At 36.6% G+C, this 144,179-nt stretch overlaps 11 protein-coding genes across 19 annotated transcripts in view; 3 read left to right on the top strand and 8 right to left on the bottom strand.

The window, feature by feature from the left end:
* Positions 1-9,743: 9,743 nt before the first annotated feature.
* Positions 9,744-11,638, bottom strand: LOC109180008 (aldehyde oxidase GLOX-like). The gene has a single exon (XM_019329491.1). The coding sequence runs from the start codon at positions 11,516-11,518 to the stop codon at positions 9,794-9,796; it is 1,725 nt and encodes a 574-aa protein (XP_019185036.1). The 5' UTR covers positions 11,519-11,638; the 3' UTR covers positions 9,744-9,793.
* Positions 11,639-18,543: 6,905 nt separating this feature from the next.
* Positions 18,544-26,414, top strand: LOC109180063 (protein PLASTID TRANSCRIPTIONALLY ACTIVE 10). The gene is made up of 12 exons (XM_019329559.1): positions 18,544-19,354; positions 19,557-19,616; positions 19,712-19,741; positions 21,693-21,766; positions 22,437-22,518; positions 22,867-22,940; positions 23,405-23,471; positions 24,166-24,258; positions 24,657-24,833; positions 24,912-24,962; positions 25,117-25,268; positions 25,790-26,414. Exons 1-12 carry the CDS (start codon positions 18,617-18,619, stop codon positions 26,217-26,219), a joined length of 2,028 nt encoding a protein of 675 aa, XP_019185104.1. The 5' UTR covers positions 18,544-18,616; the 3' UTR covers positions 26,220-26,414.
* An 856-nt stretch (positions 26,415-27,270) lies between these two features.
* On the bottom strand, positions 27,271-42,083 carry LOC109180061 (MAP3K epsilon protein kinase 1-like). Of its 5 annotated transcripts, XM_019329555.1 has the most exons (25): positions 41,939-42,082; positions 41,637-41,805; positions 41,279-41,413; positions 39,113-39,133; positions 38,922-38,995; positions 38,738-38,828; positions 38,565-38,648; positions 38,197-38,298; positions 36,599-36,730; positions 36,330-36,401; positions 35,822-35,925; positions 35,598-35,694; positions 35,102-35,506; positions 34,002-34,328; positions 33,888-33,932; positions 33,601-33,780; positions 33,404-33,487; positions 31,733-31,824; positions 31,567-31,650; positions 30,347-31,167; positions 29,742-30,130; positions 29,511-29,645; positions 28,459-28,865; positions 28,212-28,326; positions 27,271-27,708 (listed from the first exon to the last, which is right to left on the bottom strand). In XM_019329555.1, the coding sequence occupies exons 2-25, from the start codon at positions 41,694-41,696 to the stop codon at positions 27,532-27,534; spliced, it is 4,233 nt and encodes a 1,410-aa protein (XP_019185100.1). In that variant the 5' UTR covers positions 41,697-41,805; positions 41,939-42,082; the 3' UTR covers positions 27,271-27,531. The 5 variants fall into 5 exon arrangements, with proteins under 5 accessions (XP_019185100.1, XP_019185103.1, XP_019185102.1 ...); XM_019329558.1 differs by having other exon boundaries at positions 29,742-30,079; positions 41,637-42,083; XM_019329557.1 differs by having other exon boundaries at positions 35,102-35,476; positions 41,637-42,082.
* Positions 42,084-60,179: 18,096 nt separating this feature from the next.
* On the top strand, positions 60,180-63,668 carry LOC109180006 (centromere protein X). Of its 3 annotated transcripts, none has more exons than XM_019329489.1 (6): positions 60,180-60,288; positions 60,395-60,443; positions 60,524-60,610; positions 61,404-61,457; positions 61,580-61,684; positions 63,200-63,668. In XM_019329489.1, exons 1-5 carry the CDS (start codon positions 60,256-60,258, stop codon positions 61,681-61,683), a joined length of 327 nt encoding a protein of 108 aa, XP_019185034.1. In that variant the 5' UTR covers positions 60,180-60,255; the 3' UTR covers position 61,684; positions 63,200-63,668. The 3 variants fall into 3 exon arrangements, with proteins under 3 accessions (XP_019185034.1, XP_019185035.1, XP_019185033.1); XM_019329490.1 differs by lacking the exon at positions 63,200-63,668 and adding an exon at positions 62,040-62,260; XM_019329488.1 differs by lacking the exon at positions 63,200-63,668 and having other exon boundaries at positions 61,580-61,928.
* Positions 63,669-64,104: 436 nt separating this feature from the next.
* LOC109180071 lies at positions 64,105-76,593 on the bottom strand. Its single transcript, XM_019329570.1, has 6 exons — positions 76,571-76,593; positions 76,318-76,366; positions 76,172-76,208; positions 76,025-76,087; positions 74,543-75,920; positions 64,105-64,136 (listed from the first exon to the last, which is right to left on the bottom strand). The coding sequence occupies exon 5, from the start codon at positions 75,780-75,782 to the stop codon at positions 74,550-74,552; it is 1,233 nt and encodes a 410-aa protein (XP_019185115.1). The 5' UTR covers positions 75,783-75,920; positions 76,025-76,087; positions 76,172-76,208; positions 76,318-76,366; positions 76,571-76,593; the 3' UTR covers positions 64,105-64,136; positions 74,543-74,549.
* On the bottom strand, positions 66,271-69,712 carry LOC109180013. The gene is made up of 3 exons (XM_019329498.1): positions 69,466-69,712; positions 69,149-69,359; positions 66,271-69,029 (listed from the first exon to the last, which is right to left on the bottom strand). Exons 1-3 carry the CDS (start codon positions 69,631-69,633, stop codon positions 66,271-66,273), a joined length of 3,138 nt encoding a protein of 1,045 aa, XP_019185043.1. The 5' UTR covers positions 69,634-69,712.
* Positions 76,594-76,854: 261 nt separating the features above from the next.
* LOC109180069 (putative pentatricopeptide repeat-containing protein At5g65820) lies at positions 76,855-79,283 on the bottom strand. The gene has a single exon (XM_019329569.1). The coding sequence runs from the start codon at positions 79,073-79,075 to the stop codon at positions 77,087-77,089; it is 1,989 nt and encodes a 662-aa protein (XP_019185114.1). The 5' UTR covers positions 79,076-79,283; the 3' UTR covers positions 76,855-77,086.
* A 9,790-nt stretch (positions 79,284-89,073) lies between these two features.
* LOC109180014 lies at positions 89,074-109,048 on the bottom strand. The gene is made up of 4 exons (XM_019329500.1): positions 109,045-109,048; positions 94,340-94,542; positions 94,031-94,241; positions 89,074-93,839 (listed from the first exon to the last, which is right to left on the bottom strand). The coding sequence occupies exons 2-4, from the start codon at positions 94,505-94,507 to the stop codon at positions 89,074-89,076; spliced, it is 5,145 nt and encodes a 1,714-aa protein (XP_019185045.1). The 5' UTR covers positions 94,508-94,542; positions 109,045-109,048.
* Positions 109,049-109,447: 399 nt separating this feature from the next.
* Positions 109,448-114,817, bottom strand: LOC109180015. Its single transcript, XM_019329501.1, has 3 exons — positions 114,650-114,817; positions 114,316-114,526; positions 109,448-114,207 (listed from the first exon to the last, which is right to left on the bottom strand). Exons 1-3 carry the CDS (start codon positions 114,815-114,817, stop codon positions 109,448-109,450), a joined length of 5,139 nt encoding a protein of 1,712 aa, XP_019185046.1.
* Positions 114,818-129,860: 15,043 nt separating this feature from the next.
* Positions 129,861-131,548, bottom strand: LOC109180003. Its single transcript, XM_019329485.1, has 2 exons — positions 131,307-131,548; positions 129,861-130,259 (listed from the first exon to the last, which is right to left on the bottom strand). Exons 1-2 carry the CDS (start codon positions 131,471-131,473, stop codon positions 130,028-130,030), a joined length of 399 nt encoding a protein of 132 aa, XP_019185030.1. The 5' UTR covers positions 131,474-131,548; the 3' UTR covers positions 129,861-130,027.
* A 7,582-nt stretch (positions 131,549-139,130) lies between these two features.
* Positions 139,131-144,179, top strand: part of LOC109180000 (cyclic pyranopterin monophosphate synthase, mitochondrial) — a 6,368-nt gene continuing 1,319 nt past the window's right edge. Inside the window, exons 1-6 of one of the 3 annotated variants that reach the window (XR_002054035.1) lie at positions 139,131-139,333; positions 139,813-140,433; positions 140,524-140,696; positions 140,774-140,965; positions 141,103-141,171; positions 141,412-141,484. Coding sequence is in view for 2 of the 3 variants with exons in the window: in XM_019329480.1 (XP_019185025.1) it covers positions 139,271-139,333; positions 139,813-140,433; positions 140,524-140,691; positions 140,774-140,965; positions 141,103-141,171; positions 141,412-141,495 (1,197 nt within the window). In the remaining variant the exon portion in view is untranslated. Of the gene's footprint in view, positions 139,334-139,812; positions 140,434-140,523; positions 140,697-140,773; positions 140,966-141,102; positions 141,192-141,411; positions 141,763-144,179 lie in introns of those variants that run through there. The other 2 variants (XM_019329480.1, XM_019329481.1) reach the window with 2 other exon arrangements.

Genomic DNA, 144,179 nt, shown 5'->3' on the forward strand with positions numbered 1-144,179 from the left:
ACTTCCTTACACGCCAGTGCTTCGGCCATAAGTGGGGACTGACAATCTGGTAATCTTATAGTGCAAGCCGATACATACTCTCCTCCTCCAGTCAACAACACCGCCCCAGCGGTAGCCATCCCCGTGTGTCGCGAGAAACTAGCATCGAAATAGCATTTGTGCGGCACATGGTGTTCCGGTAATATATTTTCTGCAGTGGGCAAAGGATGGGGTGCAGCCTGCATGTTCTCGGCCGAGACAGCAGTTCGTTGCGCCAGCGAGGGGATTCGGATAGAATGCGCTTGCTGCCACGCACAAACTCCGGCAGCGGCTGCGGCAATGACCTTTCGCGGACGCGGTAGGCATGCATCCCACACCGCTCCATTCCTGGCTCTCCAAATGTAATATAAAATTGCAGCTACGTGGGTAATTTGGTTAGTGTCTAAAACATTTAATAGTTCACTAAACCAATCATAGAAAATATTTGTGTTGTTGATGGGGATTGGAAGGTGGGATTGACTCCAGATGGCCTTAGCATAGTCACACAATACTAGAGCATGCATTGTGTGTTCATTAGTCACTCCACACATTGCACATGTTGGTTGTATATCCACTCTCTTTATAATCAGATTTGTCATAGTGGGGAGGATATCACTCAATGCTCTCCATAAGAAAGTTTTCCATTTGGGAGGTATTTTGAGCTTCCATAGGCCTTGCTAATTATTAAATCCGGTCGTAGTATGGTCACGCTCTCCAATAATAGCTCTGTAGCCATTCTTCACTGTATAGTTTCCTCCCTGGTCCCCATACCAATACCACATATCATCATAGCCTGGTGATACTGGTATTTTCAAAATCCTGGGTATATCAATGGGATCAAAAATATCAGTCAATATATATCCCATGTCTGTGTCTCCGGGTCCATTAACACCTTAACAGTCGCACCATTCAAAAATATAGGCTTTTCTGTTTGAATCTTTGGCTCATGTTGATCCTGCAACCATGGATGGTCCCATATTAAAGTTATATCCCCATTTCCAATTCTCCTCCTGATCCCCTTACATATCATATCATGGGATGCCATGATACTGCGCCAGCAGTAGCTCGGATTATTTCCCACACACGCCTCATAAAATGTCCCTTTAGGATAGTACCTGGCTTTATAAACTTTTGAAACTAGCAACTCAGGCTTAGTGAGTAATCGCCATGCTTGTTTACCCAACATTGCCAGGTTGAAAGCATGTAACTCCTTGAAACCCAAACCCCCATACTTTTTTGGTATACACATTCTATCCCAGGCCTTCCAATGGATGCCACGATCATTCCCAGATCCCCACCAGTAATGATTCATGGTGCGCTCAATGGCTGTACATATCCCCATTGGTAATAAGAACACGCTCATTGAAAAAGTAGGCATAGCTTGAGCCACACTTTTCAATAAAACCTCCTTACCAGCCTGTGTTAACAGCTTTTTATTCCATGATACAATCCTTTGCCTGATCTTGTCCTCAATGTACGAGAAGGCCGCTTTTTTATTTCTCCCTATAAAAGAGGGCAGCCCCAAATATTTCCCATAGTTGGAAGCTTGGTCCACACCTAAAATAAGTGCCACATCATTCCTGTCTTCATCTCTCGTGTTCTTACTGTAGCAAATACTTGATTTATGATAATTGACTACTTGGCCAGATAATCTTTCATATCGTACGTGATAAGCACTGTTTCACTACCTCAGCTTCCTGAATCTTTGCCTTGAAAAACAAGAGGCTATCATCAGCAAAAAACAAATGGGATATAGGTGATGCACCTCTCGCAACTCTACAACCATGAATTTTTCCTTGGGACTGCGCCTGTTGTAGCAATAATGATAAACCTTCAGCACAGATAATAAAGAGATATGGGGATAAAGGGTCACCCTGTCTAAGTCCACGCATCGGAGTAATAGGCAAACTACGAGAACCATTCAGTAAAATGTTATAAGACACAGTGGTCACACATAACATTATTAGCTCCACCCACCTATCATCAAAGCCCAACGCCCTCAACATATTACGTAGGAATGACCATTCCATGCGATCATATGCCTTTGCCATATCCAACTTCAATGCACCCCATCCCGTCATACCACACTGTTTCCTGTTTAGAAAATGACCAACCTCCGCCGCAACCAGAATATTATCAGTTATTAACCTGTCAGGTATAAATGCACTTTGCGTATCAGATATTATCACATTCATAAGGGGCTTCATCCTGGCTGAGATCATCTTTGCCATAACTCTATAAATCACGTTACTCAGCAATATTGGTCGGAGATCCGAGACAAGCTCCGGATTCTTCTTCTTGGGGATTAAAACTATATCAGTATCATTTAAATTAGTTGGGAAAGAACGAGTATTCAGACAATTCACAACAAATTCTGACACATCCTCACCCACTACATCCCAATAATTCTGATAAAAACCTGGATTCATTCCATCCGGTCCTGGTACCTTATCAGGAAACATAGCTGTCAACGCAGCCTTGACCTCCGTTTTGTCAAACGGTCGTAACAGGTCATCATTCTGTGCTTGTGACACCCGTGGCGTAATATTCTCATAAAATTCAGCATCACTCTCAGTCTGTTGCGTAGTAAAGATATGTCTGTAATAATCAACTATAATAGCCCCCATAGCCTCTCCCCCCACCCAATCCCCATCATCATTCATAATTTTAACAAGTGTATTCTTCTTTTTACGGTGAGAAGCATACCTGTGATAAAATTTTGTATTCGCATCCGCTCCCTTTAGCCAGTGCTGCTTTGCCATTTGTTTCCAATACGCATCCTCCTGTATTTCAATCTGAGCCAGACACCCCTCCAACCGCTGGTATTCTGTTAATGATGCATGATCCATACACCCTCGTAAACGTAGTTGCTGTTTACGAAGATTCATTGCCTGCTCACCGAACTTATGAAATCTATCCCCTCCCCATCGTGATAGTCTGTCTCCACAGAGCTGAATACAACCCTGTAACCCCTTATTCCTCCCTTCTAACCAAGCCTTCTCCATAACCCCCCTGCAACCCTCATCATGTAGCCAAGCCATCTCAAAGCGGAACCTTCGTCTCATTCCATTCCGTCTTTCCCGAAGATTCAAGATCCCAAGGAAGAGAGCAGAATGGTCTGATTGTCGGGTCAGAATGTTTAAGACACTGGCATCCCTAACTACATCACGCCACTCTTGTGTTACCAACACCTTATCCAGCCTCTCCTCAATCCAGTCCACAGTCCATTCACCCCTCTCCCATGTATACGGGTACCCCTGCATTGGCAACTGGGCCAATCCACACTCATCTATGGTTTCTCCAAACCCCCGCAAAAGTGCCTCTGGATGCGGATTCCCTCCTCTTTTCTCATGCTGGTACAATAAATCATTGAAATCCCCTATCATAACCCATGGTAGCTGAGATCGATGTGATAATGATCTAATAAGCTCCCATGACTCCTTCCGCCTCCACCGCTGTGCAAAACCATAGAAACCCGTCATTCTCCACTTTTGAAACCCTGGCATAGTCACCTCGATATCCACGTGATTCTTTGAATAACTCCGTAAACTAGTCGTATTGTTTTTCCTCCACAGTAGTGCCATACCACCTCTCACTCCTACATTGTCAACATAAAACAGGCCATCAAACTCAATTTTCACCCGTAGCCTCTCTGCATGATCCCGGGCCACCATAGTCTCAATTAAAAATACAAAATCGGTTTTCTTACGGGACACCATGTCCACTATCTCCTGAACTGTCTGTGGATTACTCAAGCCACGACAGTTCCAACTCAAAGTACTCATTGGTTCAGACGGGACTGGGCTCCAGTTCCCGCCATATGCAAGTTTTTTGAACCACTGTCCACCGCTTCTTCACCAACCTGACCCACCACCGCACGGCGGCGCTTCGAGGAAGCCACCACCCCCTCCGCTACATCATCATCTGAAGCCGCCATCCGTATATCACTCTGGCTATCATTGGAGGAGGCTGTTCCCTCCACTCTCTGCCGTGACCCACTACCCGAACCTGCTCCCTCCACTGGCGGCAACAGCCACGCCGTGCCAATCTGCCTGGGACCCCTACTCTGTCCCGCTCTCATCCATGGTCCATACGGGTAGGACTCCGGAGTGAGACCGGACCTTCGTGCTTTTAGACAAAACTTCTCCAGGTGGCCAAGTATCCCACAGTAGAAACAAAAATTATGTAATCGCTCATATTTCAGGTTAACCCATCCCCACGTTTTGTCCCTACGAATCAACTTCATTCGCCGTTTCAACGGTTTGTCCACCGATACCGCCACACGGACCCGATAAAAGGTTCTTACCGGTCCACCAACATGTCGGTTATCACACCGGATGAACTTCCCAACATAATTCCCCACCTGCTCCAATATTGTATTATCTGTATATCCAATCGGTAGGTCGTAAACTTGCACCCACATGTCCACAGTATCCAACCGTACTTCCCCCGGAAGCATCCCATCCGGAACCTGTCTGCACACTAGGGTATGATTCTCGAATGACCAAAGCCCCTCCTCAAGCACCCGTATCATGTCTGTTTCCTCATAAAAGGCAAAAAGGAACAAGTTTGCATGCATCTCCGTAACCCTCATCCCCATGACCGGCATCCACACAGATGCGAGCACCTGCTTCATATACTCAACTTTAATAAGCTTAGCCGTCAAAAACTTACCCACAACCGAGTAGACCACCTCCGGTTCGTCGTCCACCGGTTGCCCAACCCCTCCGGCCATCACCCCTTCTTCTTCATTCTGTAACACAAAGTCGGCCCATCTTTCCGTCATTCTGGTCACACCACCATCACGCTGAGATGCCATGCCGGCGTGCGGTGTCGTCTATTCCGTCAGAACCTCGCCCAGGCCGTGCTGCTACCGTGTTTGCGTTCGGAAACCCTAATCGGGAGATACGTAGAGAGAACCCTAATTGGGAGAGAATTACGTATTAATTTGAAAGCATTTGTAAATAAAAATAACGTAAAGATTCAAACCCATGACCTTTGGTCTGGCTTTGATACTAAATTGAAATATGTGTTTCATCTCAACTAAAAGTCTAAGCTGATACTTGAATTGCACATTAATGGTTATATGCTCCACACTTTGAAGTAATAAATTTTAATTATTATATTTAAATAATATAGAAAAAAAAAGAATTTTTATATTTTTTGTTTAATAATAATGTACACCATTTTCATAATATTTATGTTTACAAAAAAAAAATAAAAAATTATAATACTAAGCTAACACTCACATATAATTTGAAGAATTCTGCAAGTATTTGTCATTCAACATTCCCAAGCTGCAGTACAGTGACATATCCATAGAGCAATGACGAAGTCAAAAATAAAAACATCACTTTGATGGAGAGATTTAGAAAAGATTGGTTGAAGCGGGAAAAAGTCGATCAGTTGCCCTCAATTTTATGTACATACAGCACAATATTGAAGAGATCGAGTTACAAAGAAAATATCATTTGCATTACCAATATAATGGCAAGACTAATAAAGAGTCTGATAGGATCATATCAGTCAGACCACTACCACCAAATCTCTTATTCATTTCATTTTCGAGTATTCTCATTACCCCCTTGGCCCCAAACTCTACTTGCTAAGGTAGTTACAACTGTTGGGGTTGTTGATGAGGGACACTTTTAGCGGAGTCGATCTTCTCTTGGACCAAGCGTATAATGAACCTTTAATTTTTTTCTCCCAAAACAATTAAATTAAAACTAGGTTCGTAGGTCATTGCTTCAGTTCTCCCAGGCCACTAGTGGGTTCGGGATTAGGTTTTTACCGTTACAAATTGGATTGTTGATTATGTTTTTGTGACATGGAAGTTCCAACTGATTCTTCTTTTAGTAAGGTTGGTTTTTAACCAGTCTTTTTTCGACCACTGTACTTATAACTTTCAACAACAATGTCCAACACCCTTACCATTTGTCAACACTCATCTGGTGTCATCTTTTTGAATGCCTCCGAGGTTTCTCGTAACCATTCCCATTGTCACAAGTTTTACTATTCATTGATGCTTCAAACTTGGGATAGAACTCTTGCTAAACCCCGTGGGTTCAAAGGAGTATTGGGATTTTGTATTTTGTTAGCTTTGTTCTAATGAAGTTGATCTCGGAGATCTAGTCCTTCACTTGACTTTTGTGGGATTGTTTTCCTAGAGTTAGTTGGTCTAGTCTGTCTGTCAATTAGACAATAAAACCATAACAGAGAAATTGAATAAAATGTGGGATGAATGCTTTGGTTATAGAATAATTGATCCAAAAAAAAAAAAAAGGAGCAATATTCTTAACTTCTCAAACTCAAATGAATGAGATCGAGTCTTTTGATAAAAGGAATCATATATATGGCCTCGATATGTTGATGTAAATACGATCATTGTTGTCCTAACATAAAATCATAGGCTGGAATTAAGCTGGCATGCGATCATTGGAAAGTAATATAACAACATGTTTGGTTCATGGAATACCATTCCCGGCAATAGACATATTCCAATGTTTGGTTTGTCTTTTCATGGCTGGATATAGCATTTCTGGGAATGAGCTATTCCCTTTGAAGGGGGAATATCCATTCCTAGGGGACCTCCCTGGTATTAGCTATTCCCAAGTATTTGGGAATAGCTTTTGGACTCTAATACCGAAAATACCCTTTTTGTATTATATATATATATATATATATATATATATATATATATATATATATATATATATATATATATATATATATATATATATATATAACCATCACCACCGCCACTAGCACCACCATCGTACCGCCGTCGCCGCCACATATTTTTATAAGGGTATTTATGTCTTTTAAAACATATATCATTTCTATTCCTTAAACCAACCAAACACTGTAATATAATTCCTAAAATCTATTCCTTGTGCGAACCAAACAATAGAATACAATTCATATTCTATTCCTTGCATATTCCATTCCTTATGGAATAGCATTCCTATTACCTAAAAATTCATTCCGTGAACTAAAACGTGTTGTAATAGTAAATAAGAAAAAGAAGGCTTAGAGTTCTTATAGCTTAGAATGGAATGTACTCAAATCGTCTGATCCCCTTGTCTGATTATAAAAATAATAATTATGCTTGCAATTCTAGGGTTACAATCTACAAATGGTTACAAATGAGATAATTACATGTATTCTCACCCCTCATATCTTCCATGATCATCTCTGATATGGCATCAACGCAAAATCTGTTGAGCATAACTAACTATGATATCATGCATCCTGTTGAATATGCAATGTTTGGATGTATGAGGTTGAGGTACTAGTTTGGTTGTTTATCATCCCATTTTTCCTTAAACATTATCGATATGATTTAATTTTGTAATTAGTTCAGTGGAGCTTCTAGGTCAGATGCCGAGTTGGAAGTGATTTTCACTGATAATTCCTCTAAAAAATGATATAAAATGAGGGGAAATAAAATTGAAATTTCATGAAAAAGAAATTATCAAGAAGATTGATTTCATTGTTGATTCGTGGAAAAGACATTACTGGGAATATGAATTCCGTTGTTTGGTTGGGATTAGAATGATAAATTGATAAGGAATAATGAGTATAATAATGACTAAAATTACTCTACACAATAATAATGATAATAAAAGTAATAAGTGCAAAATTGTCAAATCATAGAGTTAATTCCAACAATGGTCCTCCGATTATGTTGATTTTCCACAATTGGTCCCTGACTTTTAATTTGGACAATTTTGACACTCGACTTTCGAAATCTTTCCAATGTTGGTCCTTCCGTCAATTGAAGGTTAAGTGGATGTTAGTTTGAGGGGCAAAGTAGTCATTTTACATGTTTTGAGTATAATTCGCTGTCCATTTCCCTTTTTTTTTTTCTTTGTATTCATTCTCAATCGGAAAATTATATGCCATGGGAGAACGCCGACAAATCCACCGGCGAGAGAGGAGATTAACTTGGCCCAACCTGGAATTAGAGAAAAAGATATAGATGGAGTGAATGGCAAGATTTCTTTGAACTTCCTTCTTCGACCTTCCAACCCCCTCTCCGTTCTTCAATTCCAATCCGTTTTCTGTTATGTATCGAATTCCTATGCTTTTGTTTCATTTATTGGATCTGAGTGTGGAGTGTTGAGGAAAGCAATCGTTGTTCTGAGATTCGGATCATGGATTCTCTCTCGTTGGTATCGCCGTCGTTCGTTCTCCCTCCCGGGAAGCCTCTCCGGCACCATCATCACCAGCGGCGAATATTTGTGTCCTCCAAGGTTAAGCTCGCTCGTCAATTACGCCTATCCTTTTCCTCCGGTATTCCGCGCAGCTCATTCGAGCGTACTAGTGATAGCCTCGATCGGAGGAGAAACCGGAAGCTTATTGTAAATTAGGCGGCGGAGAAAAAGGTTGGCGGCGAGACAAGGAATTGGAGAGTGCGCTTCGAATGGACGGTACTATTCCGGGGACTCCGAACGAGTTCGTAAAGCAAGTGCATGTCGTCACATTCGCCTACAACATGCGGAGGCATCTCAACAGAGTTTTGATAGCAGCAGCTATCAGTTCCCTTTCTTCTTTCAATTTCGTCTTCATAAACTGATTTACTGTGCTCAAACTCCCCAGCTTTGCAATAGACTTGTGCCTCCATTGCTCACTGTGAAATTTTTCTAAATGAAATCCTGCAAAACATTCCTATACTGTTTCTTCTCAACCAAAAGATTTAAAAAAAAAAAAAAAAAGGCTAGAGTTGAGCAATGATGTTATCAGATCCTGAGAGTTGAGCATATGGGTGGTCTTTCTTGTATCTCTGCAGTTCTACACTCCCTCTTTGGTTGGCCACGTCCACTATCCCAATATATCTCAAAACCTGATGGTTAAACCTCATTAAATGCCATGCAAGAACAAAGATGCAATTAAGCAGCTTACTGTGGGGTTGCCGCTAGGCTTCAGAGTTCAGAGTGAGACAAAGCAATATGTTGAAGGAACATTTGTGGAATTGAAGCGAGAGGGCAAGGGAAGAAGGAGATGAATATGTAGAGTGAGTCACGAATGTGTTGAAGGACCATTTGTGGAATTGAAGAGGGGAAACGGAGAGGAAGAAGCTATTGACGTATGAAAAGACCATGATACCCTTTAAGTTAACGTCAAATTAACCTTGAGATAACAGAAGGATCTTTGGTGGAAAAATTTTAATACTCAAGGGTTTAATTCGTCCAAATTAAAAGACAAGGACTAAATGCGGAAAATCATGATAGTCGGAGGACCTTTGATGGAATTAACTCCAAATCATATGATACTTTCTTTCCAACTTTAATGAAAAACAAAATATCACAAAAAATCTTTTCCTCAACACTAGTTAAGGAAAGCTTTTTCTTTTAGAAAAAAATTTCCATGAATCAAATGAAAAAAAAAAAAAAAAAATCTATTTTCATCAAATTTAAGAAAATCTTTTCTTAGATAAACTTTTTTTATCCGACCGAACATGAAGTGTTTTTGCTTGCATGCAAAAAGTATTATGCAAGCTAGTATGGCGTGGCATTCCTTTCAATAGTACGTGCCAAAAGTCAGGGTTGTGGAAATGTTTTTCTGGCAACCCATTAATGTGGATGGGAATTTCCAAAAAAAAATAAAATAATAATAATAATAATAATAATAATAATAATAATAATAAATTCTCAAATTAATTTTGCAATCGCAGTTCGCTCATTAATTATTTGATTATCAAAAATATTACATGCATAAAGCAATTTTAAAACAACAATTATATTATTAGGTTAAATCATTCAAACGTTTTGAATCACGCATTCGCGAACTTAACCCAACGGGAAATGCTGGGAATTCCCTCGTTCACAACGGTGACCATATAATACCCCGGCGGCGCAGCAACCGGCGACGGAGGAGCCGCCACCACAGCATTTACCATTCCATTATCACCCCTTTCCATACTCGTGCACCTCAGCTTCAGCATTCTTTGATTCATGGCTACGGAATGTGTAGTAAATGGTGGCGAGTATGCACTGAATTCCAAATCCTCGCTCGGCCACTTCTTGTCTAGCCAGAAACGCACATGAAATTCCTTCCCGTAGTCGACCACGGCGGCCGGAGACCCCTCCACGTAAACCGACACGTTTTTGGGTCTCTGGTTGTCGAATCTTCTGTCCATGTAATCGGGCACGAAGGCCTGTAATCGGAGCTCGGTGGGGTGTGGAACGTTGGTGAAGACGTAGCCGTCGTTGGGGTTGCTCCCGGCGATTAAAACTCTCCCGTCGGGGAGGAGCGCCGCCGAGGAGTGATACATCCGCGCAATTTTGGTCGCCCTGAGGACGGAGAATCTTTTCCCGACGGTTTTTCCCGGGCTGTAAATGTAGGGCTCGAGAGCCGGGCTGGCTCCGTTTCCCCAGCCGGCGCACCCCCGCTTGACGCCGTTGATGATTAGAATCTGCCCCGTCGGAAGAATCACCATGTCGTTCATCACCCGCGGCCCCGGCATGTTCTCCATATTCCACTTATGTTTGTTCCCGGAAATCACCATTCTCCCGCAGCTCTTCAGCCCTTCTATAAACCTCCCCTGTTTCGCCTCTGTATACGCCCCCGCGCTCGCCCCGCCGCAGATCATCACCTCCACTTTCTGGAAACGGTTTTTATGGTCCAACGGGAGCATAACCGACGACCCGGTACTGGGGTAACTCCGGGAGCCCTCCCCGGGCATCCGGGGGAACTTCTTCTCCACTCTGTTTTTCCTGTAGTTGAACAGAATGGAATCGCGGTTGGCGAAAATGAAGAGATACCCGTCGGAGGAGAGGTGGAGAAACGGATAAAGATTGTTCCCGCCGGCGTTTCTTTCGTAGGTCTGGTGCAGAAAAGGAAGATCTGTGGATTTCTGCATGTTCGGAAATCTGGGCACGAATTCATACGTGGAAGCCCTTCTCCCACCGACGATAATAACTCTGTCATTTTTCCCCGGGAGGATCTGATTAGAAGCGTACCATCTCTCATCATACAAATGCTTCTTCCCCGGCTTCCAATTACACGTCTTGTCAACACACGGGGCAAAAAACTGGATCCGCTTCGACCCGTCGCGGTACCCGCCGGTCTGCATGATCGTCCCGTTGCTGAGAATCGTGCCGGAGGAGCACCATGTGTCGGAGATGAAACGGAGGGGGCGGATGGTGTTGTTCAGAACGTCGTACTCGACGGAGTGAGCGTAGCAAGAGGGATCCGACAGGTCTTCTCTGGAGCCCTTGCATCTAGTCCCGTTGAAGCGTCGCCTGAGCTGGTACCCGGACCTGCCGGAGCCCCGCTGGTCGAAGAACACGACGGTGTTCCGGTGAGTGAGTGCCATGTGCATGGCCACAACTCCGGTGTTTTCCATGAGAGTTTGCCATCTGCCTTGTCCGCTCGCGGCTTCGCTGACCAGAACCGATGCATTTAAGGCGTTGCATGGCCTGAGAGATACGAGAAACAGGACGAGCAGTGCCGTGATCGCGCATGGGAGAGTAGTTCGGAGTTGATGAGTCTCCATGACAGTGGAAGTAGTAGGGAGAATTTGCTGAGTTATACGATTCTTGAGAATCTTAATTGTCGGAGGAATGGTCTTATAGGGGACATATTGGTGCAAATGTTGGCCTTGGTTTGTGTGCTATGAATCTGCCAAGTTCTTCGTAAATGGATCTTTGTGTGAAGCTTGGAATTCAGTGCTTCATTTCTGTGTCACACAAAGATTACCCATGCATACCCATCCTCCAAGAAGGTTTGTTCAATTCTCTCCTTTATGCAGTCTACGAATAAAGATTATATTATGGAAAGGGCACGTCTGAAATTTTGTGAAATAGTGTATATATATGCACCAAAAAAACAACTTTTTTTCACAATATTTTATAAAGGAAATTGTTGGGAAAAATCCCACTACCTGTGATAAATAAAATCACAGGACCGACAAGAGTGCAAATAAGATATGGTACAAAATAGTAAAAAATAAATAATAGACACAAGGGACACAAGATTTACGTGGAAAACTCCAAAACTACGGGGAAAAATCACTGACCACCACCAACACAATATTCCACTATAACAAATCTTGGGTACAAAGTTGCTGGCTACCACCCGAGCCAAACACCCTAAAAATATCAAATACAACAACTCTAGGCCAAATACATTCTATCACGTTCACAGGCCTAAAAAAGAATAATATCTCGTACTCAAAATATTCAACCACCACGAGCAAGGTGAATAGAATACAAATATTACGAGAATATCCAAAAAGATGCCTGGAACAAATAACTGACCTCTACAAAATATTTGATAAAGAAAGTACCCAAAAGATCTAGGCAAACCCACGACAAAGTAGCACAAAATGAAGAAGAAATAGAAGAAATAGAAGTTGCTTCTTCCGCTGCGCTGCGTACTGCCGTGAAGAAGGAAGAAGAAGAAAATGAATTTCTTCTTTCTTTGTCCACCTTTAGCCGAAAAGCTTGTGGAAATTTGTGGTGTTTAGAAAACAAATGAATTGTCCTCCTTTATAGTTGCTGAGCTGCTGCCAAAATGGGAATAGAAAGAAATAAACTTTCAACCTTTCACATGTGCAGCCGAAATGGGAAAGAGTGAAGATAAGGAAATTTGATTTTCTTGTTTTCACATGCTGCCAAAAGTGAAGAAAATATTTCCCAAACTTCTGCTCAACTTCTGCTCCAACTTCCACCAATATCACATTTTCCAAGACAATTAATAATTGTCACCAAACTTCTCCAACAAGCTCACAAATATATTAATATATTATAGTGGATAAAAATAGGCTTGGTCCAAATTGAGCTATTTACCACATAGGAGGGAAGCCCCAACCCAACAAATATCCCCATCCCGACTATGTGGAGGATATCGCCATCCCGGCGATACAGCAACAAACCTTAAGTGACCTAACTTCCATTGGTCCACACACATCAGAATGTATCAACTCTGATGCACATTCCTTTGTTGCCACATTCACTGAACCACCAGAAATAGAGCTTTGCAAAGAGTACAAGTTAGAAAACTTGTTACCTCGTGCAACAACCAGTGAGCCTTTAGCAATTTTCCACTGTCCATCACCAAAGAAATAGCAGAAACCATCATCATCAAGATTTCCAGTAGAAATAAGATTCAGTCTGATACCCGGTGCATGCATTACATTTTTAAGTACCAGCTTTGCGTCATTGCTTGTTTCAAGGCAAACTGTACCGGTACCAATCACCTTCACCCAACCATCATCACCCATTCTCAGCTCTCCAAAATCACCTGGAGTATATGAAGCAAAGAATTCCTTCCTTGGTGTAACATGGTAGGCTGCACCTGAATCCACAATCCAAGTTGTCTCATGGCAAGCAACATTGTTGGCATTCTCATCGCAGACGACAAGTAAATCTCCTCCAACTATTGCAACTTGGTTCCCGGTGGCATCATCATCATCTTGCTTCTTGTCCCTTTTCAACTTGAAGCAATATTTCTTGATATGTCCTTTCTTGCCACAATAATGACATTCAACATCTCTACCCTTCTGACCCTTTTGCTTGTTTCTCCCCCTATCTTCTGTAACCAAAATCTCTGACTGAGAAGTGGAGGTGTCTTGAGATCTTCTTCTTGCTTCTTCATTCAAGATACCGCTCTTGACAAACTCCATGGTCACAACACCGTTGGGAGCAGAATTGGTCAAAGAAATTCGAAATGTTTCCCAAGAATCAGGTAGAGTGTTAAGTAACCAGAGACCAAGTACCTCATCCTCAAATGTGATGCCCATGCTTGACAAATGATCAAGAACACCCTGGAAATCATTAACATGATCATTGATCAATGTACCTTCCCTGTATCTTAGATTCATCAACTGCTTTAACAAAAACAACTTGTTATTGCCTGTTTTGGAAGCATACATGGTCTCAAGCTTATCCCACAGGCTCCTGGCATTCGTCTCATTAATAACATGGTTCAGAACATTGTCTTCGACCCATTGTCGAATATAACCACAAACTTGTTGGTTATCAAAGTCCCACTCCTCGTCTGACATATTTGTTGGCTTTGCACTTGCAAACACGGGTAGATGCAATTTCTTCACAAACAGGAGATCCTTCATCTTGGCCTTCCAAATGTGAAAATTTCTACCATTCAAGCGCACCATATTGATCGTATTTACCTCCATGTCAAATGTACCCGATCAACAACCAGGGCTCTGATACCACTTTGTTGGGAAAAATCCCACTACCTGTGATAAATAAAATCACAGGACCGACAAGAGTGCAAATACGATATGGTACAAAATAGCCAAAAATAAATAATAGACACAAGGGACACAAGATTTACGTGGAAAACCCCAAAACCACGGGGAAAAACCATGGACCACCACCAACACAATATTCCACTATAACAAATCTTGGGTACAAAGTTGCTGGCTACCACCCGAGCCAAACACCCTAAAAATATCAAATACAACAACTCTAGGCCAAATACATTCTATCACGTTCACAGGCCTAAAAGGAATAATATCTCGTACTCAAAATATTCAACCACCACGAGCAAGGTGAATAGAATACAAATATTACGAGAATATCCAAAAAGATGCCTGGAACAAATAACTGACCTCTACAAAATATTTGATAAAGAAAGTACCTAAAAGATCTAGGCAAACCCACGACAAAGTAGCACAAAATGAAGAAGAAATAGAAGTTGCTTCTTCCGCTGCGCTGCGTACTGCCGTGAAGAAGGAAGAAGAAGAAAATGAATTTCTTCTTTCTTTGTCCACTGCTTTAGCCGAAAAGCTTGTGGAAATTTGTGGTGTTTAGAAAACAAATGAATTGTCCTCCTTTATAGTTGCTGAGCTGCTGCCAAAATGGGAATAGAAAGAAATAAACTTTCAACCTTTCACATGTGCAGCCGAAATGGGAAAGAGTGAAGATAAGGAAATTTGATTTTCTTGTCTTCACATGCTGCCAAAAGTGAAGAAAATATTTCCCCAACTTCTGCTCAACTTATGCTCCAACTTCCACCAATATCACATTTTCCAAGACAATTAATAATTGTCAGCAAACTTCTCCAACAAGCTCACAAATATATTAATATATTATAGTGGATAAAAATAGGCTTGGTCCAAATTGAGCTATTTACCACATAGGAGGGAAGCCCCAACCCAACAGAAATGACGTTTTTAGTTATTGAATTGTTTTATAATGACTAATTCAGTTCTTAAATTTTTCTCATAGTAACTTTCTACCATTCAATTGTTATCTAGTGATTTAAAAAAAAATATCCATGAGTCCAACATCTGTTATGCACATGGGTCAAATCACACTAAAAATTTGAATTCAACCAAGTGAGGTACAAACAACAGCAATTGCGTATGGAAAACGATGAGGTGATTGGAGATTTTTGTGTACTGAAGTGATGAGTCTCAGTGTTGTACTATGCTTACTTCCACTGGATTACTCATCTTGTGACTGTTACTGATGCGTAGTATATTTGCAAACAAATAATTCTCGGAGTACGAGTTATCGATCCACAGGGAAGTGGTTGTATCAAGCACTAGTTACTAACTTATTCATTAGAGCTAATCCTAACAATTACTTAGATGATTGATTGGCATAAAAATAAATAAAAATAAAACAGAGGTTCAGGATTTTGAAAACAATTAGAGAGAAGTTGAGATTCATGGGATTCAAGTATTTAATCACCTAGTGCCAATTATCGTTTGCAATATTTAGTTTGGAATTAAGATTTGTGTGGGAATGCAAAGTGGAATCGAGTTACTCCCGTAATCTCTATTCCTAGTGAATTTCCACTCCCATGGCTTAAACACCCAATAAGATCAAAGATCAGCATTCAATTATTCCTAATTACTACCATCTCCCGATTGGCAACAATCTAGAATAAACTTCCCCTAATAAGTTCCCCTTTCCCAATGACCAACCATTAGGTGCAATCGTGTGTGCCCTAATTTATGCCCCAACTCCCATTGGTGACACAAACATGGCTATGAAGCTAGTAACTATGGCCATTAATTACAAGCATCAAACAATATTATCACGATTGCAACACAAGTATTAAACCCAAATAATAATATATTAAAGAAACTGAGAGCTCAAGCACATAGGTTCATAAACACTTTTACCCAAGAATCTCTAAAGAATTTAGCCAAGCATGACTAAATTATACATAGCAAATATAAATAAAGAATTACAAATCATCAAAAGAGTACAAGAATTAACCAGACGATTTTCCCAAATCTCCCTAGTCTTCTTCTTGCTTTCCAAGACAACTTGTGGCTCTTGATTTCTCTCCTTCTTGTCTCCAAGAATCTCTGAATTCTCTCCCTGTCCCCCGTCTCTCTTCTTAGGGTTGAGGAAGGAGGGATTTTATAGTGGGTACAAAGTTGAGATGAAATAGGAATCTTGTACCAAATTGGACTCAAATTCTAATTCCTATATTTAAATAAAGAAATTGCCGTCTTTAATGATATTTAGAATTTGGAAGATTCCTTGAATTGCTAACTTTTAATATGGAGATATGAGCATTGAAATCCGTGCAATTGATATTAGGAAAAGAAATCTCGCGCTTGTATTGAATTTTGCCCAGCTGCGCCACTTTAGGCGTCTGTTTTTATCCCAGAAATAGACGCCTATTCTCTCGACGCGTCGAGAATTTTCTCCACGCGTCGAGACTTCCTGTGCGCGAATTAGTTAGCTACTGGAAAATTTCGACGCGTCGAGTCCACTGGGCCCCGAACTCATCCAAAATTGCTCCAAACTCATCCTTGAACTTCCCTTGCTCATAGAATTGACCTACAATGGTTCAAAAACACTAACAAACACCGTAAAACATTCAAAACAAGTACGAACCATAATTAAATGATAATAGCAAGGAAAACCTATATTAAATAAGCAAAATTAAAGAACTTAATTACTATGATGATTCAAAATAACCATAAAAACAAGCACAGATGTGATAACATCAGTTACAAGTCACCACAGAGTTCTTTGGCTATCTGGTTGTCATATCTTACTTAAAACCAATTGGTGATAAGTAGGTGGACATTAACCATTTAACCACATCCTTCCATGGTAAGCTACAATGTCACGTCTCGATCAAGCATGGGCATGCTGAACTTAGCCAACTCGGCCAACGCTCAACAATCCCCCTCCCAGCACCTGCCGCAGCCTTTGAACACCTAGCCCAATTGCACAGCATGCCTGACTCGGTCCTTAGCCTCCGCACCCACTGACCCTTCTTGGGACTAAACTCGGCCTTAGCTTTCACTTCGCCATCGATTCAAACTCGTGACCTCGGCTCTAATCTGATACGAATTGATGGATCTCAGCACTGCACTATGCTTACTTCCTAGTGGGTCACCCCCATTCTGTAACTGCTGACCCATCTTGTAACTATTGTAAGTCAATCACGCTTAACCACAGAGTTCTTTAGCTATCTGGTCGCTTTCTCCAATGTTGCCTTCTTAGTGTGAGAAGGCAACTCAGTGGTCGCCTTCTCACTTTGTGAAGTTTGGGTCACCTTCTCAACCTTCTCCATTGGAGAAGGCAAGCGACTAGCGACCGTTTGAAGTCTTCGGTTGCCGGTATTAATCCTCGGAGCATCGCTGGAGTGTTGTCAAAATCTAGTGACCTGCTTTTACAAGTAACTAATAGGATTTTGTGTTTCAATGCACCAAAATAACATGTTTATGAACTTAATTGCATTTTTTAAAAGTTTAGGGACTCAATTAATTTTTTGAGTAAAATTTAGGAGCTTATTTAACTATTTTTCTTTTATTTTTCAAAAATCATTTTTAGAAATAAGTTGTAGAAATTCTTTTTTCGTATTTTAAACGGACCCTCAAAATTTTATTATTTCTTTTAAAAGAGTTTTTAATGCTCTGAAAGTAAAATTTGAAATTATATAGAAAATTTAGAAATAACCGATATTTTTGAATGCTCCGGAAGTAAAATCTGAAATTATATAGAGAATTTTGAAATGGAGTGGTGGACTCATATTATACTCATAACTTTTACTTTCTCTCACATGTTTTTGATGTAAACACTTTTTTGTGGGTTCACATGATGAAATATAATCAATACTTATTTACCACCTTATGAAATAGAAATAAGAGAGTAGAATTTGAAAGTATGCATAATACAACTATTTTTCCAAACATAATACAACATTTTTAGAAATAAATACTAGGAATTCTTTTTCTATATTTTAAATGGAGCCTAAAATTTTATTATTTTACTTTTTTAAATGCTCCAGTAGTAAAATTTAAAATTATATAGAGAATTTTGAAATGAGTTATACTACATGTACTCTTAAATTCTATTCTCTCAATAGGATAGCTCAAGTGGCAAATGAGCTCTCTTTGTGGGGGGAGAATTCTGAGTTGGACGAGAGAAATTATATTCTCTCACTTTTTATAATACGGCAAGTAAGGATGAGATATTTTTAGCACGTAAGTTACAAAAAGTGTATATTATAAATTTGTGAGTGAAAGTAGAAAGTGGGAATAGTATTTTCCTTTTGAAATAGCCGGTTTGATCTAAATGGCTAAAAACAGCATTTGCCCGTTATCTTTTAACTAACAGAACCAACTTTATCCAATTATTATAGCAGAAGAATGCACTCTCTGCAAACTCTTTCCTCTTTCTTCTTCACATTTTCATCGCCTAAAACCCTCGCAAAACCCCATCTTCGCGTCCAATTGTTTCCCACCCCCCTTGCCGCCAAACCCACCCTCACCTCCGCTAGCTGCTACAAGTCCGATGAATTCCCGGTCGGCGAAGACGACGAAGCCTTTCTCCAGTCCTTCAGGCCAAAAGAGAAAGAATCCGAAGAGGAAGCTCGACGCCGTAACTGGGTCGAGCGAGGCTGGGCTCCCTGGGAGGAAATCCTCACTCCGGAAGCTGATTTTGCTCGGAAATCCCTGAATGAGGGAGAGGAGGTCCCGCTTCAGTCGCCGGAGGCCATCGAAGCCTTCAAAATGCTCAATCCTAATTACCGGAAGAAGAAAATTGAGGAGATGGGGTTAACGGAAGACGAGTACCTCGCTAAGCAGTTCGAGATAAAGGGAGAAATCCCCGAGCCTCTGACAACGTCGTGGGCCGGGCCGCTGGTGGTCCGCCACGTGCCGCCCCGGGATTGGCCTCCCAGGGGATGGGAGGTGGATCGGAAGGAGCTGGAGTTCATTAGGGAGGCGCACAAGATGATGGCAGAACGGGTTGACTATAGTAAAGTGGAGGAGATGGTTCTCACGGAAACTGATGACATGAACTTGGAGAGGTATAGTGTGTTCTTGAAACAGTACAAAGAATGGGTAGCCGCTAACAAGGATAGATTGGAAAAGGAGTCATATAAGGTAGATGGATTGAGAAGTTTTTCATTCCTGGTGAATTGGTCTTTCATTATGCTTGTTGACAGAAGAACATTTTGTTCTAGAGTAAAGGACTGTGGCTAATTGGGCAGGACTCATTTATTTTTAAAATTTTGGATATTATTAGCTAGGATTATGCAGCACTTTGTGGGAGTTACTCAAGTCATGTTTTCTAATTTGTGTGCAGTATGACCAAGACTACTATCCTGGTAGAAGGAAAAGAGGAAAGGATTATGAGGAGGGAATGGTTCGATAGATGATATTCCTCTCCATGGTTTTGCAATTCATATTAACACATTTATCATACCTGACCGTTTTTTGTTTTTTGTTTTTCTTTGGCAGTATGAACTTCCCTTTTTTTACCCAGGACAAGTAAGCGATTCTTCCTTGTAATTCTCCTCTGTATTCCTTTTGCTTATGTTTTTAACTTTACACGGTTGACTTTATTCAATACATATTTTTCTTGCCACATTCATGGATTTGTTAAGTAATAGGCTATACAAGAATAAGATAATTAAAGATTATTTTCACAGATAAGAATTGTAGTTAAAAATAGGGAAAGTTGTACTTTTGGTCCCATAATTATTATCACTTGTGCTAAATGATGAGTGATGAATCTAGATTACTTTATGTATCTTTCTTAGCCTATAAATACCTTACTTGCACCACATTCTATCAAGTTAATTATCAGATGTATCTCTAGTTCTACTTCTAATCTCTTGCTTTATCTTCCACTTTACCGGGAGGTTGTGGGGCCTTTCCACTCACTAAACCTTCCAATTTATTATCTCTTGACATGGTATCAATGTCACCCACTCACCTTCCTGTAGCTGTACTCTAGCAATTTCAGGTGAAATACTGCAAACACTGCCAAAATCAGTGCTCTGTGAATTGAGAAAATTTAGCCAAACCAATGTACGCATTCATGTAAGATTTTTTTAATAAAAAATAAGAAATGAGAATGTATTATTTTATAATTACTAAAAATATGCTAACAAATGAACCAACAAAAAAAATGAAAAGAGTTATGTCTAGACTCTTTTAAGTACCTCTCTTAGCCTATAACTACTAGACACATAACTCTATTTGTCTGTTCTTCACTTAGTCTCTTGATTAGCATAATAGCAAATATACCTTTTCCCTTACCAGATGGTGGTTGCTCCTTGCCACCTTTCAAACATTCCAACTAAATCCAACTTATTATTGTTGTTGTTGTTTAACAAGGTATTAAAGCCACGTTCCTGTGGCTTTCTAGCAGTTTCAGGCAAAGTCATTGTTCAAATAAACAATGACCTGTAATTGTAAACCAGACAGTCAGCATGATCAGGGCCCTGACTTGAGAAAATTTAGCCCAACCATTGTCACACATTCATGAAATATTGTCAAATATAAACAATATAAAAGAAAAAGGTTAATTTATATAGCACTAACAAATGAACTAACAAAAAATAAAATGAAAAAGTATGAATCTAGACTCTTTTTATGTATCTCTCTTAGCCTTCAAATACTACTCTTGTAACTTATTCTATTGTAAGTTAATTATCAATTGATAAACAGTGTTGCTTCTTGCCATCCACAATATCTTCAATCTCTTTTCTTGCGCCATAGCATCAAAGCCACCTTCCTGTGGCCTCCTCCAAACAGTTTCAAGTGATGTCCTCATTCACTTGAATAATACTTTGGCTAGTATCCCATATATCAGTCTGTTGGTTTAACCAGTTACTTGAATAGAGACATATTAACCCAGAATATTATGCATTTTGCTGATTTTCAAATTATTGCATGGGATCTCAGGGGCTATGGATTAGTTGAAGATCCATAATCCCATAACTATCACATGTTCTAAAATGAAGGGTTAATATAGACTATTTTTATCTTTATAGCCTATAAACACTAGGCTCTGTATCTCATTCTATTAAGCTACTTATTAATCTCTATATCTCTTGATCTACTCTAGTTCTTGCTTAGCACATATACCTTCCACCCTACTGATTGGTGGTAGCTCATTGCTATCTACCAGACGGTCCAGACATACCAACTTATTATTTCTTAACAGTACAGAATGTGTTAAGAAGAGTCTGTAAGAAATGAAAACATAACAGACTTGAAGTTTGTTATTTTCTGGTGCACTTCTGTATTTATTTAATTTTTAGGGTGTCGAGAGTGGTGGTGAGTGCCTGAGTGGTATAGGGCTGAAAAAAGTCATGGGTTAATTTAAGTTGAACCCAGGATTCTTTACTTGAATATTATCAAATACAGAGTAATACAATTGATATCACATGATTGCTAATAAAATTGTAAGCTTAGTGAAATCTTTTTTCAGATTTGTGCAGGTAAAGTGACTGCTGTACACCTTTATCAAGGGGCATTTGTAGATATTGGGGGTGTCCATGATGGGTAAGCTTCTGATTACTTTCCTAATCTGTGCACATGGAAGCATTCAATGAATAGAAATCTTTTTATATTTCTTGTTTTACACTTTTTTATTATTAGAAGTATGTTAAGAAATGTTGAATGTAGGATGAACTTGCCCTATCCGTCTTGCTACTATAGGAAAGTCATTGCAAAACTTTTGTGAGTAAAGAGTAAAAGACAAAACCTAAGTACACTGCATTGGGTTTAAAGTTGAACAGTGTTTTGTGCTTTGGAAACTTCATTGCTTTATGCAAGTTGCAAAGTGCATGCCTATATTCTGGTCTTGAAGGCACTTGTGAAATCCAACGCTACTACTTCAGGAGCTATGAGAATATCTGCTTCTAGAGTAGAATTCCCATTCCAGGCTTTCTTGTTCCCAATTTCATCTATACATATTTGCTTGCACCAAATGTCCACATACAGTTATTTTTTTAATATTTCCATGAAAATTTAATTTTAGTCTATAACTTTTTATTTTTCTTTTATTTTTTAGGAGCTCAATCCGTAGTGTCTTATAGAATAAGGGATTTATATCCTTTATATTTGTGGAAATTTATATGATGATATTCATACTTGATGCATTTGTTTGAAATTCATAATGCAGTAGTAAATTTTGTTTTCTTTTTATTTTGTATTTTAAAATGCCTTCCAGGTGGGTTCCTATAAAGAGAAATGACTGGTTCTGGATCCGACATCACATAAAAGTTGGTATGCCTGTCATTGTTGAAATTCTGGTGAGTGACATTAACCTAATTTGAATGATATCTATCAATATTTTTTTCTAATTGTACAATTTTACTTGCAAGGTTTTATTTGTTCGTTTTCTCTCAATGCAATTATAGCTGAGTTCTTTGAGTAGAACTCTATTTTGAAATGCTTTTCATTTTAAATTGTTTTGTTCTGGAAAATTCTAAATACTGTTCAAGATACCTAATTAATTAATTAATTAATTAATAATAATAATAATAATAATAATAATAATTATTATTATTATTATTATTATTATTATTATTATTATTGTTATTGTTATATGTTATATTGGTAATATAACTGTGCATTTATGTGATTTCTTCCTTTCACAGGCAAAAAGAGATCCTTATCGGTTTAGGTTCCCAATTGAGATGCGCTTTGTTGATCCAAATATAGATCATCTAATGTAAGATTCTTTCATCTAGTGATAATAAATATCTTTGCCTATGCATACCATAGTCTAGTTGATCCCTTTGAGGTTTTGACAAAATAAGAGAGAACATATGGGTTTATAAGGCCATGAGTTAGACTTGCTAATTGGTTGGATTCAATCTTTTAGTGTGGTTTGGCCCATGTGCATTATAGCCCAGTTGAGTGATCCTGACCAAATCTTAGATTATAACAATGTTCAAGGGCCATTAATGGGTGTGTGTAATTTTTGCAAGAAGAGGGAGCCCAATTGTTAATATAAAAAATTAAAGTGTGTCCTAGTTTATGCACTAATGTGTATTAACTTGCAAAATACAAGATTCTTCTCCTCCTCCATACTATTGACCAAACTCTTCACATTGCATGTCAATAAGTGATTGTTTTGAAAGGTTGTCATATTCGCTGACTCCTGGGTTGCTTCATGTGTATTGATGCATGCAGCTTCAATAGATTTGATTCTCCGCCAATATTTCATCGTGATGAAGATACAAATCCAGATGAATTACGTGTGAGTACCTCTACTGTGTGAACTAGATATAAATCATACTTCATTTTTTCCACTAATCATAAATCTGGTTTTCCAAATTTAGACTCATTTCCCATGGAACAGCATCTGAAATTGAAGTTATAGCTTGTACATGAAAGCAAATCTAGAAAGGGGTGGTGGAATATTTTCTGCATTTTCTCATTTATATTTACTTATTAGTGATTTTGGTCTAGTAATAGATACAGTGCTCGGATTTCAATTAGAACTAAAGCTGTCATCCTTGATACGGAGTATGATAGAACAAAGGCATAATAATACGTAATCTTTCCACTTGAAATCTCATGTGAGCTTCTAGCTATTCTAGTTGCATCAATTTCAACTGTTCAGAACTCCCAGCCAATTTTTCAATGTATAACAGTTAGATAGTATGTCATTCCTATAAGTTATGTTCAGCGTTGGAAGTATTGAATCTAATTGAACTTTGATCATCAGTTGTTTCCAAGTTTAATAAGAACTTTAATGTTGTTATCTTCAACGCGGACATAAATCTCTCCCACATTTTGATATTCTTGCCAACCCTGCATTTATTAGCATAAACCTGAAGCTTAAAAAAAAATGGTACATGATGATTTAAGTGCTTTTAGGTGCCAAATCTCAATTATACGTATGTTTTCTGTTCTTAAATACCTACTTTCACTTCATACTTGTGTTGCAGCGTGATTGTGGAAGACCTCCTATTCCTAGGAAAGACCCTGGAGTTAAAGTGGAAGAAGAACCATTGTTATCAAATCACCCTTATGTTCAGAAGGTAGTTTTGCCATTTAGCATAGCTCTTCTTATTATGAATCTTTAGTCATTTCTTATCTTCATTTTGCTTAGTTCAGTTATCTTTAGTTTTTATTTTAGTTAGCATATCTGGTTTAAGAGTTGAAACCTACAGATAAGTTGTTGAATACGTTCTTCATACTGAAGATGAGAATCTAGGTAACAAGGACACAAACCTTAGACTTAATACTGGTTGTTTTGAGCTCAATTTAACATTTCCCACTTTTGAGAGTAACTCGTGACATCCACCAGATTATGGCTGTTTTAGCCATCTCATTAGATGATCAAAGTGTTCCAACTCTCTGCTTTTATTTTCTTACCATGGAAATATGAGACAATTGGTTGACTATATATTTATATGTATCTTTATCCATGATGCAGTTATGGCAGATCCATAATGCTGAACAATTGATTTTGGATGACATGGAGTCTAATCCTGATAAATACGAGGGCAAAAAGCTGACTGAGTTAACTGATAGTGAAGAATATAACAAAGAAAACAGTGTTGAGTACACCAAAACTTATTATCAGAATTCTCTACTTCCAAAAATGATTGTGGTATGCACTTCTCTCATTAATTCATTTTGTGTATTTGGTGATGAATCTATTTGGCACTGATCTTACCTTTTCTGGCAGAAAGTAAGTGTTAAGGATCTTGACTTAGAAGCTGCCCTTATTGAGCGCCAGGTTGGTAGTAAACTTGACTCTTCTTTTCCATAACTGGAATAGATCTAATATTTGGTGTAACCTGTACATCAACTTTATGAGCAGTGTCTTATTGGCCTAAGAACTATTGAATGTATAACCCTTGTGATTCATCTTGTTTTCTTTCATAATGCAGCATCATATTAAGATGAGTAACGAAGCAAAAGAACGGGGAGAACAATACAAAATTACCAAGTTGAGACGTAATGTTGAAATGGATGAATATGACTTTATCCATTGGCGTCGGTCATTGGAGGAAAGAGAGGCTCTTCTCAGAGATATTAGCTGGTATTACCTCCTTTTCTCTTGCAGACCCAACCTCACACTCATAGGAAGAAAAGAAAAGTAAAGACCACCTCACTTGCCCCATGCACCCCCGGTCCCAAGATTGAGGGGTGGGACATGATCAATTAAAGAAACATGAAACATGTCTATATGGTACATCAAGTGCTTGTTTCTCCGACTATGTTACAAGATAGACAATCTGCTTATTGGGAGTGAGGAAGACCACCTAGAAAGGCTAGAAAGAGAAACAAATTACAATTCTTAATCTGGGATGAACTATCTATATATTTGTTGTATTCACGTAACTCATTGCTAGGAACCACCATAACATGGCAAGGGTTTTAAGAGTTTGGCCTCTTTCATTATTTGGGTCAATTGGGTGTTAGGTAATGCATGCCATCATCTTCATTTTCATCTAGTATCAGCATTACTTCTATGAATGAAATGCTGCTGAAGTTATTAATTCTAAAATATTGTGAATGCTTTTATTATTATAATGAAAAGCTTGAATGATGCTCTTGCAGCCGTAAAGCACTTGGGCTTCCACTAGATGAACCTGGCAGGTATATTGATCCTAGCATTTTAGGGAAGGATGAATATGATCCTGAAAGCCCACTATATCGTTATGACTATTGGGGAGAACCAAAGAATTCAGAGAGGAGCAAGCAGGTGCGGGCAACAGATGCGTACAATAAATCCATAGTTGGAAATGGTACTGTTTGGTATGAAATGTCTTATGAGGAAGCCATCAAGCAGCAGATCCAGAGGGAAGCCCAAGGTCTTGGGCAGAAGATGGAAGATGAAGCCAATGAAGAGACATATGAGGACGACAGTGATGACGACGACTTTGATTACAGCATACTAGGAGGCCCGAGTGACGATTTTTCCACCCAACCTCATGTCAATGGTACTGAATCTTCTAGGTTGTCAGATGAAGGAATGTTTGAGGATTAGGTGTAAATCTGTAATGGTATGTGACGAAGTGAAGAAGATATATGATTAGTGAGAACCCCAGTGGGTGGCTGTAGCATTGAGTGTAGTATGTATTAGCGTCTTCATTCACTGAAAATTTTGGCATTCCTTTACAACTTTCCATTGATTGGTTTTTGTGTTCCCTACACCTGCCTGGAATGAAATTATTTTTACATCTCCACCTTGTAATTTTAATCACTTGCATATATTTCTTCACACATTTCCTCCCTAATTCTGCTCTGGAACTTCCCCCTTTCTTCTCTAATCTCTCCCTTTCTGAAGCTTCCATTTTTATTCTTTCAAAGTCAAGAATACACCTATGGATGTATAATGTTGCAATATAGAAACAACGCTCAACTCTGCATTTATTGGATAATAAACATATTTGCAAACTTTTACAATAAATATATTATGTGACTTAGAGCATCCCCATTAGGGGAATTGTTCACAGTATTTGAGAAAAAATGTTACCATGGATGAAAGAGAAACAAGAGAGAGAGAGTGTATGAGTTATTTCTGTTATTTTGGTGATTTTGCCAGTTGATAGGGCCCAGCTAATGAAAGAACAATTGCAGCGCAAGCTGCGTGAAGGCCAACCTGTGCCCACTGCACGCACAGCTGGGCACATTAAAACTTGTCTTTTTTTTTTTTGTAAATTCAGCTTTTGTTTTGTTTTGTTTTTTCCCCATTTTTTTCCCTCTCATTTTCTTTTCTAACTACACCTACAAAAGCTCCTCAAAAATCACACCAAAATCTCCACTATTGAAGATGTCCTTATGTATATGCAACAAATTATATGTATGTGAAAGCACATAATATGCAATTAACATATTATGTATATACAGTTTACATAGTGTCTATAGTTAATATGTACTTTCAATTTATTTTCAAAGATGTAATTATTAACTGAAAGTACATAATATATTAACGACAAACACATAATTTTTGAACCAAGATCCATAATATAAAGTGGCATGGTGTAACAATTGAATGCCTGAGAGATTGGGGAAGTTGATATGGTAACAGCTTGCGATGCACAAACTCTACAATAGGAGGCTTTAAATAAAAGTTCCGAATTTCAATCCACATTCCTCTTTTTCCTTGTTTAAAAAAAAAAAAAAAAAATTACAAACCTTAATACAAACTCCAACCCCTCAGCTTAAAAAATAGCCCACCCCACATACAGGATCAAAATGTTTCCACCATACAACATTTAATACAATAAAAAATAATAATTACAAGCTCAACAAGAATCAAAATATAGACAACTAAGCAACAATTTGTTCCTTTCTTCTCACAGAACAGTATTTATGTGAAGAGCTTTAAGAAGTGAAGTTGCCATTTGCTTCACCAAAACCTGCCCACCTGAACTTTGTCCATCTCTGCGCTCTTCAATTAGATTTTGAAGCTTTTGAGGAAGATCATTCTCCACAATTAGCTGCTTAGGACGTGGATGGTGCTCATACACAGCCTGCCACCCAAATAATAAAACTCGATAGTCAGCAATCTGATTGATGCAGAGACCATGGCCTATGTGTAGTGTGTACCTTTACAAGGACAACGGCTCCTAATTTTGCCACTACAGTTTTTCACTGTTGTTCACATATACCAAGCTTCATAACTATTTAATTCCCAACAAATACAAATCTATCAGATCAAGACAACTTCATCTCAACTCAAATAAGCCGGTGTCTGTCTAATTGGTTCTATTTATTTTATATATAGACTGCTTGATGCTTTCTGATGACAAAGTTCAGCACAACTATCTTATAGTATCGTATCTATTGTGTGATATAAATTCATCTATTTCTGAGATCAGACGACAGAATGGAGAGGGGTCGATGTAAGCACTTTATTTCACTTGTAGCTAGCTATTATATTTGGCAACCTTGTAGGTGAAACATGAATCTCAATATCCCATTCTTAACATCACTTAGAAATAAGGAAATTAATAACTAAAAATTATTTTCTTACTTTTATCAACTTCAGCAGGTTAAGACGAGCTATAGCATCCTGATGATCAAGCCTAGAAATCAGCAATGGAGTCAAACCATTGACAGCCAGAGTGGTGTTTATTCGTGATGATTTCCTGCATTTAAAATTGATCATACTATTAAGAAACAAAACCAGTTGGAGGATACAATTACCAAGACTAGACAAATTGATCCACTTTGAAAATGTATTTGCAGTATAAAAAGCTAAACTTGGAGAAGCCACATACGTGATAATCTTTAAGAATGGCTCCAGTATGTGCAGAAAATGCTGCTCTGGGCAGCACTGGAAGAACTTAACCAGTTTTTGTATAGCATCCTTTTTAAGTAATGCTTGTTCTAGCTTCCTGCTGTCATTGTCATGTGCCAAACAAACAGCAATGGAATCTAATGCAGTTACAGACCAGAGCTCATCTTCAAGAAGGCTCAGGTACACATCCAATCCACCGTGTGCTCTTAACTGCTCCCTAGAATTGCGTGATGCATGAGCCATATCGCATAGAAGAGGCAAAGCATATTGTTTCAATGGAGAACCAGACATTATAAAATGCATCAAATGTGGGATAATTCCATTTTCTGCTGCCTGTTCTTGTCTCCTCTTATTGATCTTGCAGAGGTTGAATAATGCATTGAGAACCTTAAGAAAAAAAAAAGGTGAGAATGGCATCCGCAAGCATAGTATATTTGCACAATTCGTTATAAACAAAATAAGCAGACAATAGAGGAGGAGCTTGGTTCTTCAAGTTCGTGCAATAGCAGAGCACAATGTGGAACTTCAGTTTTTACTGCCTCTATTTCAATGCAGATAACAAAGTATAACTTCCCTATCGACATTAAGAGTCAAAAGTTTGAGAATCTGAACCAATTTGATATAAGTTAAAATCCATTAGGTGCAGACTAAAGGACCAACAACAGCCTCAGAAGAATAGAGAACTGTATATTATTAGTTTTCAGTCTGTTCCAAGAATATTTAACATTTCAACCATAAAGCCTACTTGTCAAACCAATAACTAAAAGGTCCTCATCATTAAGAATCCATATTTCTTTAATAAAAAAGAAGTCAGTATGCTTGAAATCACAGAATATTGGCTCCACATTGAGATAAAGTTAGAGCGAATATGCAACTTAACCATGACCATTGTGATCAAAGGGTGAGCAATTACCCACTAAACCAAACCCCCTATGTTCACAAGTGGAGCTTTTTACATTCTTGTCTAGCAATATTGTACATAATATCATCCAACAACCACTGTGGACAGAACATAAAGTTGAATAGGCTAACCTCATGATGGATTTGAGGAACGAGAGGCCCCTCTTTGAGGTCAAGGTTAGGAATCAGATATTTGATTGCATCTGCTCGCTGAAGATGTTCTAAGCAGTGTGGGTCGGTCGAAAGGTGATTAATACACTTCAACAACTAAAAAAGGCATGGACATGTAATACAGTGACCAGTCAGAAAGCAGAAAGTGGGAAAAAGGGAAACCTCAACTTCTGATATCAAAATTCTCCATACCTTCAAAAGAATAGGGGGCTCTATTCTATTAAACATCTGAAAAAGACGGCTAAGCAAGCTTTGACTACACATGTAGGATTTTACTGTTGTATCTGCCGCAGCAAACTCAAGTAGAAGGTCTGCTACCTTCTCCAAATATTCCCTAGCAATGTCAGCATTCCAAGGTGATACCATATGTGAAAGCAATCCAGAAGATGTTGCACTTCCAGGTCTAGCATTTAGAACTCCTGATCCAGATAATACACCTGATGCAGTCTGAGATGCAAGTCCAGAGGTGGATGCAGTTCCCTCAGTAGAAGCCACTTGACCTACCTTCTTATTTGCAGCTTTTGGCGTACCTTTAGGTAATGTCTCAGTGTTAGTATTTTCTCTTGCACGTAAAGAAACCTCTGCAGAGTCATCACTCATCAATAAGCCATAATTTAACAGAATAATAACACATGCTTGAGAAAAGAAGAAAAGTGAAATGACTTCTATAAGGTAATGCATTGGAGTAAGGAGTTTTGTACATAAGTTGAAATGTCAAGCTAGCATGAAAAAGTTAGAAAAGAGCCAGAAATTAATACAATACATAGGAAAAGCAGTAACTAGCCAGATGCCATTACCTGCAAACTCTGCCATCAAGAAATCCAAGCCATTTGTCTTCTTATCATTAGAAGAAGTATGAAGTAGAGGAAGTATACTATCATGTTTCTCCAACCCTGTGAGATGGCGAACATACTCAAGCTGACCAGAATAATGGCGAGATGGGGGTTCCTTATCCAACAAACTAAGAAGTGGTCGAACATTCTCTTGCTGGGTAGCTGATGCGACTGAAACTCCATTTGAGGTCCCTTCTGCAAATTTTGGAGGCCTGTCAGTGGATGTTCTATTTGCAGTAGCCCCTCTTTGCTGCCTAAGTTCAACCTCAGCCCGAGAAACATCATTTTTATATCGATCAACACTTTCCCGATCTTTGGATGCAGAATCCTTAGATGATACATTGGCTGCATCAGGCAAATTTGAAGAACCAGAAGCTTCTGCTGTCGCAATTCTATCACTTTCCAGAGAAAAGAATCTGGAATCTGGCGACTGAGAAGATGTGCGTGAAGGTTCTTGTGCACCAGCAGGCAAAACATGATCTCCATGCTTATGCTTGAGTAAATCTGGCTGATCAGCTCCATAAAGTGATGCATCATTCTGCATAAAAGAGGAATTGCTAGGATCTAGAGAACCAGACCGTGGTCGTGGAAGTAAGACATCTGCTGGAAACCCACCTCCAGAAGCTGAAGCAAGACGAGTTGCCTCATTCAAGCTATAAAGCGTGTTTATAAGCCTGAGCAGTATACCATTTTTTGCAGCTATACGGCAAAAATCATTTCTAGGTGTTGAACGCTGAAGCTTAAATACCTGCCACATGCCATCAATAGCCATATGCACCATTTCCCTGAATTTGGAAAGAAAATTACTTTTAGTGATTGTACTTTCATATTTATATATGTTTACGGATCATGCACAACTATGCAGCAAACTTAAAATTATGCAGGAAAAAGAAAAAGAAGATAGAAAGTGAAAGATTGGAAGGGAGGGGGGCAGAGGCATTCTCAACATTAAAGAGTCACACCTCTGGAAGAAGCAAACATTTCTGGTGTACAAAAGAAACAGGGTACCTTGAACAATAACTTGATAAACAAGTGATTCAGTAAACCATGGAAAAGGGATTCAGGGTGTAACTTGGTGGTAATTTACACCCTTTTTCAGGTAGTAGACTCAAGTTTGAATGAAAAAAAAAAAAAAACAAAAAAAACAAAAACCATTTATTCACTAGAATATATAGACCACTAACCTATATTTTGCATAATCAGCCTCTAGAAAGCCAACAAGAACAGGTATGCCACGATTAGCAATGAACATTTGCAGTGTCAATGAGCTGCAACATCCGCAACACCTTTAGGTTATAAAAGAATATGATTAATGTCATGAACATGAGAAAGAAAGCACAGAATCCATACCTTGATTGACAAAGTTGTTGAAAAAAATATGCGGCTTCTATGCGAATTTCCCGAGGACGATCAGGTGCAGCAAAGCTCATCACAACAGGAATCTATCATGCGATGGAAACAGAATTTAATACATGGAGCCTAGCATTGACAGAAATAAATCTTTTAATAACTCTTCTTGTTTCAGTCCTTTTGGTCTAGGGGGGTAGAGGTGTAAGATGACAGTGCTAAACTTAGAATCCCAACCACCGAAGCAATCTTCTAATTATGGACAGTTTTTCCCTTCATTTCATTCAATAAATTAATAAATACAAAATAAACATTCAGATGACAGGCTAAATGCATCAAAGTTCATTCTTGACACTAATAAACAAGTTCTTTTGGGATAAGTTATTTTTAATAAGCTCCATGAAATAAGCTTTAACAGCTTATAGATTTGGCGTTTATAAGCTCAAAACAAAGTTCTATAATCCATAACTCTTTTCATAAGTCTATCAAAACACAGTAAAAGATGAATATAACTTGCTTATGGCAGTAAAACGTGAGAAAGCATCGAGAAAAAAACAAAAAAAAAAAAAAAAAAAAAAAAAAATTGTTTTAACCCTGCGACATAGAAGGAATAGGAAAAGACCCTATAGAAATATTTTCAATTTAAAACGGATCAGTCGACCCGGTTTACGAATCTATTCTAACTACCAACAAATCCCTAAAATTTTAGGTGGGATGGGAGTTGTAATTCTTTCTACTTCGCGAGGTATAATGACAGACCGAGAGGCTCGACTAGAAGGAATCGGGGGAGAAATGTTGTGTTATATATGGTAATATTTTGATATTTTGAATTGAATATAAAAATTGGATCCAAAACTTCTTATTTGTAAAATTTGGGAAAGGAAAAAATGGGGGAGTTATTGAATATCGTTCTACCTCCATTAGTTGATACTTCAAGATAACTAGATAAGCCTGAATGAACTGACAATAGCTCACCCAAACTGGACCTTAAAAATTAAACTTTTGTTAAGAAATAATGAGTTGAAAGTTCTGACAGGGCAAGGTGCCACCACCCGCCAAGTAAGGTAGAAGCAAGTAGAATAAAATTTAGAATTACTAGAGAAGTAGAGATGAAGCATCATAACAAATGGATAGCTTGATTAGTTACAAGAGCCTATGTACTTATAGGCAATGAGTCTGCCTAATCATTTCACATGTGCTAATTTACGGGACTTGACTCTTTAACTAAATCACTCTTGAGTTTCCAGCATGAGTGTCAGAGTCTTCATCGCATTAGATTTCTAACAACTTTGAAAGGGGTAGGAACCTTGACATCAAAGCAAGCAAAAGTCATATTCAATATTTCACCAGCTGCTGCGAGGCTATTTAAAAATTTAAAATTGTGACTTTGTAATAGTTGCTGCAAGGCTATTTAAAATATTTCACCAGCTGCTGCAAGAGATTAAAGCAATAGTTTTCAGCTCCTTGCTAATATCAAGATCACTTTGGTGACTTTATAAGGCCCAAATTAAAAATGTCAATGCTAAAAGTTTTATCCAGCCAACTCCAGGCATCAAGCCAAGTGTAACAGATTGAATATTTATAGAGTCAACTCTTTGATAATTACTGAACAAAATGTGATGATTATAGGTGCCTAAATATTCTCTTTAGAAGTAAATACAGTGTACTACTTACAAGGCCCACAAGACAAGCATTTTCTTGGAAGTCTGTATTGTCTTTTATTATCAGGTTTAGTACTTGCAATACCGAACATATGACCTGAAATATGTGAAAATTTCAAACAAGCAAAACACAATGAGTCAAGCAACTGCTTTATCAAATATACAAGTCAGATATAAACCACTTCATAGAGCACCATGAAGAATACATACACGAGTCCTGGGAACCTCAAGTAATTCCATCAGAGGGAGCAAGCCATGCTGAGTTACAAAACCACCTATCTGCTCAGGCCGCTGAGGAAAGAAAGCCATCAACTTCCGACATGCTGAGACAATCACATCATCTGGTTCATCTGGTCTTAAAGATGATACTAACTTGCTGAACTCTACAGCCTAGCAGAAAAAAAATGTTTGACATTATCTTGTAAATTATTCATTTCATCAAGGATAATGTATTGCATTAGCAACCAATCGGAGAAGTTGAGAGAAAGCAATACTACCTGAAGGTGAAACAAATTTTCTGCAAGCAACTTATCATCAAAACCCTGGAAAGCAAAAGAGTCAAATATCAATAAAAAGAGATGTTAACCAAGTCACCAAATTGATACACTTACCAAACCATCTATGTCAATTACATCTTCCTTCACAACTCCCATCACAAGACGAAGTAAATCTCCACCATTTGCCTGTCCTGATTCATTCTCCATTTTCTTTTGAGCAATCGTAGCCCTTAATTTGGTAGCCAGGTTGCTTTTGCCAGATTCAGGATATGCATTGTCTTGATTTATATGTGATGAAGATGCAGAAGAAAATGCTTCAGGAGTCCGATTCTCCATATTTTTCTCTAGCGGATGAAATAAATCATCCAATGAAGCATCACCTGGAGGATCACTAAATCTGCTAAGTTCATTGCCTCCAGAATTCACCAATGCCTTCATTGCCTGCAGAAGTGGACACATCAGAAGGTACAAGAATTGAGTGTCAAATAAACAACAGCAAGTGTAAAGCAGATGAAAACAATAGAATTGTAAACACAAAGCTGAGCTACATAGTCAGCAGAGAATAAAAATTCAAAGGAAAAAGCAGGGCAAGAAATTATTCTTGGTTTAAAAAAAAATAAATAAAAATAAAAATCTACAGAAGATGTTTTCTAATAAGAACTATAATTATGCAAAAGAAGACTCTTCAAAAGGACCTACAGAAGGAATGTTCTCTAATAAGAACTATAATTATGTAAAAGATGAGTCTTCAATAGCTCATTTGACTGTAATGATGCTTTCAATAAGAACACTTATTCTATATTGAAGATGTATCTGGCTTTGTGATTTAATGGAAATAAGGAGATAAAAAATATTGAAATGTATTGATATAAAGAATAAAACTGGGTAAAAAAGGTATTATAGGAGACATTTATATTAAGCTAGGTAATCTGTAAAAGAAAAACTAGGGCTTTTCCAAATATGTCAGAAATGGTGTTTATATTAAGCAATGGAATGTACATAAGGAAACTAGAATCGAAAAAAATATCAAGAATTACAGAATAACATAGTATAATAATTGATTTTTTATAGATAAAAAAAATATAGCAATTATGTTATAGATGTATGATTCCAAAACTAGAGCATAGGTAAGGTTCCTAATCATACTCTAACCATACTAGCAAAAGGTTCCAACAGCAAGAAGCAAGAAGAGATAGGTGATTTTGTTACATAACCTTTTGAGATGTATGACCATGGTTATTGGGTCTGAAACCAAATGATCCATGATCGACATGCAAAGCATGCCACCTCTCTTCAACTTTTTTTGGTCCTCCATTTTCCATTCTAGACTCGGAGGGCTCAAGGATAGCATTTCCAGAGACTTTTTCCTGCTCATCTAACTGTGGCTCATGAAGATCTGTAGAACTTGAGGGAATTGCCTCGTGATTACCAGCAAATTTAACAGAGCTGCTTTGTAGAGGAGGTTTCTCATGGATAGCTAAAGTGGGAACTTGATCTGACATAACATTGTCTTCAAGGTTATCCACTTCTCCCTCAACATGATCATTACTGGATTTTTCTGTCTCAGTCAACTTGCTAACCTCAGCAGCCTGCAGAGAAGGCAAAACTGAGCCAGGATCCTGCAATTCAAGTTGTATTACTATACTGAAACATAACAACTTGGTAAGTATGAACAAGTTCTTAAGAATACTGTAGCACATTCAAGAATACTTTTGCATTGTCAGGAGAGGAGGTCTCAACAGCACTGTGATCATCTTGATTTGATGCTTCTACACCTACTGATTCATCTTCCTCTATATTTCTGCAACTACATCATGTAACATAAAGTAAAACCGGTTTCAAGCAAGAAACTGCATGTTTCTTCGCCAACTTATAAGGGCTAAATCTAAAATCACGACACTGCAAGAAAGTTCAAGCAATGTGACAAAGTATACCTTAGTGTTCCACTATGACGTAGAGAGGACTGCAAAGCACGCCTTGAGTTCTGTAACCAAGGGTGTGAAAGCAGTGTCTTTGCATCTGGCCTTTGCCTAGCATCCTGAGAGGCTAATATAATGTCAATTTCTAAGCAACAGAAAGCACATACCGGATACAAAATGTCTACAAAACTAAAGGCAAAAGCAATTATCATATCAATTTCGATCTTCATGTAGTGTAAGCATTTCCCATGTATTTGTCTCATATTTTAAGAAGAAAATATAAACCAAAAGGATGTTTTCAGGATACAAGAAGAGGCATCTGTTGAGAATTCCCATGACCAGAGCAAAATGCCTGGATAGAGAATTCTCTCAAGAGTCAAGACCAGAGAAAAAAGCCTTATATAACCATAAGCCATGCAGCAATATATTTTATTTTGCCTTTATAAAGCAGTAAAGCACTACAGGGAATAAGTAATAACAAGTGATAAGACTGTGATAAATAATTCATACTTCTCCATTTTACCTTTTGGAAGCATTGACGCAAGAAATCAGTAATAGCAGGAGAAAGACTATCAGGAATTGGCGGGTGCTCATCCTGACAAAATAAATAAAAAGGTTGCATTATAGAGGATCAGTAATTTAATCTCTTACAAATCAATCCAAACAAGAAAATGCATAGAATCCAAAATTTTAAAATGTTGTACATTTTTCCCACACATACAAACCAAAAATGAAAAAAAAAAAATTGAAAAAGAATAAAGTGGGCAGCACTCATTAGTGACAAAAGCTCACCTGTACAATCCGAAAGAGTGCAGGCATGGGCTGGAGATCATAGTATGGAGGTACACAGGTAAGGAGCTCAATAACAGTGCACCCAACACTCCAGATGTCAGATGCAGCGCATACTCCCGACAATTCAATTACCTGAAGCTCTAAATATTAATAAAGAAAAGATGAATCACAATTTACAGTCATTACTACATAACTGACATGCTAATTATAGCTCCAGACTATCCCACTCTCCTTTCCCTTCTTTACTTTATTTTATTTTGGGGAGGGAGGGGGAATCTGATAGTGGTAGGTGCATTGGACTGTAAGCCTCTCCACCTTAGGGATTGACATAATCCATTCACCTTAACTAGATATCAGTTGATAATAATGTATATGAATATCTGCTATTAACCAATATCAGTTACATCACTAAAAAGGTCCAAGCAATGGAGTATCAGGGCATCAGACATACATATTTATCTATTCTAGTATTCTTGTATATAATCATTTAATATCCATTCAAGATAAGAGGCGAAACCAATAAGAAACACAACCATTATTTAGCAATGTCATGATGTCACAAAAAATAAGCTCAAGTCACAACTCCCTGATTTTGGTTATTTCCCACAACTTTGTGCAGTCAATGTCAGCAGGGAAGTTAAGTGATGAGAATTTAGTTATTCAACTTGATTTCATGAATGTGAGCTTGAGCTCAATTCCATATGAAAATATTTTGATTGGGTAACAGAAGGATAGATTCTCTGTCAACTCTTTCTGCAAGCACATTGTGTAGGGGAACGAATCAAGTAATCAACTATCAAATCTCAAATATAAGGCCGTTCAGAATACCAGAGCTCACCCAAGTGTTTCATCACTCAATAGCATTGTTACCTGTGGGTAGGATCTGACTTGAGATAATCCCCAGAGATGGAGCAAACCTCAAGTAATAGATTCTTCTTGTGTGGAATTATATATATATATATATATATATATATATATATATATATATATATATATATATATATATATATATATATATATATATATATATATATATATATATATATTAACCATCTCTTTTTTGCACAGGGGTGAGCTAGCATCAGATATGCACAGTATACGTTTTTGCTGCTTTTAGTATAAATTGGGTAATGCTGATGTCAACAAAAGAACGTTTTGGCATGTGGAGGGCTTATAAACTCAGAAAATGTCCGGGAAGCCATGACATATAGCTAGCCCACACCAACCACATTGCAAGTCTATAATAGATAGAAACAGGTGGATGCTCAGAGGGGGTCTCAACCCTAGTGAACCTATGCTTGGTGTAAAGATGATGTTAAAGAGTTGTTAGTCTTCAAGTGATGATATAAATGTTAAAACACATGTGGCACCACAATGGTGCATATAAGCTTTTGTGAAAAAATTATTCTAATGAAAAATATTGAGTTGTTACATAAAAAATCTGCATACAAGCCAATGAACAAAAAAGGATTCCAAATCATAACCAAATCAAATGAAAGCACAGCAATTAATTCAAGCCCTACTTTCAAAAAGTCAAAAACACACACACACACACAAAAAGGAAAAAAAAAAAAAAAAAAAAAAAAAAGCATTTGTACCTCAGGGGCCATCCAATATGGTGTTCCAACAACTGAATGTGTATTGACATCCGCCTCAGTTAACTTTGTTGCAACACCAAAATCTGCAAGTTTCACTAGACCCTAAAAAGCATAGCAAGAAGAAAAAGATAATTTTAGTAAGTACTGCAGATGTGACCACATGTCCATATACAAGCTACAAGCAAAATGAAAGGTAAAATCAAATAAGACATAACCGGAGTTTAATGGGAACAGAAGTTATCCATATCATACTCTTTAAAAATAAGCTAGACATATCAAGAAGTTAGAGAAGGGATGGAAAAGGACCATTAAATAGATCAAAGAAAATAGCACTCAAGTTCTCAAGAAAACAGATGCAGTAAGTATACCTCTTTTGTTGTCAATATATTTGCACCCTTGATATCCCGATGAATCACACCCTGCTCATGTAAATAAACCAATCCTTCCAGTACCTAGTAGAGTTAAAGGTCATACATATCATAACTGATGTTCTCAATAAGTGGGCTTAAAATGAAACTATCCATGAGGGCACTATCCAAACCTGAGCAATGAAGTGAGCAACCAATGACTCTGGAAATGGTCCAAACTTGTTGGGCTTTATAATATTAGCAAGTGAACCATTCTCCACATACCTTCATAAGGAAGTTCAATATATCAGTGTTTTTTTTCATACATACTTGCCACACAATAGAAATCAATTAATATTAAAGATATTCCAAGCTTACTCAAGAATAATGAAAAGATGAGTCTTTGTCTTTAAGGATCCTAGATATTTGACAATATTTTTGTGGTTCAAATTCTGTGAAGAAAGATACGTATTAGATCACAGAAACATTATCATCATAAATGAGCTTGGGAAAGATAATAGGATGAAAGTGCATGTATTTTATCAGATGATTTAAGAATATATGCTTACCTTGAGCAAATCAATCTCTTGCTGCATCATTTATGCACCCAATCAACCATGGCATTATCCGAGAAAAGCAGTAATGGGGAGTCAAATTTCAAAGAACAAAGTATCCAAAACCAAATAAATTGAATAGATGGAGCATTAAGTCAATAACTCAATATTATATTGAGAATTTTACAAATTATGCTAAAAACAGGTCAATAAATATTTAAAACAATAATTTCAACAGAGATAACAAAACTCACTAAACATTCTTGAATAGAGAGTGACAAACTTAAATCATAGCATATCAACATCCATGCAGAGAACTTTTGCAGTCAACAAGATCAAAAATGAATTGATTAATCATCTTTACCTATCAGCTCTTATCTGGAATTTTTTAAGGGAAGTCTATTAACAAAAATACCAAGGAGGTGCAACCCGCGTGCATAGAGAGCTATGATTAAACCAATAAAAAATGAAAAATACCAGTATAATATTCAAAAACAGCCCTTCCAAAGCTTAAACCTCTAAATCTCAACTAAAAGACACTACTTTCCCAGCTTTAATTCCTATTAGCTTCTAACCCATCATGCTTTTATTTTCCCCAAATCAGCATTGCCTTCAAGTATCCCTAATTTACATAGAAGTTTATTTTCTATCTTCATCTGCAATGCCCATTTATCTCCATTATCTCCTGTCTTCCCTGAAACTCAATGCACATTGGTTGTTTCTTTGCCTTGATGAAATTTGATCCTGATGCAGAGAGAAACACAGAAGCTGTGACCCTTCCCTAGTGAAGAAATTCCCATAGGAACTTGAGCACTAAGGTGTAGTTTTTGACAGATACTACTATACTAGCTAAATATAGAGAAACAAAAGAAAGATGCATTTCTACATAATATGCTCTTTGATTTCCTATAACTTGCAGATGAATTTGTGAAAATCCAGGGGCTTTACATCTAAAAGATATTACCTCTCCAACACTTCATAATGAACTAGTTTTTCACAGAACGCATACCAATCATGCCCAATTTAAATGGCATAGTATAACACAGCCCAAACCTTATACCAAAATCATCAACTATCCTTTTATAATAAATAAATGTCATAAAAGGACAAAAGGCTTTACATGATTTCTCCCTAATATTTTGCACAAAGTGCTATGGAACAGTCCATTGAGGCACTGACTATGCCAACTATTATTCTGAGACATAACGGAGGTGGAAGCCTACTTAATGATTATATTTTCCTACTCATCATATATTCATATTTTATTTATTTTTCTGATCAGTAATCTTTATTACCATAGCAACTAATCAAAGTCATCTTCATTAGTGCAGGAACCAATTAGATTGCTAAAATCAAGGTTTTATTAATGGAGCTTCAAATTTGCATGCTAAGTTTACTATGTTTAAAGTAAATAAGAATCAGAAAGTGTTAAACAGTGCACTCCATCAATAGTATAGAGCCCAATTGAGAATTCAGAGAATCATTTAAAAGCTTATCTCATTAATTTATTTAATGTTCCTTTGATCATATATTCTTATCACAAAGGAAAAAGGGCTGATTTCACATCATGCACTTAAGAGTAGTGGAAAAGACTTTAATTCGATACCTCTTTTCTTAAGTTGCCTTCATAGTTTTGTAATTGAACTTATTGCAAAAATAGACCCATTTCAGGTCCATTAAGGATCAGACCACTAGTATATTTCCTTATGGAGCCAGTCTATCTTTAATATACATTTCAGATTTCAGATTGTTCAAGCTAACACAATATTACCCTTTTTATCCATGTTTATGAACTGAAAGAAGCCCAATACTCCGAAGTGTTCTTTTTAAGTAAAAATAATAGACAAAATGTGCTTGGTGCAGCAACAACTCCATGAAGTCCTCCAAAACTCTTTCATTTTCAATCACTGATCTATGCCATTAGAAGCCAATCTCTTTCTGCACTATCTTTAATGAATTAATTACTGATTTCAAAACCAATTTTTGTGTGTAAGCTTTATTGAACTACATAAGGGAGTTAAACATGTAAAAGAACAAAAAAACACCTTAAACCCAAAGCAAGTACTTAGAAAGGCCCAAGTCACTACTTAGGATTAACAACTAAATAGGTAAAATGGAATCTGTTATCAATTTTTTACCCTCCAGTTTTAAACAATAAATCATAGAGGCAAAGAAGGATACCATGATAATGTTGAGATCCTCCTGAGCAATATTTTCCAAAGAGACTTGTTTAATTGCAACGAAGTCTCCATTCTCTAAATCCAAACCTTTATATACTCGGCCATATGCTCCTTTCCCAATCTCATCTCCAAGCATCTACAGCAACCACAAAGAAACTCAAAACTTCACATTCCATGTTTAGAACAATGTACTTCAGCCTCGATCACACTACATATCCTACAGCGCTCACGTAGTGCCCAAAATCAAAGGCTCTCAGAGCAACAAAAGTCACTCGGTATTTGAAAATGCAAGTGCAATCCTCAAATTCACAAAACATTTTTTTTTTTAAAAAAAACTTTCAAAATAAATGAAGGATTACGTATTTATTGTCGAGTGTCTTGGATTTGTGGAAAGCCGTAGAGGTGATTTGTCGAGCCATGTTGCGGAATTGTCTCAATCGAAGATATATATACAATAGGCAGGTCGCCGGAAACCCTAAGACCGCTCCATTGTCGGCAACGGCGATCTGATTACGGGCCCCTTCTACGCTACAAAACGAAGAACATTCTAGGAATTAAACAAGAAATATCAGTGAAGAGGAGTGAATGCAAATATACTCCGCAATTATCACAAATATAATGGCAATGATGATTCGGGATTTCTTGAGTATGTTATTCGCACTCAATTCATCACTCTTTTTATATGTTCTAGAGAAATGGGAGCGTGGAAGGGTTTGAAGCAGTGGTTTTCTGGTTCTTCGTCGATGTCTGTGTTTCAGCGTACGGTAAGTCTACGCGCAAAAAGAGTGCTCTTTCCTCTTTAGAGAACTTCTGTATTTTGCAAATTAGCCCTTAAAAGTTTATGAATAAAACATGACAAAACTACTCTACTTAGAACCGGAGTCTGGCCATCCCGGTCGACGTTCTGGCTTTGTCTGTCGATAGCTGAATGTTTCGATCTGGTTTGATTCATGATCGCATCTGCAAACCTTATTCCGTGGGCTTTCGCGGGGAGATTGAGATTTGTTTTTCATCGAAAACGAAGAATGCCGAGGATGGCTTACGGTGCGTCTTATCTGAAGGGAACACGCTTTTTTGACCGCTGTGGTATGATTGCCGGGCCCTCTCCTCGTTTCGCCCGCTGGCCTATTGGGATAGCAGCCTTCGGGCTTTGCCTGCCTCCAGCTCGGCCCGGGAAAGCATTGGCAACAACAAAAAGGAAGGGGTACATGTAGCTGCTGCGTCCACCCCCTTCTTAGTCAATGGGGCACAGCGAGTTCGACATCTACTACAAAAGAGAGAATCCACTTCAGATAACCACGCCTCTGCTAGGCAACGTGTGGAATGGCCGAGAGCGGACCTACTCTATATGGTATTAACTCCAATTATTTCCCAGATAATTTTGCGTGTCTTTTAATTTGTGGAATATGAATTTTAATGATTTTTTTACACTTTGGTCCCACGAGTATAATGGTACTATCAAGATTGATCCGTGACTTTCAAACATTGCAATTTTCTACGACTATATTTTTTTGTTTGCCAAAAAAAATCCTTCCAGTCAATTTTCCGGCAAAATTTCACGGAAGGAAAAATTCTCCATTTTTAGCAAGTCTAAAATCGACGTTTGGATTAAGCTTGCAATCGCAGATCGCTCCTCTTATTTTGACCGGTGCGAAAAATCAAACAAAACAAAACCCCCAATTTGCCGGTCACGAACCCTAATCAGCGAGGAAGATGAAAACTTACCAGATTGCAGTGAATCACTCCTCAACCTACGCGAAGTCATTCTTGAGTTTTTCGCACTGGAGAAGCACGCCACGAAATTCAACCATATTCCAAGTAAACTAATAAGGTTCATAGATGTGTGTTCCTCTTCTTCGCATATTAGAGTTTGTGACTGGCAAATTGGGGGTTTTGTTTTGTTTGATTTTTCGCATTGGTCAGAATAAGAGGAGCAGTCTGCCGGTCTGCGATTGCAAACTTAAGCCAACCATCAATTTTAGCCCTGCTAAAAATGAAGAATTTTTCCTTCGATTAAATTTTGACGGCAAATTTGTTGAAAGGACCATTTTTTCAAAAATAAAATAAAATAAAAAATAAAAATCGTGGACGAACCCTAATTAGTGAAGAAGATGAAAACTTACCAAATTGCAGCGAATCACTCATCAACCTACGCGAAGTCATTCTTGAATTTTTTGCACTGGAAAAGCACGCCACGAAATTCAATCGTATTCCAAATAAACTAATAAGGTTCGTAGATGTGTTTTCCTCTTCTTCGCATATTAGGGTTCGCAACTGACAGATTGGGGGTTTTGTTTTGTTTGATTTTTCGCACTGGTCAGAAAATAGAGGAGCGGTCTGTCGATCTGGGATTGCAAACTTAAGCCAACTGTCCATTTTAGCCCTGTTAAAAATGGAGAATTTTTCCTTCGATTAAATTTTGACTGCAAATTTGTTGAAATGACTATTTTTTCAACAAAAAAAAAATTAAAAATAAAAAATAAAAATCGTGGACGAACCCTAATTAGTGAAAAAGATGAAATCCTACCAGATTGCAGCGAATCACTCCTCAACCTACGCGAAGTCATTCTTGAGTTTTTTGCACCGGAAAAGCACGCCACGAAATTCAATCGTATTCCAAGTATAAACTAATAAGGTTCGTAGATGTGTTTTCCTCTTCTTCGCATATTAGGGTTCGTGCCTGACAAATTGGGGGTTTTGTTTTGTTTGATTTTTTGCACTGGTTAGAATAAGAGGAGCGGTCTGCCGGTCTGCGATTGCAAACTTAAGCCAACTGTCAATTTTATCCCTGCTAAAAATGTAGAATTTTTCCTTCGATTAAATTTTGACGGCAAATTTGTTGAAAGGACCATATTTTCAACAAAAAAAATAATAATAAAAAAATAAAAATCGTGGACGAACCCTAATTAGTGAAAAAAGATGAAAACTTACAAGATTGCAGCGAATCACTCCTCAATCTACGCGAAGTCATTCTCGAGTTTTTCGCATTGGAAAAGCACGCTACGAAATTCAATCGTATTCCAAGTAAACTAATAAGGTTCGTAGATGTGTTTTCTTCTTCTTCGCATATTAGGGTTCGTGCCTGGCAAATTGGGGGTTTTATTTTGTTTGATTTTTCGCATTGGTCAGAATAAGAGGAGCAGTCTGCCGGTCTGCGATTGCAAACTTAAGCCAACTGTCAATTTTAACCCTGCTAAAAATGGAGAATTTTTCTTCGGTTAAATTTTGACGGCAAATTTGCTGAAAGGACCATTTTTTCAACAAAAAAATAAAAATAAAAATCAATACTAAAAATCGTGGACGAATCCTAATTAGTGAAGAGGATGAAAACTTATTAGATTGCAGTGAATCACTCCTCATCCTATGCGAAATCATTTTTAAATTTTTGCACACTGAAAAAGCATGCCACGGAATCCAATCGTAAAATAAAAACAATTCGTCGTTCATTTTTTTTTAAATATAAAGTCTAATAGAAATAAGGTGGCCAATCTTTTTTCCTTTTCTCATTCTTTCTTAACACATTTCTCTCTCTCTCTCTTTTTTTAATGAAATGAAACTCATTATCGTTTGTTTTTCTCAAAGTGTGTGTCCTATATGTTCAAAAGACAACCAGAATACTCCGAATCATTAACTCCATAATCTTCACTAAATGTAATTAATAAAACAAAATCAATAAAGTTTCTTAGTCATCATGAAGAAGTAGTTGGACTTTTTGCTTTTTCCCATAATTATTGGCCCACTAATCACGCTTTAAAACAATATTTCTTACTGTTTACTCAAAGTATTTTGTCAAAGTTATTTGCAAAAAGAATTCCAGTTCTATAAAGGAATATCAGTACTCAGAGGAATAGTTATTGAAGAATACTAGTTCTAAGGGGATTTATTGTTGAAGATTTTCTAGTTCTATTTTGATTAGGAATGTTTGTTATTCACGAATCTGTTAGGAATAGCTACTATAAATAGGGGATGTCCTTTATTGTAGATCTCAAGCATTCAACATTAATCTTGTGAGGTACGAGAGTCTTTGAGAATAGGATACTAAATTCCCCTAGAAAGTAGTACATGTGTTTAGGTTTCAATAGTTTGGTAGGAAAGATCATTATATTGTGTAATTTCAGTTCCAAACAGTGTACTTTAAATATTGAGCTTTTAGTGGATTTAGACAAGTTCTCAAATTGAGAAGTGTCTCGCAAATTAGGGTTGTTTGCCCGAACTGCGTTACAAATTGTTTGTGTTACAACTTCAGTTTCGGTGCTGCGCTTTACAAATTTTCACTTACCATTAATCATCATTTGAAATGACATATATAGCTACGGCTTTAAAACAAAAGTTGCAACTAACTTTCATTAGCAAGCCAATTCGTCTATTGTTTTGCTTCATGGTATAATCGTGAGAAGTCATAAGATAATGGCAAATTATGCCCTGGACTCGTGTCCACAGTGAATTGTGGACACGGGCCCAAAACGACGTCGTTTTTCAGAAAAAACGCGTCATTTAGTTTTAAAAAAAAAAAAATCGCGTGTGTTTTGCCGTTAACGGCGTTATTTTTTTTTTTTGGATTATGAATGTACAGTTATGCTATTATGAATGTACAGTTATGCCGTTATGAATGTACAGTTATGCAATTATGAAATTATGAACACAGAGCTCTAACATTATGAACTTACAATTATGAACATATATAGCGATAAAATTATGACCATGGAGCTTTAAAATTGTGAATATAGAGCTTCGAAGATTATGAATGTACAGTTATGGAGTTATGAATCTACAGTTATGAGATTATGAATCTACAGTTATGGAATTATGAATGTACAGTTATTGATCGAATTATGAACAAAGAGCTCTAACATTATGAACTTACAATTATGAACATATAGTGATAAAATTATGGACATAGAGCTCTAAAATTGTGAACATAGAGCTTCGAAAATTATGAATGTACAATTATAGAGTTATGAATGTACAGTTATGGAGTTATGAATGTACAGTTATGGAGTTATGAATGTACAGTTATAGAGTTATGAACGTACAATTATGGAGTTATGAATGTACAGTTATTAATAATATAGTAATAAAATTATGAATATATACTCATATAACAAAGCGGTCTGAAATTTAAAAAAAAAAAAAAAAAAAAAAAAAAAAAAAAAAAAGATAACAGTTTACCCGTGTCCAGCAAGTATGCTGGACACGGGTCCAACGCATAACGATTGTAAGATAATAATGATGATAAGATTATTGTAATTTGATATATGTGGGCCGGCCTGGCGGCCTGGGACTAAATAAATAAATCCGATGGTCGATCTCACCCCTCCTGCCTTGCGCTCACTCAACCTCTACCTGAGGTCGGGTGGGCCACCCATGTACCTACCGGGGTATGCCCCGATTTTTCCTTGTACACTTTTCAGTTTTAATTTATATTTCCAATTTGATAATGATGATGAGATAGTGTCAAGTACCTTATGATCAAGCGGTTCTCCTAAATGAAAAATCTCAAATTTGAACCATAATATAGGCATTGACTTTTAATTGTGTTTTCTCACTTAAAATGTAAATATGCACTTGTTTTGCGTTAAAAAAAAAATCTAAAAACAAAATGATTGACCATCAAAGCATTTTTTTTTAAATTTTAATCTTTCTATCAATTCCAATTTTGGAATTAAAATGTTGCTTCATTAGATGTGATTTTTCACATGTCAGGCAGCTGCCATTAAATGCCATCGTCTTTGTTTATTTAGTATTTAGTCTAACTTTGTGGGTTGCATATTGCATATTTCACGAGCAAATTTAACTTTTAATCATCAAATATTATTGCATTATTTTATTTATTTTTTAATTAATACCTTCAATGATCCTCTAAGTATTGATGTATTACTCGTCATGATCCCAAAATTTTAAATTGACCAGACACAATTCTCTAAGCTTTAAAAGTGACATCTTGTGATCCTCTGCTAGTCAAAATGTGAATTATGTGCTAAAATGGAGGATAAAATCGTTATTTTTAAAAATTACAATCACACAGATGTAACCCGTGCAAACATCTTTGATCAAAATCTCTCCTACTTGTCTTTCATCGCATAGGCAAATCACATGTTTCTCAAATATCCTTCATCTCCCGTATTTCCTCACAAAGCTTATTAGACCAATTATGATAAAATATACTGGAGATGAAGGATATTTAAAAAACATGTGATTTGCCTATGCGGTGAAAGACAAGTAGAAAAGAATTTCATCAAAGATGTACTACTATACATCTGTGTATTTATATAATCTTTTGTTAAGGAAGAAAATTATTATTGAATTGACATTGATGAAGTCATTGAAAAATAAATTACTAATTGTGCATATGATAGTATACTGTTTTTGGTAGGGAATATCCCGACCGACATAATTTTACCCCGGTTGATATGTCTTTGTCTTTTTCTTCTTGTCTTTGCAGGTAGCAGGTCGGGCTTCTTGTGAAGAACCCGGTCGGGGTCCGACCGGGAGTTGCCCGAGCGGTAGTCCTTTGGCGAGAGAGCTAACAAAAGACACGTGGCGGTTCCTTGCGACGACAGTCAGGGCACCCGGGAGGACGACACGTGGTGGCTACGTGGAGAGCATGCCGAACGACCGGATTTGTGTCTCCGACGCAGCGGCTATAAATACCCACAGTAGCTACAGTGTGAAGGACTTTTGGACGATTGATAGGTTGTTGTTAGAGAATCCCGACCACAGTCAATCGGTACTCAGAGCAACCAAGTAGATTGTACTTAGGGCCTTCACCGTGATCAATAAAGATATTTACTTGCTTTATTTGGTCTCGTGTTGTTTATTTATTGCTTACGTAATAATTAGCAGTATCATTTTGGCGCCGTCCGTGGGGACCCGTGCGAGAAAGCAAACGTCTTGGCGAGCACCCGGTCCTTCATCAACAATGTATCCGTGGGCACAAAACCTTTTTGCTGACGACCAGGCGGATGCAGCCAGTTCATCCGACCACCAGGCAACGCAACAACAAGGTCAGACCATGGACATCAACCTCAACCTCTCACCACCACATCCATCCAACACATACTCGGCCGCCCAACAGCCGGTCAACTACATTCAACCGGGGTACCCAACACCCGGTCAGACATATCCACAATAGTCGATGATGTATCTCGGCCAGTATCCATACCCGGTCCCACCTCCGCCATACGGGTATTGGCCTGGCCAACCGATGTACTACACACCCCCGGTTGGCTATCCACCATACACGCCTACGTACACGGCTCCAGCCCCCGCCCCTCCAGTTTACCCGGCCGCACAAGTAGAGCCGCAGCATCAGTCCGCTTCCCGGGCTCGACGCTCGGCTCGTTCGCGGTTAGGGTCGGGGGGTGCTGATGCGATGGAGGCACCACGGCAGGCCCAGCAAGCAACCGAGGTTCCCGCCCAAGCGGAGGACCCCGAAGAAGTTGCCCGAGCGGCAGCTTTTGATCGTCTTCGACCGGAGATGCGGCAGCGTTTGGGGCCCCAAGACCCGAACCGCCAGCAGGAAGACGTACAGATGCAGGAAGCCAGCCAGGAGGCTTCATCCGGGCATAGCAGGTCGAGATCTCACCGACGACGACACGCTCGGGACGCAGCCCAAGCTGCCCAAGCCGCCGAGCTCAATGAGACCCGAGGATTGCTCTACAACCTCCAGGCGGAGTTTGCGCAATTCAGAAGCGCGCACCCTGCAAGACCCCCGGTCGACCAATCGACCTTACACCAGGCGCCTTTTACAGCGGCAGTGATGGCTCAGCCTTACTCGCTTGATTTAAAGGTCTCCGAAGAGAAGAGTTACGATGGCCGGACGGACCCCGAGGTCCATGTTAACGACTTCTACAGCAATATGATGCTGAAGGGCGTATCAGACGCCGTAATGTGTAGGGTTTTTTATTCCACGCTTACCGGTCGAGCGGCGGAATGGTTCCGAACCTTGCAGCCGGGTTTGATCGACAAGTTTGACACCTTGGCGATCAAGTTTGTGAGGAAGTTCATCACTTCCAAGGTGGTGAGGAAGCCCTATATGTATCTGGAGAAGGCTAAGCAGCTTGAAGGGGAGAGCTTGACCGACTTCCTCGTCAAATGGAAGGCGGCGGTCGGGGAGGTCGAGCCCATGGATGACGCGACCGCCACCCATATGCTTCACATCTCCCTCCGGGCGGGTTATTTGTACCAAGACTTCATTCTACACCCCCCGGCCACATATGAGGAGGCCCTTCGAAGGGTCACAGATTATGCCAACGCCGGCGAGGCGAATGCCGTAAAGCGCTCGCAGGAGGTCGGGTCTTCGTCCCGTAAACCGGCCGGCCGGGCGGAACACCGATCGGGTGATGACCATCCCCGATCCCGTACCAGGCCTGGTGAGTTTACGGTCCTGAACCGATCCGCAGCGGAGGCCATGCAGTACGCCCAGTCCTACAATCTCATCAAACTCCTCCATCCCGATCGAGACGGCCCCGACAAGAGTAATCATTGCGCTTACCATCGATGTGCCGGGCATGACACTGAAGAGTGTACCCACTTGCGCCAACTGTTGGAGGATTTGCTCAATCTGGGGAAGTTGGACAAGTGTGTGGGGAGGAGAGAAGACCCCAAGAGGAACACCGATCGGAGAGATCACCGGCGCTCCCATCACCGTTCCGATCGCTCTGATCGTGATGGACGCTCCGATCGGTCAGGTCAGGACCGAAGAGACGATCGAAGAGATGATCGTCGCGATGACCGACGGGACCCTGACCCTCCGTCTAGCAGCCGAACAGTAGGAAAGCCGACCATCCACGTCATTTTCGGTGGATTGGAAGACGCTTCCCGACCGAGGAGTAATTGCCCGGTCACCATAGTGGATTCCCGGGAGACCGGGAAGAGGCAAAAGATGGAGCCCATAACCTTCACCCTTGAAGATCAACCTAGCAGCGGTGACCATGGCATGGAGGCGCTCGTGGTCACGATCGATGTGAAAGGGACGGATGTTCAGAGGGCTATGGTGGACATTGGCAGCAGTGTGAACGTCCTTTATTTGGACGTGTTCGAGAAGCTGGGACTTGACAGGAAGGAGCTGACTCCGGTCGGTGTACCACTGTCTGGTTTTACCGGGGCTCTTGTGTACCCCGAGGGAAAAATAACGCTCCCGGTTGAGATCGGCACATCCCCAAAGTCGATCAAGACGGAGTTAGAGTTTGTTGTGGTCAACCTCCATTGCGTCCACAACATTATCTTAGGCCGACCCGCCATTATGAAGATCGGTGGGATAATTCCTATGCCCCACCTGTGCATGAAATTCCCCACCCCGAATGGGGTCGGCGTAGTCCGCGGCGACGTCCAATCCGCCCGGAAGTGTTACACCCGAGCGGTCAACAGACGTGACTCCGGTCAATCTTCACGGGTGAATACCATAGCCAAAGAGGAGGCTAAGGATCGAAAGGAGCAGCCTGAGCCTTCCGAAGAGATAGAGGACGTTCCCCTGTCCGAGGACCGACCGGACAGGAAGATTAAGATTGGCCGGGCCCTAACCCCCGAGCTCCGAGCGGACATCTTGGCCATACTCCGGGAGTATGCCGAAATCTTTGCATGGGGGCCCGAAGATATACCCGGGATCGATCGATCGGTAATCTGTCACAAGTTAGTCGTCGATCCCGCAGCAAAGCCGGTCGTGCAGAAGACCCGGCACCTTTCTTCTGATCGCCGCGAGTTTGTTAGAGAAGAAGTCAAGAAGATGGCGGCGATCGAGCACATCCGACCGGTAATCTATCCCGAGTGGGTGGCTAACATTGTCCTTGTTCCTAAGCCCCCAGCTTGGAGGATGTGCATCGATTTTACCGACCTCAATAAGGCCTGTCCGCTCGACCCGTATCCTCTACCGAGTATCCACCAGATGGTCGACGAGACGGCCGGGGCCAAGTTAATGAGTTTCATGGATGCATTTAAGGGTTACCATCAAATCATGATGCACCATGAAGATGAGAGCAAGACAGCCTTTGTGACCCCGAACGGGCTGTATTGCTACCGAGTGATGCCGTTCGGCCTCCGTAACGCGGGAGCAACCTACCAGAGGATGGTCAATATGCTCTTCGCCGATCTGTTAGGCCGAACGATGGAAGCTTACATAGATGATATGCTGGTCAAGAGTCGGGACCGATCCGACCACACTCGGGACCTCAGGGAGTGCTTCCAGATCATGAGGAAGTACCAGTTACGGCTGAACCTGACCAAGTGCACATTTGCGGTTCAGACCGGCAAGTTCCTCGGCTACATGATGACCAAGAGGGGAATCGAGCCCAACCCAGCCAAAGTAAAAGCGATTCTGGACATGCAACCACCTTCTACCGTTCGGGAGGTCCAGCAATTGACCGGTCGGTTGGCAGCTCTCAGCCGGTTCCTCTCAAAGTTAGCCGAGCGCGCTTTACCTTTCTTCAAGGTATTGCGGAAAGTTAATGGATTCGTCTGGGACGAAGAATGCCGAGCGGCTTTTGATGAGCTGAAAGAGTATCTCATGTCACCAATTGTGCTCTCAAAGCCCGAGCTCGGAGAAGAGCTAGACGTATACCTCGCCGTTTCCGATTGTGCAGTAAGCGCAGTATTGTGCCGAACCGATCCGGAAGGGGTCCAGCGACCGGTGTACTATGTAAGCCATGCGCTACATGGTCCCGAGCTCCGGTACTCCCGGTTAGAGAAGGTCGTCTACGCCCTGTACATTGCCGCGAAGAAGTTGGCTCCCTACTTCCAGGGTCGAGCAATTCGCGTATTGACCGATCAACCGATCGGGCCAGTCCTCCGAACTGCTTCATCATCCGGTCGCCTAGTCAAGTGGGCGTTAATGCTAACCCAGTACGCGATCAAATACCGACCGAGACCAGCCATCAAAGGTCAAGTTTTGGCTGACTTCTTGGTCGAGTGCACCGCCCGGGATACCCGACCCCCGGAGGTTGCGGATCCCGAGGATGAGTGGTGGTCGTTGGCTACTGATGGTTCGAGTAGCAAGAAAGGGGCAGGAGGAGGAGTGGTGGTCACGAGCCCAGAAGGATTCAAAGTGTATTTTGCTCTCATGTATCAGTTCCATCCGACTAACAATGAAGCCGAGTATGAAGCCTTCATCAATGGCTTACAGTGCGCTCGGGACCTGGGGGCTGAATACATCCGAGCTCAAACAGATTCTGCGCTCGTGGTCGGGCAGGTTCTCGGAGATTATGAAGTCAATGGTGAGCGTCTGCAGTTATACCGAGATCTAGCCATGGAAAAGCTTGCACAGTTCCGGAGGTATACCGTCCGGCATATACCCCGATTGGATAATGCCGACGCGGACATCTTATCTAAGTTGGCTCAAGACGCCCCGGAACACATGTCAAAGATAGCTCGGATTCTGGTGATCCCGAGACATAGCATCCATCGCCTACCGGTCAATCCAATCCAGCCGGTAGAAGACAGTTGGATCACCGATCTGAAGGAGTTCCTCGAGCACGGTCGACTTCCGGACGACCCCCAACGTGCTCGGAAGGCCAAGCTTAGAGCCCCAAGGTTCCAAGTTTTGGACGGTCGTCTCTATAGGCGATCGTACGGAGGCCCTCTTATGCGTTGCTTGACCGCATTTGAGGCCGACCTGGTCATGAAGGAATTGCATTCGGGTATTTGTTCTTCACACCAAGGAGGCCGTTCACTAGCCCGTCGTATCATGCTGATCGGGTACTATTGGCCGTCCCTCCAGCTAGACTGTGAGAAGCTAGCTCGGGAATGTGAGACGTGCCAACTGTTCGCCCGGATGCCTGGACGACCGGCAACCTTCTATCAGCCGGTCACGACTGCAATTCCCTTTGCTAGGTGGAGGGTAGACATCTTGGGCCCCTTTCCTCAGCTCTCCGGTCGGAGAAAGTTCGTGATTGTCGCCATCGATTACTTCTCCAAGTGGATAGAAGCCGAGCCCTTAGCCACGATCACATCTCAGCAGTGTGCTCGGTTCCTTTGGCGCAATGTAATTTCCCGCTTTGGTGTGCCCGTGCATCTCATCAGTGATAACGGTCGCCAATTCGTAAGCCAGTATTTCCAAAACTTCTTGGCCACGATCGGGACGACTCACGTCCGGTCGTCGGCGGCTTACCCGCAGGGGAATGGGCAGGTTGAAAATGCTAACCGGACGATTTTGGAAGGTCTAAAAAAGAAGCTACACTCGGTTGGTCATAGTTGGGCCGATGAGTTGCCATATGTGCTATGGACTTATCGGACGACTCCGAGGGAAGTTACTTTGGAGACCCCTTTCGCCCTGGTTTATGGAGCAGAAGCCCGACTCCCGATCGAGGCTTGGATCCCGACCGATCGAGAGAGAACTTACAACGCGGAAGATAACGAACATGCGATGGTCGTGGATCTCGATGCGGTCGAGGAAAAAAGAGAGCTAGCCGCTCAGCGTATGGCCGAGTATCAGAAGCGAGTCAAGAGTTCAAAGGACGTCCAGGTCAACCCTCGTTATTTTCAGGTAGGAGATTACGTTCTACGACGAAGGGAAGCCAGTCAGCCTTTGGAGGGCGGGAAGCTAGCTCAAAATTGGGAAGGGCCGTACATCATCAGCGCTATCATAGGGCCGGGTACGTACCGACTGGAGACGACAACCGGTCGGGTGATCGAGGGGACTTGGAATTCCGAGCACCTCGTTATGTTTAGGCATTAGCCTATTTTTTGTAATCTGTGGACGAAGTGGGGGCTCAACCTGCGAGTTAGTCCCGGTCGTCGTTTGTAATTAAATTTATGATTGTAAATATTTATTTTAACCGCCTGCGAGCGGGAAGGTTTAATGTATATACGATCGGTGATTGCTCGACCGTTTGCATACAACGGCCCGATCGGTTATTTTCTTTACCTTCATTGCGCGCAGATCGATTAATCGTCAAGTTACATCGACCGGGCGAGTCTATCGACCGGTCAAATGCGCTCCTCTTCGGCGGACACTGGGGTCACGCCACTGATCGGGAAAGCTAGGAGCTCTCAGCAATTCCCCGATCCGTCCAACTTCTTTCCACTATCGCACCCACTCGTACCTCAAGGGCACAATAGTGTGGGGGCTGGGATGAAGGAAGTATTTATATAGGCCCGTCGTTCGGGAAAATCCCGACCGTGGGGGCTTACCTATTTTCAAAATTTTGACAAGGCCTGAAGATCGGGTAAACCCGATCGGGTTGGCCAGTTTGACGTCGAAATCTCGGATGCACGACCGGGCCATAAGGCCATAAGGTTGGGCGTCGAACGGGTCGAGTAGTGCAGGACCGGGCCAAAAGGCCAGGAGGTCGAGCATTAGGGTCGGCACATGTATGACTAAAAGTAAAAATGCGGAAAGAGAGACGAACGACACAAGTTAAACAAAAAACGACTTTCATTGATTGAAAAGAGTGCCTGGTACAAATTCGGGACCGGGCTCCCGATTAAAGTCAGTACAAAAAAAGGAGGAGTACAGCTTTCTCTACTTCTTCACCTCCTGAGCTCCGCCTTTCTCGGAAGCCTCCTTCCCGCTCGAAGTGGCCGCAGTGGATCCGCTGGGCTCATTCGCCCTGTCTTTTGGGGCGAAAGGAGAGGGACCGGGGTCGGCCAAGTCTGGAGGAAGCGCCGAAAGGACCAACTGGAGGTCGTCCCCCTCCAGGGCCTGCCCCATCCGGGTCCGGGCCCGCTCAAGCATCTTCCGCTGCCCAGCCTTAAAGGCCCACCGACCAAACGATAAGATCAGGTCCTCCCCGACCTTCGTTCCCCGGGCGGCCGTGAGGAAAGCTGAGCCCGTCTCGTTATCTTTGAAGACCGACTGGACCAGCTCGTTCGAGTTGTCAAGTCGGGCTTTCAGCTCTTTGGCGTCCCCGATCGCCCGTTGGGCGACCTTCTCCGCCAGGACCCGATCTTCCTCGCTCTTCTTCAGGTCCTTTTGGACCTTCTCCAGCTCGGCCTGGATGTCCCGGACCTCTTGAAGGCGTCGAGCGGCGGCCTTCTTGTGGCGGTCGGCTTCCTCGGCCAGCATGGCCCGACCTTGCAAAAGCTGGGCCGCTCGGGAAATCTGCAATGCAAAAGACACTCAAAGTTAGCCCGGTTAGGAACACTTGCATAAAAAAGGAGAAATTAGTTGGAGGAGGCTTACCTCGGCCAGGTCGTGGCCGATCCTCTCAGCCACTTGAGTCGGGGTCATCTTCCCCAGATCCTCTCTGATCGGCCCGGCGTTGCCGATACGGGCCAAGATGGACGGCTCGTCCTTGTTTCGCCTGGTCGAAGGGCTCAGGCTGCGTTGTTCTCGGCGGCGCTTAATACCGCCCACCTCGGCCACGCCCTGCTCGGGCACTTTTTCCTTGCCCCAGGCGACTTCTACCCGGGTAACCAGGACGTCGGTCGGCTCAACGACAAAGCCCTCGGCCGTCGTGATGGTCGAGGCGCTTAGGGGTCGGGCTATAGGGACCTCCTTTTGCCCAGCCGGTTTCGCCTTCGGCTTCTTCTTGCCGCCAAGGGAGATCTTGGCGGGCGGGGGAAGAGGAGCGTCGTCATCTCCGAACTCCGCCATTGCTATAAACAAAGCAAAAGTTAGTTAAGTCGGGAAGATAAAGCAGTGCTCGGGAAGTTATGATCGGGAGAAGTTAGTTGGTGTTAAACCTTTCTTCTTCCGTTTGGACGTCTTGGCGACCGTCACGCCCATCGGCACGGGCGGATATTTCTCCCGCAGGTCGTACACAGGGGGCGGGAGTCTAGCCGCCTCGAGACTCTCGGCTGTCCGGAAGATCGTATACTCGTGCAGTTCGCTCGAGATCCGAGCGACAGTGTCCTTGAGCGCTTGCGTCTCGACTGGCACAACTTGCTTCCGATAGTGAGTGCTCCAAGCACGGTCAACCGGGAGGATCCAAGGATCGTACTTGAGGGAGAAGATCCGGTTCTTCCATCCCTTGTTGTTCCCGGGCAGCCCTTTAATCGCGCACATATCTGCTCGGGATTGTAGCATCAGAAATCTGCCTCCGTAGCTGCCCGAGAGAACCTTTACTTGGTAGATGTAGTTGAATAGCTCCATCGTGCAAGCCGCTTCGTGCCGAGCGCATATCTGGGGGAAGCATGCGATGATCCTGTGCGAGTTGGGACAAATCTGGGCTGGAACGACCCGGTAGTACCCCAAGAAGGCTGTCAAGAGAAGGGGGAAAGGAATAGCAATCGGGGCCATCAGGGAGTCGTAGTGCATCCCGATCCATTTGCCCTGATGCCGGTCGATGACATTCCCGAGCCTCCGGCTTGTGTCGAATTCTACCCGACCCCTGAGCCTCTCAGCGATCCTGGCCGCTTCACCTTTGGTCAACCGGCTCATTTGCTGTTCGACATTCTCGCTGTTCAAGAATTCGAACTCCTCAGCTGCTGGTGCGGCCGGTCCGGCTGTATCTTCCTCGGCCGGCTCGGGAGTGTTTTCCCGGTCGTCTCCTCGAGGAATGGCTTCCAGGTGATCCCCAATCACCCGGGTTGGCGTTTCCCTAACGCCCTCGGGTGGGGAATCTTGTCTGCCCGTCGAGGTTCCTTCTTCTTCTTCTTCGCTAGAACTCCCCGACCCGCTTGAGCTAGAGCTCGATGACCCGGAGGAGCTTGATGTTTCTCTTCGTTCGGGAGCCCGCTCGAGGGCTTGTGCCGGTCGGTGGATGACCTCGGGAGAGTAGGACATGATGTCCACCTCTTTGTCGCTGAGATACTTGACTTCCTCGTCGTAGTCCGCAATCGAGGCGTTTTGGCTGTCAGAGTCCGTCATTTCGATCTACCTAAAGGTCGGTCGGGGTTAGTAAAGAACTTGAGACGTCCGGGACAGTTAGTTGGCCTATCAGTTCTACGTATGAATGAAAGTGTTAAGTAAAAGAGGGCTGGGAGCTTACCGATTGGAGGTGCTTTGCGAAAAGAGTCTTGAAGTCTTTTTGCTCGACTGCCTTGCTGAAGTGCTCTGCTCGGGACTCTCTGAGGGTACCGATCGAAGAAATAGACTGGAGAAAGTTCAAATGAGGGCCTCAAGGGCCTATTTATAGGAGAGCATTTAGGCGGGAAACGAGTCCACTTGCGTGACATGACCCGCGCTGATTCCGAGGCGACTGTTGCAGTCGCAGAGGCCGGCAGTGGCCGACACGTGGCGAGGGAAGGAATGACAGCTGGCTGGTCGGTTTGATGGCTGACGGTTGGGCTTCTTCATCCCGTCCCGTTTTTTCCCGAACGGTCAAAAAGGTCCGGGCTGGGGGGCTCTTGGTAGGGAATATCCCGACCGACATAATTTTACCCCGGTTGGTATGCCTTTGTCTTTTTCTTCTTGTCTTTGCAGGTAGCAGGTCGGGCTTCTTGTGAAGAACCCGGTCGGGGTCCGACCGGGAGTTGCTCGAGCGACCGTGTCGATCACCGAGCGGTAGCCCTTTGGCGAGAGAGCTGACAAAAGACACGTGGCGGTTCCTTGCGACGACAGACAGGGCACCCGGGAGGACGACACGTGGTGGCTACGTGGAGAGTATGCCGAACGACCGGATTTGTGTCTCCGACGCAGCGGCTATAAATACCCACAGTAGCTACAGTGTGAAAGACTTTTGGACGATCGATAGGTTGTTGTTAGAGAATCCCGACCGCAGTCAGTCGGTACTCAGAGCAACCAAGTAGATTGTACTTAGGGCCTTCACCGTGATCAATAAAGATATTTACTTGCTTTATTTGGTCTCGTGTTGTTTATTTATTGCTTACGTAATAATTAGCAGTATCAGTTTTATAATGGTGTATACATAATTAATTCAGTTGTTTTTTTTTGTAAATAAAGAACACAATAATATGTAATAGTAGAATACTATGAAGATTTTTGTCAATAACCAAAGAGGCAAAAGAAAATGATGCTATTATAGATGGAATTGAGAGAGATTATAAAGGATATTAGGCTCACTTGCCAATAAAATTCAAAATAATAAAAATTTGAAGTACACATATTTTTTTTTAAAGCAATTTGAAGTACATAGTAGTTTAATTTGCGAAAAAAAATCTGAATAATAGTAGTGTTTATTTTTATGAAGGTAAATAATATAATGGAACAAATTAAAAATGAAATTAAGATTGATAAAGTGAAACAGATGAAGTATTTTTATCTATGTTGTATTGATATAAACACTTTAAATTTGCATTTTAAGTATTTTTATTTCACACAATGATAAAATATTACACATTAGCCATCAATGTTAAGTACATCCAAACAAATAAAATACCAAAATTTTTAAAAAGTGCAAATCTATAATTAAAAGAGAAAAATGTCAAATAAGCCCACAAACTAATAACATAGAGTGATTAATTAACTTTTCGAATTTCATAAAACTTTGAAAGAGGAAATTTCAATTGTGGTCATATGACTATAGTGATCTTGTTAATTTCAGTCCTTGACTATTAAAGTGTCAATTTAGTACCTTAACTATGCATTTTTTGTCAATTTTGGTCACTCCGACCAAATTGTTGGTCAAATTTCGCCGAAAAATTTTAATTGTTAAAATAATGAGGGTATTTTGATCATTTCACGTCTCTTTTCTTCTTCCCAAGCGAGTTCATCCCTTCCTCTCCCGTTTCCGGTGAATGCAATGAACTAAGATGATGGGGAAAGGAGGCTTGATGATATTAAAGATATGGTTTAGAGGGAGAAACTCTCCCTGCGACTAGGGTTTTCTGCGATAAGCTCCCTGCGATCTAGGGTTACGACAGCTTTCTTCGAGTTCGGCAACGGACAAGAGTGCGAAAGCCATGGATGTTCAGCGAATTATTAACTCCACGGCGAATATCAGCTTGGAAGATGAGGAGGATTCATTGAAAAACTTATTGTCTCTAAACATTGATACTTTCCATAGTATCACTATAGTATTTCAATAATCTAAACAACTCATTTATGATGAAATTATAGTCTTAACATAATGTTAGTAATTTTGTTGATGAGCATAAAGCCATCCTAATAGAGCCTTCACAGTTTTTTTAGGAGAAAATGGGTGATGTGAAGAAGATAATAGGAAGAGAGAGAATGAGTGAATTGCTTGCAGGAGTTAGGGTCTTTTGTATGATATGTACGGCCCGTGTGGAAATGAGTAGCGCACATGGTTTGCATGTCGCACGCAAGATGTGCGCCCAACGGGCGCGTAAAAGACTTTTTTTAAAAAAAATTTCTTTTCTCTTTTTACTGTCATATTTGTTTGTTTGTTTTTTTTTTTTTAAAATTTTTTTTTTGTTTTGTTTTTGTTTTTGTTTTCTATCATCTCTCATAATCTATTTCATAATCCTACCTACAAAAATTACACGAAAATCCCCACCATTGAGGATGCCCAAGTCCATAAGAAATTGATAAAAACATGTGTGAGATCGTCTCACGGATCATTGTGAGACGGGTCATGTTAATATGAAGTGTAATACTTATATTAGCAAATATAATACTAAATCAGAATAAAATGTTTATTACTTATATAGGAAAACATAATATTTTTGAAGAAAAATATAATATTTTTACATTTTGATATAAAAGTATTACATGTTTTATAAAAAATATTACACTTTTCTTTATAAGTATAACATTACTTATAAATGAAAATATAATACTTTTTGATGAAAAGAGTAATATTTTGACATTAAAATGTAAACGTATTTTATTTGTCTTTAAAAATATTACATTTTTCTTTTTAAGTAACAATTATTTTATTTTTAATTTAGTATTACATTTGATAGCATAAATATTATATTTGTGTATTGACTCAATCCAATATAAATATAAAGATTGTGAGCGGATCTCAAACAAATGTAACCTTAAGAAATTATTAAGTTGAAACAATCAAACAAAACTCATTTTCATGTACGGAGTATCATTTTTCCATTTTAAAAAATAAATAAATAGGAGATGGCCACAGTATCAGTATTCCCGCAATTTTATCCCGCGAATCATACGAAACTAATTCGAAACAAAGGCTCCCCTAGCATTCTGGTCTTCTGAACATCCAAATTCCGATGGAAATCGAGAAGAATTGCACTTTTGATCCTGTAATTCCCTTTATTCTCTATGCTCTTCTTTTCAATTTTTTTTTTCCAGAGATTTCTCGTCCTCAAAATTTTTTTTTCTCCCTTTTTTGGTCTGTAAATAAAATAGGACTTGGTTCACGAAATCTTCAAGCTCGTTTGGAGAAGAAGAGCTGCTGGTCCCGCTTTTAACCTTTTCCTCTATATCATTTCCCTTCGATTCCACTTTCGAGACTTACTTTGACGAATTTCCCTGCAGATCGCGAGAAAAATGAACTCCCCCAAACTATGGACACCGAGATTGTCGGAGCAGCTAGCGCCTCCAGGAAAAATCGGCCTACTTTTGGTGAGAAATTAAATATTTGTTTTGAATTTTGATATTCGAATACTGTGCATTTTATCAATTTCATGTACTCTTGCTTGTGTATGTTGTTGATTACAGTAGGACAAGAATGAACATTAAAAATTTCCTATTTTAAGATTGTCAGAAGCAAGCTATATGTATTGAGTTGTCTGTAGTTTGCTTCAGTAGTGAATAAGAACCTGTTTAATCTGGCTTAGTAATCTCTAAAAGTTCTGTAGGGAATGCTCTATCTTGGAAAGAGTTATGTTTGGCATGTTTCTTAGAGATCAAGAATTGCTAAAGTGGATGAAGGAAAAATACTAGAATGTTTGTAATGCCATTAGTAAAAAATGATTTTCCATACTGTTCTTTCCAGTTTCCATCAATGTGCTTTGCTAATTAGATTATATTTTTCACCTACTGAGATGGAAGGTGGAGCACATTACGAAACCATCTCAAAGATCATAGGAGAGTATCGTTTAGTGTTTCCAAGGAAGGTTGTTTGGTTCTTTCATTTGGATAATTATAGTTGACTTGGTTTTTCAATATACAGTATATTTCTATTGACATAAATTAATGCTCATAAACAGCTTAGCTGGCAGCAATCAGTAGCATTTATGCTCAGCCCTTGCCCTGTACATTCTTGTAGGAAGCATTTGGATGTAGCTTAAAGAATCAGCTCTTACACCATCTTTACCATTTCCGTCTCCCCACAGTTTTATTTGCTGAGAATTACAAAAAGATATCTGTAATCTAAATGATTGATTCCTTATGTGTTTTATGTTGATCCATGCAGCTAATGCAACTGCACTGAAGCTGAGCTGCGAGCTGCTCCGAGTTTTTGTTGCAGGTTTGAGTGCCTTATTTGAAATAACTATAAACTATTATTCTCTGATTGGATGTTGTTTTTCTTTGTAAATATTTTAACATAAACCCATTTCTATAAGTACACCTCTTTCCTCTGTAATGTAGAAGCTGTGCAGCGTGCTGCTGCTATTGCTGAAGCTGAAGGTACTCATAGAATCGAAGCAACACATTTAGAGAGGATACTTCCACAGCTGCTTTTAGATTTTTAAGGTACTCTAGAAAACAATGAATTATGACTTGCATGGAAATTGATGGTATCAGTGTTTAGGTTCACTGATTATTTTATGATCTGAAAATTGAAATGGCCTTTTTAGCATTTATTTTATGAATTATGAAAACATTTTCTAGATCACTAGATGTTTTATGCTTTTGAAGTAGCTTGAAAATATCTTATATTTTCTGATAACAATATGTAATTTGATTTGTAAACCTAATGCAGTTGATTTTAATTTCACAATGATAGAATTGCTCTTAACAAATCTTTCCTCTAAACTTTGATAAATCTATTTGTTATTGATGTGATGGGATGTGAATAATAAAATCCTGTTGATTACTGACATTCCAGGGATGGAGATTAGGATCTTAAGTCTTCCAAAGGACTGATTTATAACAAAAGTTCTTCCATATGTTGACATAATGAACAATTTCTGTTTAAATGAAGGTTTATATTCAAATATGAACATAGACAATAATTTCCCTGCTGCTCTGCGTTGATTACGTATTATCACAACTAGACTTAGAAATATAATATGTTGCAGAATAAGTATATTGATTTACTAAACTCTTATCTTCCAGGAAATGTTATAAGTTCATTCAATGATCTACCTGGAGTTATAATCTAACTTGCTGCTGGAAATAACTAAATAAGTTAGGAGTTAGGGCATACGTGGTGATCTATGTTTGGAAGGCAAGAAATGGAGTTATTCTAATGGTGCAGAAATATTCTCTCACCAACTCTCAAATAAGTATACAGTGCTTAAATTTACAGAAAATACTAAGTCTTCTTGAGAGATCAAGGCATATATACTTTTGATAATCAATATGACTTACATAACCATTGTGCTTTCGCTTCTGGCTCCAATTCATGGTCCATGTGCTTTTCAGGAATGTACTGATTTTTGAAAATTTTCATTATGTTGTTTTCCTTTCATCTAATATGTTGAGTTAATTTCTTAATACTACTTGTACTTTGTTTGCATGATTTCCCTGGGAAATTTCCTTCACTTTTCCTGGAGCACTGTAATATTTCTCTCTGTGACTGGTTTTTTTTTTTTTTTTTTTTTTTTTTTTTTTTTTTTTTGGGAAGGCTCTCTGTGACTGTTATTATTTTACTTTTGTTCTTCAAGATGCAACTCTTATGGCAATCCCTCATTTTCTTGCAATTAATGCTGGTGTTATGAATTTTAACAATTTCACATCTCTATTACCTGTTCATACAGATGTTGGAAAACATTCAGTATACTTCTGATTTCCATCTTTTTATAGATGCAATGATGCCTGACCTGAATCAAAATGTTTTATATGTTCAGGAGTGTGTATGACTTAATACCTATTGTAGAATAGTATATACATATAAGTTAGTCTGTATATTATGAATTAGGAAATTGTTTTGTTTCCTACAACAGAACAGACAGAACAGTGCTATGTAATTATGCAGGTTTACTTTTCCTTTCCCTATTATTGTATTATTATATATTATTGAGTATAATCAATAAGAAATAGCAGGTTTTCTACCAATTCTTTCTACATGGTATCAACGCCAGGTTCTAAGGCCTAATTGCTGCAAATTGTTATCACCATGGCTACCAATGAGCCAACCTCTTCATCATTAGAAATAACCTCTCCTCATGTCCCATCTCCTAACCCTAATTTGGGCTCATCTAATAGTAGCCATCTTCCATCACCAACCACAAATTGATTGGTCATAATTACCTCCAATGGTCTCAACCTGTGATGATGTATGTATGTGGGAAAGGTAAAGAAGACTATCGTACCAGTGATGTTCCTCCAAGCAAACAAGATGCAACATGGAAGACAGAACAATGTGGTCATGTCATAGGTAATCAACACAGCAAAAATTTTCTCCTTTATTACAGTTCAAGAAATCTATAAAGCAGCACGAGAAACCTCCTCTAGTTTTGAAAATACAGTTGAGTTATTTGTTGTAGAAAGTATGCTTTATGAACTCAAACAAGGAGATAATGTTCATGATTACTTCAATTCAATTCTTGACGAGTATAAAGTTTAAACAATGTTTTAAATTTATGCTATGAAGTATTACATTTAAGTTATAAAGTATTATGTTTAAGACTTAGTATTGATTATATATGTTTTAGATTTGTGCTACGAAATATTTTACATCCGTCCAAAATATGCCATCTATGAATTAGTACATGTAAAACATACAGGTACAAGACAACATAAATTAAGAATTTAAAGTCATTAAAAGTGATTGAAAATCTATTTTTCATAAGCCCACATCCTTAGACCTGTGTCTTCCACAATGATATTTTTTAACCACAAAAAGTGCCCAATACATTAACGATACCATCATTTTGATAAGAGAATGCAAAACAAAATATGCAAGCAAACAAGAATATGAGTCGTTGGAGCTTCACTTGCCACCGCACCCCACCACCATTGCAAACTACCAGTGCGAAATCTGAATTTACAAAAATGGAAGGAAATCAGTGCACAAATAACTCTAAAATTTCAGAATTTGAAATAACATAAAACATTTACAGAAGAGAAGAAAACATACCAACCAACCAAGAATCTATTGAGCAGGAAAAACAGAAGACAGAAAGATTTCATCTTCCTTAAAAACCTGATGGTTGTTTATCTTCATCAGGAAGCTGATAGCCATCTTATCAAACTTGGCGATGAACCCCAATCTGATGAGTTCAGCAAGCTCACGCACCACATCTTCTTTCTCCCATAATATCCCCTTGGAAACTTCTTCTGAGTAATACGTAGCATATTCCAGGACACCTTGGTAACCATTCGATTTCTCAATCTCTGCAATGAAGAACTTGGACCTCTCTCTCTCCCACACCATCATTCTCTTAGCCTTTGCAATCACAATTTTCCCAGACGAGAGTGATAGCCGATAGTCCACTGCAATTGGTTCTTTCAGCTTCAGAAATCTTGTGTTCACGAGCTGCCTGACCAACTCGTGCCTCTTCTCCGCTTCCATCTCCAGAGAAGGCTGAGCTAGGAAACCAAGAATGAGAGTGAACAGGGTTTTCCCAATGAAGATCATATCCGGATTGGCCACTTCCAGCCCAGCACAGTCGATTGAAGAAAGTCCCATATTCTGGGCAGATTCTGACAGAGCCCCAACACCAATTTCTCTGTAGATATTGAGAAGCTTGGTTCTGGGCAAGGATGGCAGGCTTGGCTGGGGGTACCAAACAAACAGAGGATCCACACAACTTTGTTCAAAAAGTTCCTTCTTGTAGAGATCGTCGGCTATAAAAACGTCGTTTTTGTCAAGCAACAAAATCCCATCATCCTGGACTGAACAAACAGGAAGTTTGGATACATTCTCTGCAACAAGTTTCTGTGTCTTTGAGCTCCAATGGTTCACTATGAACTCCCAAAAGGCACAGCACTCAGAAGTCAGTAATCTCCTCTCTGCACACTCCCATTCCTTCCAAAGCTTCAAGTAGTGTTCCAGACTAGGATTGCTATTAACTCCCAATTTGCTGAAGAAAACCACCAATTCATTGCTGTAATACTTGTCTAACACAAACAAGTGGGAACCAAAAAGATTGGTTTTATCATGGAGAACACAATCCTCAGGACTCACCCACTTTCCACTATTATCCCCATTGGGAATCCATATCTTTGCACTTTCATCATTGCTAGGAACCCAACCGTGATTGTTCAAGTAAGTATATATCCGATTGATAGTGGCGCGATTAGAGTGCATATCAAGGTAATCAGCAACCAAGGAGCATCCATTTTTCGCCTCAACCACTACCCCCAAAGCCTCAAGTTCTTTCATGTAAGGCAGAAAATCTGGGCCACCATAAAACTTGTCATCTATGAAGGGTCCATCTTCTTGCTTCAGCCTACCATTCCAACTAGAACCAAATAGCAAACACTGTTTTGGAGATCGATAACCTGCTTGAGTCTTGATCCACTTATGATCGAGTTTCTCCAAGAGAACGGAGATCATATCCTTATCAACATCCTCTTGTAAATTCCTTAAGCACAGCAGAAGTGAACACACAACAGAAGGCAACATTTCACCATGATTCTTGGGCAATCGGAGCCCTGCAGGAACAAACTTTGAGCCTTTTCTGAAAGTGGTAGTGATCCCCATACTATAAAGCTCAGCTCTGTACTCAAGAATGCCATGGTCATAATAAGCATCATCCAGAAATGGTAACAAAGAGACAGAAGAAATGGCTTCCCATTCTTTACCAAACAAGATGCACTCTTTAGGAGTACAGGCACTACCAAGTCTTGTTCTAAGCCACTTCACCTCTTGAATAACTTTCCCTATATCTTCATCTGACTTTAGTAAATTCAAGCCGTTTGCTTTTAACTTCCGGTAGCATTCCAGGAGGGAAAGTGCATTGCTCTTACTCAACGCGCATTTGGATGTCTGCTGTCTAAAAACTTGGGCAAATGACTTACTAACAGCCTCAAAACTAACCACCACACCCAACATTTGAAGTTCACTCTTGAACATACTGATTTTACTCCCATAGAACTTCTCGTCAATACAAGGAAAGCCATCGAAAACCTGAAGAAGGCTATCCCAGGTTGGATCAGGTAGGAAACATTCAGCAGGAGATCTGTATCCATTGCTCAGTCTTTAAGCATCTATTGCCCGCGAGGGCAATGCATAGACTACCAGAAGAGCCTAAATTTAGGTGACGAATACAGTTTAGTGCCAGGAGAGCTGCTTCAGCACTTAGTGAAGTCAATGACCCTGAAGGTTTCAAGTTGGAAACTACTAGCTGGAAATCTTGATTGTAACCAAAGATGACACCAAGAAGCTCGAGTTCTTCCGTGTAAGCAAGAATCTCCTGACCATAATGAATTTGATCAAGAAATGGGATGTCGCTGATCTGTGATGCAGCAGCCCATTCCTTATCAGGAAACACAGATTGGCCTGGGGTCTTGTAGCCTTGAGTTGTCTGGACCCAACTCTCATCTTTGATACTGTTGATGAAGTTATCAGGAGGGAGAACTCTAGCCCTCAAATACCTAATGAAATTCAGCATCGAAATGACATCGCCTTTTGTCAATGTAGAAGAAGCATACAGAGACATGAAGTGCTTCCCAATAAATTCACTGGCTTCGTTTAACTCAAACATAACACCAGCAGTTCTCAGAGCTTCTTTATACTCCCCAGAAAGCTTATCACCATAAAACTCTTGATCAACTAATGGAATATCAACAGGCAAAGATCTATTCTGCAAATGATCTCCCCAGGACTCGGAAGGTAAGAAGGATTGTGATGGGGGCCTGTAGCCTGGATTACCACATACACGCACTCTAAGCCAGCATCCTTCCCTTATGCATTTCAAGAATCTCTCTGGAATCTTTATCTTTTTCTTTTCCATTTTACCAATCCAACGTAAAAGCAGGAATGCATTAACCCTGGTTAGTGGGGAAGCCATACTGGATAGTGAAACATCTGGAGGAGGCAAATTGGGAATATCCAAAACACCAGCAGAAGTCTTAAGAAATTGAAGGAGCTCATATTTCTTGGTAGACACACCAGCATATGTTTGAGCATGCAAATATTCTCCATCCAGCTCAACATAACCCTCTTTTTTCCATGGATTTGATGAACCAAGAAGATGCACCCATTTACTTCCATTTGCAGGTACAACAACACGTATCGTATTATTAGTGGCCACCCGCCCATAGTCATCAACAAGCGGCATGTCAACAGCAAGCGAAGCAATTTGTGTTGCAGACAAATACTTGTGGGTGAAGGAGTGATACAGGAAATGAGCATATGCAAGGACAAGCTTCTGGTCATGAATCAGTGAGTCCCGGATCATAACTGCATAGTTTTGCACATCTACAGACTTCACACTCGCCTCACTGCAAAGCCAATTGAACACTCTCGTCCACTTATAATTAGAAGGGCTACTGTGAAGTGTTTTCTGTGTTGATTCAGAAATGAAATATCCCCCAACGCAACGAAATTCTCTATTCCAACTTGTCAGCCATGATACTTCATCTGAGCAAGTGCACAGAAACAGCGTTTTTGTATAAGCAGAATTAACGCTACTCAATGCCACATGCAGGTTACTGTCAATGTACTTCAACAATGGAACTTTCACCATATTCCTCATTGAAAATGACCTCCAGTTGTTCACAACAAATAACAGAAGTTCCAGGTATAGATCCTCTGAGACACCCAAGACAAGATTAGAACTCTGAATGCTCCTCGAATACCACTCGTATATTACAAACTTTACATCCAAAAAATTCAAAATGTCATAGTACTTCTCCTGATCAAATGCATGGTTCAGAATATATTTCCCGTGGGAAGAGATGTTGAGGAAACTAACCCCTTGCTTCCTTGCTTTATCCACCAAGGTCCAAAACGCAGGCTTTAGCCTTCCAACTTGATTTGGTTTTCGGAAAAACTTCTGTGTTGTATATGACTGACACGGCATAATATCCTCCTGGAGAAGTTTCTGTCTGATTGAGTCTCTGATGGAGTTAAGACTGGAATATGGAGAACCTCTAAGTGGCAGAAAGTTAAACATATGAACCAGAGTAGAAGTTGGAGCATCTTGGTTGGCTTTAACTAACGAGGTGAATGCCGCTAAGAAGGCCACAGAAACACAGTCAAGAATTCCCTTATTCCATTTGTTATCCAAAAGAATGGCCTCCCGGGATGATGATAGCAAGAAGTCGGCCTGAATAATGAAGGGGAAGTTGGTGACCATTTCTGTAGGAAGAAAAGCATAAACCCCAGGAGAGATATTTCCACGTTTGAGGCGTTCTCCATAAGGAAACGCAAGGGTGATCACCCACTCATCAACCTCCATTCTCCTACCAACTTTACATTCTTGCTTAACTGGGAATCTTTGCCTCCACATATGGTAACTGCATTGCCCATTGCTCCCAGCAGCAGCAGCCTTTTCGTCAGCAGAAAGAACCAGCAGAAAAGACTCAGCATCAATGTTTTTCTTCCTCAGAAGATCTCTCTCGCTTGAAATGGAAACAGCGCTAACAGTATTGAGCTTTGGATCCTGGTTTTCTTCCCTGACCGAAAGCTCCCTTATCTTTGAAAGAAACAAGAGAAGCTCAGGATGAATGGTTGAAAGCTGCTGCTTCACCGGCGCCACCTTGTCAGACTTGAGCGGCAAAACCAGAGTTGTGGGAGGAAGTTTGGTTGAAGAACCATAGATTTGGTTAATCTGTGCAAGAATAGGGTTTCCATCCACCCATTCTGGAACAATAAACCCAATACCGCAGTGGTCGCACGGTTCCTCGCTAAATCGAATCTGGTAACCATTGCTAAAAATGTATGGCCGAGCAGTGATCAGAAACACGCTCTTGAACCCAATCCCTGAAACACGTACACAAGACCAGAGAACTCTATCTCATACGTTCTTATTCTTATAAATGAATGAATAGATAATGATAAGGAGAAGACAAAAAAAAAAAAAAAAAAAAAAAAAAACAAACCTTTCTCGCCAATATAGCCACTCTTGCGTCTGCCTTTCTTAGTGGAACGGCCGACGCTACAAATGGATTCAACGTTGTTCCTCGAAAAGCCTTTCTCGTTGTTGAATATCAAGAGAGTCGCATTGGCTCCCGTCTCCGTTATATCTTTTGAGGTTATAACGAATTCCAGACTGGGTTTCACTCCCTCCTCGTACTCATTATCCTCAGCATTCTGCACACCATCCATCACTTACGTCTTAAGAAATAATGGACTAACTACTAGCTACAAACTGGCCTGGCATGAACTGAAGAACAGAAATTAATATATATGTATATACCTGGATGAGTTCCATGAGAAAGTGGACATCCTTGGAGTAGAGCTCCGCGGAGAGGTTTTTAACAGCCTGATGGAGGTCCTCTCTGAGAGAGTTTGGGTCTCCTCCGATTGAAAATTTTCTTCTGCGGATATCCTCAATGTGATCCTTCGGACTCATCATCATCGCCATACTGCAAAAAGGATGATCAACCGGAGTAGCTAAAGCTTAGTTGGTGAAGGGCTGATGTAGTGTGAGAGAAGCTTGGGATAGATGGATGGATGGAAAGACATCAATCACATCATATCGGAAGACAGACAGCAGTGGAAACCGGAGATTTTGGGGTCGTTTACTAACTTGGAAAAATGGAGAATTTTCTGAAAATTTGGAGAATTGAAGAAGTAGAAAAATGAAAATTGGAAAACTTGTTTAGAATTATATGCTAGTTATTTCCTAAAATATAAATATCAAATTTATAAAAATATTTTACATTATTATTATTATTATTATTTACAATAATTTAAATATCTAAAATCTAAATAAATTTAAAATTTTAATATAAAGGACTAATATTGGGCACCTATTTCTTGGGCATCGCGCATAAAAAATACTAATAATAAAATAAAAATTTAAGAAATTAAAAACTAGAGGAATGGAGAATTGAAAACGGGAGGAATGGAGAAATGGAAAACTGGAAGAATGGAGAAAGAAAACTGGAGAAATGGAGAAATGGAAAACTGGAAATGGAAAAACAGAGAAATGAAGTAAACGACCCCTTTGGGTGTAGAAGAAGCGGGAACCGATGGGTCTACGTCTATCTATCTTTAAAAAAAAAAAAAAAAAAAAAAAAGAGAACTCGTCAATCTTATATCTACTATACTAATAAGAGTCCAAGAGAGTTTCTACTATACTAATAAGAGTCAAAAGAGTTAGGCCTATAATGGGTAGAAAAAATGGCGGTCAAATTTTTTAATCAAATGAATGGCTCAGATTGATCAGATTTTAATTTTTCCTTAAGATTTTCTAATTTATTCTTAATGAATATGATTTTTCGTTAACTTTTCCGTTAAATATTATCTTTTCCGTTAACTTCTGTTGGTTCACCGTTAATTTACTCATTGATTTCAATAAGAAAGGTCTTAGGTTCGAACCCCATCTTAATCAAAGTTGGCATAATTAGTATTCTATTTTACTCTTATTAAATTAAATAATAATTTATTAGCTACAACAAGAAATAATACATATGCATTTCTTGAATTTAGAATTATGTGTCTCCAATGTCTTTATTCAAAAAAATTATTCATTATCAATAAATTAAATAAGAGAAATAAGTTCATTAGTTATATTGTCTTTATTTTTCTTCAATATAAAAATTCTTTACATTCAAATTCATCAATTGATTATATTCACTACATTGTCTATTATCTTTTTTGTGCACTATTTTTTAATTAAATATCAAAGTTATAATATAAAATAATGTTATATATTTATTTACCAAGTATTTTATTAATATCATGAAAAAATTAAACAATTATAATTAATAAAGTCAATCATATTAACTATTTGAGGAATTTGTTGACAAATGGAGTATTCAAATCGATCACACAACAAATTGAAGTGAGAATTATCTCGCAATGTCCTTGTTTGACAATCAGCAGTTAGCGATTATATTAGCAAATTTGACCAGCGAATTATATCAATGGTGGTAAAAAGATATTTGAAAAAATTAGTTGTTTAGATTAACATGTAAAATGACCTAAGGGGATACATAATAATAATAATAATAATAATAATAATAATAATAATAATAATAATAATAATAATAATAATAATAATAATAATAATAATAATAATTGTTTTAAAAAAAATAAAAAAATATAATTAAACCAAACATATTAACTACTTGAGGGATTTATTGACAAGAAGAGTATTCAATTCACACAACAAATTGAAGTGGGAAACTATCAATGTCCTTGTTTGGCAATCAACAGTTAGCTCTTCAATATTAGTATATATTTAATATTTTATGTCCTAATTTTTATTTGTTCTCCCTTATGTTTCGTATTTGGTTTCAACCATACCTATAAAATTATTTTATTGACAATCATAATCAATTTTGACTATATTATCTTGCATTTGTAAACTTAGAATTGCTTATTAAATACGTAAATTTAACATTCAATTATCTATGCATGAACAATTCCAATATAATCTTGTCTTGATATACTTTAAAGTACTTATTTAAAAATAAAAAAAATATTGGGCATTATCCAATCGCGCAATGCGCGTAAAAAACTAGTACTCCTATAAAAGTTGAAATTCCCAACTGAAGAATTCCACTAGGCTCGACATAACATACATTTATTTACTGTCCACATAAAATAAATATTCTATTAGTGTTCGTCACACGTTAGGGAGTATAATTTGAGACTCTATATAGTAAATTCTTAAATGTATGTATATATGAACGTTGATGACCACTGGCTATCCCACTTTACATCCAGTACTAGGTCCCTATAAGTCTACTGCCCTGTCCAGAATTGAACCACATAAGCTATCTTTATACTCTCAAAACCTTTTTTTGAAGATACTCTCAAAACCTTAATACATAAAAACTACCACATTTCCATATAGGCAACGTGATTACCATAAACAAAACTAGGAAAGGTTTCCAACTAGACTTACAAAAAAGCATAGTTTTGTAAGAACAACACGTAAAAGCTAACAATAATTCATGCCACATTATGAAGTAAAAGTAAAGAAGTCGAAATATGAAGTACATATATATATAGTAGAGTTAATTCCAGCAATGGTCCTCTGACTATGTTGATTTTTTATAATTGATTCCCGACTTTTAATTTAGACAATTTAGACACTTGACTTTTGAAATCTTTCTAATGTTGATCCTTCCGTTAGTTGAAGGTTAAATGGCCGTTAGTTTGAGAGGTAAAGTCGTCATTTCAATTGCTTAGAGTATAATTTACCTTCCTTAGTCGCCGTGCTGTTTTTCGGCATGTCTGCAACCATCCTCCGCCAAATGATCTATTCGACCACCCGGATGGGGCTGTACGACATGATGAGGCAGAAGTGGAGTGACCCGAAAACGAATAACATGTCGCTGGCTAAGAAAACCGGGCCCGGACTTATCGCCGGCGGGATAGGAGCCGCCCTGGGGAACCCCGCCTACGTGGCGATGGTCTAGCTATAGCAACTAGTTCCCACCAAACTCCTTCCTACGGGTCAATAGAATTTGAGATGAAGATGAAAGGAAATAATTGAGGTTTGGGATGAATGCTATGCACCACTGGTCCATATAACCTATTTCTTCCTTCTCTTTAAAGGAGATCCCTCAGATTTGGTCTATATATTCTCAAGAATAGATGGTCTCAGGGAGCTGAAGTCCGCAAACTTCTCAAGGACTTCTGATTCTGGTGGCTTCTCAAGGACATTGGAACCTGCTTCTGATTCCCCATCATTGGTTCCATGTCAAGTGACACTGCTGCACAATCTTGCGAGCAGCATCTTTGACACAACCACAACATAGATTCAGCTCAACATTGCCTCTACACAGCACGACAACACCAACACTGGAGGAGAAAGGGAGAAAAACGGTGAATTATGTTCTAAGCAGGTGAGATGACTACTTTACCCCTCAAATTAACGACTACTTAACCTTCAACTGATGGAAGGATCAACATTGGAAAGATTTCGAAAGTGAAGTGTCTAAATTGTCCAAATTAAAAGTCGGGGACCAATGGTGGAAAATCAACATAGTGGGAGGACCATTGCTGGAATTAACTCTTTATACGTCAAGTAACTTTTCAATTGATTAAAGAAGTGTTTGAAAAATGACTTATCAATCAAAATTTGGTTCAAGAAGTAGAGATGCTCAGAATTTTAATTATTGTATTCCTTCTCCCTTCCCTTCTTTTTGTTCAGGCATCCATTTGGGAGAAGAATATAACGAAGCAGTAGAACAATGTCTTCCCACACGGCATTACAATTTACTTTTTCAAATCTTAGGTCTCCAAACTAACAATCAGCTCTATAATATAAAAATAAAATTAATTAACTGTTACAAACTCAATACTAACATTTAAACATAATACTAACTAGTATGCATTATAAATGATTAAGGAATTAATGAGGTTAACAACAATTATACCTATATATTACAGTTACAATACTATACACACACATATGATACCATAATTTTTTGCCTTTTAACTAATTTTTTCTTAAAAAGCTATTTTGTTAACCAAACATGCATTCCATGAATTCTCTTTTCCTATATATGCATACTTTTAAAAAGTGGCATATTTTTGTATCCCATAAAAAAAACCGTCTCAATTGTATTAATGACTCGCTTCAGTGACACTGCTAATTATAAGCATGTTTGAAGATGTGGGAATGATATCACAAACTTTGCACCTTCAATGCTAATTCCAATCCTCCTGTGTTTGTCTCTCAGATCAGTATGCATGTGTTCTGTACAACAATGTTAGGATGAAACTACGTTTATTTAATCAAATGATACTTTTCAAAATGAAATATAATTGTGTAGGACATAAACTTGTGGGGATCAGTTTATACAACCTATTTTGCAATTCCTCATTTGAAGAGAAGTAAATTAAAGGCAGGATCATTGTGATTGCATCATCTGGTAGTTGGCTAAACGCTCCAAGGCGCTCAGCCTCTATAATGTATGTCAACTCTTCCATTTCTCTCATATATTCTTCCTATTAATCTGCATATATATATTCTCTCATGGTTTGTTTATTATGTTCAAATGGTCTTTGCTATTTTAGGCAAGCAAAGCTGCAGTTGTAAGCTTTTATGAGACCTTAAGAGTAGAACTCCTCCCATCAGATATCGGAATAACCATTGTAACCCCGAGGCTAACTGAATCAGAAATGAGCAAGGGAAAATTTCTGGGGAAATCAGGAGAAATGGAAGTTGATCAACATACAAGTACAGGACAACATATATTAAGGATTTAAAAAGATAGTACAATGGACCACAAAAAGTGCACAATACATCATAACATAGTTTTAAAAACAAAACAAAATACATTAACGATAACATCATTTTCCTTAAAAACCAACAATCTACTGAGCAGGAAAAACAGAAGACAAAAACAGTTCATCTTCCTTAAAAACCTGAAGGTTGTGTAGCTTCATCAGGAAGCTGATAGCTACTTTATCAAACTTGACGATGCACCCCAACCTGATGAGTTCACCAAGCTCACGCACCGCATCTTCTTTCTCCCATAATATCCCCTTGGAAACTTCTTCTGAGTAATAACTAGCAAATTCCAGGACACTTTTGTAACCATCCCATTTTTCAGTCTCTGCAATGAAGAACTTGGACCTCTCTCTCTCCCACACCATCATTCTCCTTGCCTTAGCAAATACAGTTTTTCCAGACGAGAGTGATAGCCTATAGTCCACAGCAATGGGTTCTTTCAGCTTCAGAAAGCTGGTGTTCAAGAGCCGCCACACCGACTCATGCCTCTTCTCCGCTTCCATCTCCAGAGAAGGCTGAGCTAGGAAACCAAGAATGAGAGTGAACATGGTTTTCCCAATGAAGACCATATCCGGATGGACCAGTTCCAGCCCGGCACACTCGATTGAAGAAAGTCCCATATTCTGGGCAGATTCTGACAAAGCCCCAACACCAATTTCTCTGTAGATATTGAAAAGCTTGGTTCTGGGCAGGGATGGCAGGCTTGGCTGGGGGAACCAAATAAACAGAGGATCCACACAGCTTTGTTCAAAAAGTTCCTTCTTGTAGAGATCGTCGGCTATAAAAACGTCGTTTTTGTCAAGCAACAAAATCCCATCATCCTGGACTGAACAAACAGGAAGTTTGGATAGATTCTCTACAACAAGTTTCTGTGTCTTTGAGCTCCAATGGTTAACTATGAACTCCCAAAAGGCACAGCACTCAGAAGGCAGTAATCTCCTCTCTGCACACTCCCATTCCTTCCAAAGCTTCAAGTAGTGTTCCAGACTAGGATTGCTATTAGCTCCCAATTTGCTGAAGAAAAACTGCAATTCATTGCTGTAATACTTGTCTAAGACAAACAAGTGTGAACCAAAAAGATTGGTTTTATCATGGAGAACACAATCCTTAGGACTCACCCACTTTCCACTATTCTCCCCATTGGGAATCCATATCTTTGCACTTACATCACTGCCAGGAACCCAACTGTTATCGTTCAAGTAAGTATATATCCGATTGATAGCGGAACGATTAGAGTGCACATCAAGGTAATCAGCAACCAAGGAGCATCCATTTTTCGCCTCAACCACTACCCCCAAAGCCTCAAGTTCATTCATGTATGACAGAAAATTAGGGCCGCCGTAAAACTTGTTATCTATGAAGGCTCCATCTTCTTGCTTCAGCCCACTATTCCAACTAGAACCAAATAGCAAACATTGTTTTGGAGATCGATAGCCTGCTTGAGTCTTGATCCACTTGTGATTGAGTTTCACCAAGAGAATGGAGATAAGATCCTTGTCAACATCCTCTTGTAAATGCCCTCTCGAGAATGGAGATAAGAGAATGAAATAGTAAAAACCTTTTCTCTAGGCCCTGCACCTCTAAAATGTATACCCCTTGAACTGCCTCTCTGAACAACAATCTGAAGAAAAAAGATGGCAATCATCAAACTGAATTTATAAAGTAAAAGATCAATCAAACACATGCAATAATTGAAAGTGCATACATCTTGAGCTACGTCTTCCGGGCTGACAAAGGTTTTCCTGGAACAATAATGATGATATAGAGCTATTAAGCAATGAATTTAGTATTACCAACAGGCATATGCACCCTTACATAATACAGTTACGTTGGAGCTTCAGAGAAGCTTACTTGACTATCACATATGGGCTGAGGCCATTTTCAAGGGATTTGTATACGTCTGAAATGGAAATGTATAAATTAACATGAATTTTTTAGGTTACCATTAAATTTATCATAAAATTATAAATATATAAAGGATATTGACAAACTATCAAATCTCAAGAAATTGAAAAGTAACTTTGCAATAAAAGTTCACCAACATAAATTTAAATAGAAGCATGATAATTAGAAGAATAACGCTATTTGCCCTTTCTAATTTTACCTCCTCCTGACACAATAATAAAACTCCGTACCTCCTGTGAAAATAAAACTCTGTAAATTGACCTACCTCACTTTGCATAAAAAAAAACACTACTCATTAATCAAATATTAAAAGAACCAACCACATATTGCCACTAAAATTAAGAAGAAAATGTAACATCACTCTATTCAGAAATACCTTGACACTAGTTCTGCAATGATAATAGATTTTTCCTTGCATCTGATGTTGTTATTACTGGGTCACTCTCAAGAAAGTATAAATTTCAATGCAGCATATAGCTTGAGAGTTGAGAATTTCAAAATTCAAATTCAATTGTTGATATGTTGGTAAAGAAGACATGTTTGCATGGTTTCAATTCTACTGCATATTTATGTGCTTCAGAAAGCTACTGAGAAAAGTAAAGCCCATGAAAATACAACAGAGCTTACAGAACATAAAAATCATTTGTTGAAGGGAACAGAATATAGTATTCTTATATTAATTTAATGAAACAAATTCTTTCAAATCATAAAGGAATTAAGCTTCTGCATCACAACATGTTAGCTTGCTGCCCCAACGGCGCCTACGAGCTCTCCTCTTCCTTCCATCAGTTTTTGCCTTAACTTTCTCCTTCAAGTCCCTTTCTCCGCGTCGTTTATACTTCTTGAAAGTTATTTGTCGCTCTTCAGCCATTTTCCTAACCTTCTCTGTAATCTCCGCTGCAATCTGTCTATTATACAACTTTCTTAGACTGCGCATGAGCTTGGCAAATGTGTCTGGCTGAGGCATCACACCAGCATCCATCATATCCAAACAGTATGAGCATGCTTCCTTCACATGCCCTTTAGAGAAAAGTGCATGAATCCAAATTGTCCATGCATATACATTAAGCTCACAACCTTTAGTCACAATGCAACTCCACACACCTTTGCTCATTTCAAGCTTTTCTTCTCTTAGTAGAGAATTTAGTAAGTCTTTCAAAGTACCATATTGAGGAACTGATAGAAGACCTCTTCCAATCATTTCTTTAAAGAAATCACAAGCTTCAACTAGACGCCTCTGCTCAATAAAACCATTAATCATAATGACAAAGGTGTCAACCCCTGGACTTAACCCATTTGCTTCTATTTCATTCCAGACTCGCATACCTTCGTCAATTTCTCCCAATTTGCATGCCAACCGAATTACAGTGTTGTAGATGCTGAGATCAGGGAAAATAGCTATCTTCTGCATCTCCTTAATAAGTTCCATGCACTCCTCCAACTCTTCATTCTTCTCATGCGCAAGCATGACGTGCAAATAAGTAGTCTGATTAGGCATATACCCCTTCTGTATCATCCTATCTAGAAGCTCATAGCCTTGATCAGTCTTCCCCAACTTACAGAACCCACTTATCAAAGTGGTGTATGTCACAACATCAGCCTCAGTGCCACTTCTCTCCATATCCATGAATACCCTCATAGCTTCCTCCATCTTTGCTTGTGAACAAAGTGCTTGAATTACAATTGTGAAGGAAGTTGCATTGGGATAGCAAGATTTCCTTCTCATCTCCTGCAAAAGATCAAATGCATGAGCCATTTTTCCAGCCACAGCATACCCATTAAGCAAATTATTATAGACCACAATATCAGGTTCAAAACCAGCATCCCTCATTCTCACCAACACAACTTTCGCCTGCATAAGCTTCCCTTCTTTGCACCAGCCATATAACAATGATGTGAATTGCTTAATTGTAGGCTTAAACCTAAATTTCATTTCCTCAAACAATGTAGATGCCTCTTTTACACTGCCATTCTTGCACAAAGCATCCAACAAACATCCAAATACATACTCATCTGGTTCACAACCATATTTGGGCATCTCATCCAAAACTTCAATAGCTTTCTTCACCATTCTAGCTGAGGCAAATCTCCGCATTAAAATCACAAACACCTCAGGGGATAATAATTGAGGACTTTCTTTTCTCATCTCCTCAATAAGAGCCCAAACAGCTCCAAACTGCCTCATTTTTCCTAAAATCTTGATCATAGCTTTGTACACATCATAGCTATACCTATATCCAGGTTGCTTCGAAGCCCACGCAAAGAATTTGTACCCCAAGTTCCCAGCATCACCACAACGGTTCAATACACGTTCTGTCAATCCTGACCGCACAACAACACCAGACTGTTGCAAAGCAAGTTCTAATTTTGGAACCCTAGAGTGGAACTTCTTCAAAATTCTATATACCTTCTCAACATCAGTGGTGAATTCATCTTTGTTCTGATCATTTGCCAACTCTTCTGGTTCAGTTTTGAGGTGGATGAGGCCAGGTCCCTTCCTCAGTTCATTGTGCATACTTGGGGACTCATTACAAAAATTTCGTGTATGAGTTTGTAGTGGCTCGTTGAGTTTTGATAAGTAGGTGCAGAAAAACTGAGTCTTTGTCAAGTTATAGAATGGGGTTGTGGGAGCTTTTGAATTGAACAATAAGGGAGATCCTTTTTTGTAAAGAAGCATTGTTCTCTTTGAAGGAACCCTTGGCATTTTCTTTTCCACTCTCGGAGCAGAGGAGATTTACAAAGCATGGTCCTCACTGTATAAAATCACTTCCTATGTTGGTTCTTATCATTACTAGTAGGGGTGCCTGTGAAGGCCCAGCCAAATCAAATTTATTACTTCTGTATTTCCTATTTTCCTACAAGAGTAACTTCCATGCATTCCTTGCAAAGTAAAAAGAAGGATATCAATGACTGAATTAGAATAGAACTTTAAATAATTTTTGACAATTATATTTTATATTACTAAAGATGTGATGGGAAGGGTTTTCTATTGCTGATATTCATCAGTTTTACAATCAGGATATTAAAGAACAAATCATTGTTGTGATTCAACTATGGAGTGCTAAGTTGTCTTTGCAGAAGACAACTAAATATTCTATTGCAGAAGACAGTTCTCTAATCTATATTTTTTAAAAGTACATTTTCTACTACTTATTTGGATTTTTACTTTTCATCTAGGTTGTCACTGCAGAAGAGTCCTGTGTGTAGTGTCAATACTACCACTGTTCTATCGCAGTCTACTGGATTTGGTGATTTTAAAAATGGTTTTGTGGTTGTAACTGCCCTATCTGACCTATTTCAGGAACAAAAGGTTAGTACTATTGATTCTGTTGATAGTATAAATGCAAGGTATTGAATCTTAACACATAAGAATAAAAAAAAAAATGGCAAGCAGTAAATTAACTTACTTTTTACTGGTTATCTAAACTGTAGCAGATTTGAAGAGATTTGAAGACTAATAAGTCCTAGCATGCATGAGAAACTTAAAAAACTTAAGAATCAATGGTAGGCATCAACTTAGGTAAAAACAACTTCAAAAAAAAATTATACACCTTAAAAGTTAGATAAAATGTTAAAGTCAAAATCTTAGCTCTTAGGTTACAGTCACTATCAAATAAATCAAAGTCGAAGATTTGAAGCCTAATAAATCAAAGCAGGCATCAGAAACTTAAAAACCTTAAGAATCAATAGTACACATCAACTTAGGTAAAAACAAGTTTTAAACAAAATACAGTGTAAAGTTAGATTAAATGAAAAGTCAAGATATTAGGTTACAGTCACTATCAGTTCAAAAAGGTTTTCACTTTTAGGGCTGAAGTGTTGGATTCAAATGTTAAATATGATTAAATTAATACTTTATATACTTCAAAAATTGATTTTCAATCATCAAAGTTTAGAAATAAGGCATCAGAGTAGATCATAAACTGATCCTGCCTTCAACTTTATAATCAAAGCAGGGATCAGAAACTTAACAACTTCAAAATCAATAGTATAAGCTAACTTAGGTTAAAAAAACTTTAAAAATATAATTATACAGTTTAGAGTTAGATTAACTGTTAAGTCAAAATATTTGGGTGCAGTCACTATCAACCATACAGTTTTTTGATAACCTAAACCATCAAATTATACAGTAGAATTATATATTTTTTTTCCTGGATACTTATGGATTTCTAATACATTTTTAATGGTTTAGGTTATCAAAAAAGTACATAAGGAGATGCAAATTAAAAATGACACAGTTCTGTTGTCTACTTAATGTAAGTTAATTAGATATGGATAAGGATTTCAGTCTAAGGAAGTGATGGAAGATGATTAGCAAGATGATGAGGTTATGTTGACAATAGCTTTTTTTTAAAAAAAGGCTACACCTACTTTATGAATATTAAAGTATCCGGCACTTTAATATTTATAGCGTTCATTAGAAAAACAGTTCATATTTTGAACAAATAAAAAGATATTTTGAACAAATAAAAAGTTGAATTCAACAACAAAAAAAAAGGCTTTTTTTTTTTTAAAAAAAGAAAAAGCTTTATTCTCAAACAGACTTCAATTTATTGAGTTCAAATATGTATTTGCATACTTTCTAAATAGTAAAGTCTCAAATACATTCATATTTACAGCCATCATTAGGAAAACACTTCATATTTTGAAAAAAAAAAAAAAAAAAACCCTCATTTCACCAAAAAAAAAAAAAAAGAAAAGTGAAGCCTTTTCTTTTTTTTAGAAAAAAAAAAAAAAAAAACTTTATTTTCAATCAGTTGAGCATTGAGGTTGAAAAAATACATGTATCACTTGCAAACAAATAAAAATCAACTTTGAGAAAACAAAATTATGAAATTACAGAGTGAACTATCAGGCACTCCCATAGACCAGGAGCATAACACCAATACAAGCAGCATTTCTGTCTCTAAGGTAAAAGTAAATCACTGCTCTCCTTCTAATCCAATACAATTCAACATCCTATTTAAATATGCAGGTCTCAAGAGAAAAAAGGAATGTATCCAAGTAACAACAGAAGCTATCAAACCCACAATTGATCCAGGAATCATTAATTACTGATCCCCATTCCCCAGATTGATCTATCATCATATGCCAACAACTTGGAAAGAAAATGTCAGTTCAAGGGAAAAAAAATAAAACATTGCAAGGAGTATATATGTCTATAAAAACACATCTATCAAGCATAACAGAATTACAACAACAGAAAAATAAACACTATTGAGGCAAATAAAATGTTCAGTTATCATAGGCAACAAGAGGAAGCATATCATATCAGACAAAGGCATGCCAATTATGCATTTTAAATTTGTAATTTTACCTCACTCAACTGCTTATTTTACGGTATAACCCTAGGGTCTGCTTGCCTGCACTGAAATATATATGTATGAGAGATGAGAGATTAAATTATAGAAATTGCATGTTCAAAATTAGTTTCGAAGCAAGTACATACAATGCAGCCGGTAATTTTTTAGCATATACAGACTACGAAATCAATTTTGAGGCTGAATACTATAGATTTGAGGTATGAATGTTCTTATGCAGATAAGGTCGAAGAATACGGATTGGTGGCCGGAGACGTCGAGGGACGCTCATGTGCTGAGATCTGGAGACACCGACGGACGCTCGTGGGCGGTGATCCGAAGACTGCGAGGGGCGCTCGTGGGCGCGGAGCCGGAGACGCCGAGGGATACCTAAGGGCGGCGGGGAGCCGGAGACGCAGAGGAAGAGAAGCTGCGTGGCAGCGAGGAAGTCTTGCCTGAGATATGGTAATAGAGAGACACATAGCGACAGATAGATAGAGTTCTAATACACAAATGGAGTACACACTACAATCATACTATAATTCAAATGATACACCAAAAAGTGCTCTAACAACAGGTAAACGATTTATTATTACCATATTCAAATTTAATACAATTTCATTTCGTTTAATTAACTGGTTATAACATTTTACGAAAATTCTGTCTTTTTTAGTTAATAAAAAATCTTTGAATATACATATTAGTACACGAAGCATTGGATATACGACAAGCAACAATAAATCAAGACATTTTGTGTTAGGAGGACGGAAGCCCTATTTTTCCACTGCAACAAGCGATATATCTACCGATTAGTTATTTGTAATTGTCAAATTACATAATAGTTTTTATTCCAGTTACAAATTTAAAACATTAGTCATTCAAAATGTTATATATGTTATAAAAGGTACCGTAACGATGTCTGAGAGCCAACGACCACCTCTACAGGATATATCCAATGGTAAGTATTTTTTATATCATTTAAGTTGCTTAAGAAATTTATTGTTTTTTTATGTCATGAAATTTGTAAACTAAAAATGAATTAGGTACCACAAAGTTCAACAAAAGGACACGCATGGGTAAGGGTAAAGATGTTATCCAGTTTAATGTTGTCAATCAAGATTTGTTTCAAGATTTTGAAGAAGTTTCCAATAGTAATCTCATTTCAAAAATCGTTAAAGACAATTCTGGTAAGTTTAATATTTAATGATAATAATCTCTAAATTTTTAGAAAGTAATTATTATTTTGTATCATATTCCGTCCTTACGTACAAACTGATTATTAATTTTTTGAAACTATTGATATATATTCTACGTAGGATTGGCACCAATTACAAAACAAAATATCCAAGATAGTACAGATGGTAAGTCATTTTTTTTTTGTAAAAATTATGAGGTCATTTCAATTTTTAAACTAATTCTGTAATCTTTATTGACAGATGATTTATTTTTATTGTAGGCAGTGGCGGACCTAGTGTGGGGGCAGCTGCCCCCACTCACCCACCACATATATGTACTATATATATATATATATATATATATATATATATATATATATATATATATATTATATATATACTAAGATTTAACCAATAGTTAGTTCTGCTTAGATGGCAATTAAAATCCCTTGTATTGTGTATAATAATAGTCCAGATGGCTAGAGTTTGAACCCTACAGCTTGTATTTTTTGCTTGGCTTCTTTTTTGTATTTTTTAATATTAATAGTGTGATGAGTGAACTTTTGTTCTTGACATTTTTTAATATTAATAATAAGAATTCTAATTGAATTTTTTATTTGTATCATTGAGACTTCTTCTTCTTTTTTTTTTTTTTTTTTTTTTTTTTTTTTTTTTTTAATATTAATAGTGAGATGAGTGATTTATAATGTGTTTTTCATTCAAACTATTTTATGTAATTAATTATGTTTTATATTTTGTTTTAAATATTTTTTTGTCTTTATATATTTTGATTTTTTTTATCTCTAGTCAACAATATTTATGACTTGGTCTCTAAGTGTTTCAATTCATTTTTTAAAAATATATCTCATTAGGTTTAATTTTTCACCCCCACTGAAGAAGATTTCTGGGTCCGCCACTGATGGTAGGTACCACACAATGCAACGAAATATCATGCACAAACCCGACTACATTACTAATGCAGTCTATAGTGGGCATTTCAAATTTGAACCAATCATGTGGCGAACAAGCAAATACGATCCAAATAACAAAAAACGATGCACAACTATATATATATATATATATATATATATATATATATATATATATATATATATATATATATATATATATATATATATATATATACTAGTTTTTTACGCGCATTACACGATTGGAATAATGCCTAATGTTTTTCTTAAATAAGTATTTTAAAGTATATCAAGACAAGATTATATTAGAATTGTTCATGCATAGATAATTGAATGTTGAATTTGTGTATTTAAATTGGTAATTCTAAGTTTACAAATGCAAGATAATATAGTCAAGATTGATTATAATTGTGAATAAAATAATTGTATGAGTATGATTGAAACCAAATACGGGACATAAGGGAGATCAAATAAAAATTAAAGCATAAAATATTAAATATATACTAATATTGTTTGAGGAGATTCTGGCAGTAGGATTTGTGGTTAGAGTTATATTAAGACTTTAATATTAGAATTAGATTAATGTTGTAGTTATAATTCTATATTAGACTTTAATATTAGAATTAGACTAATGGTGAATTAACCGTACTTAATGAAAAAGTTAACGGATCAGATAATCATATAATTAAGGATAAATTAGGAAATCTCAAGGAAAAATTAAAATCTAAACAATATGAACTATTCATTTGATTTAATAATTTGACCGTCATTTTTTCTACCCAATGTTTATAATTAAATAAATATTTAAAAGTATATCAATGCAATATTATATATGAGAAGTTCAACATAAGTAATTTAATGTCTAATTTGTTTATTTAAATATGTAATTCATAGTATATGAATACAATGTAATATAGAAGATTCATTATAATTGTTACTAAACCTTTTTTAAATAGTAACTAAGTATTTTTGTTGCAAAGGGTTATAATAATTTAATGAATGCACATATATACAAGATCTGAATCAATGATACCAGTCCTATAGGTGTTTTGCTCAGTGTTCATTTAGTTTAACCATTATTGCTGAATAAATTATTATGGATACAGAAATTCCTTTTTTTTTTTTTGAATGCTACTAGCTCTATTAGATTGCAGTATCTGTTCATATACTTTCTCAACCTACTGAAACACAAAGAGCTAATAATACCTCCACTGAGGCTCGAACTCACAACCTTCCAAATGGAAGTCCAACCCGGGTACCATTGGACCACATAGTCCTGGTTAATTTAAGGAATTTAGATGTAGTAAAAATTTAAATTTTTTAATTATAATTTAACCCAAAGATATTGGATGATTGGTAAATATGATGTTATCCAAAAATCAAAATGCTAAAGAAAGTGTTTTGGTTATACAACAGTTTGAAGCAAGAATTTGTTCCAAACCACTGAAAATACAAACATTGCAATTTACAATATTTTCACTTAGCGTTTTTTAGAATGATTTCCCCAAAATACATCTATATTTTAAAAAGAAATTATTATTAGTATTATTATTATATGTATACCCTTAGGTCATTTTAAATGTTAATTTAAACAACAAATTTTTTTTAAATATCTTTTTTACCAACCGTTGATATAATTCGCCACTAACGCTAACCATTGTCAAACAAGGATATTGCGAGATAGTTTCTTACTTCAATTTGTTGTGTGATTTGAATACTCTCTTTGTCAACAAAGATCTCAAGTACTTAATATATATATATATATATATATATATATATATATATATATATATATATATATATATATATATATTTTGTGTAAACCACATTGTGATCCGGGTCTTTCTATGTTTTATATATATATATATATATATATATATATATATATATATATATATATATATATATATATATATATTTGTGTAAACCACATTGTGATCCGGGTCTTTCTATGTCCGTTTAACGGTCCAGGTCCACCAGGTTCGCTCTGAGAGGCACAGAAGCTGGCCCAAAGGGAATCATCACTTGTGGAAATTGAACTCGGTTTATCCCAAAATTCTTCCCCACAAAGAGAGCTCATTTGCCACTTGAGCTACCCTGTTGGGTTCATCAAGTAGTTAATATGATTCGGTTTATTAATTTAATTTTTTTAATTTTTTTTCGTGGTATTAATAAAATACTTGGTAAATAAATATATAACATTATTTTGTATTATAACTTTGATATATAATTAAAAAATAGTGCACAAAAAATATAATAGACAATGTAGTGAATATAATCAATTGATGAATTTGAATGTAAAGAATTTTTACATTGGAGAAAAATAAAGACAATATAACTAATAAATTATTTCTCTTAATTAATTTATTGATAATGAATAATTTTTTTTAATAAAGACATTGTAGGGACAATGTAGCGAATATAATCAATTAATGAATTTGAACTTTGAATGTAAAGAATTTTTATATTGGAGAAAAATAAAGACAATATAACTAATGAAATTATTTCTCTTATTTAATTTATTGATAATGAATAATTTTTTTTTTATTAAAGGCAATGTAGACACATAATTCTAAATTAAAGAAATGCATGTGTATTATATTTTGTTATAGCTACTAAATTATTATTTAATTTAATTAGAGTAAAATAGAGTACTAACTACTAATTATGTCAACTTTGATTGGGATGGGGTTTGAATCTAAGACCTTTCTTATTGAAATCAATGAGTATGTTAACGGTGAACTAACAAAAATTAACAGAAAAGATAATATTTAACGGAAAAGTTAACGGATAATCATATTCATTAAGGATAAATTAGGAAATCTCAAGAAAAAATTAAAATCTAATCAATCTGAGCCATTCATTTGATTAAAAAATTTGACCGTCATTTTTTCTATCCATTATAGGCCTAACTCTCTTGGGCTCTTATTAGTATATATATATATATATATATATATATATATATATATATATATATATATATATATATATATAGAATATACCGTATGAGTTATGTCTATATAGAAATTGTTAATGATATTCAGCAAGATTTGGATAACAATAATGTATTGGTAAAATCATTTCGCATGGCAAGAGATGAACTAGAAAAGTAGTATATAAAGAAGTATTCAATAATGTCTAATAAATTTCAAATGGTTGACTACCTTTTTTTTTTTTTTTTTTTTTTTTTTTTTTGATATTATACTATATATTATAATATGTATACATATTGCCGTGCACCGCACGGGTGCAACTACTAGTATTAGCTTAAATGGCCTAAGAATGGTACACAAAGGATTGTTTATAGCTTAAACTCACCCTTAATGGATCTTGAAAATGTGTGTTTTTGACACTTATCAGGTAGCTCTCTATGCTGATTCTTGGGCACAAAGTTTTCCTATACATGTACTCCACTTTTCCTTTTACTCCATGAATGTGGTATGCTTGATTAAGAAAAAGTGGTGAAAGTGGATACAGAAAAGGATCTAGTGATAATGACCAGGAAACTGGACGTGAAGGCGATGGTGGAGGATTTCAAGAAGCATCTGGGGGGAAAATGTTGCAGACATACCATTGCTGTGAATGAATGAGGAAGAAATATAGGTGAAAAGACAACTTTGTCCACAGACTTAACGCCCCTTTGACAGCAAACCTAACTGAGGACCACGGGTGATAATTTTTTTAAACTAGTAGGACGTCTAGTGGTTATTTTAAAGTCGGAGGAGCACACCTCGTAATATCATAATACTCGGAGGACCATTGGAGGTATTAACTCATACGAGAAATGACCGGTTTGCCCTCACATTTAACGGCCATTTGACAACAATCCTAACGGAGGACTATGGGTGGTTATTTTTTAAAACTTGGAGGACCTCCCGTGATCATTTTAAACTCGGAGGACCACACCTGGTAATACCCTAATACTCGAAGGACCATTGGAGGTATTAACTCACACACACACATATATATATATATATATATATATATATAGTAGAACTCTTTATACTTCAAGTAAATTTTCAATTGATTAAAGAAGTGTTTGAAAAATGACTTATCAATCAAAATTTGGTTCGAGAAGTAGAGTTGCCAAAATTATTTCAGAATTTTAATTATTGTATTCCTTCTCCCTTCCATTCTTTTCGTTCGGCCATCCATTTGGGAGAAGAATATAACGAAACAGCGTCTTCCCACACGGCATTACAATTTACTTTTTCAAATTTTAGGTCTCCAAACTAACAATCAGCTCTATAATATAAAAATAAAATTAATTAACTGTTACAAACTCATTACTAACATTTAAACATAATACTAAAAAATGTTTGATGAGACATCTGATTAAAAAATAATAAGTTTAGGTATTATTTAGGCTAGATTAACAAAATAAGTTCAGTAATACAATCATTTTGACTATAAAAGTTGGTTTACTTGTGATGCTATTGAGAAATATAGATTACTCATTAGGACTATGTAATGGTACAAAGTTAATTGTTACAAGATTGGCGAATCATGTTTTGAAAGCTCAAATTATGTGTGAAACGAAAGCAAAAACAAAGGTGTTATATTCTCTCATAGTTTGTTTATTATGTTCAAATGGTCTTTGCTATTTTAGGCAAGCAAAGCTGTAGTTGTAAGCTTTCATGAGACCTTAAGAGTATAACTCCTCTCATCAGATATCGGAATAAGCATCATAACCCCGGGGCTAACTGAATCAGAAATGATCAAGGGAAAATTTCTGGGGAAATCAGGAGAAATGGAAGTTGATCAACAAATGAGAGATGTAAGCTAAGCTATAACTCTTTCCCTTTAGTTTAGCTTGATTACAACATGTTTCATTATGAGTATAAATATGTGATTATTGGACAGATGCCGGTAAATGCCAAGTCTCATACCACATCATGTGATCAGAGGATTATTCGGGGAGGCCGGTAAATGGGCAGTCTAACACTCTAGCTCTAAAAAATGTGTGGTGCAGTGATATAAGAAAAAAGAGTTGTGTCTTTGCTATTAATTATAGTTTTTTGTGTACTGGTAAACGTTTGATGTTGATCTTTTTTCATAAAATGTGTTTGCCACAAGGTTGAATTGAGTGTGGTGCCAATAGAACCAGTAGAGAAGTCTGCAAAGGCAATCGTTAACATACAAGTACAAGACAACATATATTAAGGATTTAAAACGATAGTACAATGATAACATCATATTGTCACGGACCACAAAAACTGCCCAATACATCATAACGTAGTTTAAAAAACAAAACAAAAGACATTAACGATAACATCATATTCCTTAAAAACCAACAATCTACTGAGCAGGAAAAACAGAAGACAAAAACAGTTCATCTTCCTTAAAAACCTGAAGGTTGTGTAGCTTCATCAGGAAGCTGATAGCTACTTTATCAAACTTGACGATGCACCCCAACCTGATGAGTTCACCAAGCTCACGCACCGCATCTTCTTTCTCCCATAATATCCCCTTGGAAACTTCTTCTGAGTAATAACTAGCAAATTCCAGGACACTTTTGTAACCATCCCATTTTTCAGTCTCTGCAATGAAGAACTTGGACCTCTCTCTCTCCCACACCATCATTCTCCTTGCCTTAGCAAATACAGTTTTTCCAGACGAGAGTGATAGCCTATAGTCCACAGCAATGGGTTCTTTCAGCTTCAGAAAGCTGGTGTTCAAGAGCCGCCACACCGACTCATGCCTCTTCTCCGCTTCCATCTCCAGAGAAGGCTGAGCTAGGAAACCAAGAATGAGAGTGAACATGGTTTTCCCAATGAAGATCATATCCGGATTGGCCACTTCCAGCCCCGCACAGTCGATTGAAGAAAGTCCCATATTCTCGGCACATTCTGACAAAGCCCCAACGCCAATTTCTGTGTAGATATTGAGAAGCTTGGTTCTGGGCAGGGATGGAGGGCTTGGCTGGGGGTACCAAACAAACAGAGGATCCACACAGCTTTGTTCAAAAAGTTCCTTCTTGAAGAGATCGTCGGCTATAAAAACGTCGTGTTTGTCCACCAACAATATCCCATCCTGGCCTGAACAAACAGGAAGTTTGGATAGATTCTCTGCAACAAGTTTCTGTGTCTTTGAGCTCCAATGGTTCACTATGAACTCCCAAAAGGCACAGCACTCAGAAGTCAGTAATCTCCTCTCTGCACACTCCCATTCCTTCCAAAGCTTCAAGTAGTGTTCCAGACAAGGATTGCTATTAACTCCCAATTTGCTGAAGAAAACCACCAATTCCTTGCTGTAATACTTGTCTAACACAAACAAGTGTGAACCAAAAAGATTGGTTTTATCATGGAGAACACAATCCTTAGGACTCAGCCACATTCCACTATTCTTCCCATTGGGAATCCATATCTTTACACATACATCACTGCTAGTAACCCAACCGTGATCGTTCAAGTAAGTATATATCCGATTGATTGTGGCGTGATCAGAGTGGACATCAAGGTAATCAGCAACCAAGGAGCATCCATTTTTCGCCTCAACCACTACCCCCAAAGCCTCTAGTTCTTTCGTGTATGACAGAAAATCTGGGCCACCATAAAACTTGTCATCTATGAAGGGTCCATCTTCTTGCTTCAGCCTACCATTCCAACTAGAACCAAATAGCAAACACTGTTTTGGAGATCGATAACCTGCTCGAGTCTTGATCCACTTATGATCGAGTTTCTCCAAGACAACGGAGATCAGATCGTTGTCAACATCCTCTTGTAAATTCCTTAAGCACAGCAGAAGTGAACACGCAACAGAAGGCGAAATTTTACCAGGATTCTTGGGCATTCGGAGCCCTGCAGGAACAAACTTTGAGCCTTTTTTGAAAGTGGTAGTGACTCCTATACTACAAAGCTCCGCTTTGTACTCAAGAATGCCCTGATCATAATAAGCGTCATCCAGAAATGGTAACAGACAGACAGAAGAAATGGCTTCCCAATCTTTACCAAACAAGATGCACTCTTTGGGTGTACAGGCACTACCAATTCTGGTTCTAAGCCACTTCACCTCTTGAATAACTTTCCCTATATCTTCATCTGACTTTAGTAAATTCAAGCAGTTTGCATTCTTTAACTTCCTGTAGCATTCCAGGAGAGAAAGTGCATTGCTCTTACTCAATGCGCATTTGGATGTCTGCTGTCTAAAAACTTGAGCAAATGACTTACTAACATCCTCAAAACTAACCACCACACCCAACATTTGAAGCTCATTCTTGATCAAACTGATTTTACTCCCATAGAACTTCTCGTCAATACAAGGAAAGTCATCATCGAAAACCTGAAGAAGGCTAGCCCAGGTTGGATCTGGTAGGAAACATTCAGCAGGAGATCTGTATCCATTGCTCACAGTCTTTAAGCATCTGTTGCCCGCGAGGGCTATGCATAGACTATCAGAAGATCCTAAATTTAGGTGATGAATACAGTTTAGTGCCAGGAGAGCTGCTTCAGCACTTAGTGAAGCCAAGTTGGCTGAAGGTTTCAAGTTGGAAACTACTAGCTGGAAATTTTGATCGAAACCATAGGTTAGACCAAGAAGCTCGAGTTCTTCCTTGTAAGCAAGAATCTCATGACCATAATGATTTTGATCAAGAAATGGAATGTTGCTGATCTGCGATGCTGCAGGCCATTCCTTATCAAGAAACACAGATTGGCCTGGGGTCTTGTTGCCTTGAGTTGTCTGGACCCAACTCTCATCTTTGATACTGTTGATGAAGTTATCAGGAGGGAGAAGTCTAGCCCTCAAATACCTAAGGAAATTCAGCATCGAAATGACATCGCCTTTTGTCAATGTAGAAGAAGCATACAGAGACATAAAGTGCTTCGCAATAAATTCACTGGCTTCCTTTAACTCAAACATAACACCAGCAGTTCTCAGAGCTTCTTTATACTCCCCAGAAATCTCATCACCATAAAACTCCTGATCAACTAATGGAATACCAACAGGCAAAGATCTATTCTGCAAATGGTCTCCCCAGGACTCGGAAGGTAAGAAGGATTGTGATGGGGGCCTGTAGCCAGGACTACCACATACATGGACTCTAAGCCAGCTTCCTTCCCTTATGCATTTCAAGAATCTCTCTGGGATCTCTTTCTTTTTCATTTTACCAATCCAATCTAAAAGAAGGAATGCATTATCCCTGGTTAGTGGGGAAGCCATACTGGATAGTGAAACATCTGGAGGAGGCAAATTGGGAATATCCAAAACACCAGCAGAAGTCATAAGAAATTGAAGGAGCTCATCTTTCTTGGTAGACACATCAGCATATGTTTGAGCATGCAAATATTCTCCTCCTAGCTCAACGTAATCCTCTTTTTCCCATGGATTTGATGAACCAAGAAGCTGCACCCATTTACTTCCATTTGCAGGTACAACAACGTGTTTCCTTTTAGTGTTCACACGCCCAGAGTCATCAACAAGCGGCATGTCAACACCAAGCGAAGCAATTTGTGTTGCAGACAAATACTTGTGGGTGAACGAGTGATACAGGAAATGAGCATATGCAAGGACAAGCTTCTGGTCATGAATCAGTGAGTCCCGGATCATAACTGCATAGTTTTGCACATCTACAGACTTCACACTCGACTTACTGCAAAGCCATTTGAACACTTTCTTCCACTTAGAAGGGCTACTGTGAAGTGTTTTCTGGGTTGATTCAGAAATGAAATATCCGCCAACGCAACGAAATTCTCTATTCCAACTTGTCAGCCATGATACTTCATCTGAGTAAGTGCACAGAAACAACGTTTTTGTAGAAGCAGAATTAACGCTACTCAATGCTACATGCAGGTTACTGTCAATGAACTTCAACAATGGTACTTTCACCATACTCGTCTTTGAAAATGACCCCCAGTTGACAGCAACAAATAACAGAAGTTCCAGGTATAGATCCTCTGAGACACCCAAGACAAGATTAGAACTCTGAATGCTCCTCGAATACCACTCGTATTGTACACACTTTACATTCAAAAACTTCAAAATGTCATTGTACTTATCCTGATCAAATGCATGGTTCAGAATATATTTCCCATGGGAAGATATATCGAGGAAACTGACCCCTTGCTTCCTTGCCTTATCCACCAACGTCCAAAATGCAGGCTTTAGCCTTCCAACTTGATTTGGTTTTCGGAAAAACTTCTCTGTTGTATATGATTGACACGGCATAATTTCCTCCTTGAGAAGTTTCTGTCTGATTGAGTCTTTGATGGAGTTAAGACTGGGATATGGAGGACCTTTAAGTGGCAGAAAGTTAAACATATGAACCAGAGTAGAGGTGGGAGCATCTTGGTTAGCCTTTACTAAGGAGGTGAATGCTGCTAAGAAGGCCACAGAAACACATTCCAGAATTCCCTTATTCCATTTGTTATCCAAAAGAATGGCCTCCCTGGACGATGATAGCAAGAAGTCTGCCTGAATAATGAAGGGGAAGTTGGTGACCATTTCTGTAGGAAGAAAAGCATAAATCCCAGGAGAGATATTTCCACGTTTGAGGCGTTCCCCATAAGGAAACGCAAGGGTGATCACCCACTCATCAACCTCCATTCTCCTACCAACTCTGCATTCTTGCTTAACTGGGAATCTTTGCCTCCACATATGGTAACTGCATTCTCCATTGCTCCCAGCTGAAGCCTTTTCGTCAGCAGAAAGAACCAACAGGAAAGACTCAGCATCAATGTTTTTCTTCCTCACAAGATCTCTCCCGCTTGAAATGGAAACCGCGCTAACAGTATTGAGCTTTGGATCCTGGTTTTCTTCCCTGACCGAAATCTCTCTTATCTTTGAAAGAAACAAGAGAAGCTCAGGATGAACGCTTGAAAGCTGCTGCTTCACCTGCGCCACCTTGTCAGACTTGAGCGGCAAAACCATAGTTGTGGGAGGTCGTTTCGTTGAAGAACCATAGATTTGGTTTATCCGTGCAAGAATAGGGTTTCCATCAACCCATTCTGGAACAATAAACCCAATACCGCAGTGCTCGCACGGTTCCTCGCTAAATCGAATCTGGTAACCATTGCTGAAAATGTATGGTCGAGCAGTGATCAGAAACACGCTCTTGAACCCAATCCCTGAAACACGTACACAAGATCAGAGAACTCTATCCCATATTATATTAATCTTAGTTATGGTTACCAAGTTAACGAATGAATAGATAATCTTGGTTATATTTATCTTGGTTGGTCTCATAGAAAAACGTTGTTATTCTTATAAATGAATGAATAGATAATGATAAGGGCGGCCGGGAAGACAAAAACAAAACCTTTCTCGCCAATATAACCACTCTTGCGTTTGCCTTTCTTAGTAGAACGGCCGACCCTACAAACGGATTCAACGTTGTTGCTGGAAAAGCCTTTCTCGTTGTTGAATATCAAGAGGGTCGCCTTTGCTCCCGTCTCCGTTAAGTCTTTTGACGTGATCACGAATTCCAGACTGGGTTTCACTCCCTCCTCGTACTCATTATCTTCGGCATTCTGCACACCACACCATCCATCACTTACGTCTTAAGAAATGGACTAGCTACAAACTGAACTGAAGAACAAAAAGGACATTTTAATATATATGTATGTACCTGGATGAGTTCCATGAGAAAGTGGACATCCTTTGAGTAGAGCTCGGCGGAGAGGTTTTTAACGGCCTGATGGAGGTCCTCTCTGAGAGAGTTTGGGTCTCCTCCGATTGAAAATTTTCTTCTGCGGATATCCTCAATGTGATCCTTCGGACTCATAATCATCGCCATACTGCAAAAAGGATGATCAACCGGAGTAGCTAAAGCTTAGTTGGTGAAGGGCTGATGTAGTGTGAGAGAAGCTTGGGATAGATGGATGGATGGAAAGACATCAATCACATTATATCGGAAGACAGACAGCAAGGCGGTATCAAGAAGAAAAATGGTCACATGCATGAAGTCCAAGAGACATGGAGTTTGGTGGCTAGGAAAATTGAATTAACTTTAAATATTATTAGTATTTTCAATTCTCATTATGTTTATTTTATAGTTCCCATCATGTTTTTAATATTTGTAATTTTTCAATTTTTCTTAATGGTCTATTTAAACAGACTTTTGTATTGAGAAGTTAATTGAAAGTCTTTGAATTTGAGTTATATTCACTACTACAGAAAACATTTTAATGTCACCATTTTAATGTCGGATTTTAAAAAATCCGACGTTAAATATTTAAAATTATTTTTTATTTTTTTAAAAATACATATGACGTCGATTATAACAAATAACTGACATCATATATAATCGAATTTTTTTTTTTAAAAAAAGAAAGAAAGTAAAATAGTTACGATCGGCCGACGTCGTAATCTAATTAAAAAAAATTGAAATTTAAATAACATACGACGTCGGCTAACTAATTAGCGACGTCGTATGACATTTAAATAAAAAAAAATAGGAATTAAAATAAGATACGGTGTCGGCTATTTAATTAGCCGACGCCTTATTCTATTTAAATAAAAAAAAAGTATTATAATACATACGGTGTCGGCTAAGTTAGCCGACGCCGTATACTTAATATAAAAAAAATAATTAATTTACGGCGTCGGCTATTTAAAAAGTCAACGCCGTATATACTTAATATAAAAAAAATAATTAATTTACGGCGTCGGCTATTTAAAAAGCCGACGCCGTATGTTCGCTTAATTAATTTACCCTAGCTAACTGGCCTGATTCGAAGCGCAATTCAAACAAATAAAAAAATTCGCCATATTCATCTTCATCTTCACCACACCACCGTTCGCCTCCACACCACATCTTCATCGCCTCCTCTGTTCGCCTCCTCACCGCTACACCGCGTCACCGCCTTCGCCTCACCACGAACGTCGTTTTGTTGATCAGATCAGACGCCGTTCGCCTCACCGTTTCCGCCGCTGCTCTCCTACGCCGCCGTCGCCGCCCTGCTCTCCGACGCGGCTCGTGTCTCGCCGCCACAGCTCGGACAGACGCCGCTGACTGGTACGTAATATATATATATATATATATATATATATATATATATATATATATATATATATATATATTATTTAATTAGTTTTTTTATACATTTTAAATTTTATAAAATATTGTTTATTTTGTTTTATGAAATATTGTGAAATATTGTTTATATAGTTTTAATTTTTAGAAATTGTTATCTATAAATGAGATGTAGAGAGTAGTAGTTTAATTATTTAACAAATTATATTCTACCAAAAATAATTGAAAAATGTCTGAATTGCACATATTTTATATATTTAATGATTTAATTATATAAATTTTATGTTTAATGACTCAATTATATAAAAATGATAAGTTTGATGACTTATTTTACTTTTTTTTTTTAATTTAAAATGACAAAATTTACTGGATAGAGCTGAAATTAATGAGAACACATATCATATCTATGCCTAAAAGCTCAATTTATTTATAGTGAAATGACTATGACAAGAGGGAATCTACCTATAAAATAAAATATTGATCCTAATAAAACAATAAAATAAAGCTTGATTCATGATGAGACAAAGTTATTGTAGGCTCACTTTTAGGCTGTGTGTGATTAATGTTACTGTTGAAAAAGGAAATGATTATTTTCTGACATTTTTTTCAAAATCTTTTAGCATTCCTTGATAAAATCATTAGTTAATTGAGTCCCAGCAACTATTAGAATCAAGGGCTAAATCAAGAAAAATCATTAGTCAATAACTAAGTTAGATATTAACCACTATAATTGATGATTAATTCGGATAAAATTACTATAATCAAATACTAAATTAGTTATTAATAAAAAAAAATTACCAAGCTATGTTTGCAGAAGACTTAATTAGATAAAATCATAGAAGTCGATAATTCAATTAAACACAAAAAAAAAACATTTAAAACTAAATTAAATGAAACTATTATAGTCAATAATAACTAAATACTCACAACATAACGAACTATTAACTTCTAACTAATAAAAATTAAAGTTTTAATTTTTAGAAATTGTTTATATAGTTTTAATTTTTAGAAATTGTTAGGAATATATATTTTAGGAATATTATGAAATATTGTTTATATAGTTTTAATTTTTAAAAATTGTTATCTATAAATGAGATGTAGAGAGTAGTAGTTTAATTATTTAGGTGAAGTTTTGTTAAAATAGTGTTAACAAATGTTTAACTAGGGTTATTATTATTTTAGATTGGCTTGTGATGGATAAAAGTTGAATGAAAGCTAATCGACTTAGTCAGGAATATGAAGATGGAGTTAGAAATTTTTTACAGTTTGCAAAGAATAACCTCCTGAATAGTAATAAGAGGTTCTTCTGTCCTTTTACGAAATGTTGTAATCAGAAAAGGTTAGGTGAAGATGACATATATGATGATCTAATCGTTAATGGGATTAATCCATATTATACACAATGGATTTGGCACGGTGAAAGCGATGTGGCTACAACATCTAACATGTATGTTGACAATGAAGATGATGAGTCCGAAGATCGGTTGGATGAAATGTTTCGCGATGTTGGAGAAGAGTTTACCAATCGGTCAAATGAGTTGGATGAATTATTGAATGATTCAAAACAACCTTTATGGCCAGGGTGTAGTAAATATACCCGATTATCTGCTGTATTAAAATTATTCAACTTGAAAGCTGGGAATGGGTGGAGCGACAAGAGCTTTACTGCGTTACTTAAAATAGTCAATGATATGCTTCCAGATGGTAATGAACTTCCCAAGAGTACATATGATGCCAAAAAGATGTTGTGTCCCATGGGTATGGGATACAAAAAGATACACACTTGCCCTAACGATTGCATATTGTTTAGGAATGATTACAAAGACTTGCATGCATGTCCAATATGCGGGGCATCTCGTTATAAAACAAGAGAGAGTGGTAAAGTACGTTTGAAAAGTCTACCAGCTAAAGTTTTGTGGTATCTCCCAATTCTTCCAAGATTTAAACGCATGTTTGCAAATCCAAGCGATGCGAAGAACTTAACATGGCATGCAGATGAAAGAATTTCCGATGGCAAGCTTCGACACCCGGCTGATTCTTCTCAATGGATAACATTTGATAATGCATTTCCTGAATTTGGCCACGAGTCGAGAAATCTTAGACTTGGACTTTATACTGATGGTATTAACCCCCACGGGAACCTAAGTAGCAAGCATAGCTCGTGGCCAGTTATGTTGATAATTTATAATCTACCCTCGTGATTGTGTATGAAGCGCAAATACATATTATTATGCTTGATGATTTCTGGGCCAAAACAACCAGGTAATGATATAGATGTTTTTTTGGCGCCTTTGATTGATGACTTGAAGCAATTATGGGATGAAGGTGTGTTAGTGTTTGACGCATACCGGAAGGAGACTTTTAAGTTGCATGCAATGCTTTTTTGCACAATCAATGACTTTCCAGCTTATGGAAACTTGTCTGGATATAGTGTCAAAGGTTATAAGGCATGCCCCATATGTGAAGATAATACCTGTTATCATCAACTTGTTCATGGTAGAAAGACTGTATACATGGGGCATTGGAGATTTCTTGATAAATTTCATCCTTATTGAAAATTAAAAAAGGCATTCAATGGGGTACAAGACTATACAAATGTTCCACAACCATTGACTGGGAATCAAGTTTATGAACGAGTTGAATGCATCAATGTTACTTTTGGTAAGACTCAAAAGCTTCAATCTCAAAGAGGTAAGAGGTCAAAAGAGATACCTACAAATGAGAAGAGTCCGTAGAAAAAGAAATCTATGTTCTTTGATCTTGGGAAGACACTAGACGTGAGACATAGTATTGATGTGATGCATGTGGAGAAAAATGTTTGTGATAGTCTTGTTGGAACTCTTTTAGACATAAAACTAAAAGGTAAGACTAAAGATGGACTCAATGCTAGATTGGATTTGGTTGAAATGTGTATACAAGCTACATTAGCTCCACGTTGCGGGGATAAGAGAATATATTTGCCTCCGGCTGCTCATACTTTATCAAGAAAGGAGAAAATAATTTTTTGTGAGTGTTTACGTGGAGTAAAGGTACCACAATGGTATTCATCAAATATCAGTAGACTTGTTAATATGCAAGATTTAAAGTTGGTGGGGTTGAAGTCTCATGATTGTCATGTCTTAATGCAACAACTATTGCCAGTGGCTGTTAGAGGCATATTGCCTAAAAAGTTGAGATATACCATCATAAGACTTTGTTTCTTTTTCAATGCAATATGTGGGAAAGTTGTTGATCCAGACAAATTAGATGAATTGCAAAATGACATTATTGTTACACTGTGTCAGCTAGAGATGCACTTTCCACCTTCATTTTTTTATATCATGGTTCATTTGCTTGTGCATTTGGTGAGAGAGATCAAACATTGTGGTCCAGCTGGTATGTACACCTTTATTGCTTGGCCAAAGAAGCTGGTAGAGTTATGTACTGAAGCTGATGCGGTATGTACACTGAAAATATTTCTATTTTAAAATAGTAAGTAATTTACTTTTTAAAATAATAATTCTTACTTGTATTATAATTCAGTCAAAAGAAAAGACCAAATTGACTTTTCAATCGGGTGTGTAATCCGTACATCAACAATTAACAATAGCTGATCCAGATTCTTTGATTGATGGATGCAAAAAGGCATTCTCAATAGCTCGCCGTTTTGAACACCGTCTTGTGGTCCATGTGGCTCGTGGTATTATGGGCAACATTGACTATGACTTGCACCTTGCAAGTGATGAGATAATGCGTTTCTTAAAAATGGAGACCATCGATGTTTCTCTAGTTCAGTTCTTTATGAGGTAATAAGTTCTTTAGTATTATTTATTCATAATAGTTTTATATTTATATAGTTGGTAATCTATATATAATTGGTTGTGTTTGTGAATAGGGGTATTTACATTAGTTTTGAGTTGGCATCAAAAAAACACGTATGACTTCCTAGATCCATATTGAATTCAACCACAAATGAATAATACATAGGACAGAAAATCGTATATAAATGTCACCATGCAGTCTGGGAAGAAATTTGTATACTTAGCCCCATATGTTCTCAAGTAAGTATTAATTACGTTTTAAATAAAAATACTTATATATAATATATTTTTATTATATATTATATTCACTTAAAACTAATAAATATTTATTTGTAGTGAGCATTGGATGTTGATGGCAATTTGTCCTGGACTAAATGAAATTTTTTGGTTTGATTCACTTGGTCATGGGCCGCGTGAAGACATTAAACATATAATGGAAACGTATGTAATTTATATAATTAATTAATAGTTATCATTAAACTAGTGATGCCAAGTATTTATATATATTTTATGTCTTATATTAATAGGTGTATGACTGCAACAAACATGATGAGTGGAAAGAAACAAAATCGTTCACCAAAATGGACTATATGTTCGGTAAGTACTTCATTCACTTTGTAAAGCATGCAAACTTATTGTTTTTTATTAATTTATTTTAATTTTATTGTAATTCAAATGTAGTGTGCTATACAAAAAGGAACCACCGAATGTGGTTATTATGTGATGAAGTTCATGTTGGAAATTGTTTCCAACAACCTAAGCAAAGGAATGGATAAGGCAAGTAATTTCATAATATATCTTTTTTCTTCAAATGTTTAAAAATACTTGCTTATTTATTAATTTTATTTCTTTTGAACTTTGTAGGCTTTGGAAAGACAAGGAAGATTGCCCTACAACAAACAAGAGATTGATGGAGTTAGAGACAAATGGTCTAAGTTTCTTATTGATGAATGGGTTAATAAAACGCTTCTTAGTTGATACTTTACGTTTAAAATTAGTTTATATTTATTGGCTCAATGTTTAGTAGTTTTGTTGAATTGTGTTACTTATATTAGTTTTATGTTTAGTAGCTTGAATTAGCTTAATGAATTGTGTTTTTTATATTAGTTTCATGTTTAATAGTTTGTGAATTAGTTTAATGAATTAGTTGATGTTGAATGTTAAATTGCTAGTTGCGCAAGATCTGAAAATTGATACAGGTTGAGGTAGAAACCATAAAACAAATATAATATAAAAATAATAATAACATATGACGTCGGCTAGTTTTTAAAAATTTAATTAATTAACATACGACGTCGGCTTTTACCGACGTCATATGTTAATTATTTTTTTAAAAAAATAATAAATACTATACAAAGTCGACGTTGTATGTTAATTATTTTTTTTTAAAAAAAAAAATACTATACGACGTCGGCTTTTACCTAAAAGCCGACGTTGTATGTTAATTATTTTTTTAAAAAAAAATAAATACTATATGACGTCGGCTTTTACCTAAAAGCCGACGCCGTATGTTAATTATTTTTTTTTTAAAATAAATACTATACGACGTCGGCTTCACCCTAAAAGCCGACGTCGTATGTTAATTAATTTAATTTAAAAAAACATATGACGTCGGTTTTTTAACCGACGTCGTATCATTTACTTACTACGTCTCTAAAGTCGACGTCGAAAGATAACCGACGTTAAATGAGATATTTTAACCGACGTTAAAACTGTTTTCTGTAGTAGTGATTGTTTGTGTTCTTCGTGTTCTCCTTGTCCTACATCAGTTGGTATTCAGAGCCTCAAGTTCCTAAGCAACAACCGAGATAGCGGCATAGCCCTCTCCACTTGTCATGACCCAAGATGGCACAAGGCGGTATCAACAACAAGGGTAACAACCCATTTAACGGCGGTGACCGTGGATTGGATGCCTTTTGGACAGATTTTCTAATGAAGAAGAAAATGTAAATCGTGAGCTACTCAATATACGCAATCTTGATATTAGTCTTCGTATAAATGGTAATGGAGCTCCTCAAGCTACTAACCATGAACAAGACCCACTTGTAAATCATGGAAACTGATTTCCTGTTCGGCAATGTCGGCAGGCAGATCCATCACTTCAAAATAATAATAGTGATTATTCTGAGAATGAAACCCAATATCAAAATTTTCCCTTGCAAAGACAGTGCCATCCAAAGCATAATCTACCAACCTTTAATGGATATTTAGATTCGGAGACTTTCTTGGATTGGTGTTCAGAAGTTGATAACTACCTAGGCATGTTTGAAGTTCCTGAAAATAAGCAAGCAAAATTGATTGCCAGTATACTACGTGGAAGAGCTCTGGCATGGTGGAAGACTATTCAAAACAACAGAACAAGACAAGGTAAACACTTAGTGAAAACATGGAGGAAAATGAGAAAACTTCTGATGGAACAGTTTTTGCCCAAGAATTACCAGGTACATTTCTTTCAAAAATATCATCGTAATGTTAGTAGATATGCAGATGGCATGTTATGGATGAGACCATGTGAAATTCCAGCATGCTACAAACAACTCCAAGAAACTCCCAAGCAACAAACTGCCATCTAGGTTCAAGAACAACTAATAATGTCAATAGCTCCATTGTGGACACAAGGTAAATATTTTAATGTGAACTTTCAAGCTGAAAATCTGTTGACTGAAGTTACTCCAAATAAACACTCCCTTCTTCCTACAAGAACACTTGTTGAGATTAAAAGCCAACCTACACATGGAATCAAGGCTATTCACTTTCATAAATCTCAACCTCCACCACTCACACAAGAGGCCGAGACTAAGAGATGTTTGAAGAGAAAAGAACCTGACTACTATTCGGATGAAGGTTGGGCTCGAAGGTTTATTAATCCTAGTGATGAAAATATCCAGGAGGGAGAAAATGATTGTGAAGACGAAATAGAGATTTCCAAAGAAAATGATGAGCATGCATTTTGTCAAATTTATGAAGTCACTAAGAAGTTAGTGATCATAGACGATTTTACTGCTTATCAGAAACAACCTACGCATGCTATTAACTTTATCTCGCTGTTGCAGAAGTATTATGGAGGTGTAAAATCTGAAAGGTGTGTTCTTGAAGCTCAGGATGAAGCTATGGCTAAATTTGATGCTACCAATGCAAGGTATAAAGCCCAGGCTAACAAAAGGCAGCGTAAGAAAATATTTAGAATGGATGAGAAGGTTATGGTTTTTATCCATAAGGATCATGTGTTCACGAAAACATTTCACAAATTGAGTTTGAGGAGATATGGGTACTATAAGGTTCGAAAAAAAAAGTTGAAGGCCCTCATAAGGACTTTATATTACTCCGAGGAGGTAACATTACATTTTGAGGACTCGAGGCGAGTCCTTCGCAATCAAGGGAGAATGATGCAGAACAAGAATTGAGAAAACAATATAACAATGGTGATTAGTGCATTTATGTCCATATTTTTACCCCTTGTATAGACATATTTTGAGTGATAAACATTTTGATTTTATGCAAAGAAGTGCTTTAATTCCCTTGTTTATATCTTTTGATGCATAAATTGTAGAGTTGAAGGCAATTGTGTACTTTTGAGACATTTTGGATGAATTGGGAGTTAATAAGAGCCAAATGTGAAGCTATGGAGATGGATGAAACACTTCCAAATGAGTCTAGCAGGTTGGTGCTTTTAATGCTCTTAGTCATTTGGGCAAACCAAAGCAAAAGAGAAGCAAAAGATCATGGAATTGAGATTCCCGACCTGCACGTCGACACTTTAGTGATTGGATCATATCTCGGCCTAGGAATGTCCAAATGAAGTGATTCTTGTGTCATTGGAAAAAGACTCAATGAGCTACAATTCTTATAAAGTATCAAAGCCTAAAATGAAAGCTAAAGGGGTCAAAATCATCCTTGAAGTTGAAGTCTCAAACTTACAGTCCAAAACATACTGATCACTGTTTGGTACTATGAACATATCTGGAGCTAGGGATGTCCAAACGAGCCGATTCAAGTGGCGTTGAATCGGAATTTCAACGAGCTACAACTTTCATGAAAACCACAAAGGCTAATTTAGATATATAGGCATTCAAAATCAGCAAATAAAGTATCAGGATTACCAGTCACGCGAGCCGTCACGCAGTAGGGCGGCGTGAATGGGAAATAAAGGGATTTTGGGCGAGATTTTTAGCCCTTAAATAGAGTTCTTGGGCAGAATTTTGGGGGCAATTTCATTCTTCCATTTTCATCTTGCAACTTTCTCACTCAAGGGTTTTTAGATTAGAATTCTCTCTACCTCCTCTCTAGAAATTAGATTCCTCTTCACCTCCTTTCATTTCCATAGCTTAGATTAGTATAATATTTCATCTCTAATTCATCTATGAAGCTTGTAATCATGCATTGGAGTGGGATTGAACCACAATTTCTTCATCTTCAATAGAGAAGTTTCTTACTCTTCTTTTAAGTGTTTGTGCAATGTTTATGATATTTTCTTGTGCTTTCTTGTTATTTATGCTTATGAAGTGTGAGTAGCCCGTTTTCGGGCTTGGATTAGGAAGTTATTGCCAACCTAGATGCTAAATAGGTGATTATTGCATAAGGGGGAAGAACCCTAACCTAGGTTTCATTTGTTTGTGAAGGATTTATGTTGAATCTTGTTAATATTTGATACGTAACTCTTATTATAACTTGCTTTTGGATAGTTTTTCTCCACAACGAAAGTTGGGTGAAGAACTTAAGTCTCTCATTTCTCAAACCATTTTCTTTCTATGAAAATAGGGAAGAATTGGGGGCCTAAATGCTTATGTGCTTTAAGAGCTAGGAATTGATACACCACGAGAGTGGGGCAATCCTTGCTCTAATCCTTTTCATTTAGCTCATGAAAGTGGTTTTAAGCTAGGATTTCTATGTGCATTTCCTTTATGTTCCTTTGGTTAATGTTCTCCCCTAATCCCTAAGTTGTTAAAGCATCTAGAAGGCAACATCCCCTAATTTGAGCCCATTTTTTATTATTGTGTTTACTCGTGTTTAAATTGCATTTTCTTAACTAGACTTTTAGCCTTTAATTGGTGACATTTACTCAACCTTGTTTATGAATTTGCTTGGATTCTTGTGGGTTCCAATGCTTTGGTGTCTAGAACTTTAGTTGTCACTCAAGTACGTGTTATAGTCCCAATCCCACCCGTATACTCACTATATCTTTCCCGTACATCAACTTTTTCACATGCATAAGTCTAAGGGACATGGAGTTTGGTGGCTACTTTTTATGGAAAAATTGAATTAGCTTTAAATATTATTAGTATTTCCAAGGGAAAATGGCACTTTTTCCCCCTGAGTTATATACTTATAGTACTTTTTCCCCCTCAATTATTTAAGTTCCCATGCATTATGTTTATTTTATAGTTCCCATGCATGTTTTTAATATTTGCAACTCTTCAATTTTTCTTAATTGTCTATTTAAACTGACTTTTGTATTGAGAAGTTTAAATTGGAATACAATAGAAAGTCTTTGAGTTTGAGTTATATTATTTGTGTGCTTCCTGTTCTCCTTGTCCTACATCATATTTCCATAAAGGTTGAATCCCCAACACGAAGGGTCCTCCACACCCCAGCTCGATAGAGCAGACCTTTACTTACTGTGCACAAGGAGTCCCCTCACTTTAAGAGATTGCTCATACACACTGTCATGTGAGACTCGATGCCTGATCATTCTTCTTAAGGCCAACTGAGTTGCTCATGCGGACGTACGTCTATCTATCTTAAATGCATGTAATGCAACATTATATTATTCGATATGATGTTTTCTTGGAAAATGAATGATACTCGTAATATTAATTAGTCAATAGGCTATCCTTACCCCTGCAAATCTCTTCCACTTTTAAAAATGTATCCCGCCAAACACATTGTATTCAGATGGCATGTGCTTCATTTGGTTGAGAAAGTATGTTTGAACAGATACTATAATGTAATAGAGTCAGTAGCATTCAAAAAAAAGTGTCTCACTTCCACATCATCACATTTTCAAATCATTTACTATTCACACTACATCCTTGCAAATCCAATCAACTTTCAAAAACGACCCCAGTTTCACATCACTTTAAAAAATTAATATCTTTTTCTCAATAAATATTATTTTCTCTTCAACATTATTAATTTATATCAATATATAAATTATATTTAAATATTAAAAATAACAAAAATAAAAATCTAAAAACAATTTTTTTATTTAAATTACTTTAAATATTAAAAATAGCAATACTAAACATCTAAAACGTAATTTAAAAAAAAAATAATTTAAGAAATTATTCGTAGTATGTATAGTATTAGTATATAATCGAATGCAAATTATACCACGATTTGAATTGTAAAACTAAACCTCAAATGAACCTTACAAATTCGAAGTAATTGGAATCATTAAAATTAATCAAGTACAAATTTGAAGACATTGAAATCATTAAAATTAAACAAATTACAAATACGAAGACACTGAAATCATTAAAAATTAAGAAATTACAACTAACCGATTATATTGAAAGCAAATACATTTATTCATTTATTTTGTCTCCACCAAACCGATTTCATATCTCCTCGATCAAGTCTTCTTGTAGTTGATGGTTTGTTGGCCTATTGCGAATCCTTGCATGATTTCGAATACAATGTAAGGTGCGTGATTTTTGTGCTTAAGATGCATGGTTTGTGTGCTTTAAGGTGCGTGATTTTTGTGCTTAATGTGAGTAGTTGTTAAAATTTAAGGTGCGTTGTTTTCCTTCGTAAGATGCGTGATTTGTATGCTTAAGGTTCCACCGGAGAAACTCCAATCCATGGAATTGATTCACAAAATACTGAACCTGCTTGCTTCTATCATCACACTAAATGCCCTCATCTTCTTCTCACCGCCCTATCTCATTTTCAATATTCTACGCTTTGTCTTGCGTTCTGTTTTCCAGAAAAAAGGTCACCGGAAAAGTCATTGTCATCGCCGGAGCGTCGTCTGACATCCGCAAGGTGGGAACTACTGAAATACTTTAGTTTCTCATGTATTTCTTTACATTATTATATTGAGGAATTAAAAATTTCTTTTTCTATTTCAACTATATATGCTTTTCATGATGGATTGATGGTTAGCTAAGGTTTATTCATTTATTGTGACTGAATAAAATGTAATATACTGTACTGTCGAATTAAAATATATATGAATGCTTTTTGGGTGACATATGGAAGCATTTAGCGTACAAATATGCATGCAAGGAGAGGAGCATACTTATTTCTAGGGGCAAGAAGGGAGAAGAGTGTTGAAGGTTGCAGAAAGGGCGAATAGGCTTGGCTCTCCCCATGTTCTTGTGTGAAAAGCACGAAAACTAACCCGTTTCATTAGATGTAATTTCATTGTAATTGTATTGCAATTTGTTTCTTTCCTCAATTACAATGTTTTGTGGCAATTTATATCTTACACCACGATGCGTGTTGCATTGTGCGCCCAGATGCACAACGACGTCGTTTCAATTTTTTTTTTTTTTTTTTTTTTTTTTTGAAATTTCCCATCCAGTGTTTGGCAGTTAATTTGTCTTTAAAAAAACCTATGTTCAAAAATGTACATAATTGTATACATGAATGTACATAATTGTATAACAAAATATACATACTGTTTTTTAAATATAATACACATAATCTAACATAATACATAATAAACATAAACTTTTAACCTAATACACATCAACTCTTAACATAATACACAAAAATTTCCTGATTCGGATGTACATAATTGTATAAAAAAAAGTGTACATAATTGTATAAAAAATATACATAATTGTATGAACAAATATACATAATTGTATGAACAAATATACATAATCACAGCAACTTCCTACCGCGCCTCCCAAAACGACGTTGTTTTGGGAGGCGCGCGGCGCACAGTGCTACACGCGCCGTGGTGTAGGGTATAACGATTGATGTTTTGTTGGAGGGAATTGCAATTCCCTCCATTCACTGAATTGTAATTTATGACACCCCCTAAGAATTCTAATTCAATGGTGGAATGGGAGAAATATATTGCTGTGAAGACAATTTTACCCCTGTCATTGTTCTCATCTACTCCCTCATTTATTATTACATAATGGCGTTTAAGTCATTGTATCACTTATTTCCTTTCAATTCCCTATAATCTGCATACCAAATACTATAATTTGAATTCATACTTTATTCCCACCTTATTCTTTTCCCACCAAATTACAATTCATTTCCCCCTTAATTCATTCCTTCCAACCAAACACACTGTAATAATCCTACGACAAAGGATTATTATTTTCTGAGAAAATTGGAAATTTATGGAAAGAAAATAATCACAGGGACGAAGGGATTTTAAGGGTAGGTTGTAAGTACGAGTCGAGTTGCACTCTCTCGTTAAAACCTTATTTGCCGTCTCCCAAGGGTGCTAGGAGCGTTACGGTCAGGTTTCCCAAGATAAAACGTACTACGATTCCGAGTTTGAGCACTCAAACTATGGAATCCGGCGAACTAGAACTTCGGGAGAGTTTCGAGAGAGAAAACATAATGATTTGTTGTGTATCAAAATTTGTTGCTCTACCATCAACTTATATATATATATATATATATATATATATATATATATATATATATATATATATATATATAGGTACTGAGGATTAAATAACACTTAGTTCAGGGCAGTAAAATTGATATTAAATCAGCTTTGTAACACCTATAACAGCATGCCAGTACCTGAGAATTAATTCGAAATTTTAAAATTAAAAAAATATGAAATTAATTCCGTAACATACATTTGAATTAATCCTCCAAACGGAGCAGGCCAGTACCTGAGAATTAATTCGAAATTCTAAAATTGGAATATGGAATTAATTCCGTAACATACATTTCTGGCTTTAAATTTTGCATGTGTTTGATTTTTTCAACTTTTATTTTCTTAGCGGAAGCCTAAAGGCTAAGTCTACCCCAAGTGGTTAGGGGATTGTTGGACAGGACACTTGAAGATCAAGTTCAGTACACGTTTTTCAAAAATGTGGTGCTGACTACAACGCAAGTATAAGAAAATATAATTGTTTCTTTGTTGGTAGTTATAATTTTTGACGTAGTGAGAATTGATTATATAGCAAGTTATGTCTTCACTACTAGCCAGGGACGGATCTATAATGGGGCAGTTGTCCCCTTCCGAAGTATATATATAGTAAATGTTTAGATAAAAGTAAGAAATATAGATCTAATATAGAAGTAAAGGCAGGCAGGATGCTTGTAATTGCATCATCTGGTACTCGGCTAAACGCTCCAAGGCTGAGCTTCTATAATGTATGTTAACTCTTCCATCTCTCTCATATATTCTTCCCATTAATCTGCATATATATTCTCTCATGGTTTGTTTATTATGTTCAAATGGTCTTTGCTATTTTAGGCAAGCAAAGCTGCAGTTGTAAGCTTTTATGAGACCTTAAGAGTAGAACTCCTCCAATCAGATATCGGAATAACCATTGTAACCCCGGGGCTAACTGAATCAGAAATGACCAAGAGATTTTTTCTATAAAATGTGTTTGCTACAAGGTTGAATTGAGTGTGATGCCAATAGAACCAGCAGAGAAGTCTGCAAAGGCAATTGTTAACAGTGTATGAGAATGACATTCTACAACCTATTTCTCCCACAAGTAATAAACTGGTTTAGCCGCTGGCTGTTAATCATCAAACCTGGAAAATCAGCAACACAAGCTGAGAAACATTGCATGAAATATACATGAAATAGTCCATGTACAAGACAACATAAATTAAGGATTTAAAAAGTGATTGAAAATCTGAATATACAAAAAATGGAAGGAAATCAGTGCATAAATAACTCTAAAATTTGAGGTTTTGGAATAACAGAAAACATCTACGGAAGAGAAGAAAACATACCAACCATCTATTGAGCAGGAAAAACAGAAGACAGAAACAGTTCATCTTCCTTAAAAACCTCAAGGTTGTTTAGCTTCATCAGGAAGCTGATAGCCATCTTATCAAACTTGACGATGCACCCCAACCTGATGAGTTCAGCAAGCTCACGCACTGCATCTTCTTTCTCCCACAATATCCCCTTGGAAACTTCTTCTGAGTAATACGTAGCATATTCCAGGACACCTTGGTAACCTTTCGATTTCTCAATCTCTGTGATGAAGAACTTGGACCTCTCTCTCTCCCACATCATCATTCTCCTTGCCTCAACAATCACAATTTTCCCAGACGAGAGTGATAGCATATAGTCCACTATAATTGGTTCTTTCAGCCTCAGAAAGCTTGTGTTCATGAGCCGCCTCACCGACTCGTGCCTCTTCTCAGCTTCCATCTCCAGAGAAGGCTGAGCTAGGAAACCAAGAATGAGAGTGAACATGGTTTTCCCAATGAAGAACATATCCGGATTGGCCATTTCCAGCCTTGCACACTCGATTGAAGAAAGTCCCATATTCCGGGCACATTCTGAGAGAGCCCCAACACCAATTTCTCTGTAGATATTGAGAAGCTTGGTTCTGGGCAGGGATGGAGGGCTTGGCTGGGGGTACCAAACAAACAGAGGATCCACACAGCTTTGTTCAAAAAGTTCCTTCATGAAGAGATCGTCGGCTATAAAAACGTCGTTTTTGTAAAGCAACAAAATCCCATCATCCTGGACTGAACAAACAGGAAGTTTGGATACATTCTCTGCAACAAGTTTCTGTGTCTCTAAGCTCCAATGGTTCACTATAAACTCCCAAAAGGCACAGCACTCAGAAGGCAGTAATCTCCTCTCTGCACACTCCCATTCCGTCCAAAGCTTTAAGTAGTGTTCCAGACTAGGATTGCTATTAACTCCCAAGTTGCTGAAGAAATCCAGCAATTCATTGTTGTAATACTTGTCCAAGACAAACAAGTGTGAACCAAAAAGATTGGTTTTATCATGGAGAACACAATCCTTAGGACTCACCCACTTTCCACTATTCTCCCCATTGGGAATCCATATCTTTGCACTTTCATCACTGCTACAAACCCAACTGTAATTGTTCAAGTACGTATATATCCGATTGATTGTGGCGCGATCAGAGTGCACATCAAGGTAATCAGCAACCAAGGAGCATCCATTTTTCGCCCCAACCACTACCCCCAAAGCCTCAAGTTGTTTCGCGTATGAGAACAGAATTTTTGAGCCGCCATAAAACTTGTCATCTATGAAGGGACCATCTTTTTTCTTCAGCCTACCATTCCAACTAGAACCAAATAGCAAACACTGTTTTGGAGATCGATAACCTGCTTGAGTCTTGATCCACTTGCAATCGAGTTTCTCCAAGAGAACGGAGATCAGATCCTTGTCACCATCCTTTTGTAAATTCCTTAAGCACAACAGAAGTGAACACGCAACAGAAGGCGAAATTTTACCAGGATTCTTGGGCATTCGGAGCCCTGCAGGAACAAACTTTGAGCCTTTTTTGAAAGTGGTAGTGACGCCCATACTACGAAGCTCCGCTTTGTACTCAGAATAAGCATCATTTAGAAATGGTAACAGACAGACAGAAGAAATGGCTTCCCAATCTTTACCAAACAAGATGCACTCTTTGGGTGTACAGGCACTACCAATTCTTGTTCTAAGCCACTTCACCTCTTGAATGACTTTCCCTATATCTTCATCTGACTTTAGTAAATTCAAGCACTTTGCTTTCTTTAACTTCCGGTAGGTTTCCAGGAGAGAAAGTGCATTCCTCTTACTCAATGCGCATTTGGATGTCTGCTGTCTAAAAACTTGAGCAAATGACTTACAAACTGCCTCAAAACTAACCACAACACCCAACATTTGAAGCTCATTCTTGAACGAACTGATTTTACTCCCATAGAACTTCTCGTCAATACAAGGAAAGCCATCAAAAACCAGAAGAAGGCTAGCCCAGGTTGGATCTGGTAAGAAACATTCAGCAGGAGATCTGTATCCATTACTCACAGTCTTTAAGCATCTATTGCCCGCGAGGGCTATGCATAGACTATCAGAAGAACCTAAATTTAGGTGATGAATACAGTTTAGTGCCAGGAGAGCTGCTTCAGCACTTAGTGAAGTCAATGACCCTGAAGGTTTCAAGTTGGAAACTACTAGCTGGAAATTTTGATTGTAACCAAAGACGACTCCAAGAAGCTTGAGTTCTTCCTTGTAAGCAAGAATCTCCTGACCATAATGATTTTGATCTAGAAATGGGATGTCGCTGATCTGTGATGCAGCAGCCCATTCATTATCAAGAAACACAGATTGGCCTGGGGTCTTGTTGCCTTGAGTTGTCTGGACCCAACTCTCATCTTTGATACTGTTGATGAAGTTATCAGGAGGGAGAACTCTAGCCCTCAAATACCTAATGAAATTCAGCATCGAAATGACATCACCTTTTGTCAATGTAGAAGAAGCATACAGAGACATAAAGTGCTTCCCAATAAATTCACTGGCTTCGTTTAACTCAAACATAACACCAGCAATTCTCAGAGCTTCTTTATACACCCCAGAAAGCTTATCACCATAAAACTTCTGATCAACTAATGGAATATCAACAGGCAAAGATCTATTCTGCAAATGATCTCCCCAGGACGAGGAAGGTAAGAAGGATTGTGATGGGGGCCTGTAGCAAGGATTACCACATACGCGCACTCTAAGCCAGCTTCCTTCCCTTATGCATTTCAAGAATCTCACCGGAATCTCTTTCTTTTCCATTTTATGAATCCAACGTAAAAGCAGGAATGCATTAACCCTGGTTAGTGGGGAAGCCATACTGGATAGTGAAACATCTGGAGGAGGTAAATTGGGAATATCCAAAACACCAGCATAAGTCTTAAGAAATGGAAGGAGCTTTTCTTTCTTGGTAGACACACCAGCATAAATTTGAGCATGCAAATATTCTCCTCCCAATTCAACATAACCCGCTTTTTTCCATGGATTTGATGAACCAAGAAGCTGCACCCATTTACTTCCATTTGCAGGTACAACAACGCGTTTCATTTCAGTGTCCACCCGCCCACAGTCATCAACGAGCGGCATGTCAACAGCAAGCAAATCAATTTGTGTTGCAGACAAATACTTGGAATTGTGCTTGAATGAGTGATACAGGAAATGTGCATATGCAAGGACAAGCTTCTGGTCATAAATCAGTGAGTCCCGGATCGTAACTGCATAGTCATGCACATCAACAGACTCCACACTCGCCTTACTGCAAAGCCAATCGAACACTTTCTGCCACTTAGAAGGGCTACTGTGAAGTGCTTCCTGTGTTGATTCAGCAATGAAATCTCCCGCAACGCAATGAAACTCTCTATTCCAACTAGTCAGCCATGATACTTCATCTGAGCAAGTGCACAGAAACAGCGTTTCTGTAGAAGCAGAATCAACACTACACAATGACACATGCAGGTTACTGTCAGTATACTTCAACAATGGTATGTCCACCATACTCGTGTTTGAAAATGACTCCCAGTTGTCAGCAACAAATAACAGAAGTTCCAGGTATAGATCCTCTGAGACACCCAAGACAAGATCAGAACTCTGAATGCAACTCGAATACCACTCGTATTGTACACACTTTACATCCAAAAACTTCAAAATGTCATTGTACTTTTGATCAAATGCATGGTTCAGAATATATTCCCCATGGGAAGAGATGTTGAGGAAATTGACCCCTTGCTTCCTTGCCTTATTCACCAACTTCCAAAACTCAGGCTTTAGCCTTCCAACTTGACTTGGTTTTCGGAAAAACTTCTGTGTTGTATATGACTGACACGGCATAATATCCTCCTGGAGAAGTTTCTCTCTGATTGAGTCTCTGATTGTGTTAATAGTGGAATATGGAGAAGCTTTAAGTGGCAGAAAGTTAAACATATGAACTAGAGTAGAAGTGGGAGCATCTTGGTTGGCTTTAACTAAGGAGGTGAATGCTGCTAAGAAGGCCACAGAAACACATTCCAGAATTCCCTTATTCCATTTGTTATCCAAAAGAATGGCCTCCCTGGACGAGGATAGCAAGAAGTCGGCCTGAATAATGAAGGGGAAGTTGGTGACCATTTCTGTAGGAAGAAAAGCATAAACCCCAGGAGAGATATTTCCACGTTTGAGGCGTTCTCCATAAGGAAACGCAAGGGTGATCACCCACTCATCAACCTCCATTCTCCTACCAACTCTGCATTCTTGCTTAACTGGGAATCTTTGCCTCCACATATGGTAACTGCATTCTCCATTGCTCCCAGCAGCAGCGGCCTTTTCGTCAGCAGAAAGAACCAGCAGGAAAGACTCAGCATCAATGTTCTTCTTCCCCACAAGATCTCTCTCGCTTGAAATGGAAACAGCGCTAACAGTATTGAGCTTTGGATCCTGGTTTTCTTCCCTGACCGAAAGCTCCCTTATCTTTGAAAGAAACAAGAGAAGCTCAGGATGAATGGTTGAAAGCTGCTGCTTAACCGGCGCTACCTTGTCAGACTTGAGCGGCAAAACCATAGTTGTGGGAGGAAGGTTCGTTGAAGAACCATAGATTTGGTTAATCCGTGCAAGAATAGGGTTTCTATCCACCCATTCTGGAACAATAAACCCAATACCGCAGTGCTCACACGGCTCCTCGCTAAATCGAATCTGGTAACCATTGCTAAAAATGTATGGCCGAGCAGTGATCAAAAACACGCTCTTGAACCCAATCCCTGAAACAAATTAACAGTATGACCAATTTATCTTGGTTGGTCTCATAGAAAAACGTTCTTATTCTCATAAATGAATGAATAGATAATTATAAAGGGGAAAAAGAAAACCTTTCTCGCCAATATAGCCACTCTTGCGTTTGCCTTTCTTAGTGGAACGGCCGACACTACAAATGGATTCAACGTTGTTGCTGGAAAACCCCTTCTCGTTGTTGAATATCAAGAGAGTCGCCTTGGCTCCCGTCTCCGTTATGTCTTTCGACGTGATCACGAATTCCAGACTGGGTTTCACTCCCTCCTCGTACTCATTATCTTCAGCATTCTGCATATATACCATCCATCACTTACGTCTTATTAAGAAATGGACTAACTACTTGCTACTACTCTACTATCTACAAACTGGCATGAACTGATAGAAGAACAAAAATTAATATATATAATGTACCTGGATGAGTTCCATGAGAAAGTGGACATCTTTTGAGTAGAGCTCGGCGGAGAGGTTCTTAACGGCCTGATGGAGGTCCTCTCTGAGAGAGTTTGTCTTTCCTCCGATTGAAAACTTTCTTCTGCGGATATCCTTAATGTGATCCTTTGGACTCATCATCTTCGCCATATATACTGCAAAAAGGATAGATGACCGGCCGGAGTAGCTAAAGATTAGTTGGTGAAGGGCTGATGGAGAGATAGTAGTGTGAGAGAGGTTGTGATGCTATTACGGAAAATTTATACGGCAATGGAAACACATCATTTCGGAAGACAGACTGCAATGGAAACTGGAGATTATGGATGTAGAGGAAGCGGGAACCCTAGTACATAAAAAACTACCATCTTTCCATATAGGCAATGTGATTACCATAACTTTGGAAGAATGACAGGGATCGAGTCTCACCAGCAGCGCAGTGTGGGAGCAACCTCTCAAAGTAAGGGGCTCCTTGTGTGCAGTGAGCACCGGTCTAGCCTTTGTGGTTAATGTTCAGTTGAGTCACCATGATTTACATCTTCTTAAATGCTCTGTCGAACCGGGGTGTGCGGGGCCCTTAGGGTTGAGGTTCAGCCTTTTGGAAGAATGTGATTACCATAAACGAAACTATGAAAGGTTTCCAATCAGACATTAAAAAAAGAGGAAATTGTAAAAAATGCCCCTATATAATAAGCCAATTATGAATGTCACACCTTATGAGTGGTGTAAATGTTGCCGCTCAATTATCAAAACGGTACACATATAGCTCCCCGTAACAGATATGTGGTTCTCCGTTAGTGTATGACACCGTTAAGTCGGAGTAAATATGTAATTTAATTATTTTTTTCCTCCATCGATTCGAAGTACTAACGATGGACAGCGGTGGGGAACCACAAGTCCGTTACGGGAGGGGCTATATGTGCACCATTTTGATAATTGAGCGACAATATTTACACTACTCATAATTCAGGGTGACATTGATAATTGGCATATTATAGAGGAGCATTTTTACAATTTTCCCTTAAAAAAAAAAAAAAAAAAAAAGCATAGTTTTGTAAGAAAAGGAAACAAGAATACTTTGGCAATAAATACTGCCAATACACATAAAAACTAACAACAATCATCATTCATCAAGATTGCAAAATACGTTAGGCGCCCCCTAAACGTCGGGCGCCGATTTTTTTATTTTTTTAAAAAAACTAAAAATTATAAAAATTCATTAATAAAAGGTTTTTCTATTTTTTTCTTACAAACTATTTACATAAGTAGTTGTAAAATGGTTCAAAATATTGTTGAAACCATCTAACTACATAAAAAAACTAAAATTAAGAGCAAAAGAAGCATTTTTTTGAGAAATTGGAGGGGCAAACTGCCTACGACGGTTTGTTTCACATAGGTCTCGAAAAAATACGCAATTTCAAAACAAAAATTTGTCCAAAACGGACAACCGAATCAAAGTTATGCATTGCCAAACTTTTGACACCTTACAACTAAAAAAAGTAAAAAATAAAATAAATTGCCAGTTCAACCGGCTAGGCAGTCTAGGCGGCCGTGGAGGAGGCTGATTCCGACCTTCCTCGCCGCGGCCGGGCAGCGCCTAGGCGTGATTTTTGCAACACTGTCATTCATTGCTACTTCATGGAATAAAAGTAAAAGAGTACAAATATAGAGTACATCCTTTATATAATAAAGCTATATGGTTTGGGAAATAATTAATGTTATAATTAATGCCACAACATCCTTTATTATATATATAAAAAAAAAAAGGCACAACATTTAAAAAATAAAATAGCTATATATTATATAATCATATAAAAAATATACTTTTGAAAAATAAAATAGCTATATATTATATAATCATATAAAAAATGTGTTCAATTAGAGTTTAAATTTACACATACAAAATTTGAAATTTGCTTTCCAAATGTGATTATCCTAGTTATTATTTATATTGTGAAAATTATAATATAGATAAAATACAATTAAGAATAAATCAATGTAATTATGTAAATTATCTCTATAAGTTTATTTATTTATTTTGAAAGCTACTAGCTCTATTACATTGTAGTATCTGTTCATATACTTTCTCAACCTACTGAAACACAAAGAGCTAATATCGCCTCCACTGAGGCTCGAACTTACAACCTTCCAAATGGAAGTCCAACCCGGATATCATCTCTATAAGTTTATTTGAATATGCACATAATTAGAGATTATATTAACCATACAAAATTATAATTATAATTATAATTTTAATTTTGTATTCTATAAAACTAATAAATACTTGACCAATGGAAGCTCAAAAATATTATTATATTAAATAATTTAAAATATTTTAGTTTTTTTATTTTTTATTTATATTTATAATAGCATAATTTTTTTCTGTGCATCGCGCGGGTGAATTACTAGTATATATAGTACCAAAGTAGGACTCTATTTTGACATAGTTTTATACTTCAAGTAACTTTTCAATTTATTAAAGAATGTTTGAAAAATGACTTATCAATTAAAATTTGATTCGAGAAATAGAGATGTCAAAATGAGTTAAGTTGTATGAATTCATAACCGAGTAGTTATGCTGTGCAACCGAATGTACCATGCGCATGGTGCATACGATGCAAAACGACGTCGTTTTGACTAAAAAAACGCATCCCACTTTTAAAAACAAAAAAAAAAAAAAAAAATTCAGGTTCGATTCTCGGCAATAGCATTATTGTGGATATATAGTTATGAATTTCTGGATATATAGTTATAAATTTGTGGATATATAGTTATGAATTTATGGATATTTAGTTCATTCATTGTGGATATTTAGTTCATTCATTGTAGATATTTACTTCATTCATTCATTGTGGATATATAGTTATGAATTTATGGATATATAGTTATGAATTTATGGATATTTAGTTCATTCATTGTGGATATTTAGTTCAATCATTGTGGATATTTAGTTAATTCATTGTGGATATTTAGTTCATTCATTGTGGATTTTTACTTCATTCATTCATTCATTGTGGATTTTTACTTCATTCATTCATTCATTGTGGATTTTTACTTCATTCATTCATTCATTCATTGTGGATTTTTACTTCATTCATTCACTGTGGATATATAGTTATGAATTTCTGGATATATAAAAATGCTATTGTCGGGAATCGAACCTGATTTCTTCTTTAAGTGGGACACGTGTTTTTTTTAACCAAAACGGCACCGTTTTGCAACCGTATGCACCTTGCAAGGTGCATTCAGTTGCACAGCATAATTTGCGTTCCTAACGTTGTAAGACCAAGGCCGACCCAATTAGCTCACGGATTACAACTTAAACAGACCAACCTATATATAACCACCACCCGGCCACCTCACAAATTTTATCCAAATATTTAGGGTTGGGGTTCAGCTTTTGGAAGAATTTTATCCAAATATATTTTGTAGTTTAATTAGAGTTTGTATTAATATTTAAAATATTATTTATAAAAAGACTTCAACGTTTAAACTTTCAATTAATCTAACATTAATAAATATTGAGAAAATATATAACAGATAGGGAGGAACCTTCTGAGGTGGAAGCCAAATCTGTAGGGACAAATATATCTCAACAAAATATGCCCATTCTTCTACTATCCCTACAACAAAAAAGAAAGAGCGAGATTGAAACTATCCCAAATGTATGGGATCATTTTGAAAAAAAATAAAAATAGAGACAATGGGGTTTATTGTACAAAAATCTTTTCCACATTCTAAACATAAAAGGTAGTCACTCTCATATTTCAGCTTGTGCCTAATTATGTTGCAACTGACAATTATGAAGGGCTGTTAGGTATGTACATGGGTATTTGATCAAGAGGTTATTTGGAGAGATTTAACATAAATGAAGATAAACTCCCCTTTAGATATGTATATGTATATGGGCTTAAGAAGTTTGCAATCGTTATGCCTTGGACCCGTGTCCAGCATGCTTGCTGGACACGGGTAACAGTGCCGTTAGGCACTATTATCTCCTTTTTTTTTTTTTTTTTTTTTTTTTTTTAAATTTCAGATCACTTTGTTATAGAAGTATATGTTCATAATTTTATTACTATATGTTAATAACTATACATTCATAACTCCATAACTGTACGTTCATAACTCTATAACTGTACATTCATAACTCTATAACTGTACATTCATAACTCTATAACTGTACATTCATAACGTCATAACTGTACATTCATAACTCCATAATTGTACATTCATAATTTTCGAAGCTCTATGTTCACAATTTTAGAGCTCTATGTTCATAATTTTATTACTATATGTTCATAATTGTAAGTTCATAATGTTAGAGCTCTTTGTTCATAATTCGATCAATAACTGTACATTCATAATTCCATAACTGTAGATTCATAATCTTATAACTGTAGATTCATAACTCCATAACTGTAGATTCATAACTTTATAACTGTACATTCATAATCTTCGAAGCTCTATATTCACAATTTTAAAGCTCCATGGTCATAATTTTATCACTATATATGTTCATAATTGTAAGTTCATAATGTTAGAGCTCTGTGTTCATAATTTCATAATTGCATAACTGTACATTCATAACGGCATAACTGTACATTCATAACGGCATAACTATACATTCATAATCAAAAAAAAAAAATAACGCCGTTAACGGCAAAACACGCGCGAAATTTTTTTTTTTTTTTTAACTAAATGACGCGTTTTTTTTTTAAAACGACGTCGTTTTGGACCCGTGTCCACTATTCAATGTGGACACGGGTCCAGAGCATAATTTGCCAGAAGTTTGTTGTTTCCTACTTTCCTATCCTAGTTTTGAAATCTTATTTAGATGGATTGTTAATTAGATATGTTATGATAAGAGGTTGAATTTAAATAATTTTTTTAGGTTAAACATTCGAAGGGCTAGATACATGGACCTCTATATAGATGATTAATTATATGTGTATAACTACACATTTCATAGATAATAAGTGGAAGCTGGGAAAAAAAAATTTATTTGTCCTTGTTACTTCACATTAAGGGGAATACATAGATAGATAAGACTTTAGAGAATTGCTTGCTTGAGTGGCGCCTTAAGAGTGTGTTTGGTATCACAATTAATAATGTATTTAGTAATGATACTATAATGGGATTTTTAAAAAATAGTTGTCTTGAGATTCATCTTTTATTAAATGCAAGTACATATGCATGAGATATATTGCACATATCATGAACTTAGTTGTTCGAGAGGTTTGGAAGAGGGTGACATTTTGTTTTTAAAAAATTAGAAAAATTGTTAGGTATGTGAGGAACTCACCTTCCAATCTAAACAAAAAAAAAAAAAAAACAAAAACAAAAAAAACAAAAAAAAACAAAAAACAAAAAAAAACAAAAAACAAAAACAAAAAACAAAAAAAAAAAACAAAAAAAAACAAAAAACAAAAAACAAAAAAAAAAAAAAAAAAAAAAAATAGAAATTTTGTTAATTTGATAGGAATTGAAGCTAAATCTGCTATAAGTCTTATTGTTCCAACAAGATGGAACTTCGCAAACTTGATGCTTAAAACTTCATTCACTTGTCAAAAGGTATTTGAAGCATATATAAGGAACATGACACATCCTTTGATTTTGATTTGGGTGATATTGTGTTTGATCATTTGGACATGAATTTAGTTGAATGTTTGGTAATAGTTTTGAAATGTTTTTATATGAAATGGATGTGAGGATTTTTGAATCTCTGTATGGCACATTTAATAATTTCTTCTTTGAGGTTTCTGATTGGACATGTGTTCGATTTGAATGATATGGTAGGAGTTGACTATGAATCTTTTTAGTTAATGGGAAGCAATTGTTGCTAGTTGGTCCCACCAATGTGGGTAGGGTGGTGACCAAAAGCTTAACAATTAAGCTTGGAAGATGAAGTGAAAGGTTTTTTGATTAATGGCTTCATTCATGTCCACTTAATGGGAGATTAAAGTGGGCAAATGAAAAGACAAAAGAGTTGGTTTTGTAAAGCCTATATAAAGGTCATGGATTTGGCTACCTTGGACATGAGAGAGTTCAAGAAGAAGAAAAAGAGAGGAGAGAAAATTTGTTGAGATAGACAAGTGTGAGAAAATTAGCCGAGAAGAAGTTGGTGGATTTCGTAGAAATTCTTGTGCCTCGGGGTATGTTATTCTCTCTTGTATTTTGTGTTGCCTCTAATCGTTGAATTAGAGAAGCCTCCTCTGTTGTACCCATTATCTATATAGTGGACGGTTTACTGGCTTGTGCCCGTGGTTTTTTACTCCTTGCCTTGAGGAGGTTTTTCCACGTTAAAATTCTTGGTGTTCTTCTTGGTGCCGTTTATTTATTTTCATTGTGCTAATTATATATATTCTTGCGAGCTTTCTTCCCAACATCAATAACATGAAAATAAAGTTTGATAAATACTGGGTAACCGTAATAAGATAAACTTTCTAATCTTATATGCTAACATATATATTATTGGACCAAAGGGACAAAATTGAGTATAGTACATATGATTTCACATAACTATATAGTGATGTGTTTGGTTTGGATTGTGTAATATAATATTAACTTGTTTGGTTAAGGGTTATATTTTAAGTTATATGGATCAATTTACTATAATGTCCTCAATAATATATATATATATATATATATATATATATATATATATATATATATATATATATATATATATATATATATATATATATATATATATATATATATATATATATATATATATATATATATATATATATATATATATATATATATATATATAGGGAAGGGTTCATGTGCGGATATAGCTTCCCGTACGGTTGTGCAGTTAGATTTGAATCGTTGATCAAATCTAGATCAACGGCTCAAATCAATAAAAAAAATTTATAAAAAAAAAAACGCATGTCTGGAAGAAAGCCACGCACCTTTAAGTGTTAGATCTTAAGCACAAACACACGCACATTAAGTACAAAACCCACGCACATTAAGTACAATCTCACGCACATTACGCACAAAACCCACGCATTTAAGTATTAACTCACAGACCTTAAGTTTCAACAACTACTGACATTAAGCACAAACTCACGCACATTAAGCACAATCTCACGCACATTAAGCACAAAACTCACGCATTTTAAGTATTAACTCACAGACTTTAAGTTTCAACAATTACTGACATTAATCACTAACCCCACACACATTAAACACAAACCCTACCCAAATTAAGCACAACATCCACTCACGTTAAGAACAAATCTCACGCACCATAAACACAAAAGCCCACACTTTAAGTTTTACCAACTACTCACATTAAGTACAACCTCACGCACATTAAGCACAAAACTCACGCACCTTATGCACAAGACTCACGCATCTTATATACAAAACTCACGCACATTAATCACAGAACCGCTCACATTAATTTTGACCTAGATTCAAAAATTACAAAATTGTCACCGCGTTTTTTTTAAAAAAAAATTTTGGTAATGCTGAACGTTGATTTAAGCGAGATGAATGGCTCAAATTAAACCGCACAACCGCACCAGAACCTAATTCTATATATATATATATATATATATATATATATATATATATATATATATATATATATATATATATATATATATATATATATATATATAGAATCCGGATCAGGTGAGGACCTAATCTTAGGTGAGGACGTGAGGACTAATCTTGTGCGTTTGTTTTTTTATTTGGATGGTCCAGATTTGAGTTTTTGAGATGACATGGATTGATCTTTTTTGTTAAAGTGGGATAATAGTGTCTTTTTCTAATTTTTTTTGAAGTGTGAACGCATGTATAATCCTTGGCCAAATTGGTTTCCTATTTTCTTGGATCATCACCGTTGCAATTTGGAGCCGCGATTTCTTCATCATTGATTGAGTGTTCGCCCATGCAAACTAATCAGTATTTTTTATTTTTTTTCGCTTGTTCTTTTGAGTATAATATTGTCTATATTTGGATTGTCGTGTATATGTATAAATGCCTGGGTAGTACGATTGTGCATTCGTGTGTGCTAATTGTGCAACCTAGTGTTGTAAGTTGTGCACTATAGGCTAGGGAGTTGTGCATTATAGCACATAGTTCAATGCATCGTAGAACATTGGATGTTCACTGTATGATTTTTTGGCGGGGTTTGAATGCACAACAATGAAGTTATTGATGCACAACACTCAGTATAGGAATGCACAACATTTTGTATAGGAATGCACATCTTTTAATAAGACTGATTTACCCTAAATTTATATATTTTAATATTTTAAAGGGATTTGTTTTCTTAATCCGTGTGATTTGTTTCTTTTAATCTCAGTCATACATCATTCTGATTTAATGGTCTAGATTAGTCCTCATGTCCTCACCTAAGATTAGGTCCTCACCCTAAATTTACCCTAAATTTATATATTTTAATATTTATTTATTTATTTATTTATTTATTTATTTATTTATATGTGTGTGTATTTATTTATTTATACGTATGAATGTATATCAATATAATGCTTAAATATTTTTTTTTTTTTTAAAAACTAAATATATAAATATACACACATGTATATTTGATTATTATTATTATTATTATTATTATTATTATTATTATTATTATTATTATAAGGATTAGTTAACAAGGGCAAAGTTAGAATAATTCAAAGTAATATAAGATTACCTAAGAAAATTGGAGTAATCACATTACCTTGAAACATTACCGCAACATCAGCTTTCAAGTAATATAACATTACCAGGTAATTTCATAACTTAAACCAAACAAGGTAATATAACATTACCAGACTCAGATTAAGATGACCCGAACCAAACGCCCCCTATGGTTTGTTTGGTTGACAAGTTAGGTCTAAGGAATGAGTATCAAAATGATTGGTATTGTTTGGGTGATATGTTTTTAGAACACTACTATAGGTTTCAAATACTCCATTAATTGAAAAATTCATACCCAAATAAAATAAGGGTATCATATATCTTTCATTCCTGATTCCTTCTCATCCATTTGATTAGTGTTTTTAGATTTTTTTTTTTTTTGTTCATATTGGTATTTTGGATGTTTTTATATTAGAATCAATTATCTTGATTTTGTGTTACTGTATTTTTAAAATCTTTATTCCTATTATTGGATCATACATAACCAAACAACATTATTAATAATCATTCTCATTCCACCATACTACCAAACATGCAAAATACTTTCACTAAAACCCATTATCATTACCAAATATTTGATACCCACTCCGATTCCGATTCCCATGTGCAAATTGAACCAAACACACCCCTATTTAAAAAAGGTTAAAGGTTGCACTGAAAGAGTTGTTTGAAGACTATGTGTCCACTTATTTTATCCATATTGTTTTTGTTAGGGGATGTTTGGTTCATGGAAAATGTTTTCCAAAGGAAAACATTTTCCTTAAAGTGAAGGAAAATGTTGTTTTCTAGTGTTTGGTTCATGGAATTCATTTTCTATTGGAAAATGAATTCCTCAAATTTGAGGAAAACAAAATTTTTGGTTGGACTAAGGATTTTGTTTTCCATGGAAGATGGAAAGAAAAAGTGAATAGATTGCCTATTTTACCCTTACTTTCTTTTTTAATTATATTACTTTTATTAATTTGTAGGGGTATATAGGTCTTTATACTCATTATTCCTTACAATTCCAAATCTAACCAAACAATAGAATTAGTATTTCCAGTAATTCTTTTTTCACCAACCAAACAATGAAATTATCTTCCTAGTAATTGTTTTTCTATGGAATTCCAATTCCACTTCCCTTAAAAATATTTTCCGTGAACTAAACGAGCCCTTAGTGTTTTGCAAAGTAGTTATTCGGTTATACAATCTTTCTAGTTTGAATCTATCTCAATTAGGGGTGTTAAGATAAGCCGAAACTCGCAATGAATAAAATAGGGCATAGAATTTTGGGCCTGTAAAAATGTGAGTCTCGCGAGCTTGGCTTGCATGAGTTGGCTGTGACAACATGTAACACCAAAATGAGGGTCCCAAAACAAAGACCCACTCTTCAAGCCCAACAAGCCTTCCATTATGCACAAAACCCTAGGCACATGTATATATATATATATATATATATATATATATATGTGTGTGTGTGTGTGTCTTATGTTGTGATTTTTTTGTCTTGTAAAATAAAATTTTGTACCTTACGAATATAAATTATGTACATCAACTCGTTATTTCAGTTTAAGCTCTATAATGCTATGTGGACCCTGGTTCATGACATAAATTGCCTTAGTAGCCAACTAGGAAGGGCAATTACATTGTTTTTCTTCTTTGATCTCAGATTTTTAAAATGACAACTCTGAAAATTGAGGTTCTTTGTAGGGCCCATTGATTAGGAAAATAGGAGAAAGAAACTCACAATTTGCACATGAAAAGCACTGTGCTGCGCCCATCACTACAGGGACCAGTTGGGGCAAATTATGCCCCGGACCCGTGTCCACATTGAATTGTGGACACGGGCCCAAAACGACGTTGTTTTTTAAAAAAAACGCGTCATTTAGTTTAAAAAAAAAATTCGCGCGCGTTTTGCCGTTAACGGCGTTATTTTTTTTTTTGGATTATGAATGTACAGTTATGCCGTTATGAATGTACAGTTATGCCGTTATGAATATACAGTTATGCAATTATGAACACAGAGCTCTAACATTATGAACTTACAATTATGAACATATATAGTGATAAAATTATGACCATGGAACTTTAAAATTGTGAATATAGAGCTTCGAAGATTATGAATGTACAGTTATGGAGTTATGAATGTACAGTTATAGAGTTATGAATCTACAGTTATGGAGTTATGAATCTACAGTTATGAGATTATGAATTTACAGTATGGAATTATGAATGTACAGTTATTGATCGAGTTATGAACAAAGAGCTCTAACATTATGAACTTACAATTATGAACATATAGTGATAAAATTATGAACATAGAGCTCTAAAATTGTGAACATAGAGCTTCGAAAATTATGAATGTACAATTATGGAGTTATGAATGTACAGTTATGGAGTTATGAATGTACAGTTATAGAGTTATGAACGTACAGTTATGGAGTTATGAATGTATAGTTATTAACATATAGTAATAAAATTATGAACATATGCTCTTACAATGAAGCGGACTGAAATTTAAAAAAAAAAAAAAAAAGATAACAGTGCCTAACAGCACTGTTACCCGTGTCCAGCAAGCATGCTGGACACGGGTCCAAGGCATAACGATTGACCAGTTGGGCACGTAAAATGTTCTTTTCCTTTTTTTTTTTTTTTTCCCTCTCTCCTGTTTTCTCTTTCCTTGCCATCCATGCAAAAACCCAACTGATGCTGTTGTTCTCATACTGTGTTTTCTCTTTCCTTGCCATCCATGCAAAAACCCAACTGATGCTGTTGTTCTCATACTGTTGCTAGAGAAGTCTGATCCCATGACCTCCAAATCTTGTAGTTTAATTTAGCCATCACTTCTTCTCTGGCTTTCCTTTGCATAAGTCAATTTTCCTGGTCTCCTTTCTTTCTTCTAAGGAAAAATCAACATTTTAGTCTCTCAATTGTTCTCCAAATGTCAATGTAGTCTCTAATTTTCAATTTCATGAACTAATTTGATCTTCAAATTGTTTAAAATTTCGTCAATTAAACCCTTCAACGATCAAATTGACAAAATTTTAAAAGTGGAGAAATCACTATTTTAATCTCTCGGAATAGTTTAATTGATGAACTTTTAAACAATTCGAGGATCAAATTAATTGAAATTGAAAACTAGAGACTACATCAGTTGAATAATTAAGGGACTAAGATGGTGATTTTGCATTTTTCTAACTTGTAGAAATGGTTGGCAATAGCCAAAAATAGGTGCATGTTTGACAATAGCCAAAAATAGGTGCATGTTTGACAATAGCCAAAATAGGTGTATTAGAGATTACACAGAGTGTGATGTGTTAGCAATCTGGATCTCGTAAAGGAACTTGAGACTCAGAAAATAAGGGAACATTTCAAGCGTGTGAAAGCACAGAATCCTAACAATTTCAGATTTCCGTTATTACTAAGCAACAATGGTGAACAAATTAGAAATTTTGAGAAACAAGAAAAATGTCAAACTTATTAGGTTACTTTTCTTAGAAAATTTGTCAAGGTAGAACTTGAAATTTTTGTTTCTAGAAAAAATTATCTTTGTAAGTGTTGCAGTTACTTAGTCAAGAATTGTATACACTCGCCCACATGGGTAGTTCAATTAGTTATAGAGGTGAAATTTGTCATAGGAGACCAAAGATTGAGTCTCGCCAGTGGCAGTGTGGGAGCAACTTCTCAAAATTAGGGGGATCCTTGTGCGTAGTGAGCAAAAGTCTAGCATTTTATCAGTTGAGTCACCATATTTTACCCCTCCACAAACTGTCGGGTCAGAGTGTGTGGGCCCCTAGGGTGGATAATTCCACCTTTTGTCACAAGAATGGTATACACTCTATATTTGGCAATTGATGGAATTCTATTTTATATCCATCATCAGACATCACATCTTCAATCATCTTAAAAACCAGAATAATGAAGAAGGTTAAGGCTGTCCTTATCCCAGCCAAACTCTCCTTTGCAAAGTGATGTGGCAAAGCCACATATACATTTTTTATTTTTTTTTTTAATGAAATGGGTTTGCAAATTTGCACTGCAAGCAAATTTGCACTGCAAGCAAATTTGCAAACCCTGAAAAAGCTGCCGCGGCAGCTTTTGTATATATTTTTTTTAAATTTTATTTGATTTTTGTACTTTTTAATATTTTAATATAATTAATAATGTTATTTTAATATATTGGGCCCACTTTTGAAGATTGATTAGATTTGTAGGGATGTAGTGTGAATAGTAAATAATTTGCAAATGGGATGATGTGGAAGTGGGACCCATTTTTGAGAGTGGGAGATGTTTGCAGGGATAAGGACAGTTTTTGTAACTTTCACAATCATTATTTTCATAATAATTACAATCATTTAAATTTAACATTTTAAATTATTCAAATATTAAATATCAATGTAACTGTTCAAGAATTCATTATATTAAATAAAGAGAAAATTACATTTTTCGTCATTAAGTTATAGGGTGATTGTGCAAAGCACCTTGTGCTCAAATAGTATGTAGTGACTCTCCCATATGGGAGGTCATGAGATCGAGCCTCAGTAGAGGCGGTGTTGACTCTTTGTGCTTCAACATGTTAAGAAAATATAGATGAACAGATACTACAATGTTATAGAGTCAGTAGTATTAAAAAAAAAAAAAAAAGAGTTATAGGGTAATTGTAACATTCGTTCATAGTGTTGGTCGTGCTCCTTTTCACCCTTAAGCTATCATTGACGTTGCATTTTTTGTCATTTTATTAACTTTTTGTTCCTAAACTATACTGAAGTTGCAAATTTCGTCCCTAATATTTTGTTAGTAAAGGGACGAAAAGTGCAACGCCAATAATAACTTATGGACAAAAAGTGAGCATGATCAAAATTAAGAACGAATTATACAATTATTGTCCCTAAGCTATACTAACGTTACAAATTTTTCCATAAATATAATACGGAGTATTTATAACTTCTAAGAACATATTACGATGTCATATTACTATTAGGAAAAAATTTCACAATTATCTTGATTTTGACTTTCCGAGAAGTGACCTTTCGGTCTAACTTTTCGGAATCAAGAAATTTTTCCCAAGTTCTTCGGGAAGACATATGTAGACATGTCTGAATTAAATTTTTTTTTTTTTTTTCTGTTTTATACTTTTTCAAACATTTTCAGCTCAAAGAATTTGAGCACCCACCACTAAAGTTCGAACCTATGACCACCCATTTGAAATGGTAATCGAGATGTCGATCACACTACATGATAGCTGGTACATGTCTGAATTAATATATTCAATCATTCACTATATAAATATCCAACATGATAGATGGTTAGAGGACCTTTTCATTGGATTCTTCTATGTTCTATGAGTACATCCTCTAAGTTTGTTTCGCTAGTTTGGGATTTGCTAAGCTACCAACCCAGTCCCAACACACAAAATTAAACCTGCTCTGACCAAAAAGGACCAAATACCATAAAACCTCATCCACATCACCATTCCAGATTTCACATACACCTTTCTTTCTCACGCACACCATATTTGGCTTGCTTTCCACATATTTGCCAATTGCCAAAGCCACCAGATCCCTTTGTCTTTTGTCACATCTTCTCTATCCAGGCCCTTACCAGTCTCTATGGGGATAGTTTCCTCATTATTCAGTCTCAGTTTCGAGGTGATCGAGCATCCATCACAAAGTTAGTTGAGAGTAACAAATTAACTTGGGCTTCTCAAATGCAACCATGAGGAAGATCATGAAGCAAGGCTATGCAACAGTTTTGGATTAGGCTTGTAACACCTATCACCTTTGTGTTTTTCAAAACAAGTGTCTAAAGACAACAGAACTTACAATGAATCTACCACGTACAAGAAATTAGTCAATTGCTTTGGACCAAAACTATTATGGAGTCCAACTTATTTGGGCTGAGGAGGTGGCAAAGACAATGGTGGCCAGTGAAGAAGTCAGTAGAGATGGTGGAGTAAATTCAAAGGGATAAAATAGAGGAAACAGGACAACAAGTTAAAGGAAAACACAATAGTCAAGAGACTAGCTACTACCAAAATTAATTTGCTCATGGATAATTAGTCAAACATTGCAGCGCAATCTTTGCTAATACTGCAAACACAAATAAAAATTATAAATCTGTATTAGGAATGTCCATTTCCAGTAGGACCGTTAACATGATGTGAAAACCAAGCCTAGAATGATTCTTTCAAATAAGTCTAAAGCAAGAAACAACAAGAGGTATTTATCAAATTGCTTGGTGCCTCAGTATGTGTATGAGAGAGCTCAAGAATGTTGTCAATCAACATTATATTTTTCTTATGGGTTGTTTATAAGAGAAGATATATTTTTGCTTTTCAGAATTCACACACTCCTCTCTCTGCAAGACTTCCTGCTATTTAACTCCTTATATTTTCATCAGTGTCCCAGAAACAATGGGAATCTTATCTAAGAAGATGATTGCCAAAAAACACTCACTATTAAGCAACATGACTTCTGTAAAGAATAAACTCCTATGCTGCCTTTTCAACTTCTTTTGCTACTAAATGTCTCTAATCCAACTACTACCGTACGCGATAAACAAATAAAATAATAAATTCTACATTAAGTTTTCGCAATAACACTAACAATATTCAAACATGAATTTCACACTAGGCAACATTCATTGAGAACTGGCTAGGTTTAGATCTTGGGCAAAGATGCATGGACATAAAATATGGGAACAACGTAGGGGTACAAAATACGCCTACTTTGATGAAGGGACATTGGTTATTAGACTCACAAGCCACATTACTATGGACCCTAAGATCCAGCATACTGCAAACAAGACCAAGAAACCTGCCAAAATGGTGGCCAATGGAGGGCCCTGGGGCACATTATTGCCTTCAGTTGCATATGATCCTTTTGAGGGATTAGGGTTTGATGCGAAAACTTGAAATGGCTTCTGTTTTAGATGCAACCAATCAGAGCTCCTTAACCTAAATGGAACAACAATAACATAGCTAGGGTTACATATCATTACACTAATTGCTTAGGAAAAGATTTCAGGTCTAGAAATGTAAGACATTTTGCCTCTTACTCAGTTACACCAAGATCCAAATAGGTATGTACATCCTTAACATATTGCTCATGCCATATTTATGCAAATGATGAAACAGAACATCTCAAACCACAGTGTACATCCCAACCATGCAGGTTTAGGAAGTGAACATGAAAACATATACCTTAGAGTGCAAAGCAATTTAGACTTAGAAATAGCAATATTTTCTATGCATTAAACTGTTACTTTGCAGTAACTTTGTCAATATTTTGAGCAAACCAAACAAATCTTCAGTTTATTTCAAAATTTTACTAGGCTCTTCTTACATGATATGTTGTTAGTTGATAGCATTCAAATGGACACATAAATCTTAAGGGGCAATTGGGCATTATTTATAGAACCTGTAGATTGTTAGAAATAATTCATCTCATTTGTTGAGGATGAATATGAAATAATGTGTATCAATCACTAAAATACTAGTGCTTCAATAGGGTATGAATAGCAGCCTAAAGGTCTTCATCCCATCCAATTATGAAAACAGATACTCCTATACTATTATTAGTTATGACTTATACCATGCACCAAGCAAACAATTTAATCTTACCTAATAGATGCCTTAATCTAGTGTTAAGAAACCTACAGCAATTCAAATTGTAATTTCTGATCAATTACATTATGGCTAGTGATCAATTTAACATCACAAGACTGAACTTTTATAGTAATAACAAGGAATCCAATCGCTGGCTACCAGATAGCATTTTGAAATTACTGCTAAACATCAAGTAATCCTTTTTACAGTTTTGGAAAATATATAATTTTCATATTCAAATATCGAATTTATCAATATCAAAATTAAGTCCAAATTTAATAAACTTGACTGCCAAAAGCAGTTTCTACCGCACATAAAATGAGATTAGACCGTCAAGGACAAAAATCAGGAATATCTACAAGCACCTGGTAGTGTGAAAAGCAAGGAGAGTTGTACCTAAAATTGAAATGGGTAGACTGCGCATTGCGTCGAGGAGTCAATCGGAAGATGAAGGGACTCTCCGGTCTGCTTCCTCCTCCGGCGGTCGCAAGGTGAAGAATAGGAAGAATCGAGGAAGAGTACGGGGATGAAGCGCGAGCACCAAAGCAGTGGAGAGAAGCCATTCTTTCCTAGCTCGAATAGTACAAGAGACTGAAAGAGTGAATGAAATGAGTGATTCACCGTCAACGCTTGCAGGGCCCAAAAAGAAATAAACACAAAAAGGATTAATCACAATCGTTATGCGTTGGACCCGTGTCCAGCATGCTTGCTGGACACGAGTAACAGTGCCATTATCCCTTTTTTCTTTTTTCTTTTCTTTTTTTTTTTTAATTTCACACTACTTCGTTATAGGAGTATATGTTCATAATTTTATTACTATATGTTAATAACTGTACATTCATAACTCCATAACTGTACATTCATAACTTTATAACTGTACATTCATAACTCCAAAACTGTACATTCATAACTCCATAATTGTACATTCATAATTTTCGAAGCTTTATGTTCACAATTTTAGAGCTCTATGTTCATAATTTTATCACTATATGTTCATAATTGTAAGTTCATAATGTTAGAGCTCTTTGTTCATAATTCGATCAATAACTGTACATTCATAATTTCATACTGTAGATTCATAATCTCATAACTGTAGATTCATAACTCCATAACTGTAGATTCATAACTCTATAACTGTACATTCATAACTCCATAACTGTACATTCATAATCTTTGAAGCTCTATATTCACAATTTTAAAGCTCCATGATCATAATTTTATCACTATATATGTTCATAATTGTAAGTTCATAATGTTAGAGCTCTGTGTTCATAATTTCATAATTGCATAACTGTACATTCATAACGGCATAACTGTACATTCATAATCCAAAAAAAAAAATAACGCCGTTAACAGCAAAACGCGCGCGATTTTTTTTTTTTTTTTTAACTAAATGACGCGTTTTTTTTTTTTTTTAAAACGACGTCGTTTTGGGCCCGTGTCCACAATTCATTGTGGACATGTGTCTAGGGCATAATTTGCCGATTAATCACCGTCCAATCATTATTATGTTATATTCATTCCACAAATAATATATTTTTAATATATTCAAAACGTATATTGTATTCATGTAAAGCGCATATATATATATATATATATATATATATATATATATATATATATATATATATATATATATATATATATATATATATATATATACACACAGTAATTAAAAGTAAAATTCTCGTCAAACACCTTGTGCTCATATGACATGTAATGACCTCTTTCTTATGAGATGTCGTGAGATAATAGAAATTCTAGAAGAATATAAAATCCAAGAATATTTTGTGCAACACACATATAACATTCCGTTTTAATTATTGTATCTTACTGTCATTTGAATTACTTGACGTGGAATTCATGAATATATATATATATATATATATATATATATATATATATATATATTATGATAATAGCAGAATATAGAGTAATTAATTACGGTAATATTATTATGGTAATATTACACTCACACGGTCATTATATATTAACATAACTTAACAGGAAAATAATAATAATAATAATAATAATAATAATAATAATAATAATAACAACAACAACGCTCGTAAGAATTATAACATATAATAAAACGTAATAATTAATTATGGTAATAAAATAACAATTTGCTATTTAAATCTATCATTGTGCTAAACCTAAAGTTGTAAGCTTCCAACGTATTTCTACATTTATACTCTCCTATTTACCTCGATTCTCAATGGCGGCTGAACTTGACAGTGACATTGTTGGTAGTCAACTTCATCCTAGACTCTGGTGGAATAACATTAGGTTTAAAGTGTTTCGTGTCGTTCGCCTTCCAGAGACAAGAGGTTATGAAACCATAAACTCTATAGAGTGTGTACTACATGATGTAGAAGTTTATTTATTTATTTATTTATTTTTACTATAATCTTAATGTTAATATTTTGTATTTCTAAAATTTTAGTTGATGAATATAGTTTTTTAACAATTTCAGGGAACTTTTATACATATGCATATTCCTCGAATGTATGTTGAAAAGTGGTTCAACAAATTAAAAAAAAAAAAGTTTATCGAATTAATATATTTGAGGTGGTTTATAATGAGTATAGAAACAAAACTACTAATCATATGTATATGCTGAAGGTTTGTGACGGAACTACTATGAGAATATTGAAAGGTGCAGATTTCTCAACACATGTTGATGACAGAGAAGATTATGATTTTGCTAAAGAGGTGATCTGTTGTTTACTTACATTGTTTTGTTTTGTTTTTTTTTTTTTAATAACTTTATTGACATATTTAAATTTTTCTAACTTTCACGATTCTCTGATGGACAGGTGTCTGAACCTCCGATTGGAAATTTTGATTCTACCAAACAAAGAAGGGGATTCAAATAGTGAGTAGTATGCTTAGAGATGAATAATGAGGAATATGTCAACAATTTAATATACTAAAATTATACTTTTGTTATGTTATTTGTCACTTCTTAACCTATTATTAATCTATTGTTAATTTATTCTGAATTTAATCTATTCTTAATTTATTCCTATTGTTATGTTATTTGTTATTGGTATTCGTCACTTCTCAATTTACTTAATCTATTCATAATTTACTCCTATTTGCACTATGTTTTTAATTTGTGAATTAAGAGCATTCTCTTACGAATTTAATTGAATTTTTAAAATCAAATTTCTTAATTAGGTCCAGTACTAGAATTTTTGCTATGTATAATTTAACCATTTAATCTAATTTAATTTATATAATTTATTTAATATTTTAAAAATACAATTTTAACAATATAGTTTCAGTTTTGTTAATATTAGTATTTGTCCCGTGTGATGCACGATATAAAATTTAAGTATTTTTATTGTTGATAAAATTCAAACATCAATCATTAAAATTAATTATGAAATGTTATTTTTTTTATAATACTAAATTGGTTGTTATATTAAAACATCACAACATTATATTAAATTGGTTGTTATTATAAAGCATTGTGTTATTAGATATCACATGATATTTTAAAATTTTACATTTAAATAAATAAATAAATATATAAATAAACATAATTTGAAATTAATAAATTAAACTATATACAGTAAATAAATGATTCTTTATTTTTTTCCCAAAGGCATTTAAAACTCATTTTGATTAATAATTAAGCCATCCACAATTAATCTACAATTAATCTAGCAATTAAGGTTATACCATGGAATGATGCCATTTCATTTAGGCGGGAAAATGATATGGCAAAAACATTTTGCTATTATATAGAGTAAGATTACACAGAATTCGTTGAACCAATTCATAAATGAGTCAATTGAATAAAAAATATTTATGCAAATATCAAATTTAATTTATATAGCTTATTTAATATTTTAAAAATATAATTTTAACAATATAGTTCTAATTTTGTAAATATTACACAAAATTCGTTGAACCAATTCATAAATGAGTCAATTGAATAATAAATCTTTATGAAAATCTATATTAATAGTCAAATTAATAATAAATTTTATTAATTATTAATTAGCATAATATTAATTTATGATATTGTTGTAGACTAATTAATTATGGCAATATTACACAGAATTGGTTTAACCAAATCATTCTTCCAAAAAGAAGAACCCCGACCCGATAGAGCATTTGAGAGGATATAAATCATGGTAACTCAACTGAACATGAACCACAAAGGCTAGACATGTGCTCACTGCGCATAAGGAACCCTCCCTCACATTGAGAGGTTGGACTTGATCCCTGGTCATTGTTCCAAAGTTTCACATCTGTGACCAATTGAACTGCCCATGCGGGTTGGTTTAACCAAATCATAAATGAGTCAATTGAATAAAAAATATTTTAAATATGAAAAAATATAGACTAATTAATTATGAAATATTATTATGGTAATATTGCACGGAACTGAGTCAATTGAATAAACTATGGAAATATTATTAATGTGTAAATTTTTTGAATTAGGGAATAATTAACGTGTATTCCTTATATGGTATTATGTAATATATATATAGAATCGCATTCAGGTGCGAATGCTTCGCCCAGGCGCGAAATAGGAATGGATTCTGTTCGTCCACGTGTTCAGATCTAATGGATGAGAAACACTGATTTTTTTTAAAAGCGCGGTGGCATTTTCGTAAATAATTGAACATCGAAGTGCAAGTAAAAAGTATTACAAGTGCATGTAAAATGTATTATAGGTGCAAGTAAAAATTTACACTGAGCATCAATACTAAGTGCACCTATAGTTATAAGTAGTTGCACCTATAGTTCTAAGTAGTTGCACACATAGTTATAAGTAGTTGCACGTAGGTGCATGAATGTTTGCGAGTGGTTTTCAGGAGTATTACTACCCGCTGAACTCAGATCAATGAATGTTAACAAGACAAAATTACATGCACTTATAGGTGAAAGTAGGTGCACCTATAGTTATAAGTAGTTGCACCTATAGTTATAAGCACATCCAGATGCATGAATGTTTGCGGGAAGTGAATGCTAACAAGGTAAAATTACATGCACTTATAGGTGAAAGTAGGTGCACTTGTAAGTGATTTTACTAGCACTTTGATGTTCAATTATTTACGAAAATGACACTGCGTTTTTTTAAGTTATTAGATCTAGACACGTGTCGCGCGCTGATTCGTTCGCATATTTCTTCTTGGGCACTTATTTGCACCTGAGTGCATCCCTATATATATAACCAAAAATTAATTAATATTACACGAAATCTATACTATAATTAAAAATAAAATCCTATTTATTTGATTTTCCGCACAAACAATAGTGAATAGTAAAGATAAATAAAAAACATAAATATTTCACAATAATACTATACATCATCAATTAAAAATGGAACAAAAATTAGGTAAATTGAAAAAGAAATGCATATTAATAATTGACTGAAAATTAAAAATGAAAGAAGTAACGGAAATTATGTTAATTGAAAAAGAAAATGAATATTAATAATTGACTGAAAATAAAAAAGACCCATAATTAACTAAAATGAAAAAGAAAATGATCAGATCATTGCATTTTAATTTTTCACAATAATATTACATAGTAGAATAATTCAAATCACAATTATATCATAAATCTTTCACAATTTTAAACAATGAAACATAAATTAAAAATGAAACAAAATTAAAAATAGAACAAAAATATTTCAATAATAATATTCTAATCATCAAGTAAAGGTAAATTAAAAATGGAAAGAGAATATTTCAATAATAATATTATACACCGTCAATAGTAAAGACATATTTTAAAGAATAGTAAATGTAAACTAAAAAAGAAACGAAAATTAAAATGGAACGGAAATATTTCAATAAAATATTCTATATCATCAATTAAAAATGGTTCAGAAATTAGATAAAATTATTAATGTATCTGATATTCTAATTAACTAATTGACTACAAATAAAAAAGAATAATTGGCTGAAAATGAATTTGATATTACTAATTGACTGAAAATATAAAAGGAAATGAATATTCATAATTGACTGCAAATAAAAAATAATCTATAATTGACTAAAATGAAAAAAAAATTGTTAAATCATAGTATTTATTTAAAAAATTGAACAGAAATATTTCAATAATAATATTCTACATCATCAATAGTAAATGCATATTTTAAAGAATAGTAAAAGTAAATAAAAAATAGAACGAAAATATTTGAATAAAAATATTCTACATCATCAATTAAAAATAGAACGAATATTAGGTAAAAAATCACTACATCTAATATTCTAATTGACTAATTGACTAAAAATAAAAAGAATATTTGGTTGAAAATGAATATGACATTATTAATTGACTGAAAATATAAAAGTATCACTAATTGACTGATATTCTACCATTATATATATTTTTTCACTCGAGTCACCCATCCTGATGGATTGAAGGTGTTAGCTCTAGACGAAGATGGATAAGATTGCGTTGCTACTACCAATGTTGTCCACAAAGAGGTTTCAGTAGTGTGTAAATACAATCGGTGATATTATATTTTTTTAAATGACAAAATTGCTATATATCTAGACAAAAAAATATATTTTCCAGACAAATGAATTAGGATATCAATTCATTCTTATAACTGAGTTGTTAGAGAACGAGCACACTTGCTTAATTTATAAAAATACTGAACAATGGTAAATAAAATCTCCCAAGTTACCGCACTGCATATTTGCTCAAATTCAAGCATTGATAACATAAAAACACATAAACGATCCAAACAATATCTCCAATTTCACTATATAATATTTGATGTTCTAATTTAAATAATTATATATCGATCCAAATACTATTAATATATTATAATAAATCCATTTCGTGCATTGCACGGGCGAAAATACTAGTTATTTAAATACTAAAAATACATTATTTTGTATAATGTACATTCAGTACACAAATAATGTACTTTTAATATATTTAAAATGTACATTTTATTATGGTCTATACAGCACTATATGGACCATGGTCCACATAATAATTGTCACCATCATTTTGGTCCATCAATTGTTTTCCAATTGTTAATGTAGTTCTTAATTTTTAATTTTAATTAAATTTGATCCTTAAATTGTTTAAAATGTCGTCAATTAAATCATTCGATAATCAAATTAACGAAATTTTTAAAATAGGAAAATCACCATTTTGATCCATCAAAATAATTTAATTGATAAAATTTTAAATAATTTAATGATCAAATTAATTAAAATTAAAAACTAAAGACTACATTGATAGTTGGAAATAATCGAAGGACCAAAATAGTGATTTTTCTACACAAAAATTATTTATTAGATAAATTGTAACAACTAACAAGCAATGTGCTGTAAAAAATTCTTTTAATTATTGTTTGTGTATTTATGGATATACTAGTTATATAATGTAAGGTGTATTGACAAAAAATCTAAATTTTTGTTACACCAAAATACGAAAAATCCACTCCAAAATCACATCAAAAGAATATTCTCACATTAAATTTTATTCTATAACTCATCACATTCTATACTAAAATAATTTAGTTTCTTCAAATTTAAAAGTTTATTAACTCAAATTTAATTAGTTTAATATAAAATATAATTTCTGATATAAATAATAATATTTTATGTAATTTAATTTTGGAAGTAATTATTTTAATTTTGTTAAAATTATGTTCTTTGTAATTTAATTTTTAATTAATTTATATTTACTATTAGTCTTATTTAATTGTTCTGATAATTTTTTTTCAAATAATATAATTCATGTTTAATACGGAGTAATATAAAAAATTAATGTATAAATATTTAACAAAATATATAATAATAAATACATAATAAGTCTCAATCAAAGTTATATCCCTCATTTATGTCCATGTTTTTAATGCTAATGATTTTATACATTGTGCTTTTAGAGTTGTATCATATAATTTTTTGAACAAAAATACCCCTACCGTTATAACTTCCATTATCTTTTTCATTATTGTTATCATGCACATGCATCCACCATATATTTTCTTATATTCTTTAGTGATAATAATATTTGTAGACATTATATATTAGATTATTATAATAAATAAATTTGATTTCATATAGATTTTAATTAGTAAAAATTTATTGATTATTTTTAAAAATATAAATATTGGGCATATGTTATTGCGATGGCGCAACTAGTATAAATAAATAAAAGTAAATAAATTATACAAAAGGATTTTTTTTTTTTTTTTTCCTATCAGTTGAACAAGCCTGGCGGGTCTCTTTTGGTGTCCGGATTTCTTTAGTCTGTTTGGCTTATTTCTGCCAATAATTCTGTATACCGAACTTGCTCTTCATTCATCCATCCAGCTTTTGTTCAACACAACACTTCATCAAGATTTCTATTTTCAGCTGTCCAATATGCGGCCTCCTATACCCAGATTTTTCCATTGGAATCTGGGTTGCACCACAAATTTCAATCTGGTATGTAGCTTAGTCTTTCTCTTACTGTAATTTTTTCCTTTTTCAAATGTTCCATGTTTACTCAATTAGTTCTTTTTTCTCCTGTTTTGGGTTAGTGGTTAACTAGGTTCTTACAATAAAGAAATTTTTTGGAATTGAATCAATTGACCAATTTATATACTTTCTGTTTGTATATCCATGGATTGTGGTTCTGAACTCCCCAAGACAGTCTTTCCCTGATAGGAGCAGATGTTGAAACTTGTCTAATATGGAGCATAGGGTTGAACTCTTTGTAGAATTTTTCAAATGTTTTGTCCTTGTTGTTCACTACTTTTAGACACTCTTTATCTGCTTTATCTTATTCTTATATGAGTTTCTATGTGTATATTACAACCATATTTCAATTTCTCTAATCTTAGCCTGGTTGGGTTTGATGTAAAGATTGCTGATTGGTTAAATTGTGGATTTCTAACTGAATACTTGTAATGGTTAACTGCCAGAGGAATTGTGCTACAAGATTGCTGTTTCAATCTATACACAGCAATGCACAGGGTTCCATTGGTCATTATGTAGACAATTCTTTGCTAAACACTTACTCGACTTCATCGTGTGGAATACTGCGAGAAGATGTTGCGAAAGATGGTGCATCGAACATGTTGGTTGATACTTTTGGAAGGCTGCATACTTATTTGAGGATATCCTTGACTGAACGCTGCAATTTAAGGTGCCAGTATTGCATGCCGGCTGATGGTGTTGAACTCACTCCTAACCCGAAAATTCTAACACGGAGTGAAATTATTCGCGTAGCGAATTTGTTTGTCAGCTCCGGGGTGGATAAAATTCGTTTGACTGGTGGAGAGCCAACAATCCGGAAGGATTTTGAGGATATTTGCCTAGAGCTTTCAAAATTGAAGGGACTGAGGACACTTGCCATAACTACAAATGGGATTACTTTAGCACGGAAGCTTGCTCGATTGAAAGAATGTGGAGTTAATTTGGTTAACATTAGCTTGGACACATTGGTTCCAGCGAAGTTTGAGTTCATGACTAGACGCAAAGGACATGAAAGGGTGATGGAGTCGATTCGGACTGCAATAGATGTTGGTTATAATCCAGTTAAAGTAAGGTCTCTTCTCTGTATGGTAATCCGTAATCATCTTGGTCTGTGACAAAGAACTTAGTTCTGAATTCTTGGATTTCCATTCACCCAGGTGAATTGTGTGGTAATGCGTGGATTCAATGATGATGAGATTTGTGATTTCATAGAGTTGACACGTGATAAACCAATCAATGTCCGGTTTATTGAGTTTATGCCTTTTGATGGGAATGTTTGGAATGCCAAGAAGCTTGTACCGTACAAGGAGATGTTGGACATTGCGGTAAGGTAGAATTTTGGCATTAGATCTATAATTTATTTGGTCCTTTTTCACATTGCCTAAACTGTTAAATATTAATGAACAGGTTAAACGATTTACAGGGCTTCAAAGAATTAAGGATCATCCAACGGAGACAGCTAAGAATTTCTGTATCGATGGGCATCAGGGCAGAGTTTCGTTCATTACATCAATGACCGAGCACTTTTGTGCTGGTTGCAACAGGTTGAGGCTTTTGGCAGACGGGAATTTTAAAGTCTGCCTTTTTGGTCCCTCGGAGGTGAGCGTTCTCCAGTCAATCATGCACCAAACACCCACTCTCTATGATCTAAAAGCATCAACCGGTTAAATATTAACACCTAAGGATTTACTTAGTGTCATATTTTCATAAAAACTTCTATGCTTCTTCATGCCCAGGTTAGCTTGAGGGATCCCATTCGTTGTGGTGCTGACGATGATGAACTAAGGAAGATTATTGGTGCTGCAGTAAGTTTTTTTTTTTTTTTTTTTTTGGAGTACTACTGACCCTGTTACAATGTAGTATCTGTCCATACGTACTTCTAGTTATGCCCAGTATGTCACCTTGGTGCCCTTTTATTTGGATCTTTACTAATGTTTGTTTGATGATGTTTAGTATCTATTCTTATCATCATTCGCTCATTTATTCGTGTGAAGTGCTAGCTTATGGGATATTGATCTCCTTTTCCATTTATTCTTCCTCGTCAGATCAAAAGGAAAAAGGCTTCTCATGCTGGAATGTTCGACATAGCAAAAACACCGAACAGACCAATGATACATATCGGTGGCTGAGGCTTAACTATTCTTTCATATGCATCAGTTCAAAATGCTCCCTTCTGTTAACGACAATATGTGTTTAGCATACAAATTTTCTGCTTTATCCCGAGGAGAGTGCAATCATATCACCTTTCTGCTTATGCATCCATAAGCAATATAGATAACATCATAACAAGATTTCATTCCATTTGCTTTTCAGTGCCTTGAGATTATGATGTCTTACTTTGTTGTTCATTGCTGTTAGACTAATCTTTTACTCATAATCTAGACTTCCATTCCATACCTTTCAGTTATGTATATATAAGTTTGCTAAACTGCTGCTATTGATCATTTTTGGAGAAGGATGACTTTCTTGACTGAGCCAAGTATGTTTTGTGCTCAAGTATGTTATATTAGCTTGCACGAGGCGATGTTGAGTATTTTTGAGTACTATTGATCTGTTACAAATGTAGTATCTGTTTATAACTACTTTCTCAACATACTGAACTACCCTCACTGGGGATCAAACCCATGACCTCCCATTTGAGAGAGCCACTAGACCACAAGGTCATCGGCAGGCGATGTTGAGTATAATATATACAAAGTAATAAATGCGTAGTTTCGTTATATGCTTAAATTTTTAGTTGAGATCGGTGCATTTATGCCCATGTTCTCCATCCATTGTGAATTTAGCCATGCTCTCCATAAATGAAGATCAACATTGCTTTCTGTGGTTTTTCTCTGCAATAGGGGTGTGGAAGATCCAAGATTTATTGTGTGCTCCTTGAATTATAGAGATGTAATAAAAATAGAGAAGGAATTACAAATTTAATAAAAGTAAGATTAGTTTTTGAAAGTGAAATAGAATCATAGGGATAAAGTATTACTACATGTACTTTTTATTTTTACTCTCTCACTTTTATTTCTTGGTAATTGATAATTAGAGCATCCACATTTGTGGATTATTTGGAGTTATTTTAGAATTAATTCTCCCCACCCAAAATAATAGCTAATGTGGGGAGGAGTTATTTGAGAAATAATTCTCCTGCAAGTGAAGGGAGAATTCAGAAAATGGTGGGACCCACCATAAAAAGTGAAATAATGCACCACTGGTGACAGCCACGCGTGGCTGTCACCATAGCGCACAGCGGGCGCGTGCAGCGCGTCAGGCGCGCCGAGACAGTCAAATTTTTTTATTTTTTTATTTTTTAAAAATTTAATTTTCCTTTTTGTTTTTCTTTTTTTTTCTCTCCCCTCCCATCTTCTCTTTCCTAATCACTCTTCCATTATCCCCCAATTCTCCCCAACTAATGTGGATGCTCTTAGTTATCTTCACTATATCGGTTTCAATGAAAATGTCAATATCAAAATTTTCTGAAAGGAAATAAAAGTTGGAAATAGGAGTAGTATTTTCCATAGGAATAAAGATAGCTTTGACTTAGAGCATCCACACTTGTGCATATTATGGAGAGATTTCAGTTTGCATTCTTCAAACAAGAGATAATAGCTAATGTAGAGGGGAGATAATTGAAAAAGATTTGTCCTGCAAATGTTGGCATATTGTCAGAAAAAGAAGAAGAAAGAAAAAAAGAAACATCAGGCTGCTGTGCGCGTTTCGCGCATAGCAGCCCGCCCACACGGGCGCGTCAGGCGCGCCTGACAGCTCTTTTTTCTTATTTTTTTTCGTTTGTTTTTTAATTTTAGTTTTTTAATTTTTTTTCCTCCCTTCCCCACATTCTCTCTCCTAATCACTCTTACATTATCTCCATATTCTTCCCAACTAATGTGGATGCTAAGAGGATATGAATTTATTTATTTATTTATTTAGTGACAATGACAGAGTGACAGGTGGTTAGGAGAAGAGGACAACCCCTTCCCCTTGTCTTTTTTTCTTTTTATAGCAAAAGTTCAAATCAATCAATTAAGGCCATCTACACCTATGAAATTTTGGGTATTGTAAAGCTTACATGACATTTTTTTTTTTTTTTTTTTTTTGAATTACATTTGGCCTTCCTCTTTACAAGTCTGAGGCATACTTGCAAATTTTGCAATTGCAGTGTCAGACATGCAAAGAGGGCAGGAGAGAGAGGGCATTTATATTTTTTATTATATTATTATTAGTATTATTTTATTAATAATAATAATAATTTTTTATAAATTAATGTGATAGTGTGCCATTTTTAAAAGCAGAGATGGAATTACATGTGGATGTAGAGTGAATAGTAAATAATTGTAAATTTAGTGATGTAGCATTCTGAAAGTGAAAGAAAAATGCATGGGTGGAGATAGCCTAAGGCTCAATTTATTCATGCAATTCTCCCCCCTTCAAGATAACATGAAGTTTATTTTATTTTAAAAAGGCTTTAGGGTGTCAATCATTATTGTGTGGACCATATTTTGTATACTGTAAAATAATGTACATTCAGTATAAAAATAATGTATTTTTAATATATTAAAAATGTACATTATATTCAAGGAATGTACATTACTTGTGTACTGAGTGTACATTATATTATGTAATGTACATTAAATACATAAATAATGTACATTTAGTATATTAAAAATGTACTTTTTATTAGAGTGCTAGCTTGGTTTGAAAACTTTCACTTGTTGAAAGCCTTCAAGCTGACAAAAGGCTTTTGTCATCTAATAATAATAATAATAATAATAATAATATTATTATTATTATTATTATTATTATTATTATTTGAAAGTTGGGC

This window comes from Ipomoea nil, unplaced genomic scaffold, assembly GCF_001879475.1.
Source record: "Ipomoea nil cultivar Tokyo-kokei standard unplaced genomic scaffold, Asagao_1.1 scaffold0987, whole genome shotgun sequence".
NCBI classification, from domain to species: domain Eukaryota; kingdom Viridiplantae; phylum Streptophyta; class Magnoliopsida; order Solanales; family Convolvulaceae; genus Ipomoea; species Ipomoea nil.

Excerpts from the sequence above, each read along its gene's own strand:
- LOC109180003 (XM_019329485.1), bottom strand. The coding sequence starts at position 131,473 with ATGGCTTCTCTCCACTGCTTTGGTGCTCGCGCTTCATCCCCGTACTCT. Across the intron at positions 130,260-131,306 it reads TCTACCCATTTCAATTTTAG|GTTAAGGAGCTCTGATTGGT; the intron begins GTACAACTCTCC and ends TGTTCCATTTAG.
- LOC109180069 (XM_019329569.1), bottom strand. The coding sequence starts at position 79,075 with ATGCCAAGGGTTCCTTCAAAGAGAACAATGCTTCTTTACAAAAAAGGA.
- LOC109180006 (XM_019329489.1), top strand. The coding sequence starts at position 60,256 with ATGGAAATCGAGAAGAATTGCACTTTTGATCCT. Across the intron at positions 60,289-60,394 it reads AGAATTGCACTTTTGATCCT|GACTTGGTTCACGAAATCTT; the intron begins GTAATTCCCTTT and ends TAAATAAAATAG. Across the intron at positions 60,444-60,523 it reads TTGGAGAAGAAGAGCTGCTG|ATCGCGAGAAAAATGAACTC; the intron begins GTCCCGCTTTTA and ends ATTTCCCTGCAG.
- LOC109180013 (XM_019329498.1), bottom strand. The coding sequence starts at position 69,633 with ATGGCGATGATGATGAGTCCGAAGGATCACATTGAGGATATCCGCAGA. Across the intron at positions 69,360-69,465 it reads TTCTCATGGAACTCATCCAG|AATGCTGAGGATAATGAGTA; the intron begins GTATATACATAT and ends GATGGTGTGCAG. Across the intron at positions 69,030-69,148 it reads TGGCTATATTGGCGAGAAAG|GGATTGGGTTCAAGAGCGTG; the intron begins GTTTGTTTTTTT and ends TACGTGTTTCAG.
- LOC109180063 (XM_019329559.1), top strand. The coding sequence starts at position 18,617 with ATGCACTCTCTGCAAACTCTTTCCTCTTTCTTCTTCACATTTTCATCG. Across the intron at positions 19,617-19,711 it reads AGGATTATGAGGAGGGAATG|TATGAACTTCCCTTTTTTTA; the intron begins GTTCGATAGATG and ends TTTCTTTGGCAG. Across the intron at positions 19,742-21,692 it reads CCTTTTTTTACCCAGGACAA|ATTTGTGCAGGTAAAGTGAC; the intron begins GTAAGCGATTCT and ends ATCTTTTTTCAG.
- LOC109180014 (XM_019329500.1), bottom strand. The coding sequence starts at position 94,507 with ATGGCGATGATTATGAGTCCGAAGGATCACATTGAGGATATCCGCAGA. Across the intron at positions 94,242-94,339 it reads TTCTCATGGAACTCATCCAG|AATGCCGAAGATAATGAGTA; the intron begins GTACATACATAT and ends TGTGGTGTGCAG. Across the intron at positions 93,840-94,030 it reads TGGTTATATTGGCGAGAAAG|GGATTGGGTTCAAGAGCGTG; the intron begins GTTTTGTTTTTG and ends TACGTGTTTCAG.
- LOC109180061 (XM_019329555.1), bottom strand. The coding sequence starts at position 41,696 with ATGGCTCGACAAATCACCTCTACGGCTTTCCACAAATCCAAGACACTC. Across the intron at positions 38,299-38,564 it reads ATATATTGACAACAAAAGAG|GGTCTAGTGAAACTTGCAGA; the intron begins GTATACTTACTG and ends TATGCTTTTTAG. Across the intron at positions 35,507-35,597 it reads CCTCTCCTGACAATGCAAAA|GATCCTGGCTCAGTTTTGCC; the intron begins GTATTCTTGAAT and ends CTTGAATTGCAG.
- LOC109180008 (XM_019329491.1), bottom strand. The coding sequence starts at position 11,518 with ATGGAGACTCATCAACTCCGAACTACTCTCCCATGCGCGATCACGGCA.
- LOC109180071 (XM_019329570.1), bottom strand. The coding sequence starts at position 75,782 with ATGAATGAACTTGAGGCTTTGGGGGTAGTGGTTGAGGCGAAAAATGGA.
- LOC109180015 (XM_019329501.1), bottom strand. The coding sequence starts at position 114,817 with ATGGCGAAGATGATGAGTCCAAAGGATCACATTAAGGATATCCGCAGA. Across the intron at positions 114,527-114,649 it reads TTCTCATGGAACTCATCCAG|AATGCTGAAGATAATGAGTA; the intron begins GTACATTATATA and ends GTATATATGCAG. Across the intron at positions 114,208-114,315 it reads TGGCTATATTGGCGAGAAAG|GGATTGGGTTCAAGAGCGTG; the intron begins GTTTTCTTTTTC and ends AATTTGTTTCAG.